Source organism: Peromyscus maniculatus, chromosome 17 (assembly GCF_049852395.1).
Source record: "Peromyscus maniculatus bairdii isolate BWxNUB_F1_BW_parent chromosome 17, HU_Pman_BW_mat_3.1, whole genome shotgun sequence".
NCBI classification, from domain to species: Eukaryota; Metazoa; Chordata; class Mammalia; order Rodentia; family Cricetidae; genus Peromyscus; species Peromyscus maniculatus.
This window is the reverse complement of record NC_134868.1, coordinates 37,172,120-37,316,298: the sequence shown is the minus strand read 5'-3', so window position 1 is coordinate 37,316,298 and position 144,179 is coordinate 37,172,120. Positions and strand designations below refer to the sequence as shown.

The following is a 144,179-nucleotide window of genomic DNA, read 5'->3' as shown; positions in this document are numbered from 1 at the left end:
GTGTATGTAGAGAATGGTGGAGCCCAGTTAGACTGGAGTGACATGATGCACCTGTCACATCCAGAACAGCAAATTATAAGGCCGCTGGCCAGTGGTGTGACCCACTGTGGAGCCAGCCTCACATAACCTCCTAAAAGGCCTCCACAACACTGTGCTATTGAAGAGCGCTGAAATCCTTGGTCAACCGGCATAAACCAAACCTAGTTCTCTTTACACTCAGGATCCACTCAGGACCATGAGTCCACCACACCATATTACTTCTGACCGAAGCACCTGTACCTCTAACCCCGGCTACCTGCTGTCAGCATTGCTGGCTGGACTTGGCCTGGTGACCAAAAATGGACCAGCTGAGAACATCACGTGTGTGAGAATAGAATGGGATAGACCAAACCAACAGCAGCAGAAGTTCTGTCTCAGTATGGAGAGAAGAGTCCGAGTCACTGCCTGGCCACTTCCTGGAGAAAACCCGCAATGGAGCAGAGGCTAGAATAAAGCGGGAACTGCTGGCTGAAAGACAGCATGAAGCTGTGCAAAAGACCATGCCAGACCTGCACCCTTTGTGGCTGGACTAGTGACAATCAGGGGTCCCTAGAGATGTTTCCAACATTCCTGTCTATGCTTGTTAGTTTTTGTCAATTTGACACAATTATGCTAGGGTCATCTGGGAAGAGGGACCCTTAATTGACCAAATGCCTCCATCAGATTGGCCTGAAAGCAAGTCTGTGGGGCATTTTCTAGATTAAAGATTGATGTAGGAGGGCCCAAACTACCCTGAGCACATGGTCCTAGGAGGTATAAGAAAGGAAGTGAACAGGAGCCTGGGAAAAGAGCCAGGAAACAGGATTCCTTCACAGTCTCTGCTTCAGTTCCTGCCTCCGGGTTCCTGCTTCAGGCCCTGCCTTGGCTTCTGTTAATGATGTGCTGCGATCAGGATGTGTGAGCCAAATAAACCCTTCCCTCCCCAAGCTACTTTGATTACGGTGTTTATCAAAGGAACAGAAAGCAGACTAAGACACTGGCCAAAGAGTCTTGAAATAATGCACACCCCTGAAGCCCTACCTCATCAGAGCTCCGTCCATTGCTAGAGGACATTGTGTGGATTTCTCTGTTTGCACTAGACGTACCAAATAAAATGGTGTTTTTTTCCCCTGTAATTTCTTCATTGAAATTATTGGGCATTGCTACTCTTACGATCTAAGGGAGTTTGTTTTCCTCTTCTACCTTATCACATATCAAACTTGGTATTGCTTTGATCTTAAACTTCCTAGCCCCTAGAACTATAAGAAAGACATTCCCATGGTTTTAAGTGGCCAGTCCTAAAGTATTTTGTTACAGTAGCCTGAGTAGACTATAATAGCAGCCATTATGTGCTGGATGCTGTTTAGGGCAATGTGCAAGACCTCTGTGTGGAGTTGATTTTCTTCCGGTTGGAGATTGTGATGTGACATACACTAGATCCTGCCCTGCACACTGCAATCTCTGGTTATGAACTTCTGACTTACTCGTTTCATAGCGAATAAGTTCTCTTCACTGCATGAAATACCACTGCCAGGCCCCACTCCAATGATCCCTCTTTATAGACTTTGAGTCTCTTTAGCAACATTTCCTGATCAACTCAGCACATCTGTGGCCTTCATGACACTTATCCTCTCTGCCTCAGTTAGCAAATATGACAAAGACTTGAGCCCTCTTCTAGAGTCCACCTTGGAACCTTCTACCCGGGATCTACTAAACAGATGTTGTCTAACGTTAAATTCATCCTATGAGGGTCTTGGAAGGGGTAAAGTAAGAACACTGATCTTCATCTACTATTCCTATTCAAGAATATGATTATGAGTCCCTTTTCATGACCTTATGTTATGATTGGATATAAAATGGCACCCACACACATGCACCCACACATACACACATATACATAGACACACATGCACATGCACTCAGACACACACACATACAAACACACACTCTTATGTATGTGCATGTACACACACACACACACACACACACACACACACACACACACACCATGTATTAAAGGCTTGCTCTTCCTCACCCTAGCACTTGGAGGTAGGTGCTTGAGAGGTGATTAGATCACAAGAGCAGTATGGACCAGGCCATAAGTGAGGTCATGGCTGGATGGGAAACTAAGAGATGGGCTAACTGGTAGAAGTATGTAACCTGGGGTGGGGGTGTATGTCTTTAAAGTATATTTATGACCCCATCCCTCATTCTCCTACCACCTCTTCTTTCTTGTCTCTTTGTTCCTGTTCCTCACCCCCTGGCTGGCCTTCAGTGAGCATCCACACTCTCTCCATCAAGCTCAGCCTCACCACAGACCCAGAAACAATGGAGCCAAGTGAACGAAGAACCAAATAGAACTCAGGTATTTTGTCATAGCTATGGAACACTAACCACCCCAAACAGCCGGAAACAATAATGTGAAACAATAACAAACACCACTCTAACAGATAATATGGAATAATAACGTCCAAATGAAGTATAGGGAGATGGTAACATGGTAACCTGTAATTCAGACTGGCTGGACTTCCCCTTACAATCTAAGTTACCGCCAGCATGTGGGACACACTAGTTATTGTTGGGCCTTGTCATGTGGCCAGCCCCTAATTAAACAGAGAGGAAGAAAACATCATAAAATCCTCCAGGTGCAAAACTGTTTATACAACTCTGTGGAAACAAGCAACTGAGATGGCATTGCCCAGGGGTTGAGGGTGTTGGGGTCAGGAAATGACAGTTCTCTGCCCACATAGTTTGCTGAGGGTCGCTTTACATCTCACTGGAGAAGAAGCTTGCTTTGGAGTCATCCCAACATTTGTAAGGAGCTAGGGGCATGCAGTGGATCGTCAGCAAATTTTATAACCCCCTGAGACATGAGTCTGCATAGAAATAGGCTGGACATTTAGAATGCACTGGAAAATTCCACCATGTGAAGGTGGCCGAAGCATAAAGTATAAATAAGGAAGGGTTTCCACCTGTCTAAGGCTCTCTTTCAACCTGGTCTGCTCAGTCTCATGGGCCCTGAAAAGCCCCTTGGACATGGGCTAGAGATACAGACAATGTGAAATTAGAAAGAATGCTGAACCCAGCAATCTGGTTAAAGATCCAGACAGCCTCTAAGAGCCTGGGCTCTTAGGCACAGCTCTGGACTTCCTCGGGCTCTGGGTGGCTTGTCTGTACTCTGCAATTGCCCTTTCACAATTTGGAGTTGAATCCATGCCAGTTCATTAGGCTGTTGTCCCAAATCTGTGAAATTACTGGAACTGACCCATCAACATTAGGGTCACTTTCTAATTATGCTGATTCACATCCATGTCCTGGCCTGGTTCTCTGCATGACTCACCCTGCATCTGTCGCTTGATGGCCTGGGGTAGTGGGATTCCCTGAGGTTATCTCACTGTTTCCTCTCATCCATGCAGTATTAGGGGCACAGCTTCTAAGGTGGAAGCCCTCTTCTCCTCATACTCTACCAGGAAGCTAATGAACCAACCCCCATGACTTGCAAGGATTTTATCAGATTATTATTATCTATTTTATTTATTTATTTTGATTTTTCGAGATAGGGTTTCTCTGTGTAGCTCTGGCTGTCCTGGAACTCACTCTGTAGCCCAGGCTGGCCTCGAATCAGAGCTCCGCCTGCCTCTGCCTCCTGAGTGCTGGGATTAAAGGTGTGTACCGCCATGCCTGGCTTTGGAGTATTATTTTTAAACTCAAGCAAAAAGAACTAAGTTCAAGCTCTTAAGTAGAGAGATTGGATGTCTGATAGATTTTCTGTGAAGACACAATGGCTTATGAAAATGAAGACATTCTGCACAGCAAAAGGAAAACTATGGATCCCACCTCACCCCAAATACTCAGGATCTGGGATACTCTGAGGTGCTCCTCTCAGAAACCAAATAGCAAGGCCATCATGAGAGCTGATTCCCAACCCAAACTTCCTGAGTGGATTCCCAAACAGACTTGTATTCTATTATCAGAACTGTAAAATAAACACACTGAGAAGGATTAGTAATTCACTGTGTTCTTGACACCTTACGCGATCAAGTTCTCTGGACCTTCCCACACAGTCCCTTGGAGTTTTTCCTCCTTTGCACTCTCAGTGTGAGGCCAGGATGGATAGTCCATGTTGCAGCACTCTGGGGTGCAGGTAGAAAGAATAACTATCAAAGATTGTCCACGTGTCTAGCTCTCTCTTCCGGTCACTCTACTCACAGAACCTGTCCCAATAGTGTAGGGAGATAGTCAAACCGATGTATAAAGATAGCACCGCGCCGCCCCCCCACCCCGCTGCAGACATAAAATATGATAAAGAAATGATTCAATATCATTTAATAGATGATGGGGAATGTCAGTAAAACGATGCTTTTCAGGAACCCTTTCCAGTATCCCACAAGCATTGCTGCTGTGGTCATAAGTGAAAACAAGGCTGCAAGCTTCCTGTGTGATGTTCTTGAACATGTGAAGACCGAAGCACAGACATGATGAAGCAATGCTATCAGAGATGACTAGAGATCAGGGAGCATGGGCTTTATCTTCTGTTTCTTCCTGCTTCGCTCGGTTTCCCAGGTCACTCACTGAGAGCTTTCTCTAAAAACAGCAAACCAAAACCAGAGCATCGATGCCGGTCCCTTGGATGACCCCTCACCACCAGCCTCACCGTCACCGCTGTCTCCTGCTCATCATCGCAGCTTCTTGCAGACACAGTGAGAAGGAGAGGGCCAAAGCCACAGGATTCACCTCCTCCTCCTCCTCCGCTGCTGCTGACTGCAAATGTTAAGCCTGTGTAGACAGGTTTAAAGGAAAGTCCCAAGGTGGGTGGGCAGGAGTCTTTTATGCCTATTTTCAAATAACTGTTTTGAGGTCACAGGAAGAGACACAGCAAGGTGGATGGCCATGCATGAGTCTGGTGCAGCTCTGAGCATTGCTTAAGGTCGAGGGAAGCAGATGGACTGCCTGTGGCTGTGTGTAGGGAAAGGCCAGGTGATGTCATACTTTTTCTTGGTATGGATTTTTTATGCTGTGAGAACTCCAAACTCTCAGAAGATACAGTCTCCCTGCCTCCCAGCCCCTAAATGTATTCATCTTAAATTGGGGAGCAGGCTTTTAGCCTTGAACTTTAGAGTCATGCCCAGTGTATGGAAGTTTCTGGAAGTTTGGTTTGTGGGGTAACACTGAGTATACTCTGTAAGTTTCACAATGAGAAAGGAATCACATACACAGAAACTAGGCTGTCCAGGAGGGTGAGCATAAGTACAGATCAGGAAGCGACAGGGAACAGATCGAGGGGGAACTCCCCAAGGATGTGTTTACATTTCTGAACAATGAAATTATTGGTAAAGATATTTCCTGATGACATCTTTTTGTGTTTTCCAATATTTTCAAAAGAGTTTGCATTGCTTTTATAAGGAAAATATCCATTTTATTTTTTCTATCATCTTTAAAGGAGGTATATTCAAAGCTACACATATAAAAGGCTTGGGTGGTGGTAATTAGATACGTATTTTTTCTTTTTTGTATTGCTTTTGCATTTTCTAATTACTTCACAATAAAATTAGTTCCAATTTCTACCTGAAAAAGCAAACACTTGTCTATGGACACGTTTGAATCTATATTTGAATATATTTGAATCTACAAATATTCTAGAACACAGTCCATGCCGCTGCTGGCTCTCCTTTCATTTCTGGGGGAGTTGGGGAGTTCTGTTAATGCTTCTTTGGCTCTGGCTCATCAGGGACCCACGTACTTCAAGTCTGATGTTGCCATAACTATTTACAGAGCATCTGTTTAAAACTTAGAAGTGTGCCTTCCTTCACGTATCTCATTCATTAGCAGGCATCAAGCACTAAGCTGTAAGTGTGTTGATAAATGCAACTGTGTTTGTCCTGGACAAACTTTCTTGCTGAGATCAGAGACTAATGAACCCGCAGCTACAGCAGTTCTTAAAACTTCGCACACATCAGACATTACCTGCAGGGCTTCCTAAGCCATAGCTTACCGGGCTCTGAGATAAGCATTTGAAAGAGAGGTGTACAGAGTGCATTGTGAGCGCAGAGTCATGCGTCTGCATCAGATAGGTGGGTCAGTGTTGCATGCTGGAGAAGAAGAGATGAAGGGGAGGAAGGAGGATGCGCTTTGAGGCTGAACTTTAAAGCCGCCCATTCAGTCTTTGAAGCTTTATTTATTCGCAACTCAGGGCTACCACACCACCTCTTTTCTAATCCAGCAACAATGACGCTTTCTGGGACAGAATTTTTCCCCATTCTGTTTTCTCCTCCATTCCCCGCCCCCCCACCCCCTACCCATGTTCTCTAGGCCTTAAGCCCATCAGGATGGCTCCACCTTCCAAAAAGGGAGGTCCCTGCTCGAGATCCGTGTTAGTTAACTTCCTGCTTCTATAACAAAGATGGTTCTAGTAGGTGTCACGGAGGGCAGAAGTTGGTTTGGGATCGTAGCTTGGAGGTTTCAGTTCATGGCCGTTTGGCTCTGCTGCTTTGGCCTGAGGTATACCCGACAGCAGTTAACACCGTGGAGCCAAGCCATTCAACTCATGGCCAGAAGTGAAGGCGCCGCCTCCTCCGAGAGCCTTCGCTGGTCACCAGATGATCTCCCAGTAGGCACCACCTTTTAAAAACTCCAGCCCCCACCCCACCTCAACAGCATCACTCTGGGTAGATAATACATGGGCCTTTGGGGACATTCCCTATCCAAATGATAGCAGGACTTGGAGCAGTTATAACACCCTTTAGATTCACAGAATGTGACCTCACCACTCTTGAGTCAGACCTCTGGAATGCAAGGCTTTTAAGAAAGGAGGCGTCACTAAAAATATCAGCATAGCTAGTTCCTACAGAGACTCCTCGTCGATGCATGGGGAGAGGAAGGAAGAAAAGGACAGGATGGATAGCTACTGAAATCTACTGACCTTTGCCAAGGTATAGCGAGCGACCCATTAGTGACTCTGTTTAAAGTGCATTAGTGTTATCCATGGCTCACTCCAGGTCTAAGGATCATAAGTTATAGAGTGCCTGTTTCTTAAAATAGTAAGGCACTTATGAAATGCTTTCTGGTTTTTTTTTTTGGTTTATTTATTTATTTATGTTTTGAGATGCTTTCATATGAGGGCCCCCAAAGTGATGGCAGACTTCCCTAGGGGGGTCCAGCTGGATGTAGCCAGACAGGAAATGCATGTTTCGTGGCCTGTATCCACAAACCTTCTCTTTTGTCATTGAATGGCAAAAGGACAGAAGATGCCTGAAAACACACAGAACTGGTCATTTTGTAGCAAGACACACATTCACTCTGTAATTTAATTTTTACATAACTGTAGTTTTACTTTGTTTTGGTGGTGCTGGGAATCAAAACTAGGACCTTGCATACGGTAAATAGATTTTCTACCAGTGGGCTATACTATAGCCTGTTGAGTCTCTTTTATTTATTGTTAGGAGTTATAAATGCAATATATTTAATAAATCCATGATGGTGAGGGTCTGTATGTCATAATCTCTTCAACAACTGTGTGTGGTAAATTAATATGATAATAAAAATGCCATATATAGCTGATAAAAAACTATTACCGTAAAGAATAAATCTTGGGTTAATTTCAGACAGGGAAGACTGAAACTATTTATAGGTTTCTCTTTTTAATTATATTTATTTATTTATTTATTTATTTATTTATTTATTTATCTTACTCAAGCACAGTAATCATAATTTTCAAGGACAGGAATTTATCCAGCTATACAACTGAGTAATTTCTTTTTATTGCTGAATAATATTCCCTTCTATTTGTGTATCAGAATGTATTTACATGTTAACTGACCTTAAGTCATTGACTATCTTTTTCTGGGCAACGATATATGAAAACAGTGATTTTTGTTGAAAGATATATGAGGATATGTTATTAAAGCATTATTTACTTATCAAAAGGTAGAAGCTGTCCTTATGGTCACACAGACAAAATTTGATATTTAAAAACCACATTTTCAAAACAAATTTATCAGCACAAGAAAATTTTAATATAAAGGAAGTAGGAATTCAACCTTGAGCACTGGGGACACTCTACCACCAAGCTTCATTTCCAATCTTAAATTTTATGTGCATTGTGTTTTTACCTGCATGCATGTCTGTGTGAGGGTGTTGGATACCCTGAAACTGTAGTTACAGACAGTTGTGAGCTGCGGTGTGGGTACTGGGAATTGAACCCCGGTCCTCTGGAAGAGCAGCCAGTGCTCTTAACCACTGAGCCATCTCTCCAGCCCCAAACTTAACTTTTAAAAAGATATACAGGTGCTGGAAAGATGGCTCAGTGCTAACACTGTTTTGCCTGTGTGTACACCATCTGCATGCTTGGTACCTATAGAGGCCAGAAGAGGGTGTCAGACCCCCTGGAACTGGAATTGTGAGCCACCATGTTGGTGCTGGGACTCGAACATGAGTCCTCTGATAGAGCAGGTGAGCCATTTCTCCAGACCCCCCCTGTATATCTTGTATGCATCACTCTCCACCAAAGGCTGCTAGAGCTGGCTTCAAGTTTGGACCGAGAATGATGCAGGCACACAGGACAGGTGATTCCTGGGGCTGTGGAGATGGTTCAGTTTGTGAGGTGCTGGTACACAAACGTACGGGACTTAAGGTCAGTTCTCAATTAAAACAGAGACAAGTTGGATGCAGTGGTACACACCGGAAATCCAGCTCGAGGGAGGGTAAGACAGGATGATCCCTAGAACTCTTTGACTAATTGTCCAGCCCCGAGGTTCTCGACCGTCCTAAGGCTGTGACCCTTTAATCCAGTTCCTTATGTTGCGGTGACCCCACCCATAAAATTATTTTTGTTGCCACTTCATAACTGTAACTTTGCTATTGTTATGAATTATAATGTAAATATTTTTGGAGTTAGAGTTTTGCTAAAGGGGTCAGGACCCACAGGTTGAGAACCACTGTCTAGCCAAATAGGCAAGTTCTAGGTTCAGTGAGAAACTCCTCCTCCTCCTCAAGTGTAGTGGAAGGTGACCTCTGGTTTCCATTAAATACATGTACATGTATGTGAACACACACACACACACACACACACACACACACACACACACACACACAGGTACATGCCCCAAAAGAGAGAAGACAGATTAAGGACATCACCACTGACTGTTTCTGGGAACATGAGCTTCGAAATAAAGAGAGCCACTGATAAAGCTTGCAGAATAAATTTAGAATCCATAAGTGGCAGTATTGATAGACACAAATGAAGAAACATGGCTGGAGAGAACAGTGGTTTGGCAGCTAGTAACTGAGGGATGACGAGATTGGAAATTCTCCTCTGTGTAACCATCACTACATCCAGGCACGCAGGGCCGGGCCTGGCGACCACAGCAGGTGACACTTTGAAGAGTGAAAGGACATTGTGTCTAGCTCATCCCTGCTGTGGTGTTTAGCCCCCAAGAGTGAAGTAGCAGTTTTCACAGGAGGACAGATTGACAGACCCCACCTTAAAGGATTAAATTTACATCACCAGATGCTGCACGTGTCCTTCAAGAGGAGACCCTAAGAAAGAACATGACATCATTCCTGTGATATTCTCACATTGGAGCGTAACAATCCAATCACGAGGAAAACTCACAATCCTCAACTCTGATACCAAGTGTCTGATCCGAAGTCTTTAAAATGGCAAGCCCAGAATGAAGTATACTAGGCAGATCCGTCAGGACCAGAATTTGTGTATGTAGAAATGTGTGCATATGTATAAATAGGTATGATACATGTGTCTGAGAGTGAGACAATTGGTTACATTAAGTATGTCCTATAGGACAAGTGCTATGACAGTATTAATGTTGTTTCTGATTCTGAAAAATTGAATGTAGCTGAGGATAAGCCGGGTCTTGTTTCTGGGAAGGAAGAAGAATCCAGTATGCAATTTACAGGCATTTGGATCAGAGGAAGTGTGTGTGTGTGTGTGTGTGTGTGTGTGTGTGTGTGTGTGTGTGTGTGTGAGAGAGAGAGAGAGAGAGAGAGAGAGAGAGAGAGAGAGAGAGAGAGAGAGAGGGCAATATAAATGAGATACAATGTTGATATTTAGAGACTGAGTGAGTAGCATTATAACACATTTTCAAAACAATTTTTGCAACTTCTCTGTGTCTTTGAAATCATCTCCAAATAAATAGAAGCAATAGTGAGAAGAGAAAAAGACTCTCAAACGAAGATGCGTGATTGCATGTGAGCAAAGAGGTTCATCATGTTGACATCTGAACCATGGGTTGCACCAACTCAAGGGCCATGTGCGGCCCTGTCTCTGCCTGTGTCCTCATCCCTGCCTCTCTTCTGTCATCACACTGCCGTGCTCAGATAAACCCTGCTGGACTCCACCAGCAGCTGTGCCGGAGCTAAAATAGTTCCCAATGAGATAGTGACTGTAAGACAGCTGTAGCCTCAAGTGACTTGTAATGTCACATGCTCGTCCCCAGGTGCTGAGTGTGCCACGTGACAGAAGGAATTCTAAAAATGGCTGTGTGTGCAGTCTGGTAGAGAAGCCCTGAGAGCCCCAGGGCCAGAGTATGGACTTGGGTGTCTGCAGTAAGGTGGAATTGGACTTAAAAAAAAAAAAAACCAAAACGCAAAAACTTAGCATTTATTACAGATCGATAGAACACCCCTCTTAATGTTTGGGTGCTTTGGAAAACCATTCTTTAACCTGGTTTGCTTGTATGTGCGTACACACACACACACATACACACACACACACATGTTTGTGTGTGCTTCAACTTATTTTTTTGTTTTGTTTTGTTTTAGAGTGAGACAGAATCAGACTATCGAGGCTCAAGCTGGCCTTGAACTTCTAACCCTGGCTCAGCCTTCCAGAACACTGAGTTTGCAGGTGTGTGCAACCACACTAGCTTTGGTTATAGTTTTAAAAATAAATTCTCAAAGGGCACTTCCCTGGTGTGGGCCTGAGATTAACAGCCAGCCAGCCTATATACCATCAGCCTGATGCTGCCACTGAGAACAATGCGTCAGCTCTGAGTGCAGTGGGAGTGAGTGAGCATGCTGTAGTCTGAGCTGCGTTGGCATGATGAGATGGGTCTGGCATCTCTGACAAAGTGAGTGTCCAGCTTTCCAACATCTGCCACTTGGAAATGATGTTAGAGGGTCATTGATATTTCTTTTGGTCTCAGACACAATAGTACTTATGACAGGATCTCAGAAGGTGGTTATTTCCATCCCATCTCAGGTTCCTATATAGCCCAGGTTGGCCTCAAACTCACTAGTAGCCAAGGATGACCTTGAGCTCCTGATCCTCTTGACTCTAGCTCCTGAAAGCTGAGATTATAGTCCTGTACTGCCCCCATGCTTGGTTTATGAGGCTCTGGGGCTCAAACTCAGGGTTCACGCTTGCCAGGAAAGCACTCTATCCTGACAACTGAGCTACATTCCCAGCCTGTGTTCTAACTTTCTCCAAAACTTCTAGAAAGTGCTTTTCCAATACATCAGTAGGCATGTTGGATTTTTCATCAATCAAAATCCACAACTAATGTATCAGGCTTTTCATGTCCCAAAGGCATCTTCTGTTTCATTTTTGTGGTGGTTTGAAAGAAAATGGCCCCCAAAGGGAGTGGCACTATTAGGAAGTGTGGCCTTGTTGGAGGGAGTATGTCAAGGTGGGGGGCAGGCTTTGAGATCTCTTTTGCTCAAGCTTCCCTCGGTATGACAATCAGCCAACTTCCTGCTGCCTTCTGGTCAAGATGTAGCCAGCACCATGTCTGCCTGCATGCCGGCCATTATGATGACAATGGACTGAACCTCTAAAACTGTAAGCCAGCCACCCCCAATTAAATGTTTTCTTTATAAGAGTTGCCTTGGTCATGGTATCTCTTCACAGTTATAGAAACCCTCACTAAGACAACTATGTTTTTGAAGAATACCATGAGTGAATTCCTAGGTCCTTATACTTTCTTCCTGCCACTATGAGGGATCATTTCTTGAATTTATTCCCAAAGGTTCGCACCCATTCTATGCTGGGACATATTCTTGACCCCTCATTGGACAAGTCAGACTTCAAGGTTATAGGAACCTAATTTTTGAGCAACGTCTACGACTCAGGCACTTTAAGATCTGTTTCTGTGTCAGATAGCATGCATTTGGAAACAGCCCAACAGACTTTCTGATACTTACAAACATTGTAGGAAATCGGATAGAAGCCTTTGAAATGAAACCTTGGGGATTCCCAGTCTCCTCTCCAAATATTAAAAAGGAAAAATTGTGACAGTAAACATTTATTGTGTTTGTCAATACAAAATAATGAATATGACACTATGTTTAGTCTTTATTTGCCTGCAGAAAATGAGTGTAGACCATGATGTGAAATTAAATGTAAAAATATAACAAGATTATAAATGGATTTCCAGTCTTCATATGTGTCTCTGCTGAATGTATCACCATGACTTCAATGTTAACAGTACTAAGGACTCAACTGTCCTTTGGTAATAAGAATAGCTGCAGTTACAGCCAATTAAGGCAACTTCAATGCATTAAATCACTAAATTTTTGGAGTAAGCATATAAACTATATTCTACTGCATCCATTTGGCAGATGAAGGGATGGATGTGAAGAAGCAGGGGCCCACAGTGTGCGGCTGGTGAACAGCAGGACACACAGCCAAATCCTGAATGCTGACTGTAGAGTCCAGGTCTCTAGGACTTTGAGCTATTATCGACAAATTTTAAGACCCAACTTGTCTGTCCCCCCCCCCCCCCGTAACTTACTGGGTGGTCTCCCTCACATCTCATGCATGGACGGTCAGTGGGTGGTTAGCAACTAGCCTCAAAGGAGTGGATTTGTAGCATACTGTAAGATTTCTTCCCATGGCCACGTTCAGGTTCCCAAGCTGAGAAGAGAAATGTGCTAGCACTTCACTGCACAGTGTTTTTCTCACACAAACCCAACAAACGGCACAGCCTTAAGAGCACGGGAAATAACAAAGTAAAAGCTAGGAAATGACAAGTCCCTTAATTTAAATATAATTTGATTAATTGTGCATTATGCAAATGTAGTCGCTATAATTTAATTCTAATTAAAACGTCAAATTTCTGGAAATTCAACAATTGGATCTCAAGATACCACTCTATCAGGTAATTCGTTTTTCTGGAAGTTTTTTTTTTTTTAATGTAAAATTGAATCAAGGTTGAAACGGAAGCCTTGAACTACAGTCTCGATGGCATCTAACACTGAGCCTTCCCTTAAGCAAGCTTCTAGGCTCACAAAACCGCTAACCTAAGGGGAAGTGAGGGCTGACCTCTAACTACCGAGAGGTTTGCGTTCTGCTCTGCCACCTGGTGGTTGTCATTGGCAACTGTTCCAGCTCGCTGCCGGTCTTGTGCTCAGGCTTGGGGTTTCTTGTTGAACCATGGGGCCCTTCCCTGTGTCCTAACAGCTGGCTCGCAGGGCATAATCGGACTCTTGCAATCCATCATCCCATATACTAAGATCTTCAAAAGAAGTTCCCACACGTGGGGGCAGAGGGCACTTGAGTGTCACATGAGCAGTTTTTTCGTTGCCCCCGCTACGGTGAGAGGCACTTCAGCTTCTCAGGGTGGAAACACACCCATCTCCAGGCTGCGCTCAGAAGTGTCAACCGGAGTCTCCAGAGTCCTAGCAAAGCTCGTCTTGCTTCTTTTAGGGGGTTGACAGGCTCGTCCCGAGTCAGGATTTTTGAACACTCCACCTTGAGATTCCCTAGTTCCCCAAGCTGAAGGAAGCCACAACCCCAGCTTCTATACATCAGTCCTACACTTTCATCGAGTCCTATTTTTAAGACAGTGAAAACATACATCTATCCTGTCGGATGGAAATGATTAGGGGGTCAGTGTTGATTGTGATGATCCATATCACAGATCCCTTCTCTGATGTGTTTAAATGTAATCTTCTATCAGAGGGTGGCTGCCAAGCATTCTTCCATCTCCCTTCTTGTGTCTGCTGCTTGGTATCTATTCATACCACAGGCATCCCCGGAGCTCAGTGCTGGCCTTGTTTCTTGGCAGGGTGGTGTAGACAGAGGATGAAGGCAGAAGTCGGAGCCTGCACTGGAAAGGCTTGGTGTGGTACCCGCAGAGGGTAGGGAACACTTGTAACACTTTATCGACTGAGCTACCCTGGCTCGCATCGGATGAAACAGGATTCTGTGGGTGTTACTGATGAGAGCAACTGGTTCTAAGCGGAAGGGTTGGCCAGGCTTTGTGAAGGCCATTAGCTGCCCTCAAAGCATATGGAGAATTTGGTCAGCAGGAAACGATTGGGAAAAGCAGAGGAAAGGAATGACATCACATAGGATTTTGCAGAACCTGGAGCACACATGGCTGGAAGGTCCTAAAGCAACTGGAAAGGGAAAGGACACCAGAAAGCAGCATTGGGCCAGATCTTAGATGCCATTACCGTGACAAGAAGTATGGCCTTCATCTACTTAGAAATAAAAGAGTAGCCAGGAGGCAGAGGGCCAGGTCTGTGAGAAGCTGTTCATCATGCTTGGTGAGGCATTTGTGCCAGACTTGGGTAGCTTTGTGTTATAGAGGCCAACCTACTAGGTTTCTAACACAATGGTGATGAAGACATGGGCATTTTAAACAGGAGATATCAGTACAGAAGCCAGTTCCACACTGCTCTGTTGTTTATTAAAAGGGAGGGAAGAGTAACCCAAGATAAGGAAATAAAACCATTAGAAGAAAATGTCAACCCCAAAAGCCTAATAGGGAAGAGCAAAAGAGAAGAAGAGGAGGACGGACAGGGGAAGGAAGGGAGTGATAGCTTTGAGGAGGCCAAAATAAGATCTGTGGGAGTGAGCAGGGTCTGAGGACAGCCCAGGTGATAAATGACCTTCCTTAAGTGAGGTCAGCAGGAATAGGAAAGGGAGATCTGTGGGGAGAGACTTGATGAGGTTCATTGATGTTGTTTGGGAAGCCAGAGAATTAAAAATGATTCGGAGAGCTCTGCTCCATTTGATCTCAGCCAAAATGCCAAGAACCAGCAAAGAGTATTCCCCAAAAGTGACTTAGTAAAACATCACCAAAGGCTCAAATGTTCTAGTCATCGATCCAGTACATCTGCTCCTGGACACTCTTGGAAGAGCAACCCCGGATAAGCGTGAAGTTTGTGGACAGCATGTGCACTCCAGTATTAGACAGAAGAAAATGATCTAGGAACCAACATGCTTTGCTTATACCTGAAAGAATTAATAAATAAAATATCATGCTTGCCAAGACTGCCTAATGACATAGCTAACCAGTTTTTATAGCTGTAATTATGTTAAATTAAAAACAGAGATGCCATGATTCACAATTTATCCATTCCAGTTTTATACAAACCCCTCCAGATGCAAACATAAAAATTAAGATGATAAATATAAATTACTAACCATAGCTCTTTCCGAATGGGGAAAGTCATGTATTTATTATCCCTTAGACTTCATCGAGCACTCTAATAATTTTATATAATTAGTCTATATTATTCTAATAAAAAGAAACAAATGCAATAAAAAAAGGGAATGACAGCACTTTGGCTTAAATTAAAGAAACTCTTGCTAAAAGTTTACATTTAAATATAGTTTACTTTAAAGATGTAAAGTGATAACATTTTATCATGAAGTAAAAAGTCAGGATTAATAAAAATGAGACTATACCTCTTTTAATTACAAGATCTAACATAATAGTACTGATTCAATTATCAATTCTATTAAATTTCTGGCAGTTAGAGCATGATAGATTACCAGGATCAGCTCCATTTAAATAGTTTCTAATAACACTATGTAATGGAGTCTCATAGCAGACCTGCAGAGAAATTCAGTGTTTTAGAGTATTGCTTTCTGAACTAAATTACTTAGCCAGGTTTATGATAGGAGAGCCTGTGTGAAATTCATATCAATATGCACTATATCATTTTAATAAAGTTATATAATCACACTGTGCATATCTCTCTTTCTTGTAGTACTGCTTACAGAACTTTAGGGCATAAAATGAGAACTGAGTGAAAATGTCTGTGGCCAGAAGATACAACTAAGTGTGCCTCTCATAGTGAGATGCTCCAAATTAGTTCCAGAAGTAGAAGCAGTATTTCCAAGAAGAGCATGTATTTCTTAAGCCATTGTGTGCTTCAGAGTTGTGTGTGTGTTGCTCATTATATGAACAGTTTCCTAGGGTTTTCTCCACAGCAATTCCGGGTCAGCTGGGCTGGAGCAGAGTCTAGAAGCTTGCACGATAAATGTGAAATAAGTAACTGTGACCTACTTGGTGCCGTGGTCCAGGAGACACTGGTTTAGGAAGATGGATTGTCACCTCGTGCTTTCAGCATCATACTAAATAGTGTCAAGAGTACTTATTCATCAACCTGTCCTCTCAGGAAGAACCAACAGTCCTGGGGTTCCAGATGGGTAGTTCTCAAACTGGGGTGTATCCCTTCGGTCAAGCAGGGAGTTCACAAGGGCTACTTGTCATCTGTTTTTTCAGACCTTCATTATTGAGCCTTGACTTCCTACTGTCCTGTTTCTACAACCCCCCCAGGAGAAGGGTCTGCTCTTTTCCACATAACCTTTGTCCCCCTTTATTCCTCTCCCATCTTAGCCTACCTGCTCATTGTCTTGATCTATGAAACGTTCTGGCCAACAAGCAAAAGTTGATAGTATTGTTGTCTAGCTGCACTTTGATACCTTGGAGGTAATGTTTTCTCAAAAGTCAGGTTTAAAATAGGAAAGGAAGTACCAATGTGATGGCTAAGTGGGGACTGAAAATAACTTTTTATTATTATTATTATTATTATTATTATTGTATTTTATTATATAACATAAAATTTAAATTTAAATATATTTCCATTCCTCCTCTCTAAAGTCCTTCCAGATTATCTCCTCCTCCCTACCCACCCAACTTCAAGTTCTTTTTTTTAAAAAAAAACCACCTAAAATCTAGAAAACAAAATACAATGAAATATAATAATACCCAAAAAGAAACAAAAACAAACTGTAACCAAATAAAAGCATTCACACACACACACACACACACACACACACACACACACACACACACACACACACACACACCTGTGGAGTCCATTATTTGTTAGTCAACTACTCCTGAACATGAGACCTTCCCTGGAGTGGTTGATGTACCCAGTGTTACTCCATTGGAGAAAACTGATTTTCCTTCTCCCAGCAGGTAGAAATGGCAGTTTAGTTGTTAGCCTTTACCTTAGTGGCTAGGTTTGTATTCCTTCATTAAAGAAAAATAGCCAAACAAAATATAATAAGATAAAACAAAAACTATCACATTGAAGTTGGACAAGACAAACCAGAAGCAGGGAAAGAGTCCAAGAGAAGGCATCGGAATCAGAGGCCCACTTGTTCACATACTCAGGAATCCCACAAAAACACTAAACTAGAAGCCACAATATATATGCAGAAGACCCGTGTAAACCTGAGCAAAGCCTGTGCATGCTGCTTTGTGTTCATATGGGATTTGCTCGGTTGATTGAGAGGGCCTTGTTCTCTTGGTGTCCCCTGTCCCCTCTGGCTGTTACATTCTTTCCACCTCAGGGTTTCCTGAGCTCCTGGGGAATAAATTTGATGGAGACATCCCATTTAGTTCAGAAGACTGTAACAAAGGAGCACAGGTCCTCAAACCTGTTTGACAAGGCTCTGAGCTCTGGGCTTCCGATATCATTGATGTTATTGGTGATCAAGTGCTTGCTTAGCTTGTGCAAGGCCCTGGTTTCCAAGCCCAGCCTGGGAATCAAAACCAAACAGGTACAGCCTAATTCCATCCAGGAGGGATCCACTGTCCTGACTTAGGCAGCTGGTGATCCCACAGGTAACAGAGGATTCTGTTTCAGTGCATGAATATTCAGTTTATAACAATCCAGGTTTTGGTCTACCCTTCCAAACAAATTCAAAGACTTGGGAGTTCTCTCACTTATATGAATGAAATTATTTCTTCAACAAGGAGAAGTTGAAAGAGTAAGGATGTGGAAGCATACTTTATTCTCATTTTAACTGTGGATGCATGAACTCAGCACTGTGTCCCCATTCTGTTAGATGATATACCTCCAATGACATTTACCTTTCATATTTATTCTGCTTTGAGTAAAATTATATGCAACTAATACAAAAACCATTTAACATTTAGGGGCCTGTAGTCTTAGGAGATAAAACATTAAAACCTCTATTCATGTACGTAGATCTTCGTAACTAAGAAATATGAAGTGTAACTGAAAAAAAAAGACTTTGAAGTTTACAGAGATGTGTTATATTAAAGGATAACATTTTGGTTCAAATGACATAAAGAGGATAATGGAGTGGAATGTGTTAGGAATTATTGCTGGCTGGTAAAAAAAAAAAAGGTGGGGAGCCATCCATTGCTGTGAATAATGCTTTTGTACACTGGTTTAATAAAATGCTTATTGACCAGTAGCCAGGCAGGAAGTATAGGTGGGATAAGCAGACAAGGAGAATTCTGGGAAGAGGAAGGCTGAGTCAGGAGATGCCAGGCCACTGTCTAGGGAGCAGCATGTAATGGCACACAGGTAAAGCCACAGAAAATGTGGCGACATATAGATTAACAGAAATGGGCTGAGTTTAAGTGTAAAAGCTCATCAGCAGAAAGCCTGAGCTAATGGTAGAGTAGTTTTAATTAATATAAGCCTGTTTGATTACTTGGGTCTGAGCAGCTGCAGACGGGGCAGGACACAGGAAAACTTCCAACTACAAACCCCAACATTACTTTAAGCTTTATTAGGAGAGATTCTCAAGGACCCTGGGTAGCCATGGTTCTTGGAGGAAAAAGAACCTCCCACAAAGTGGGGTTCTGACATGTAGAGGTTTGAGGGGAGGGCAATGGGTCCAACCTCATGACCCAGCCTGAACCCATCTTCCTTTACCAGAAGTCAAGGCGCAGGGGGCCACAAGATATGAGTCAAGGCATCCTTTTTATTCAAGGTTGTTTTGATTTTGCTTGCACTACACTGAGGAGAGAACTCTGTCTAGAGAGAGAGAGAAGCAGGGCCTGAATTCTGGGACAGAGAGGCAGATGAGGGCCTGTCTTCTAACAAACTGTCTTACAGGGAAAAAAAAAGCTAATCTTTGTCTCTTAAAATAAATTATGGTAATTATTAAATCTTTACAGTCTTTATATTCCATTAAATATTTCAATAGATTTCCAGGGCTGGAGAAGTGTCTCAGTGGTTAAATGAACTTGCTGTTCTTGCAGGGGACTTGGTTTTGTTTGTTCCTAGCACCCACACATGGCAGCTCACAAGCATTTGGAACTCCAGCTCCAGGGGATTCAACTCTCTGTTCCGGCCTTCCTGGGCACCAGGCACATATGTGGTGCAATATTCACACACATCAAATAAAAATAAATTCATACACACACACACACACACACACACACACACACAGAGAGAGAGAGAAAGAGAAAGAGAGAGAGAGAGAGAGAGAGAGAGAGAGAGAGAGAGAGAGAAAGAGAGAATTTCAGTTTTTGTGTTTAAAGGCATCACTTGCCAACACAGCCAAAGAGGAAGAGTAAGTCCCAGAAGGCCTGGGGCCTACTCTTCATCTTCTAGCAGACAGACATTATTTGGGGGAACCTGGGGAGGGACAGTTGCTGTGCTTGAGAGAGAAAGGTATAAGAGAGCATTGCATGCATAGCATCTGAATGTTTTCACTGCTTTCCGAATTCAAAGGCGTGGGATGAGGGAGCCAGGCTTGGAAGTGGGGTAAGGAGCATCCACATGTCCCTCAGGTCTCACGGGTCATTCCCAGGTCATTCTGTCACCTGGGTGCTCATTCAGAAGGGCTGTCTCGGAGTCTGTGTTGCTAAGTGTGGTGCATCCCGTTGCTAGTTCTGCCTGAATGAGGGCTCTCCTCTCTAACCTGATCTGTCCTCTTCCCGCCCACCTGTCCAGGGCTCGTACCCATTTTTCATCTACCCTTTGTACATTTTAAAGTTCCCCTGGTTACTGTGTAGCATCCAGGCAAGACATGTTTCCAAAATTCAACTTGTACATTTGAATTAAATGACAGCATCATCCAATATTTACATACATGCGTGTAAACGATGCATGATATTACAGATGCTTCCTAACTTACAATGGTGCCACCATGTCCAGATACAACTATAATGAATACAATTACCAAAAGTGTCATAATTTGAAAATGCACTTATGTACTTCACCTATGAGACGTCTTTGCTCAGCAACACAGCACACCATTGAATCTTTGCTGTTTTCTTTCTTTGTCTCATGTTCATTGGCTGGTGGAGGCTGTGACTCAAGCCTGCCCAGCATTACAAGTTGACCTACCTGGTTTCTCTGTTGCTCTGATAAAACATACATATGACTTCAGGGTTCATATGGCTTAAGAGCTTCCAGTTCATCATTGAGGGAAGCCAGGGCAGAAAGCTGGAGGCAGGAACTGAAGCAGAGACCACAGAAGAATGCTGCTTGCTGGCTTGCTCCTGGGCTCATGCTAAGACATCTTTCTTATATAGCCCAGGCCCACCTTTCTAGGGGTGGGTGATGCTCACAGTGGTCTGGACTCTCCTACACAAACTAGCAATCAGGAAAATACCCCCAGATACACCATAGGTCAGTCTGGTGGAGTTAATTTTTCAGTTGAGGTTCTCTCATTTGGGGTGTGCAAAGGTGACAAGCAGGATTAGCCATCACACAGGTGTCTTACCGTTTATGGACAACCTGGGAGAACATCAACATTCACAGCACAGCGCTTTACATTTCTACCAGTTTGAAGATGAACCGCTGTAAACTGGGAATCTTCTATAGTCCTAAGTGTTAACATTTACAAAGACCCAACAGATGGCATCTTTTCTAAGTTCCTCATGAGATGAAACTGCTTTGATGTTACACATAAGACAGTGTGACTTTTTATAGCAATCTGTGAATTTAAGAAGTTTGAGGGTCACTCTCTGATCAGTACAACTTGAGCAATTCTGGAGTAGAGCGAGTGTTTTGATTGAAAACTTCATTCAGTCCTTAGGAATCTTACTGGTTTTGCAATAATAGCAGAGCTGTAAAATCCTGACACCATGTGAGCCATGGTGCACACGCACATACATAAGCACACACAATAAATAAAGGAAATATAAAAATGACAAACTTATTAATATTTATACTCTCTTAATTTACATTTTAAGGCGCAGAAGAGCATGAAACAGCTAAGAAAATCATTAATACATTTATCAAATACACAGAAAAACATTAATAACCCTATTATGGATTTGTGAGGACTGGAAGATGATTCAAGGTTTTAAAATCAACTGCATTTATTTACCTGTTTGTTTGTTGATGTGTGTGTCCGCCTCTGTGTTTGCTTGCCACATTGCTCACGTGGAGGTCCGAGGAGAATTTATGGGAGATGGATCTCTTCTCTCTTCTCCACCACGTGGGACCTGGGGATCGAATTCAAATTGTCAGGCGTGGAGGCAAGCATCTTTACCGCCTGAGTCACCCCGCTAGCTCGGATGACAAAGGCTTGAGAGGAAGTGCACTATGGGGATCTTTCTCGTGAATCATTTGATGATTTACTGTGAGAAGTGAACACATGCTTGCTTGACATGCAGCCTCTCTCACTGCAACGAGGTTTTCTGTGGGAACATTTCTCATATAAGTGCAGCTTGCCGCACCATCCTAGATCGCCTCACACCACTCCGGGGTCAACTCATCCACCCCAGCAGGATTTCCCACCTACCCCAAGGAAGGAATCAGCTACAAAACACATCCCTCAATAATAGAACAAATTAATGGGCCATGTGGTTGTGTGGCAAACACTGATTGGTTTCAGGGAGTTTCACAGTCCGTGAGACTTGCTCTCAGTGCTGCGCCCAGGGTTACTCAAAGGATGCTTTTTAGGAGTGGGACTTAGAAAAATTTCTTATCTATAGTAAAATCACACATGAACCATCTGAGTCAAGTTCTTTTATTCTTCTCTTACAGCTCTTAATTATTCTCTACAGCTCTAATTCTTCCTAAGTTCTGATTCCTTCTAAGTTCTATTTTTTTCTATGTCCCTCTATACAGTTCTATACATATTTAGCAGGAGGCTTTTGGCAATAAGGGGAAAAGTCAGAAAAGCTACATCTGAAGGTCAGAGCACATTCCTTGAGTAAATGATAAGGAGCAGAGCCATTTACCATGGCAACGCATAGGTGGAGACATGGTGTTTGGCACTTTCCCTGGCAGTGGCTGCTGGTCTGTGTTATCAGCCAGACTTGTCTAGAGAAACTGGCACAGTATTTTAGGTTGTTTTATGTTAATAACCTTGATTAGACATCTGAGACTCTGTCCTTGTGCATATCTGTGAAGTTTTAACTTATGATCTGTTTACAGAGATACTCAGTCTAGTTTGAATTTGTTCTGAGGCCCCAAACCAGTCAATAGTATGTGGCTTATCTTATAACTGAAGAGAAATTGTTGTTTTCTTTATGCCAGTCTGAGCTAGTGATAAAAAACAGGGCCTAAGTGTCTTATAGTCCTTGTGGAGCAACAGATCTAGTTATGAAACATATCCTAGTGTATTTTCTATATATCAGAATTATACAGCTTAATGAGAAGTCATTGATATGGGATGTCCTTCTGTATGCTTCGAATATGTGTTGCTTTCATTGGTTAATGAATAAAAAAAGCTGCTGTGGCCTATGGGAGGGCAGAATATAGCTGGGGAGTGGGGAAGCCAAACTAAATACAGGGAGAAAGAAGGGTGGAGTTGAGAGAGATGACATCCAGCTACTCAAGGAGCAACACGCCAGCAGACCAATAACATTGTGGCCATGTGGCAATACATAGGTTAATAGAAATGGATTAATTTAAGATGTAAGAGCTAGCTGGTAATAAGCCTGGGCCACTGGCCAAACATTCATAATTGATATAAGCTTCTGAATGATTATTTGGAAATGGTTGCAGGATGGAGCAGGACAAAGAAAAGCCTTTGGTTACATATGGCACCCAACAAGGGGTGTGGCTCCACATAAGACCTGAGAAAGCATTAAAAAGGCTCTGAATGCACAGAAACAGAGCTGCAGTCTCATTCCAGAAGTGATGCAGAGACGCATCTCCCAACAGCTGCCTGAAAGATGGAGCCAGCTGCCAGACACCATGAGCTAAGCAGTGTGGCGGGTTCTGCAGCCTCTTACATGGGCCCTGGTGAAGAGGCTTGTGTCTACGAACTTGAGAACATGCTACTTGGTGGCAGTGTGGATGCCACAGCATCTCATATTTGGGGAGGTAAGCATGACTCTCCTTGGTACCTCTGCCATGTTGGAAAGGCAAGCAGGGCAGAGCCAGCAGCCAAGGCTGCAGTGTTGGTCCTAGCCATGCCTGATTAGCATGTTTAAAAACTATCCTGGTCAAAAAAGGGTTACAGATACATAATAAGGACAGATTCAGACAAAAAAGACCTCTAAATGAGTCACACTATGTTTAAAAAATATGCATAGGCTTGGGAGAGAAAAGAAAGGGTAGAGACAACAATAGATTTTAAAAATAATAATAAAGTCCTTAAAAAGGAAATAGAATAATAAAAGATTATGATGAGCCACATAAAAATGGAGAATTACACAGAGAGTCAGGATTATGTATATTATTATGTTGTCTTTGGGATTTTTAACTGCTATGAGACATTTGATTGTAGAGGCTGCTAGATTAAACTAACCTGTATTCTTTTGGAAATAACTTGATTGCAAGGTTTAAGTCAGAAGATATTTTATTTTGGAAAAGAGGTTCTGCTTTTGTTTAGAGGAAATGAGAGGTTATGGATTCATTCTGAGTTAGGGAAAATCAAATTTAATCAAGAAAGACCCCCTGAAAAAAATCTGCAATGCAAGTGGATGGCCCAGATGATCCAACATTTCAGAGTACCTCTTTGGCAGTTTCCTCTGAGTTCTGCATCTAGAATGGCTTCAAGGTTTCTGGCTAACATGATCCAGCCTCACAGACTACTCCAGTCAGTACTTGACCATAATCCTAAATTTTCTCAGGGTCCCCCAAAGATTACCAGTGCCTCCAATCAATACAAACTAGTCTAGAGAACTATGCTCAAATTCCCAAAATATTGTTTATGAAGTTTATTTTCATTTAAGATGGGTTGATTATAAATGGTTAATGGTCACAGTCAATCTTTTTCTAGAGAAAAAAGGGGGATATGATATAGAGATGTATAATATAGAAATGATAGGATAAAAGGGTAGATTATTGAATCTACTTTAATCCAAAAAGCAACTATTAATCTTACATATTTTACATTAGTATAGATTTTAGTTTATTGATATGAATTTAAAATCAATTTTGTTATACTGTATGTATATTTCTATTCCCATTTAAGATACTATGTTTATGCAACTCATTTAAAAATGTAATGTATAATTAAGAAATATAGATTAATAGTCACTCATCTATAATAGTCTAACTTAAATTCATGTTAGTTAGGTTTTCTAGATATGCAGAGATACATTTCAAATAGGTAATCTTCAAACAATTCAAAAACCTACAGAATATGGCATTTAAAATACTTTAAGAACTTAGACTTTTCTTGACAGTGAGACATGTCTGCTCCTGGCAGCACCAATTACTTCAAGAGGATGATAGGTATTGAAGAAACAACTTATGGAGTTTGCTTTCAATATAGCAAGGCTAGCCATTTGGGCAAGAAATTGCTCTTGCCTGGACTGCTTGACAATATGCTGTATAAACTGAACATGTAGGACCCACAAGAGAATGACTGCTGATCTTATCAAAACAAGGTATGATGGTCCTTTAGGGTTCCTGCTTCATGGAAGAGTCTGCCATATATTCTGCAGGACACACAAAAAAGCAACTGATGAATTTTGCCAAGTAGACGTGCCAGTCCTTCAAATGTCTTGCTTCACTGAGAAATGTGACATATACTCTAGACCTATAGGCTGAAGATGGATGCCCTAACATTGCAGAGGAACTTTGGGTGACTGTCCAGGGAGCCAGATGTCTCTGTCATTTCTAGAATTTTGGAAGTTGTTTACAATGCACTTCCTGTTTACTCAAATAATAATATATCCTTCTGAGGTCTTTTGATGGAGTTGAAGACTAGATAGTTAAATTATAGTTTTCCTTAGTTATGATAAAAAATAAATTACATGTGAAACTTTAGACTCACAAAGATATGATAGATGATAGAATATTTTTTTTAATTATGCCAAATACAAATAGACTAAATACTATGACTATAATTCTTGCTGGATAACTTTTTGTTATATGTAATTTTATTTTGTTAAAGTTAACATTCTCCTTTTTGATTAGACAGAAAAGGGGAAATGTTGTGGGATGTCTTTATGTACACTGTGAATATGTGTTGCTCCCATTGGTTAATAAATAAAGCTGCTTTGCTCTATGACAAGGCAGAATAAGAACCAGGTGGGAATTCCAAGCAGAGATACAGGGAGAAGGAGGGCAGAATCCAGGCAGACACCATCCAGCCACCCAAGGAGAAAAATGCCAGGAGACTGGTAATGCCATGGCCATGTGCAAAATACAGATTAATATTAATAGAAATGGATTAATTTTAGTTTTAAGAGCTAGTTGGTAATAAGCCTGAGCAATAGGCCAAATGGTTTGTAATTAATATCAAGTCTCCAAGTGATTATATACAAGTGGCCGCAGGACAGGGCAGGACAGAGAAAAGCCTTTCTTTACAAGTCATCTTCCTGACCATCCACAGATATATGTACCCATAAGATTGAGATGTAACCATGAGATTACATGTACATATAACATGAAAATACACAGTAATGAGGAGATTCCACATCTGTTTTTGCACGTGTGAAATTACCGACAGAAGCAATAGTTTTCAGAGTCAGTGATCCCATGAGCCTTGCTTGAACAGGGTTCTCCAGTGCTGTGGGATGGTCTGCATGTTAAATTGCTCTGATTGGTCAATAAATAAAACACTGATTGGCCAGTGGCCAGGCAGGAAGTATAGGCGGGACTAACAGAGAGGAAAATGGAGAGAACAGGAAGGCGGAGGGACTCACTGCCAGCCACTGCCATGACAAACAGCATGTGAAGATGCCAGTAAGCCATGAGCCACGTGGCAAGGTATAGATTTATAGAAATTGATTAATTTAAGCTATAAGAACAGTTAGCAAGAAGGCTGCCATGGCCATACAGTTTGTAAGCAATATAAGTCTCTGTGTTTACTTGGTTGGCTCTGAGCAGCTGTGGGACTGGCAGGTGACAGAGATTTGTCCTGACTGTGGACAAGGCAGGAAAACTCTAGCTACATTCTCCTCCATCAGAGAATTATTTATCTGGTGGGTTGACATCTGAATTATCAATTGCTATCTGCATCATGGCCCACAACAGCTTGTGACAAGGGAGCTTTATGAGTCATCAAAAATGTGCCTGAAATTTAAGGGGGGATCCAAACTGTTCCATTAGAAGGTGATGAATAGCTTCATGTTATATCTTGTGTCCCATATTGTGCACATGGCCTTCAGAAAATCCCAAAAGAAAATGAATATACATTTCAAGTTTTGCTTTTACATAGTTTGACAGAATTTTTAATCATCACATCTTTTTCTTAAATTTAAGATGACTTATTTCTTTAGCTACTGAATATATTATTTTATTTTTATTTTATATCTTTTCTTCAAATTTCTGGCAAGTTTGCCTCACAGTTCTGAGATGCTGGTTTTGTTTCTTGTGAACTATGTGTCTGAGCTTCACTGTAACATGATTTGGTGGTAACAGCACTGTTGAACTGGGTGGTTACTACAGGCTAGTATTCCCAAAGAAGGAGTCAAGTCCTCATTTCCTGTCAGAACAGTGTGAGCCTGGCTTCAGGTCTTGTGCAGGAGACTGAGTTTATGTCCCTATCTAGACTTTCACTTAATTCCTTGTGATTTTTAATCTGGTACCCCACTCTACCTCTTGGCAGGATCTCAATAATTGTCTGCAAAGAAACTTGTGGATACTGACAGGACTTCTTAAGATGCCAATCTAGAACGTGTCTGTATCAAATGTAAGACTTAATTCTGTGGCCATGTATTAGGAAGATGAACATGATCACTTGAATCAGTTGAGGGTGTCCCAAGGAACAGAACCAGTAGGAGGAGATCTATAATTATAAGAAGGGATTTATTGGATTGGCTTACAGAGTAAGAAGTGAGGTAGTCTCACAAAGGATGTCTATAGGCTAGAAAGCTGAGGAAAATTATAACTGTTTAATCCAAGAAGCTAGAAGCCTCTGAACAAGAGGAACCAATGATGCAGAGAAACCAGTGATGCAGAGGAAACAGTGATGCAGAGGTACCAGCAATGCAGAGGAACCAGTGATGCAGAGGAACCAGTGATGCAGAGGGACCAGTGATGCAGAGGAACCAGTGATGTAGAGGAACCAATGATGCAGAGGAACCAGCAATGCAGAGGAACCAGTGATGCAGAGAAACCAGTGATGCAGTCAATATGAAGCCGAGAGCCTGGCAGTTCCCTCCAAAGCTACCTTTGGAGACCACGCTCAACACCTGGAGAATCGAGTCTGGTGTCCAAAGGCAACAACAGTAGCAGCAAAAAGTACATCTGCTTCAGAAGCGGTGTGCATGTCTCTGCATGAGCTACTTTTTCTTTCGTCTGCCCTCTAGCCTGCTGGATGGGGCCGCCCACTTTCAGAGCGAGTCTTCCCCACTCAGTTCACGGAACCACACGGCAATCCCTGTAAGCACCCTCACGCACACTCTCAGAAACACACTCTGCTAATTTTCCAGGCATCTGTCAACCCAGTCAAGATTAAATATCACACTGGTCAATTAATATTTATATGCGTAACTACTTAAATTTCCGTCATGATACATAACAAACCCATCAAGAAATTGAATATATTCCTGACAACTGCTCCAATGCTTGTCAGTATAAACTGTCAACAGCCATTATTTATAACTGATGAAATAGAAAGTTTCATGTCAGAAGAGAGACAATTCTGTTTATAAATCATCTCCAGTGACACAATATTAAGCATCGATAAATGAAAGTACCCCGGCGTTTATTGAAATAAGGGTTGGAAGTGATGGGAACACTCGGGGCTCAATGACTCTTAAGCACTTGGTCAGGAGATCTACCATGGGCCTCAGTCGGCCTGGTCTTATTTTCTAATCTCATAAGAGAAGGAAACTGGAGTCTAGAGGGTAAAATAAATGGGCTGTGTTATGTGCAAGGACATCTTTGCAGCTTTTATCAAATCAGACAGGAGAATCATCTTCTGAGGTAGGAAAACTGTCTAAAATATTGTTTTAAATGCATTATTTATGCCAGCCTTAGCTCTTTGTAGGTGCTTTGCCTGTATTATCTTAATGCTTATGACATGAAGTCTATGATATAGATGGAGGCCCACAGAAGTCAAGGAGCTGACCTTTCACTGACATGGAGCTGCAGCCTGAATGCTCTTGATCAGGATTCTGAGTTCATGGTCTTAGGTTCAAACACTTCTGAGATCACCAGTTAATTTTTGGGATTCTCTTTCTTCAGAATGAAAGGGTTTTAAAAATAAAAAATCCAATCAATATTTGCTCTGTAAAAAAATGGGTTTAATAGAGGCCATGGGTGACATTTAGACATAAGGAAACTTCTTTGTTGCTATCCTGGAAAACAAAACACAGAGATGATTCTTCACCTGCCTGGATCCATCACTAAGTCTTTGACCAGGAGCATCTTTAAGAAGATAAAAGTCTGTCTTAAAGTCTCGCTTGATAACTTACCATGCATGAGAGAGAAGTTGATGCAAAAGAGCTCTGGACCCTTCTGGCTGACTCCATAGGTGCTAAATGACCAGGACATGACAATCAAACACCAGCTTTGATAGTGGCCTAGGAGTTCACATAAAGAGCTTGTCTGCGGTGTTCCTTCCCCAAATAGGCATGCATTCATGTGCCTGTACATGACCATATATACAACATTGAACATAAAATATAATATTTGCCGGGCGTTGGTGGCGCACGCCTTTAATCCCAGCACTCGGGAGGCAGAGGCAGGCGGATCTCTGTGAGTTCGAGGCCAGCCTGGGCTACCAAGTGAGTCCCAGGAAAGGCGCAAAGCTACACAGAGAAACCCTGTCTCGAAAAACCAAAAAAAAAAAAAAAATATAATATTTGAAGTATATATCACCTTGATAAATGGGAGTTATTGTGATGAATGTGGTGAAGCAGAGAGAAAGAAAACTGCATTGCAAATCTCTACAGTGAGTTATGATTTGATCAAATCGAGGGATTTTAATTTGTGTACTTTAAATTAAATAAAAAAAAAAAAAAGAAAACAAGCTTGTCCAAATCGGCCAACTGTAGGAATGATTTTTTTTTCCTGTGTACTTACATTAAACACTTCATATTGTAAAGCATGACTGACTTTGAATCACGTGATTTAGACTTAAACCCAAAACTATTTACTGGTTGTTTTATTGCTCTGGAAAAGCTATTAGATTAGTCTGAGATTTCTTTGTAAATTAGACAATGGGAGTAATTATCGCATTGTTGTGGGAAGTTAATGTGGTAAGCTGCCTGACTCACAGGGAGCATGAAATGGATGCTGGCGTCTGTGTGATTATCCTTGGCATCATTTTCCCGTGGAAAGAGAATCTTAATCCTTCAGCGCCAATTGGGTGAGACACAGCTCAGGCCCTCCATCATTCAGGATGGAGGAATACAGTTGACTGAACTAAAGTACTGAACTCTAAGACTCAAAGACTCTGGGATTCAATGTGTAAGTTCATCTTAGGGTTCAGCAAGAGGCGTTCTGGGAATGATGCAGCTGTACTGTCCTGGGTATATACCCAGAGAACTCTTCACTCTACCCATCTAGACCACAGAGACACTTGTGCATCTGTACTTATTGTTGCACTATTTACAATATCCAGGAAATAGAATCAGCCTAGATGTCCATTAGCAGATCAGTGGATAATGAAAATCTTTATCAAATGATGGGATGTTTTATATATATATATAAATTTTCAGGAAAATGGATGGAGCTGGAACTATTAAACAAGGTGACCCAGACTCAGAAACACATGCTGTATTTACCTCTCATATAAAAACGCTATCCTTTTTTTTTTTTTTTTTTGAATGCAGAGTGTGGAAGTAATGGAGTCCTTGAGCTTGTACCAAGGCTTCAGAGAAAAGCCAATGAAGCCAGCCACTGTGTGGTAAGGAAGGCCCTTCAGAGCGGTCCTGAGAGCTGATGAAGGAAGCTACGTGTTTTTAACACAGAAGGATTCTTTTCAGGTTCCACAGAGCAGCACTGCAGCCAATTCCAATGAAACATTTTTAGTAACACCAATCACCCTAGCAGGTGATGCTGGCGCAGGAGACCCATCAGCAACCCACAGAAGGAAATGCCTTACCGTCAGAGGTGTTTCTTTGCAAAGGAAAGGACCTTTGAGGAGAGGTTAGTCCTCACTACAAGATGAATGTGCCTGAGGGCTGTGGTAACCCTACAGCCTGAAGCATGTGTGGCCTTTTTCTTGGGCCAACTCCACCAGAGCTGCTCAGAGGTTAGCGCTTAGTCCAAGTGTGAGATGAGTTTCCTACTGAACAACTACACTTCCCAGCTTCCTTTGCGGACTGTGGACGTCGTTTCCGCCCTTATAAGGTGCTGCACCATCCCTTCTTCTGTAGGTGTTTTGCGCTCTGCAGGCTTGGATGACAAAAAGTGCCCCCATGCCTAAGGTCAGATCAAGCCTCTCTCTTTCTGCCCTGCGTCTCTCTACAGCTGCCTTAAATAATCCAACAGGATATAAGGCTGTAACCAAGTGAAAGTTCAGCGAGAAAGACAGCCAGACCAGGGAATGTATGACAAGATAGTGCAGGACTTTATTTTTGGGGAAAGCCTGCAAGGGCTGGGGGAGGGGGGTCTCTGTAAGATCAGAGCTTACAAGCTGAGGTAGTAATGGGGGTAGAAAGAGGGACTGGGGAAGGAGGTTGAAGTCTCCTTTGCTGACCTGCAGTGCGCTAAGGGTAACCAGTGAGTCAGTTAAAGAATGTCAGGTGATTGATCAGTGTCTCTGGAGGCTGGGCATTACTTGGGGTCCCTAGGGCAGGACAGTCAAGAATGTAGAGGAACAAGTTATGTTAGGAAAGCAAATTATCATAGTTACCAGAAGTGCCACAGTTCAACCAAAATGGAGGAGTTATACAAAATGGCATGGCCCTGCTTGGCTCCGTCCTGAGATGACAGAGGAGCTGCAGAGGTGTGTGTGCTGGCCGGGAGGGGGAGATTCCCTCTACAGTGACAGCAACTGTGATCTAACACTATGAAACTGGAGGCCAATTTGCAATGGACACCCTGGGTGGAGGAGATGCAGGGGACATAGAATGCATCCCAAGGAAAGATGAACTGAGCAGAGCCGACCCAAGAGACAGGCAACTCGTGCTTCAGGTCACAGGGCTCCAGACGCAACACTATCCAGATGCCACTTCCGTGAGCCCCACAGGTCAGACTCACAGCGAGGGACTGGCGTTTGCCCTGCTGCTTGGTTAGCATTTCCTTTCTACCCTCTTGTTCTTCCCATTTGAAATGGGAATGTCTATAGTGTACCATGGAATATGGGAAGCACACGACTTGAGCTTAGCTTTCACAGGGGCTTGCTTGCAACTAAGAGGTAGCTTTAAGTTTCAGAAGAGTCTCTTGATTTGGATTTTTTGAATGACATTGGTGCAGTGGAATGCTCCACTTGTACAATGTAAAGATTTGTCACTCGAATTGGTTTAATAAAATGCCAATTGGCCAGTAGCCAGGTGGGAAGTATAGGCAAGCTGACCAAACTAAGGATGATGGGAAGGAGAAGGGCCAAGTCAGGGGTCCCCAGCAAATCCAGAGAAGCAAGATGAGACTGTTGTACTGAGAAAAGATACCAACCCACATGTATTGGTGAAATTATTAAGGCCACTCCACATAGTTAAAAGGGAGGTTTATTCTGTGGGGTAACTTACAAGTGAAGGGATAGGTAACAGGGTCTGGGAAAGGTGTAATGCAGTCCAGTGGTGTTCTCTGGAGAACTCTGCTCAGTCTACCTCCAGCGTACAGGGTCCAGGAACCAAGAGAGCTGGCCCATCCAGATCTTGGGTCTTCAGGGTTCTCTCTCGGCCCCGCCTTGTAGGCGTGACAGTTACTGAAGCCTCGGTGGGGGTTGGAACTTCCAGATCAAAGCTGGAATGGCTACCCACTACATACATGGCTAAACATAGAGAAGTAATAATTCTGAGCTACTGGCTGAACATTTATAATTAATATAAATGTTATTAATATAAGCCTCTGAGTGGTTATTTGGGAACTGACAGGTAGGAAGGAATGATCTGTTTACACATTGGGGCAGTTAAGACTGCAGCTTCTTGAAGTTGAACTAAAGGTGGTTTCCCTTATGAGGTGGCCATGAACTTATGGTGGTGGGGGAGGAATATTAAGGTTTGGGTGTGCAAAGTCCCCTCTGGGTTCACATGTTTGAGCATTTGGCCTGAAGCTGGTGGAACTGATTTGGGAGGGTATGGAACCATTTGGTCATGAGGCCTGAGGTGGCTACAGGGCTGTAGGGGTGGAGCCTGAGAATGACAGGCTTCCTGCTTCCAGTCTTGCTTTCTGCTTCATGGCCACAAACATATTAAAAAGCAGCTGCCTCATGCTCCTGCTGCCAGGGACAGGAGTGGTCTCACCACCATGCCTTTCCCACCACGACCAACTGTTTCATTTGAAATGTGAACCAAAACTAAACCTATTAATTCTTAACTTGTCTCTGTGAGGTATTTAACCACAGTGATGAGTAGAATCCAGAACTACTGCCTCTGATGGGGTCTGTAGGTGAGCCACAGTGGTTTAGAGGTGGCAAGGAATCATGGAACTTCTTTCTACTCCAGTGCGGTTTGCACTGTTCAACTTACTAAACCACTCAAGAGGGGAATCTGTTCCAGTGTGAATAACATCAGTGGTGTTTGTTACAGGCTGTCACTGTAAGCTGCCTTAACTTAACCTAATACAGCCCAGCTGCTGGCATTATATTTTTTAAAGCACAAGCCCATGAGACTTTGAAGTTAGCATTAATTATCTTAGATACTGTCAATCAGCTGGAGAACAGATGCAATGGTGCCAAACGGCACTCGTGGAGATTGGATACTTGCTTTGATTCATGTGCAATGTACAGCACGTAAGAGGACCCTTCGGCATACTGAACAGTGGCCGGTAAGAACATGAAGCAGTAACGCCAATATGCTATGCCAAGATTGAGTCTGTAGGTGGCAGTACAAACTCAGGTATGGGAAACACCGTCCTCCAAGGCTAGTCTTAGTGGCCTCAAGAAGACCTGGATGCTGTTAAAAAAAGAGAGAGAGAGAAAAAGACAGTGTTTTATTAGAGTCACTACACCATTTTCTAAGATCATAAATAGTAACTTAAAAATATATCCGGGTTCCTATATTATTCTATATTTTTAAAGAATCAGACAGCATCACTTGTAAAACCACAGCTAGCCTAGAGATGACATCAGAGCTGCTGGTTTTGAATTTCATCTTATTGAATATTATCTGGCTTGCATACAATTGCTTTCTATCTTTACCTGCTCCTTGAATTTCAAACTTTCTGTGAAAATGTGTAAGCGTACCTGGAATCTTTCTCGATTGGCACTGGAGTTCAGTTCCTCCATGCTTCTCGCGCTGTATGTAAGAGTTTGTGTTTCCTATCCATCCTCCTTACTTCTATGTGACATTCATCACATCCACCATTGTTCAAGCCTAAGCTGCGCGGGAACTTTAAAAACTCTCTCACCCTCCATCCCTCTCAAGCACAGCGTCAGAGCACTCATCCCTTATTCGACCTCACTCCTGAGATCAAGTTTACTTGTCCTCTCTCTGAGCACACTATACGTCATTAATCACTCCGCCCCTCAGACACAGCATCATTTCAGGCTCTTCCCACTGGCGCAGGTGATCTGAATGCTTTGCTTTCTTCTTTACTCTCTCATTCCTAACTTGGACATTTTGTTGGTAAAACTGGGAAGTCATCACCGTACATAGTCTTTGCAACCTTTTTGGAAGTTATGTTATCATTAGGAAAATAAAAAAAAAAAAAAAAAAAAAAAAAAAAAAAAGGCCACAAAGAGAAAGGTCTCTGATGAAGTCTGAGAGAAGCCTCTGTCTGTGGATAGAAACAGAGATGGTTATTAATGATCGTTTTGAAAAATGGTCTGACTATGTAGCCCAGGCTGGCTTGGAATGTGCTACGTAGTCAGGGCTGGCTTTGAAGTCACAGTTCTTCTGCCTTAGTCCTTCCTCCCTGCCCCCCCCCAACCCTGTCACTCTGTCTCTCTGTCTCTATCTCTGTCTCTCTGTCTCTGTCTGTCTGTCTGTCTCTCTCTCTCTCTCTCTCACACACACACACACACACAAGTTATTTTCTGAGCCATTTGGAAGTAATCTACATATATCATGATCTTTACCACCACACTATTCAGTGTGTACTTTCCTAAAAAGAGTGACATGTAGCAGCAGGCTTTTTTTGTTTGTTTGTTTGTTTGTTTTTCGAGACGGGGTTTCTCTGTGTAGCTTTGCACCTTTCCTGGAACTCGCTTTGGAGACCAGGCTGGCCTCAAACTCACAGAGATCCACCTGCCTCTGCCTCCCGAGTACTGGGATTAAAGGCATGTGCCACCACCACCCGGCGGCAGCAGCAGGCTTTCTTTTGGACCACCAGCCAGCTCCCAAATCATGACATGGAGACTTAATGTTAGTTATGAATGCTCGGCCTTAGCTTATGCTTGTCCCACTGGCTCTTATAACTTAAAATAACCCATTTCTCTTCATCTATGTTTTGCCCTGGGGCTTTTTACCTTTCTTTCCTTCTGTATGTCCTGCTTTCGCTGCCTGCTCTGTGTCTGTCTGTCTCCAGATGTCTCCCTTTCTTTCTCCCTTGTCTGCTGTCCTCATACTTCTAGGCCTCCAGAACCTCAGGGAATAACTATCTGTTCTTCCCAAGCCACCTAGAGACAGCTGGTAGCTGTCATCCACAGTGACGTAACTTGGCCACCTACATTGTGTTTGTCTAATTTCCCTCCTCGATGGCTATGGCTTTATTTACTTCCTGTGCAGTGAAGAGTCTGGAGTGAATTATCCTGGATATTGTTTCATTTACACACACACACACACACACACACACACACACACACACACACACACACAGACGACTGGAAGTTTTTCTAATATGTGTCTATTACAAGACTCATAATTTATTTCAGTGTAGCAAGAGAACACACTTCATATGACTTGAACCCTTTCAAATGTATTGTGATTTTTTTCTCTTGCAGGGCTTGGGTTCTATCTTTGTAAGTATCCCATGGACACTGATTGAAATTTGTTTCTGGCTGATGTTGAGTGGCATGTTCTACAAATATAAATCATTACAAGGTGATCTCTAGTGTTGTTCAGATTTTCTGTTTATTAACTGTCTACCTACCTACTAATCATTGAGAGAGCCATGACTATTGAGATATCCAAGTAGATATAGAAATTTCTATCTCTCTTTGCAGTTCTGTTTGTGTTTAGAAGCTGTAGTGTTAGATATATACACATTCAGACCCGCTTTAAAAAAAAAAAGGATGGAAAATTATTTCCTATATAGATGTTAATGAAATTAAAGATTCAATTGCTTTATTTATATTACATAAGACAGATATCAGGACAATTCAGAGACAGAAATGATAACATCCACATCATATTTAAAGTGGATTTATTATAAACAGCATAGAGGGTTGTCTTTTAAAAATCCAGTTTCTTTAATGCTGTTTTCTTTTTAGTATATTTAGATTATATCTTAGCCTATTAGGAATGCTGTAGCAAAGTGTCACAAACACTTCTGTAGTTTATAAAGACCAGAAAGTGGTTCCTTGTGGTTCTGGAGGCTTAGCAGTCTGAGCACTTCAGACTGAAGTGTTGTAGAGGGCTGACTAACTAATTTACACTGGAGGAACAGGTATTTCCCACAGGTGAACTCTTCATCGGCACAGCAGTCTGCTCATTCAACACTGCTCTCGTGACCCCACTGCTCCAGAAGATAGACACAGCGTTCCAACAACAACAGCAGATCAGTGTAGTTCAGGGCATCTACACGGTTGGGTTCAAGTGTGACGTTCTTCCCACTCACAGTCTGCTCATCTCTTCTGCACTGGTTGGTCTTTATTGTCGACTTGGCATACACTAGGGCTACCTGGGAAGAAAAAAAAATGTCATTTGAGGAACTGTCTAGATCAGGGAGAGACAGAGAGAGAACCAGTAAGCAGAATTGCTCAGTGATTTCTGCTTCAGCTAATTAAGACATTAAGACTTTTTTTTTTTTTGGAAGATGAAGAATAAATAAAGATTGGTTATCTCTGAGGAGCAGGAGGCTTGAGGAATGGTGAGAAGGAGGCATGGGGGAACACAGGGCTCCTGTGAGTGTGCCTTTCCTGGAGGCCTTCCTTTTGAAAGCGTGTTGATGGGTGACATGCTCGAACAATAGGAGAGTGCCAGAAAGAGCAGGAAGAGGGTTCCAGCGCAGGTGAGGTGAAGGAAGCCCTGTGCATGTTGTCATTTCCACAGATGATACCTGGAATCTCTGGCGTGGCGCAGGCTCTACTTTCCATTTCATTGCTGTGAGAAAACGCTCTGGTCAAACGCTACTCAGGGGAGGGAAGGGATTATTTGGCTGATACTCCCAGTCACGGTCCATCATTAAGAAAAGTCAGGGCAGGGACTCACACGACAATGAGAGGCAGAAACCATGGAGGAACACTATTTGCTGGCTGGCACACAGGCTTGTGCTAAGCTAGCTTTTTTATAGCCTAGACCCAGATGCATAGAGATGGTGCTGTCCATACTGTGCTGGGTCCTGGTCAGTTAATCAAGACAGATCCCACCCCTCCACACACACACAGCAGACATGCTCACAGGCCAATCTGATCAGGAGAAGCCCTCACCTGAGGCTTCTCTCAGATAACTTTAGGCTTTGCCAAATTGATAATTTAGGTTAGCTAGGTCACCCAGAAAGAATTAATTATGGTGGTTAAGGGCTGAGCTGAGATTTGAACTTTCTGTAGCCACCAAATCCAAATAAGGGGTCACATGGCAGGGGTGCAGGTTAGAGATTGTGAATCCACTATACACGTTCACTGGAATCCAGAAATTACATAAACCCATGGCAGATGGTGGCAACCAGGTTCCTCCCTGGTGGAGTGGGAAGTTACAGATAAGCAGGGGCTAGATGATCCATATGGCAATGGATTAGAGTTTGAGATGTGACATCAGTGGGAACTAATTTCAGTTTCATTTAGATGCATGGATATAGGTGGAAGAAGTGTTTATAGATAAGTGCATAGATTGAGTTAGCACATGTACTTATTTTCTGGTTTGATTAGTGAGAGCCTGGAAACTGTAATTCTCCAATAGCCTCCTCTTAACATCTACTTCTTGATTTGAAATACTGTCCTGTAGGACAGGGAGCTAGGTAGGGCTTCTTGAGAAGGTTCACCTCAGGGCCAAGGCTGGAAATAGCTAAGAGGTGGATGCAACAGTCTATCATGCTAGCAAGAGGGGAGATGCTTCAATACAACAGGACAGCATTGGCAGAAATCCAGCCCTCCCAGCAGTCAAGGTGGAACGATTACAGCTGCAGAACCTTCCAAAAGCAACGTGGGAGTGTGACAAACAGCATCAAATCAGATCTGTGGGTCTAGATTATAGTGAGTACTTAAATGAGTAAATGAGCAAATGGACTTGAGTGGGCACATTCCCCTGCCTTGGGTAGATGCTTGGCCCTCAAAGGATACAGTACCACTCACTCCATTTTCTGATGCTTGGATGGAGACAGCTTTAAGTCTGGCCTCTTCTTCTCCCTCTTCCCTTCTGGTATGCTAGGAAGGAAGGTGGTACCTTAGTTGATGGCTGTGGGAAACTCCGCCGCTCAGCCCGGCCCCTCATCACCATAAAGAGTTTGTGTTCTCTGTTGCTCCGCCTCTCCCCATCCCTAGCCAGTTTTCAGGTGTAATATTTACTTAGCGATCTGTCTGTCAGTCTATCTGTGAATTAATTAATTTATTTTTATGTGTATGCCTGTGTGGATGGATGTCTAGGGAAGCGGCAGAAGAGGACATGGAATCCTCTGGAGCTGGAGTCACAGGCACTTGTGATCTGCCCGATGCGGGTGCCGGGAACTAAAAACTGGGTCGGTTGTCTGGAAGAGCAGCTCAGGCTCTTAACCACCGAGCCACCTCTCGTAATTTTTGAAATGGTGGCGTTTAGCAGGCTTCCTTCTCACCTGGAGATGGAACCTCTTCTTGGCCTTTCTGATGACCTTTTTCTATGTAAACATGTAGACTGTTAACATGATTTCAAAAGAGAGACTAGAGAAAAAGTCACACGGGGGGGGGGGGGGGGGAAGAGGGGGGACTGTGTCCTCTTGGCCTCATCCCCATTTTCCACCGTTTCCTTTTGTAACCAACTTCAAGGACAGCCATTTTCCCCCCTGTGTTCCCCTTTATTATGGTAAGTGGAAAGATCTCTGTTTTCTCATTTTCCTCCCTTCTTTCACAGAGATAGCATAAAATAAAATATCACTGTTTTGTATTCAGCAGGACAGTATTGGGATCGAACCCAGGGCCTTGTGTAGCTCCACCAGTGAGCTGCATCCAAAGCGATTACTTTCTTCGCTCCAGTTAGTAGCATCACCAGTTCTAGATCTCTTAATGAATTGCTTGCAATTTGTTTTCTGTTCAAAGGCATTTATTTATTCACACCTAGAGTTTACAGATCTATCAGTATTATTCCAATAGGCGACAGAGACACTCCTTAAGGGTCATGTAAGGAGATGTCTTTCTGTTTTCTGACAGAGGGACTCTCAGCCCTTATAGAGCTGATGAGTACAGAAGTTCTGGGTGAGTGTCCCAGAGTCCGGAGCCCGAGTCTGATGGGGAAAGGGACTTTGGCCACTGGAACTATGATGAAGAGTTGTACAGAGTTGACTGTGTTAAGAGGACCAATCCCTTCCTCAGAGGCACGTGGCCAGCCCAGGGGACTTGCCAGTGAGAAACACTTTGGCCTTGTCTCCTGTAGGGCACCCTCAAGTGGTAGCCCCAGAACTAAAGAGCCCATAGTGGAGATTATAGCTGGCCGTCTGCCAGACAGAGTAGCGACAAAGAAAGGACCTTTGCACTCATTTGTGGTACGTATTTAAGTGAGACATGCTACAACAATATGTATTCCAGTAACAATTAGTTCATGTTTTCTTATTTCCCATCATTTGGCCCTATGATTTAAAATAATATTTATGTTAAAAACTATCCTTGCTGGATGGTGGTGGTGGTGGCGGCGGCGGCTGCAGCGGTGGTGGTGGCGGTGGTGGTGCATGCCTTTAATCCCAGCACTCGGGAGACAGAGCCAGCTGGATCTCTGTGAGCTCGAGGCCAGCCTGGTCTACAAAGCAAGTTCCAGGAAAGGCTCAACAATACACAGAGAAACCCTGTCTCAAAAAATCAACAAACAAACAAAAACAAAAACAAAAAACTATCCTTTCAGAATAACATATATTTCCTTGGAAATGGTAGAGCAATGGCAGAGTTCTCAGTCTTCCCAGCTACCCTCCATTTCCTCTACCACCAGCTTTGACTGGTACCTGCCTACATAGCGACCCCAGCTTGCAGTTCTTCCTAGAGGAAGTCTGCAAGTGAGAGGCTGGGTCTCTCTTAGCTCCTCTTCCTGCTCTAGTACTATGACCTCTGTCAAAAGTGCATTTTATCTATCCTTGGATTCAGAAAATTTAACCAAATATTCTCAAGTATGGTGTGGCTCTTCCTGGGGAGATACGAACACATGTCTGCTCACCCCAGATGGGGCACCAATGACAGAGCATCTGATTAAACTTAACTAGTGAGTGTTTAGGTTACTCACAGGAGTAGGAACCAGGGACTATTTACAAAAGATCGAGCCACTCAAAGACAGGTGCATCATTCAAACTCCTCCACCAGCACAAATGCTGTGTCTCTGGAGCTGTTTGCGAGGCTTGCATGTAGCCGAGCTGTTTGGAGAATACCCTCTCTTAGCAATTGGTAATACTCACATAACCCTAAGAAGGGGCTTGTGCAGGGGCACAAGGTCACAAAGGGGGAACCCACAGAGACAGATGACCAGAACTCGTGGGAGCTCACAGACTCTGAACTGATAGCTAGGGATTGTGAATGGGACTGACCTAGGCCCTCTGCATGTGTGTGACAGCTGTGTAGCTTGGTCTGTTTGTGGGGCTCCAGTAGTGGGATCAGGACCTATCCCTGGTGCTTAGACTGGGTTTTGGGAACCTATTCCTCATGCTGGGTTGCCTTACCCAGCCTTGATGCGGGGAAGAGCTTGGTTCTGCCTCAACTTGATGTGCTATGCTTTGTTGACGCCCATGGGAGGCCTACTTCTTTCTGAACAGAGATGGAGGAGGAGTGGACTGGGGTGGGAAGGAGAGGGGAGGCGCGGGGGGGGGGAGGGGCAGAGGGAACAGGCGGAGAAAAGGGAGGGGAAACTTCAATCAGGATGTAAACTAAATGAAAATTTTAATTAGTAGAAAAATAAAAAGAAGGGGCTTGTGAATCTTCAGCATTTCAGGAGCTAAGACTTCCAGGTTTGCCTGCCTTCGGAATCTTTTGCACCTCTCTTCTCCAACAGGGAATGTTTCAATTTGCAGGAAATTGCTACACAACACCAAGTATGCATGTGTCTGTTCTCATTAATTCAGCCTGGGAATTGGCGAGCACTTTCTAACAGAAATAAATCTGCAGCTGAGAAACGCAGGATCGTATGCTCAGATCTACTGAAGAGGCCTATATATAATGACAACATTCCAGATGCACATAATAAAACAAGCCCTGGCCACTGCCCATACTTGGGAACATGTTGCACGTATCCTGGCTGCTGGATGGTACTAGAATGGAGGCGTGTCCTGCTTGATTTTCTGTTGCAAAATACCCGATGCTGAGTTATATATAAATAAAAAAATGTTTGTTGGGTCCACCATTTTGGTAGCTGAAGCAGTCAAACATTATGGTGTCCTAGAAATTGTCCTCTGGCTGCATCATAATACAGTAGAAAAACACAGAAAACCAGCCCAGTACAAGAGAGATCCCAGCACATGGAGCCTGTTGCTTTACAATGACCTGCCTTCGTTCACAGTGCTGATCTAGTCACATGAGAGCTGGAACCCCTTCAAAATAGCATGAGCGCTTCATGGGAGTGTTGACCCCATGATTTAACATCTTCCATCTCAGCACCACCACATGAGTGGCAACTTCCCAGCCTAGGAACTTCTTTAGGACTCAACATATGGTGAAAATAGAAGGGGTCTGAGTTATCATCATAAGCAGCTGCTGGCAATGACCCGTGAGAACCATGGAACAGAAGACTCCCTTGCCCCCCCCATCCTCCCACCCTCTCACCACCCCCCAGTCTTCACTCCTGCACCCCCTCATCCCCCACCACATACACCCTCCACTTCCACCCTCGCCCCGTGGACATAGCAAGACTTGACTGCACATGGAGCCAGGAATGGACTTGTCCAACAGCCCACAGTGACAATTAAAGATCTGTCTGCGCTAGCAACAATCCATCCTCCAACAGAGGTGGCCATGATAGAAGTGGAGGAGGGAGGTCAGAGCAGCATCTCTGGGTACCGAGTTGGCCAGAATGTCATCCCGGCAACTGGAAATTGACAGAAATCCCTGGGTGCAAATTGTCTTGTGGCACCTTTCTGACAAGAGAGTACTTGCTTCTCTACCACTGCCTTAGAAGAAGGGAAAGGGAGTCACCAACCTGGTTGGGAACCACTTTGGCCAACTTCAGTTGCTCTAACCTAAGGCACTTCTGGCTTGACAGCTCTCTTCTGATTGGTCCTATTCTACATTTAATTTGCATACCCCCCAGCCAATCAGGGCCCGCCAGGCTCTATATACTAGGATACAACACACCGGGTGTTTGTGCTTGCTGGGCTCCCAGCCTGAGCCTCTCTCTTATCCCAGGGGCCTGGTTCTAGGCTGTTCAGTGGAGAAAGAAGATGAAGAGCCCCGGGGGAACTCACTGCAGCTTCCGCTTCTTCTATTCCAAGACACTGTTTCTGCTTCAGAATCCAGGGTTCTTGCCCTGGCCGTCAAGGCCAGCTGCGGCTGCTTCAGCTGTAAGCAAGGAACACTTCCTTCAGCCTTTGAGCCTGGAGAGAGACAGGAGAATTCGTGCTGTGCTTCCTGGTGACCTGCTATTTCCAGATTGCTTTGCTCGGGACTGCTCCCACTTGATATCTTGACATTCTCTAAGACTTTAGAGCTGTGATGCATGCTGGCACTCTCCTGGTGGCATCTTGAGAATGTAGCATGGGCAACCGCAGGCATCCTGCTGCTGCTGCTGCTGCGGGTCTCGGGGTCTACCTTCATGTTTGGCTTTCTGCTTTCCCATTTGAACAACAGTCATTCCTGCGTGGCAAATAAAAGTTGCCCCTTGTTCACCCTTAGTTATCTGCCCACTCTGTTCTTACAGGAAGGGAAAAACAGGAATGTAACAGGAGAAGGTCGAGATTAAAAACTTTGGGTTGGGAAGATGGTTTAGTGGGTAAAGGACTTACCATGCACATGTGAAGACACGAGTTCAAGTCTCTAGAGTCTATGTAAAGCTGGGAATAGTAGTGCATATCTGTAATCCCATGCTCTTCGGTGAGACAGCAACACACAGCATTCCCAGGAGCTCACACATACGTAGTGGCGAACTGAACCTATCTCAAGTACTGCAGAAGGCAAGGTCTGACACCCCAGGCTGACCTTGTTGTACTTGCATTTAAGGTACTCGTAAACCTGCACTCAGTTGTATGTACTTGTATGTACACATATAATACATGTACACACATATACTATACACTCACATACAAGTATTTGAGACTTCCAGGTAGGATGACAGATTAGAAGCTTTACTGCAGAAACACTGAAAGAAAACAGGCAAGATAACACACAAGAGACAAGTCCTGCAAAGGAACTCATTAGGCCAAGGCAGAGCTCAGCAGGGAACCAGGCCAGCGCTCTTGAATTGGGGCCAGGTCCGCTGAACCGAGCTGCCACGGAGCAGCAGAAACTTCAGCGGAAGTGCTGCTCCTCACATTACCCTGGACCTGCAGAATCAGGAAAGGGCAAGGTGGGACACGGGGGTCTGGGGAACCACCAGGAAAGGACTTGCAACTTCTCCCCCAAGAATGCACGAGCAAGGAGTCTGCAGAGCCCAGCAGCTCTCCACTCTTCTCTCTCCCACACAACACAGGGGGGAGCCTGCTAGAGTAGGGGATCGGAGAACTTCACTGTCCAAGTCATGCAGCTGTCACAGAAATTCCTAAGTCCTCTCTTGATTTCGTATTTTCAATATCAGTCTCCGCACACAATGGTTTTGCTTTGGTTTGTGTATTGCTCAGTTAGGCCTTAGGGTTGTTCAGTGTGTTTCTACACACACACACACACACACACACACATACCCATTAGGTTCTCTCTACTATACTTTTCAGCCATCCCATTCACTCTACTGACTATCCACAGTTAATCTGAGTAACTAATGAGTACGCACCATACTATCCTAGTGTGTTTATTTAAGTGAAAAGGGCCAGTGTTGTTAATTGGCCAGTGTAACATTTGCATGAGACTCAGCATCTGTGGGCATTTAGGACATCAAGTAGACAAGACCAGAAAAGAGTTTCCTTGTCACATTATAATTAGAACACTAACTATGTGGAACAAAGAGAGCGTATTGAAAGCAGCAAGAAATGAAGACCAAGTCACATAAAAACACAGGCTCACCAGGACAGCACAAGATTTCTCAAATGAAACTAAAGCTATAGTAGGAGCAGGACTAGAAGATATAGTAGCTATCACTCATAAGGAAGGAAAAAAACTTTCCATGTTAAAAATAGGCTAAAGGAATTCATGACCACTAAGCTTTACAGAGGTACTTAGAAGAATCCTCTAGACTGAAGAGAACAATAAAACTATCCATGAAGCTGAAGAAAGGATAAGCCACACAGAATAATAAGTATGAGAAGAGGAAAACAACAAACATTACAAAATCAACACAGTATGAATCAATACATGTCTTTAAACAACAACTGAATGTTAATGGTCTCGATTTCCCAATCAAAAGTCACAGACTAATAGATTGGATGGAAGGTCAGGAACAGACCTGTTTGTTGCCTTTAGGAAATACACCTCACCACAGCAGACAAACACTACCTTAGGGTGAAAGGATGGAATTCCAAGCACATGTCTCTGTTCTAATAATTGATGGACTAGACAGCAAACCAAAGTAGTGAGAAAAAGTAAGGCTGCCTCATACCAAGTGAGGGAACAATCCATCAAGAGGACATTATGATTCCAAATGTGTATGTTCCAAACATGAGTGAAACTACTTTCATAATACATACATTACTAGATGTAAAGCCACAGATGACCTTCAGTACCACAGTAGTGGGTGACTTCAGTATCCAACTCTCACCAATTTACAGGCTCGGCCAACACAGAATGAAGAGAAATATGTGAATGAAATGACATCATGGATCAAATGGATTAAACAGACATCTACAGAACATTTCATCCACACACTGCAGAATATACATTGTTCTTAGAAGCCCATAAAACTTTCTCAAAAATATAGCATATACGAGGAAACAACACAAATTTTAACAAATATAGGAAAATTGAAATAATTCCTTGTATTTTATATGATCATAATGGAATAAAACTACAAATCAACAGCAACAAAACTCTAAAACATTCAGAAACTAATGTAGATTAAACAAACACTATTGAATGATGAATGAATTCTTGAAGAATTGAAGAAGGAAATAAAAAGTCCCTAGAATTCAATGAAAATGAAAATGCATTTACCTAAACTTTTGGAACACAATGAAAGCAGTTCTAAAGGGGAATTTTATAGCTCTACTGTCTACATGAAGAAATCATAGAGAGCTCAAATAAATAACTGAATGATGGACCAGAAGGCCCTGTCAAAAAAGAACAAGCCAAACCCCAAATCAGCAAGTGGAAAGAAATGTAAGACCAGGGAGGGTAGTAATGAATGAAATGGAAACTAACAACAACAACAACAAAATACAAGGGATCAATGAAATAAAGAGTTGGTTCCTTGAAAAGATAAAGAAGACCCATAAACCTTAACTAAGCTGACCAGAGAAAGGGCGAGAAGGCCCAAATTGGTACCAGTAGAGACTAAAGGGGAGCCGTAGTGATAGCTATCAGTGACGTTCAGAAGACCACTAGATCACACCTTACAAACAATACTCCACTAAGTTGAAAACTTCTCAAGAAATTGTCTAGATCTGGATGACAAACCAAAATTAAACCACGATGAGATAAACTAAGCAGATCTATAACAAGAAGTGAGATCAAAGCAGTAATTTAAAAAAAAAAATCTCACAACTAAAAAAGAACAGGCCCCAGATGGATTCACTGGTGACTTTCACTAGACCTTTAGGGAATAACTAAGACTCATGGTCCTCAAACTTATCCATAAAACAGGAAAGGATGGAACACTGCCAAACTCTTGATGGAGTTAGTAGTGTCCTGATACCCAACCAGATTAACACGTACAACAACGTGTAACAACAACAAGGACATTATACACCAACCCCTCTGATGAATATAGATACAAAAATGTTAAACAAAATACAAACTGGATTCAAGTTTGTGAATTTCAAAAATGTCACTTATTATGATCAAATTAGCTTTATTTTAGAGATACAGAGATGGTTTAATCTGTGCAAAGCAATAAATGTTATAAATTATGTAAATGGGCTCAAGGCTTATCACATTATGACTCAACACTGTGTCTCAACAGACACAGAAAAGGCCTTTGACAGATTCTAGTATTTTCTTCATGATAATGGTCGTAAAGAAGCTTAAACTAAAAGGTGTTTTAGTTAGATTTCTTTTTCTGTGAAAAACATCACGACCAAAAGCAACTTAGGGGAGGAAAAGGTTTATTTCACTTTACAGTGTATAGTCCATTATGAAGGGGAAAGTCCAGGCAGGAGCCCAGAGGCAGAAACTGAAGCAGACACCAAGTACTGCTCACCTCTTGGTTCTCTATGGCTTTCGTAGCTTGCTTTCTTACACAAGCTAAACCACCTGCCCAGTTAGCTGGGCCTTCCCATGTCGATTATTAACCATGAAAAATGTCCCCATACCTGATAATTGGTCAGCCTGGTGGAAATCATTCCTCAACTGATGTTCCCTCTTCCCAGGTGACTCTAGTTTGGGTCAAGTTGACAGAAGCCAACCAGCACAGGTCATGATCTAGTAGTACTGAATAGAGAAAATTATGGAGGAAACCAACTTCTCTTTTGATGAGGTGAAAGGAAATTAATACTATCTGGTTAGGCCAGGGAACAGATGATGAAGAGAAACAAATTGTTCAACAACACTGGCACTGAGTACAGTTTGGGGACAGACAACTGGGAGGGGCATGTGCGAGGCACTGAGGGTGGAGCTCAGGTTGGGTTGTGGCCATTTAGCAAGTGTGGGAGAGAGAGAAGAGAATTGATGGAATTGCTGCCCCACTGGACTCTAGACTGAACCACCAATGCAGGGTGAGCACAGTGCAGAGATGTTAGACCCCTATGTTGCGAGCAGTTGCTCTTGCCAGTGTCCCCAGACACTTGGCTGAAAGCTTTCCATATCAGGGGTTCCCTTTTCATGACAATTCCATGCTTCAATGATATCTCTATATTCACATTGCTTAGAATTCATACACTGAAATCTAGTCACCAACACCAGCTGTGAGAATGAAGCCATTATCAGTGAGATCAGTGGGCCATTTTTCAGTCTATAACTCTGCCCCCAGCCCCTTGCATCTTCTACTGAAGGAAGACACAACCCAGACTTGCCATCTGCAAACCCGGGAGGAAGGCTCGCCGGACACTGAATCTGCTAGAGCTTTGATGTGGAACTTCTCAGGTTCCAGAATTGTGAGTGCTGCTCTTTGTAAGCTCCTCAGCTTGCAGTCACATCACTGCATCTCAGACCAATGTGCTCAATAGCATTTACCACCACTGATTTAAGTAGCAAATGATAAGCTGTGAACAAAACACCAGCAACATGCTGTTTCTTCCTTTCTGCAACTTGAAGGTCTTGTCCCTGAAGTTTGCCTTGCATCTTCTTTACACACTCTCTGGAGAAACACAGGAAAGAGTTAATGAAGACAGACATAAGAGGGTACAAGATTTAGCCCACTCTAATGGTTGATGACATTTCAAAGACTTATAAGTGGAAAGGGTGACATTTTAAGTTGACATACTTCATGAGTGACCCAAGTGTGGATGAATAATGAAAACAAAATGGTTAGGGGTGAAAAAGTGGCTTGCCACTAAAATGGGCACAAACACAATGTCAGAGTGCCTGGTGTCAACACTAGAGTGTGTCAGCCACCTGTTAACCACACACATGCAAGGAGGGCTGGGAGATGATTCTCAAAATGTTCTATTAAAGCTAATGAGGGTTCTCGTAAAGTGATGGTTGAGAAAATTCACCCTGATTTGACTCTTAAATAAGCCCCTGTTTTGGCTTTCTTTTCTTTTCTTCTTTTTTCCCTATCAAATTTCTTCTTAAGTTTCCTTTCTTTCTTTAAATCTTTTTAGACTCTTATCTCCCAGCTGTCATCCTTCAACATCTTTATCCTTTTGTTGTTTTTATCACATATGGGGACACCCACACAGTTCTCTGTTACTCATCACGAATGAGTCTAAGTGCTAAAGAATCAGCTCACGGATGGAGATTCACTATGCTTAACGAACAGAAATTAGCAAAGTTTAGAGTTGGAAGAGACAATTAAAGTCAACTTACTCACTGTATATAGTCACTTCCATAAAGCGATTCCTATTCACTTCTACAAAGCTGTCCTAGCATTTTGTCATTAATCACACACTTTGGAATTCCTGCCAGTAAATTTGAAACATCAAACTACATTCATAATGGTCACAGTCATCAGATTACTGTAACTTGTGCATATACTATGCTGAACACATGTTCCTGTTCCCATGAGTAATCTTTTTTTTTTTTTTGGTGTGTAGTCTATTAATATGCTTTTTTTTTTTTTAGTTTAAGTTTATGATTGAGTGGGATGTGTTTTTTTCTCAGGGATGCAATGTTGACTTAACATTTTAAAATGGATCAATGTAATACACCATATTAACTAAAAAAGGGCTAAATTCTGTGACTATCTTAACGGATGCATTACAAAAATCCAATGTACATTTATTATAAAAAAAATACAGACTAGGTAGAAATAGAAGGAAAGTCCCTGACATATTTGGAAAACCCACCACTGATATCTCAATAACCAGGAAGACTGAGTGCTATTTCCTCACAAGATGGGAAACAGCTCTGTTCTTAGCTCAACATTAGAAGCCTTAGGGGAGACTAACTTGGCCAAACTTATGTTTCATGCCTGCATTCTTCTATCATGGGCAACCAATAGGGTCTAACTATGCATGTTGGTGGGAAGCAAGGACCAGGCACAATAGAAAAAGCAGATGCTTTTGGGAAGGGCCCAGATTCCAAATGGGCAAAAGGTCAGCTAATTATGGACTTACAGTAAGACCTTCTTACTCTATATTGTGGTCTTTTTTTTTTTTTCCCCCTCACTGGTATGCTTTTAAGTGTGCCTCCTAGGTGATTTAAAATCCATCAGTGACGAAGATGACTATTCTGTACTTGAAGCTCTCCTCTCCCAGCCAGATGGCTTCTTTAGTTCCTGATGCTCAGCCTGGACCAAGTGTGAATCTTTGTGCACCTTTGTGTACTAGGCGTTAGAATGCCAGGTCTTCACCAGCCAAGCTGCAGCTGAGGTACTCTTTCCGTCCTTATTGCTTCCCTGTGTTGAATCAGGACAGCATGGAGGGGGGTGGGCAAGGCACCATCTTTAAGTTAGTCCTTGAAAATCTTTAGGAGCCCTTAAAGTAGACAATTTGGCAAGACTGTGGATTTAGTGATGTTTCTGTATCATATATATATTTTTAATTCTTATAAGTTTCTGCAGAGCAAATGATTTCAGATAAGAAATTTCATTCCTTTATCATTGTAGTTCGAATCTTGTCAGTGTTTTTGAAAATGTGCATTTAAACTGGGAGTGCACACCTTTAATTCCAGTACCTGGGAGACAGAGGCAGGCAGATCTTTGTGAGTTCAAGGCCAGCCTGGTCTACATACTCAGCTTCCAGGCCTGCCAAGGAGATCCTGTTTGAATTTAGAAAGAAAGAGGGGAGAAGGGAGGGAGGGAGAGGGAGGGAGGGAGGAAGGAAGGAAGGAAAAGAAAGATAGAGAAGATGTACATTTATATTATTATGTACCTATTTGTTAAGGGTTTTTCAAATGTTCTCCAGGAGTTATCTTAACTCTTCAGGTACTTCTTGCCCTGGACCCACCTGTCTCTCCAGCTTTATATTTTGTTAATGCCCTGCAAAAATTCCCCCACTCAAGTGATTCTGCATGAACAGCCATTTTTAGATCCTTCATCTGTGCCTTCACATTTTCTATTCTTATCAACTGTAATGTTCTTTATATGAATTTCTTATCTATTTAATATTATCTCAGTATAATGTACTCCTTGAAGCTTCCCCAAATTGTGCCTCTCTCACTCCAATCCTTGTTTTCCCATGTTTGCATCCACGACACACCCTGCATGCACATTGCTGGACCACACTTATCACACTGTTCTCCAATTCTTGCTTTGCTGGTCTGTTCCCACTGTGGGAAGTCTTAGGAAATGGAATTAGTCAGAGTTATCCAGACAAACAGAATGAACAGGACAGATATGTAGACAAGTAGGTAGGTAGATGATAGATTAGATAGATAGATGATAGAAGACAGACAGATAGATTGGTAGATATATAGATCTAGGGTAGATAGATGATGATAGATGATAGAAGTTAGATAGATAGATAGATAGATAGATAGATAGATAGATAGATAGATAGATAGATGATAGATAGGTAGATGATAAATGCATGGATGGATAGATACACAGATAAATAGGTAGATAGACAGATAGATAGATAGATAGATAGATAGATAGACAGACAGATAGATGGATGAATAGATAGATAGATGGATGAATAGATAGATAGACAGACAAAATAGAAGAGAGTAATTGACTCACACAATGGTGGAGGCTAAGACATCTCATGATCTGCCATCTGCAGGCTGGAAGACCAAAGAAAATGGCGGGACAGCTTCCACTTCAAATGGAAGCCCTGAGAACCAGGCACATCAATGATGAAAGTTCTGGGCCAAGTGCAAAGGCCCAGGAACCAGAGGGCTGATGGTGTGAGCCCCGAGGCTCCAAGAACCAGCTTCACTATGCTGAGGGCAGGAAAAAATGGCTACTTGAGCAGAGGACTGCCGCAGCTCTGCCTCTGTCGTGCTGAGGCCTTCTATAATTTGATGCGGCCATCTGTACGAATGAGGTTAATTTCTTTTCCTGGTCTGAGTACTCAAATACTAACCTCTTCCAGAAATATTTTGACAGAAATACCTCCAATTAACATCTGTGCATCCTGTTGCCCAGTCAAGTCGACACATAATGAGCCATCACAGGCATGCATCTTAAATCCTTTTGAATCTCCAGTGCTTGGTGTTATGTAAAATTACAAAAAATTCTACGGTCCAGGGAGCGGGACCAATTATCTTAATATACTTTAGTTTAAATTGACTGGGTTTGAGCATGCTTGTAGTTTTATTAATCTTGATGATGATGATGCCTTTGATACTAGATTCAAATCAAAAGCCACCATTTATATTTATATTTGATAATAATTCTTTCTAGAGATAATCAGAGGCGAAGAGACTAAAATTTAAAAATCAGAACTAAGGCAGGAAAAAAATCTTAAAAGACATACTTTTATTTTTTTTGTGTGTGTATGCACATATATATGTCACACATGTGGCCAAGGAGGCCAGCAGAAGGTGTCTGATCCCCTGGAGCTAGAGTTCCAATGGTGGTGAGCCATATGACATGGATGCTGGGAACTGAAGTTGGATTCTCAGGGAGAGCAGCAAGCATTCTCAACTGCTGAACCATCTCAGGAGACCCCAAAGTAGAATGTTCAATAGCAGTTCGTCTTAATATTTATTGCATATCTCTATGTAAGATACTAATTACTAAGATGTTGGTTCACTTTCAACCAAATATTGAATTTTATGGAAGTACATACTTTTGTTATGAAAATATTTTAATTTTCTGCATAAATAGATCTTAACTCTAAGGCTATAATCGTAAATGCCAAATATTCTACTAAAATATGCACAAAGACTGGAAAACTATGAAATAAAAATTTTCCAAGAAGAATCTTAATCATGCATGAAAATTATTTAATAGAATTCTAGATGTCCGGAGTCTAGATTTGATTTTACAGGTAGCTCAAATTCACTAGGAGTCCAATTTATTTCATGACACTATTTAAAGTCAGTGCAGTGACAAATTTCAATATGTGTCAATGGTCATAGATCCTCAACATATGTGACCTCACCTCATCTCAGAAGCTAAGCAGGGTCAGGCCTGGTTAGCGTTGGGTGGGAGAAAAAAAATCTCAAGATGTGCCTTGTTGAGCCACAGCAAATGTCAATAAAGCATTTGCACACTAGGAGCATCCTTCCGTAGTGGCAGAAGGAAACTGGCCTTGGGATATAGAACAATGGGTCCACTCATGCAACAATTTTGATTTCTTTTGTTTATCATGTATTATAAAAATTTGCTAGTGCTGGGGAGATGGCTCAGTCCATACAGTGCTTGTTGCAAAAGCATGAAGACATGAGTTCATATTTCTAGTTAAAAACATGTCTCCAGTTAGACATGCCAAGGTATAAGTAGAGTCAAAGTGCCAGAGAAGCAAAGGCAGGAAAATCTCTGGGGATAGTTGGCCAGCCAGTCTAGCTAAGTAACAAGCTCCAAGTTCAGTGGGAGACTGTGCCTCAAAACAAAGATGGAGAGTGATAGAGGGAGGTGCAGGGGGAAGTTTCTAGGTCCCGCCTAGCCCCACAGTCTGGACGAATCTCTCTCGCCTGAGCTCTCGCAGCTGCTTATAAAATAATCATTTAGAGGCTCATATCAATTACAAACTGTATGGCCTATGGCTCAGGCTTCTTGCTAGCTAGCTCTTACATCTTAACCCAACCCATTCTTATTAATCTATGTTTTGCCACATGGCCATGGCATTACCAGTCTGTTGGCATCTTGTTGCTCCTTGAGCAATGGGCTGATGTCTTGCCTCACTCCACCTTCATCTCCGTCTTCAGTTTGAATGTACTGCCTAACCTTATTCTGCCTTGCCATTGTCCAAACAGTTTTATTTACCAACCAATGAGAGCAATATATATTCACAGCATACAGAAAGACATCCCAAAGCAGAAAGGCACTTGACATAAATCTCTGACACATGCATATCCCCCACACGAATGCACACACATGATCACACACATCAAATATGTTAGATGTTGGAGCTCAAAGGTGGTTAGTCTTAAAGAGTTAAAATTCTGGGCTGGGCAGTGGTGGCGCACACCTTTAATCCCAGCACTTGGGAGGTAGAGCCAGGTGGAACGCTGTGAGTTCAAGACCAGCCTGGTCTACACCTCGAGATCCAGGACAGGCACCAAAACCCTATCTCGAAAAACAAAAACAAACCAAAAAACAACAAAACAAAACCTCTGGGAGTTGGGGAGATGATCAATGGCTAAGTATTCATTTTATAAACATGAATACCTGAGTTCAGAATCCCAGCACACATGTAAAAACAGAAGCTAGATGTGTTGACGCAGGTCTATAACCTATGTGTACATACACCACACACACATACACACACAAATTTAAAAAGTAAAAACTTTCAAGGACACTGGATACTAGATCTGCAAAAAGACAATTTGAGTTCAAAGTTGGGCAATAATATCAGAGTGCTGACTACCTTTGTGATTTTTCTAGATTAGGTTAGTTGAGAGAGGGAGGCCATCCTAAATATCGGTTCTAGACCAACTGTGAATGCCACATGACCAGCAGTCTCAGGCTCTTGCCACCAGGGCCCACTCACCATGATGGACTGTACCCTTGAGGTGCGCTTGTCAGGACACTTCCCCATAGCAACAGTAACTAATATAATTGGTGATCCCCGGCCTGCCAGCAGAGTCAACGTCTTAGTACATTCAGGTAATTAAAAATGTTTTAAATGTTTATGCTTTCAATGTTTCATAAGTGTTATATTTAAGGCTTTTATGTCTGGAAACAAGTACATTTTTTCTTTCTTTAAAATTCTTATTTATTTATTATTATTTGGGGAACTGGGTCTAATGTACCGCAGGCTGTCCTTGAACTCACTACGTAGGCGAGGCTGACCTTGAACTTCTGATACTCCTGTCACCGCCTCTCATAACCATGTATTCCTTTTAATTCTGGTAATATTTCATGATTTTACTTCATATTTTTGAAACACCTAATTTTAATGTTTACATGGTGTTTTAATACTATATACATAGTGAAATGATTACACAACAACCAAGCTTGTTAGTATTCCACTGACACTTCACTGTATTTTTTTTGTTATGAATACTGAATATCTACTCAGCAAATTTCAAGAATGCATGGCATTATTACTGCACTATAGATACAGTATAGTGTATTAGTTTTCCTGAACATATTAATCTTATAACTAAAATTTCATAACCACTGACACAAATGTCCCCATTTTCCCACCCCCATCCCCTGACAGAAACTTCTGTTCTCTGCTTTTATGAACTGGACTCTTTGGGATCATGTAGTATTTGTCCTTGTGTACCTGGCTTGTTCTACTTAGCATAATGTCTGTGTTCACTCACATCATTGCTGATGGCAGGGCTCTCTTCTTCCGTGAGGTTGAGTAGTATTCCATTGTGTCTATGTACTCCACATTTTCTTTGTCCCTCTACCCACTGATGGGAGCTGAGGTTCTGTTCTTGTCCATTCTCTTCTGGATACTGCCACAGTAAACACCGATGATATCTCTTTGAGATACCGATTTCAGTGCCTTTGGATGAGTGCTCAGAAGTAGACTTGCTGGTTCATACAGTGAGCTCTATTTTTAGCTCTTTGGAAGAACTTTGAGACTGTTCCCCCACAATGCCTGCATTAATTTAAGGTCCCTACTAACTGTGTACAGTCCTTTTATTCTACATCCTCATCAAGGCTAGATATGCAAGCATACCTAGCGGCTCTATACAGGGAGCACTGAGCTTTACTTTAAAAGTGTCTGATACACCTTTGTGACTACGCAAAGGCTAGGGAAGACACGTGCCTCAAACGTGTGATGCTTGTTGTCACATTCACAAAACAATCATAGTATTTGTTGAAAGTGTTGAAGTTTAGAGCATCAGAGGTAAAATGAAAATTTCCGAAACTTTTATCTATTATCTTGGGTTTGATGCCTTCCCAACAGTTGCCTCATCTTTCCTGATGATGTCCTTAGAAATGTTAACAAATGCAATTTTATGATATTATATTAAGAAGTGTGGACAGGGCTGGAGAGATGACTCAGAAGTTAAGAGCATTTGATGCTCTTGGGAAGGGCAGAGTTTGGTGCCCAGTACTCAATTTTCTGTAATTCTAGCTCCAGGGGATCCAATGCCCTCTTCTGGTCTCCTTGGGTAATTGCATGACTGTGACAGGTGTACACACACACACACACACACACACACACACACACACACACACTTTTTAAAAAGTTGTTACTATTTGGAATGTCCTCAGATCCTAATGAACAAGTACAGCTAATGACCAAATATTACAAAGTCACATAGAGGAAAGATCTACACAAAGTACCAAGTATAGGAATGGTGTTGGTAAGACAGTATGAAATGCTGGCAGTTTCTGATTCTACATGGCAGCTCACTGTCAGGAAGCTATCACTTCTTAAGTTTGGGTGTTAGTGTCTGTACTAATTTCCCTGAGGAACAGAAACGTCTTGCCTCACAGTTCTGGAGGCAGGAGTCCGAAATAGAGGTGTGAGTGGGACCATGCTTCTTTGAATCCCTAGGAGAAGGATTCTTCCTGTGCCTGCCAGCTCCTCATAGCCCTGGATGGCCCTTGGTTCGTGGCATCATACTCCCTGACTCTGCTCCATCTTTCCATAGCACTCTCTCCATGTCTTTTCATATATCTTCCCCTGCATCTCTACCTAGATGCCCTGCTTCCATGATATTAATTCTATAGGATTTGGACCCATTGCAATCACATCATCTGAACTGGTTAAATCTGTGATAACTGTATTGTCAAAGAAGATGTGTTTGGGAATACCAGGAGTTAGGACTTCATCATATTCTTTGGTGTGGACATTTACTAACCATTGCCATTACAAAGGCAGAATCTACCATATCAGACAAGGCAATACTTTTTTTTATGGCCAACCACATATCTGTGTCTGACCAGATTTATTCATAGACTGAAATCAAAATACCATTTCCTAACAGACTGAGTTTAAAAGCCCATATGAGAATTCAGCTGTCTTCTGTGAAGGTCAGTAAAGAGATTTTTGACAAATGTAAAACAGTGTGGTTGTGCTCATTGGCTTATTTTAGAAAAAAAATGAGGATTTTTCATAAAATATGTTATTAACAATATATGACATGCTTATTATTTCATTAACTACATTTTAAATTTATGATACGAAAAATATTGATAGATACAGACAAAACTTGATAAGATTTCTTAGTGAGGAGAAGCCTTTAATAGCTTTTCTAGCCTTTGTTTGTAGGGATAGTAACATGGGTGTTCAATAACTTCTCTGAAACTCAAATGTGTCTGAACTCTATTGTATTAGTGACTTTTCCCCATGCTGTGGGACCGAACAGTTGACAGAGACAACTTAATGGAAGAAAGATCTACTGTGGCCGGTGCCTGGTGCTCTCAGATGGCTCAGCCCCTTGTGGCAGGAAGGGCGTGCAGGAACGGGACCCTTCATGCCCTTGCAGGCCAGGAGGCAGGAAGAAGGGAAGCCACCATTGTTGGATCTTCCCTTTTCTCTTTTGGTACTATCTGGGTCTCCCATCCATGGGATGGTGCCATGAACCCTCAGGGTGGGTCCTTCTGCATTGCATTAATTTCTTCAGGATATGCCCTCACAGACACACCTGGAAGTGTGCCATAAACTCTGAGGTGATCCTAAATCCAGTGGAGTTGGAATGAAGACTAACAATTGTCAACTCCAGGAATGGTCTAGTTTATGGCTTTGTAATAGCTATATTTTGTCTGGTCCATAGAATCCCACCCTAGAAATAAGTGGTTTAGAATTTAGGAAAGGACTCCAGTGAACCCATATGCAGATGTTGGCAGCCATTTTTCTGTGAAGCTTCCTGCCCTCTAGATCTCTGGTCTTCAAGTTCTGGTTGCTCCATGCTGTCTCTTGAGTTCTGTGTCCTCATCTGCTTCCAGCTTTGGGAAAGGACTCGGGAGAGAAAGTCTAGAGATTAGAAGACTCCTTTGCACTTCCCTCACAGGGATTACTCTCTCGTGCTGTCTTTGCCAGCTTCCTGGAAACATTTGTCTCAGGGTTGCCTCGGTTTTCTAGTTACATAAATCGCAAAGCCAGTATCTGTGCTGGCAAGTGTCCTGTCAACCTGACCGGGTCTAGTTTCGCTTGGGAAGAAGAACCGCGATGGAGAAAATACCCCCACCAGCTGGTCGTGTGGGCATTTGTAAATTAATGATTGATACAGGCAGGCTCAGCTCACTGTGGGGAGGGCCACCCATGGCCTGGTGGTTCTGGGTGGTTTAAAGAAGCAGAGTGAGCAAGTCATATTTCCAGTCTTTGAGATTTCATTTAATTGTGCTCAGGTTATACTTTTAATTGCGAGCAAACACCTTTATCAACATCAAAATCAATTTACACAGAGTTTGCACTGTACTGAAAATATTAGTCTAATGGGCTTCAGATCAACTTTTCAGAACTACTCCTGTGTGATAAATAAAGATTCCCCCCCCTCAAGAAAGTACCTTATCATGCAGTAGGTATGTTAGAATGGATGGTTTCTTTCTTTTAATCTTCCTGAAGGAGACTCTGAGGTGAAGATTTAGTGGAAGTGGCTTATTCTTGGAACATGATTGCCAGAAAGATGGGGTGGGGGCGAGTGAGAAAATGTGACAGAAAAGAAAAATGGAGCCCAAATGTCGCCTGGCTGCTGCCGAGGCCAGCTGCAGGATCATCAGAAAACATGCTCACCGGTGATTCTACTACACAGTGTGGGAATCGGGAGACTCAGCTACCAGTTTCTGTCAGCCGCTGGCTGATGGCTGCTTCTGGGGAATGTGAATTCCAGTCTCTCACCTGAGAAGGCACAGTGGGATATGGAGACCAGAAAATACACACAGGGATTGGGAATCCGCAGATGGAAGTGTCTGCAGAAGTGGTAATGGATACGGAGGCTCCGACAGGACAAAAGTTTCTGCTACAGACAGTGATTTAGTTGAGGGTGGTCTTACACCTTCATTAAGAAGCAACCAACAGTTGCTGGCGAGAAAGCTAAATGGACTCAATAGGTTATATTGTGTGTATACATGTGTATACATACACACACAAACACACACATATATTCATAGAAATGCACACATGTATATATCCATATAACAATAATAAAAGAAAAGACCATGAATTTGCAAGGGAGCATGATAGGAATTGGGACAGGGTGGGAGGAGTGACAGAGATTCAGGGTTCATGTATGAAGTCCCCTCCAAAAAGTGTAAAAAAAATAAAATTAATTTTTCATCTCCCTATAAACATATGAACTTGAAGTTTGTCAATAATGCAAATGTAAAACGTGTCACAGGCATTAAAACAAAATGTAGATAAGTAAAAAGGAAGAAGAGGAGGAGGAGGGAGAGGAGGAAGGAGAGAAGGAGGAGGGAGAGGAGGAGGAAGCAGTGTGTCCCGCACGGACGTCTGAATAGTTGAGTTCAAAAGGCTTGTGTCAACCACTTTGATGTCATGTAACTTAAAAGTTTAAAGCGTTTACTTTTAATGACAAAAAAACGTTCTTTCCCTCTCCATCCCTGTTTATCTTGGAGTTTCATGAATGTTCTTCTTTATTTCCTGATTACAGGTCAGAGATAGAAATGTGTTGCCGCTCCTTACATCCTTACCTGCTGTAGTCTTCAACAGTAAAGCCAGCGTGGTCATCCATTCTTCTCAAAATTACCTTCCAGCGAGGTCCAGTAGACCCTTCCTCAATGGTGGAAACATTCCTTCCCTGTGCAGTATGGAGAACCTGGGCAGCCAAGAGCTGCCCATCAGTGTGGACACTGAGCACGTAAGGTTAGGGCTGATGTGCTGGGTGACACATCCTCCTGGGGCACTCAGTAAAAAAAAAAAAAAAAAAAAGCAGTCTTTGCAATGGCTGTCACCATCTCTGCCGGTTAGCGTTTTGACAATCTGATACAAGTCAAGGTCATTTGGGAAGAAGGAACTTCACTTGAGAAAATTCCTCCATCAGACTGGCCCGTAGGCAAGTCCGTGGGGGCGTTTTCTTGGTTAAGAGCTGATGTGGGACCCACAGTGGTCCAGGCCCTCCCACACTGGGCACCTGGTCCTGGGTGGTATACGAAAGCAAGCTATTTAGTAGCATTCTGCCCTGGCCTGCTTCATTTCCTGCCTACCTCCAGGCTCCTGCCTTGGTTTCCTGCCCTGACTTCTCTGGATGATGGATTATAAGCTGTCAGCTGAAATCAACCCTTTCTTACCCGAGTTGCTTTTGGTCATGGTCTTTATCACACCAATAATAGACAGCTGAGGAAGACACGACCTCTTCCACGCTTCTGGCCTCCACGCTTCCGGTCTCACTTCCTCCGCTTCCGGCCTCACTTCCTCCGCTTCCGGCCTCACTTCTTCCACTTGCCCCTCACTTTGTAGCAGCAGCACAGTCTTCTTGCTTGGCTTTGTTTCCCCCACAGGCTTCGTGTGTTCTCCGCTTTCGGTGTTCTTTCTTTAAATATCTCATGGCTCGGTTCCTCCCTTGCTTTAATTGCAGAGTTTAGAACATTTACATTTTGTGTGCTTATTGATTGAAATCTATGCATCGCCGCCTCCATGGACTGTTTGTTTTAAATTTGCACCATCTGTCCCTGGCTTCTTTTTTGGCCCCTTATTTTTCTCCTGCTTCCCCGCCCCCCTCAGTTTGCTAACACTTCCCCCTGGGATAACCTTGTATCTCTGATAGCTCGTTGACCTCTTTGTTCTGTAACCTCAGCGATTGTTTTGGGTTTATAATAGTCATCTTCAGTGGATCACATTCTAGCTTCAGATAACATTCCATCACCAGACGCCCCGCCGCACACAGTCACCTGCTCAATGTCACCTGCATGTAGATTCTTCTTCCTGGCCTTTGAGTCATACCTGCCACATGCATTTCTCCTGTATATGTCATGAATACTAAAATTTGCCATGATTATTTCTACTCTAAATAGTTAACTACTTTTCAGAGAAAATAAAAAATGAGATGTTTAGTATTTCTGTTGCCTTTTTTCCTTCTGTAGATTTAAGTTTTCCTTCTGGATCTGGTGCTATTTCTCTTCTGCTGGAAAAATTCCTTAAACAATTTCACTTACTTTTTTTTAAGATTTAATTTATTTTTATCTATGTGAGTGTTTTGCTTACATGTATGTACATGTACCACATGTGTTCCTGGTGGTCAGGAGGACAGGAGAAGGCATCAGATCCACCCCCACACACCCCTAGATGAGAGTTAGAGATAGGTGTGAGCTGCCTTATGGGTGCTAGGAACTGAACTTGGGTCCTCTGGAAGAGCATTCAGTGATCTTAACCTCAGAGTCATCTCTCCAGCCCCCCTTTTAATAAATCAGGTCTGCAGTTGACAACATCACTCAGTTTTCAATCATTCTGTTTTTCCTGTTCAATTTTTTTTGTTTTGTTTTAATTTTAGCTTGACGTACTTTTTTTTTTCTTTTAGCACTTTAAAGGTGTTGTTTTGCAGTGTCTTGGCTGGTTGAGCTTCTCCTGAGGATTCTGCTGTGGTTTCTATCCTTGTCTCAATTCATATAGACTTTTTGTATACACTCTGCTTGAGTTATTGAGTTTTCTGGATGCATGAGTAAAAGCTATCTAATTATAACAGGCTCTCTTAAGCTTTTTCTACTCATAACTGCTTTTTCACCAAAATATTTTAAGGTAGTCACAGATATATAAGTATCCACAGTAGATACAGCGTGTCAAATATTTATTGATAATAAATCATAATGAAATGTGTTTTAAAATAATTATTTCGTATACATGTAATTTTTATATGTAAAAGTAAAGAAGAAAGCAAGTTCACATATTGAGATAAATTTACTTGTTTATTTTTCTACAAAAATTAGTCTTAGCTGAATCTTTGACAGTACAAGAATATCATCAGTCATTTTTAGAGCTGACTGATGTTTTGAGTTCATAATCATCAATACTGGACAATGCCTTGTCACATAAATGTATAGTGGAATGGCTGAAGTAATCTCAAGGGTCATTCCAGAAGTTGTCAGAAATTCTGCTCTAATTCTAAGCTAATGTTCATTGAACAAATTTTTTTTTTTTTTTTTTTTTTTTTTGGTTTTTCGAGACAGGGTTTCTCTGTGTAGCTTTGCGCCTTTCCTGGAACTCACTTTGGAGACCAGGCTGGCCTCGAACTCACAGAAATCCGCCTGCCTCTGCCTCCCGAGTGCTGGGATTAAAGGCGTGCGCCACCACTGCCCGGCTCCTCATACCCATGTCTCCCCATTCACAATACAGACCAGGCACAATGGCCTAGGCTGAGGTGTACATGGGGTAGGTTCATTCTGCCTCCTCTTTCTATACAGTCAGTGTGAACAAATTTTTAAAAACCAAAATTTAAAAGCAAACATTCTAGCATAATGCAGTCAAAGCTATAATAATTTGTTATTTATCCTCTGAGGCATGAAGGCAAGAAGATATAAATGTTTTTGTTTTGGTAATTAAACCACTGAAGTTCTGTAGAGTAGAAAACTTTCCATGTACATTTAAAGAATTCTAGTTCATGATGTATGATTGTCTCCACTCTGAGCTGGGGTGTTTGGGGGCAGTATCCATCAGTGTTAGGTGTCTTGACATCATGTAGGATGCAACATGTATGTTGTATGTTCAGAAGCAAGGCAGATGGGAAGGGGCACAGTGTATAGTAGGCAAGCACTGGGAGAAACATGTTGGGCATACTCCATATCTGAGTTTGAATTAAGCTTCGGTTGTTGGGCATTCAGAATCCTTTTACAATTGCCAACATTTTCATGGCCCTCAGAGTTACATGATTCCATTTGAGGTAATGACCCACAACTTAGCAACTGAGACCTAGAAAAAATTTTCAGCTATTATTTCTTCTAGTATTTGTTTGTCTCATTTTTTAAATGACCCTCACTGCTTGTATATTGCATAGTTTAATATTATCCAACATGTCCCTGAGGACTCTTCTCTTGATTTGTTTTTTTTTTTTCTTCTTGGTGGTTCATTTTAGATATAGTCTATTGTTATGTCTCCAAGTTGACAAATTTTTACTTCTACCATTTCCCATCTGTTATGAGTCATAACTGATAACTTTCCCAGATTGACAAATCACACTTGACTCTTCACTCATTGCTTTGGGACTTCTATTTTAGAATTCTTATCTCCTAATTTTGTCATCTCTGCCCTTCCTATCGAATGTCCTTGCTTTTATTGTGAATCTTCCTCCTGCTTCTTTTGTGGCCACTGATTTTTTTTTTATCATATATGAGATGCTCTTCAGTTTACAATGCTGGAGCTCTCGTTGTGCTATATTCCTTTAAGAAAAACTTGACTTTACAGTAGGTCAAGTCACTCAGGAGTTCCTTTCATCTGGCTGAACTTGATTTAGGCTCCTTTGGGGAGGGTCATGGATGTTTCCAATCTTCTAACATTGTGACATGATATTGCCACCTACAAAATTCATCCTGTAGAATGATGCAAAAGGTTTCTTTTTTTTGAAATCACATTAACATTTTTTAATGATTTAAGTAATTTTACAATTTTGTGTTAGGCCACACTCATAGTTACACATAGTTGGACACATAGTTGGACACAGGCGATAGAATATCATTTATTCTGGGAGGCATGTATGTACCAGGAACTCACTATTTAGACCAGGCTAGCCTTCCTTAAACTCACAGAAGTCTGCCTACATCTGCTTTAATTCAGGGCTTGGATTAAAGTCATTATTACTACTATACCTAGTTAAGAATATTTATTGCCTCACTTATAAGTCTTGGGCCTCTGATGTCTCTCCCAAATATCTTAATGCTTATTGAAATGTTTTCACTCTTGCTGGAGAAGACCCAGTTCCTTGTAGGCACATTTTGGAATTCCTTACCATAAGATGTTCTTTCATTTGTTCATTTTTTTTTTAACTTGTATGTATGTGTGTGAGCCTGCATGGGTGTCAGTACATCATATGTGTACAGGGGACCTTGAAGTTCCGAAGAAACACAAGGTCCCCTGGACACAACCCAGGTCCTGTGCAAGTGCACTGGAATTCCAAGCCAACTCTTCAGGCCCTGCAGGAAGTTTTCTTTCTCCTCTTCCTCCTGTGCTTGCCCAGGTTCATGGCATTTTACACGATGTATACACAAACTGGTCCAGCATCCTCATAAAGGGCACCATGTGCAGACTTCTAAAACTTACTTTGTATCGATTCCTTCTCTTTGGAGCTCTGTCCTGCAATTCTATCTATCCTCAGCCACCTGAACTCTTACCTCTATGCTCTTTTTTTTGTTTTGTTTTGTTTTTTGTTTTTCAAGACAGGGTTTCTCTGTGTAGCTTTGTGCCTTTCCTGGAACTCGCTTTGGAGACCAGGCTGGCCTCGAACTCGCAAAGATCCATCTGCCTCTGCCTCCCAAGTGCGCCACCACTGCCTAGCCCTCTATGCTCTTAACAAGATTGCCAGATCTGTGTGGTCTTCCTGTTTCTGGGATCTAACCTGGAAGTTACCTTAAAGGGAAATGGTAGGCCAATTGTTTCCTCTCAGTGGTCACCACTCTGAACTGCCTGCTATTTGCTATATTCCATCCAGTTTTCTTGTGGTGTGTGATGGTGTTTCCCAGTTCTCTGTTGTCCCAAAGAGAAGTTTTCCATTGTCTTCTTTTTTTCACAGGTGACACCTTCCCCACGAGGGCTGTATGCCAATGTTCTTGAGTATGGAAACACTACCTTCTACTTTCGCCAGCTAATTTCACTATATTCCTCTTGCTTTATTTTCTCCACAAGAATGATCACTTCGTAATAAACTATGACATGTGCTAATTTATCTTATTTATTGCCTGTCTTTCCCTCTATCCCCTTTTTACTAGAATGAAAGCTCTACAGGTAGGTATTTTGTCTCTGTTATTTATCAATGCACCCCCAGGTCCTGGAATAGTGCTTGGAATATCAATCAATATTATGACCAATGACGTTCTGTGATGTTGGAGTTTGACATGGAAAGTTCATGCCGGGCAGTGGTGGCCAGCCTGGTCTACAAAGTGAGTTTCAGGAAAGGCGCAAAGCTACACAGAGAAACCCTGTCTCGAAAAACCAAAAAAAAAAAAAAAAAAGAAAGAAAAGAAAAGAAAAAAAGAAAAGAAAAGCTCCCCAAATGCACGTTTTGAACTTTTGTTCCCAGTTAGTGATGGCACTTGGGGAGGCTGTGGAACATGTAGGGGCTGTGGCCTGGTTGGCAGACATAGGTCACTCTGGATGGGCCTTTGAAGGGGATGCCTAGGTTCTGTTCTCACTGTTCTCTAGTCTGCCATATTGTCAGGAGGCCCTGTTTCATACTCCTGCTGCTGTGAGCTGTACCATGATGGACTAAAAGCCTCCAACCTGAGAGCCAACATTAATCATTCTCCCGTTAAGTTGTTTCTGTCAGGGGTGGTCACAGTGAAACAGAAGTAACTAATGGATTTAAGCCTGGTCGACAGTCCTGAGATTGACACCAGGAGGTCTGAATTAAAACACCAAGAAAAGAGCATACAAACAAACAAAACAACAAAACAAGAGCCACAGCTCAACATAGTTTTCTGAACTCAAAAAGTCAGTTAAGGGCCAATGAGACTGCTCAGCTGGTACCTGTCTGTACCTGTCACCGGAGTGACTACCTAAGGTCAGTCTCCAGGAACTGTATGATGGATGGAGAGGACCAGCTCCTGCGAGTTCTCTTTTGGTCTTCACATATGTGCATGCCCCATCCCTCCCCCACAAGAATAAATAAAAGAAATGTAATAATTTTTAAAATGCAGGTACGAAACCAGATTAAGTTAGAGATTCTCTAGACAAAGCTAGCCAAGCACCGAGCTATGCCAAGCAGGCATTCCCTGCTCAGGAGGTCTCCCCGGAGGAGGTGAACTCTGAGGAGGTGCTTGTTACTAAAGGGCTGTGAGGCTTTGGAGCCACAAAAGATCAGGACAAACATTCTGAAATGCTTGCTCTCTGTGCTCCTTAAGCACCTACACTTCCTGCTCTCTGAGCCCACACCATCACTGGGGGAGGGGGAGCCTTTCTTTTGGGTTGCAGAACAGACAAGCAGAACAGCCATGATAGGCAGAGAAACAGTGACATTAAAGACAGGAATGAGCTCACTGGGACTCTGCATCAGTTTGTCACTGCTTTTAAAGACCCCTATGAATGTCAGAACAGTTCAGGTGTGTTATCTCACAATCATGCCAGTCACTGGTCTCAAGTGGTTATGATAATAAGATGTTAGCAGGGTCATGTTCCTTCTGGTGGCCACTAGGAAGAATACTTTTTTTTTTTTTTTTTTTTTTTTTAACATTTTGAGCTCCTAGAGGCTCCCCACTTTCTTTGCTTCATGACACCCAGCCAGCTAGCTCATCTTTCTAACCTCAGTTCCTACCAGACTTCTCCCTCCCTGGTCCTGCCCCTCCCACCTCCTCATTCTCAAAAGGATTCTTGTGATTATATTGAACCATCCAGGGTAGACTCTCATTTTAGGATCCTTAATTTAAATGCATGTGGAAAGAGCCTTAGCCATTGTCTTAGTCAAGGTTTCTATCACTGTGAAGAGACACCGTGACTACAACAACTCTTATAAAGGAGAAATTTAATTGGGCTGGCTTACAGTTCAGAGATCTAGTCCATTATCATTATGGAGGGACATGGCAGTGTGCAGACAGACATGGTGCTGGGGAGGGAGCTGAGTGGCTAAGTCCTACATCTTAATCTGAAGGCAACAGGAAGTGAACTGGCACACTGGTCATGGCTTGAGCATAGGAGACGTCAAAGCCTGCCTCATAGTGACACACTTCCTCCAACAAGGCAATACCTATTGGGAACAAAGCCATACCTCCTAATAGTGCCACTCCCTATGAGTTTATGGGAGCCAGTTACATTCAAACTACCACAGCCATGTAAACCATTGTAGGCTCTGAGTATTAAGATGTAGACTATTTTTATTGGGTGGGACATATTCAGACTACCACAGACTTAAATGAGAGACAAAATGTCACACATGGGGAGAGGGGGAGAAAGGAGGAAAACACATATAACTAAAGGGAATGAGGTCCAAGAATAAAATGATTTATGGACAAATTAAATGTTACTTATTAATATCACCTATGCCTGCAGTTTCTCTGCTGCTAAGAGCTTTTAAGAGCCGATGCTATTTATAACAAAAAACAATAAAGCAACCATTCTGGAGGTTATATGTTATGGACTACATGCTTGTGTCACCTGATGTTTGCATGATGAAATTCTAAGTTGATAGATAGTGATGAGATAATATTAGGAGCTGAAAACTTCTTGAGTTAACTAAATAATGAGGGTGGAGCCCCCATCATGGGATCAGTAACTAGATAATGAGGGTGGAACCCCCATCATGAAATGGGATTAGTGCCCTTTTAAGGGGCATCAAAGAGAACTTTGTTTCTCTGTTCTTCTCCATGTGAGGATCTGACAAGAAGACAGCCTTCTGCAGAGTAGGAAATGGCCTCTCATCAAAGCCTGAATTTTCCAGCACTTTCATCTTGGATTTCCAACCTCTAGAACTGTAAGAAAATAAATGTCTGTCGGCCACGCCATGTATCTATGGTAACTTTTTGTAGCAGACCAAACTGGCTGAGACAACATATAATCTCATTCAATTGAGGAATGGTCCCAGGTGTATGGGTTTCTGGTACCTACCCCATTAGCCTTCTGTGAGGACAAGTCTATGTTCTCACAGCTCTGATTGGCTCTCTTTGTCACTAGATATCATTAAAGCACCTAAAATGATCTGATTTCAAAACACGGACATTTCAGAAGAAACCAACATCATCTCTTAGAAGATTTTTGTTAAAACCAGGCATTTTTTAAAAACCTGCCTTATGCAATCAGAGTATACAACACATTTAAAGAAAACTTCAGAGCATGCCGCATTGTGGTGTCTTCCGGTCGGTGTGATGGGGCCACAGTGAACATGAAGATGAGGGACGAGTTTAAGCGAAGCTGTTGGACTACCATGCTGCAAATACGATCTAAGGAGGCGCTTGGCGATTCATTTTTTTCTGTTTCTATTTTTTTTCCGAGTGCTTTACTGCTGTCTTTCATTTCCCATAGACTATAAATGCTCCTTGCCAGTTTAGCATAATAAATTCTAACTCCATTCTGTTCTTTCCAAGAAGCTGACATTCACCTCTCCTGTCTTGCTGGAAAAAAAAGAATGTTGGCTTCACTAAGAAAGTGAGGTAGGAGGTGCAAGGCGGAAAGCACCCGTGAAAATCCATCCTCCCTTCCTGAACAGCGGTGTGTGAGGAGGATGACCAGTAGCTAAGCTCTCCCAACTCACTTGGGGTCATGCTTAATTCTGTTCCGAGTCGACTTGCTCAGTCAGGCATATGGACTGAACCAGTCTTTCAGACTTTGGCAGTGAAAGAATGATGTCTTTAGAGCCACCACCACCGTCATTGAACCTGGGTCATAGAAAGGATTTATTCTGTCCAGGTACAAAGAGGCCGGGGCTGGGAGGGGAAAGGAAGCAGGACCAGGAAAAGAGGCAGGGTCAGGATGCACTACAAACACATGGGGGTTGGGGTGAAGGTGGAGGAGAGGGAGAAATGGAGATAGGGAGAGAGCAAGAGAAGACGAGGGCGAGGGATAGAGACAGAGGGATCCTCCTATGCTTTGCAAAGTGAGGTCAGAACACCAGGCACGGTGCATCACCTGAGAGACAGATACGCCTCAGGTCTGTAAAGGTAAAATCTCTGAGTGAGGTTTCCAGGTGACTCCTGTGCAGACCAACCCTTTCGGTGTCCCTAAGGGCCAGCTCCCAGTGAGCCCAGCCCTGTTTCCAGTCCCATTGAGGGTCCTTGGCACAAAGTCGCCAGCAACAATGCGAGGAAACCCTCCTGGACAGCGGTAGGTCTCGCCCAGATCCTGGTGCGCACAAGATGCGCACCCGCACACCCGCACACCCCAAGCTTGGATTCAGCAGCTTACAAGGAGGCATGGGAATTGCACATCCCGCCCGCCCCACCACACTCCACCTCCTACATCGCGTCCCGCGCCCCTTGCTTCTCGCTCCTCCCTCCCGGGCTTTCCTCACTCAGGCGCGCCTAGGGAGAGCAAGCTCCCACAGTAGGTCCCTCCCAGGCATGCGGTGCCGGATGCTCCTGCTTCTTTTCTCCTTCGTGCTGATATCGCTGGTCAGCGTCCGGCACTCAAGGGCAGGTGAGTGGGGCCGGTGGGCAGGAGCGCCCTGAGAAGGGTGGCAGCTCGGGTTTGCAGGGTGCAGAATGTAGGGTGCAGGGTCGTAGTAATGTACTAGCAGCGCGCTGCAGAGACAGAAGGCGAACTTCAGGAGACCTCCCTGAGTGCTCTGTCCCCAGCTGTGCAGCGGCAAGTAGGGTGTAGCAGGGTGAGGCTGAGCATCCTGCAGGGACGACCCTGGCTCATCCAGGATTGCCAGGCCCTTTTGCAAACCTGTGACTAGGGGGAGAGGTAAGATCAAGGGCAAAGGTTTTCTTTTCTCATGGAGTCGCCCAGCAAGTGCAAAAGGAGCTCTTTCCACCCCTGAGAGCTTAGAACACCCCACCTCTTACTCAGATCCTTCCTTCCTCGAAGTCCAGACCTGCTGGGACTCTTTCTAGTTCTACTTCCCTACCAGCCGCCATGGGGTGCCTTAAACTGCTCCTTGGAACGAGTGGATGGGAGCACTTCCTGCCGGTGCCACTCAAAAGATCCGAAGATGTGATCTGGGGGAGGGAGGACGATGTGTCCCAGGGTGGTTGAGACAGGGACAGTCCCCAGAGGATGAAGTTTCTAGCTGCTCATGCTGACAGAGATCGGATCGGAAGGATCCAGCATTTGAGAAACACCTGCCTGGTGGGGATGGCAATCCCACTGCACAGGTGTGCCTGATCCTACCCCGATCACCAAAGGAAGAAGGCACGTGTGAAGTTATTTTAATGTTTGCATCCTATTTCTTGGTCAAGCCAACTTTAACCACTTTGGAGGAGACCTTCCAGGGCTCTGATCCTCAGGATTTGTGCCTAACCTGCTCCAGCATCCAGGCTGTGGCTGGTCTCCCCATACTACTTCTGAAACAGGATTTAAAGTTACTTGTTTTTGTTTTTTTAACTAAGCAGTGATTTCACACCTTTTAGTATAAAGCTATCTTTACATGTGCTTTAGGACAACATTTATCCGTGTACGTGATACCATGATTATGAGAGTCACTATAAATTTAATGTCAATAGATGTTAGTAAGTACCATATAAATACTTCAATAGTGAGTACCCATTTATATTTGGAAAGTATCGCAAACCAGTCTGCAGGCAGTGTCTATAATTTATATGCATTTTTGGTTCCTAGATAAGTAATCTCTGAGACAAAATGTTCTTCAGCCGTGACTCATCTAATGGTCTGAGTTTTTGAGGGTGAACTGCAACCCTGAGATCCTTCTGGAAGGATCTGCGGCAAGAGGTAGCAAAGGAGTTCCTGGTTTATGAGCATTGATTTGGCGGCTTCTGTGTCAAGCAGCGCTGTGCTCACTTGAGGCTCCAATCTCCTTTTTAGGATCACTTATAGCCCAGCCTCATCGTCTGCACAGGAAAACTGAGGTCACATTATCAGTGTGACGGAGGGTGCATTGAAGAAAGGGCAGACTTGACCACTCCATGATATGGCTAAGGCTTTTATTGTAGACACGAGAGAGAGAGAGAGAGAGAGAGAGAGAGAGAGAGAGAGAGAGAGAGAGAGAGCAGCCTGAGGCATCTGGAAGAGTCCAGAGCAGAGAGAGATAAGCAGTCTGAACGTGGCTAGCAGACTGGATATGGCCAGGGCTGGGGGAGTAGAAGAGTGGGAGGGAATCTCAGCGCCAGCAACAAAGGAAGTGATAGAGAATAGAGCACAGTGAGAGAGGGAAAGAGGATAAGAGAGTGTAGACTCTCTTACGCAGTGTAGACTCCAGCAGACCCAGGCCGGATAGCTTATGTTTTCTAGGAACCAGTAATTCTCTTTTCCTCCCTAAGTGCTGGAAGAATAGAGAACAGCCAGGTCTAAAGAGAGTGAGTAGATAGGGGGAGAGAAGGACCATGAGACTGGTGTGGGGGCTTTGAAATGTAAAACAAGTACTTGAGACTGAGGGAGCCTGGAGTCCAGCACTTGCTTGGATATGTACCCATGGGTGCATGTCAATGGACCCATGACAGAACCCTTCTGTCAGAGGTCAGGGAGATGACTCCTTTTGACAGATTGGAATCATTTTCACAACTTCCTGGAGAATGCTGGCTTTTATCTAACCACCAGAAATCCCCCTATAGTCCAGGTCAAGCTCATTTCTGGATATTCAGATAGCTTGAGACCTAACCGTCAGTCAGCAAGTAGTCCAACCAAAATATTCCAACCGAGGTGGTCTGTTGACTGAGCCTGTTCCCATGGTAGCAATTACCAGACACTAAATGGTCTCAACAGCTTTATTCATCTGACAGCCTAGATGAAATATGAGGAGACGTTAAAGGTGGCCACTAATCCAGTAATAAACAGTATTCCTGGGAGTTTTATTTTTAGTGCTGCAGTTGTTTTAAAATCAACTAAGTTGATAGCACAATCATAGAAGAAAGCAAGTAAGTCTGGAATGTCATCTCCTGAGAGAAGCGGTGTGCCCATCAGCTTCCATGTCCACCTCCATCAATTAGCTACCCATGGTTGCTGCTGCAAGTGGAACTTGAGTCTTCCACCCACAGTGTAGACTCCAGCAGACTCAGGGTGGATAGCTTATGTTTTCTAGGAACCAATAATTATCTTTTCCTCCCTAAGAGTTAGCTCAATATAATAAATATAGTATCCATCTGAGGATACTCCTCATCAGGCTTTTGGTTTAACCATTGAACACTAAGCTGAATAAATAGAAGTTCATGACTCAAATGAAACAATCTAAATTCAACATTTTGCAAATAACTGAAAGCTTCCAAATATTGATAGCATAGCTGTTAGAGAGGCATCCTTAAACAGATGTTGTGTTGGACCCTAAAGTCGACTGTCATTAAACATGGATCTGTACATGTCTAAGATTAAATGAAAGTACTTCAACTCCAAGTCTTAGAGCCTAGACCTTACACTAGTAAGTGCTCACATTCTGTGGCTCTGTGACCAAGCTATTGGTCTATTGTGACCAAGCTGTATGTCTATTGGTACACAAGTGTGAATCTTCTTCAACCTACCAGGAGAACAGGCACACAGTAAACCACCCTGAAGCTGCTCTACGATGCCAGAAAGACCTGGTTCCCAAGGAATTTCCTGGTGAGCCCAAGTGGGTTGGGGAGGGGGAACTTAATCTTCCTCGAGGAAAGAAGGTCTTTCAACATGACACTCCATGGTTTCTTGTCATGTTGTCTTGTGCTGTGGGGGCCAGAAATTCTCACAACTCTGCTTCTTGCTTACCGAACGCAGGTGAACCAGAGTGCAACAGGACAGGGCAAGTGGCCTGTGGTGAAAAGTGCATTCCTGTGACTTGGCTCTGCAATGGAGAGCAAGACTGTCCAGATGGGACCGACGAGCAGTGTGGTAAGCACTTTTCAAGATGCTATCATGCACCGGCCCTGGTTTCCAAGTCCAGGGTTGGACATTCTTAATCTGAAAATCTGAAATGCTCTAAAATCCAAAATGTTTTAGTACAAACATGATACCACAGTGTGACATTCCATACCTGACTTTAGGTAGTGGGTCTCAGCCAAAAGACAGGTTCACTGAAAATATCATCTAAAATTGCCTTCAGATTATGTGTGTGGAGTATATATGAAACTCAAGCTACTTGGGAGGTGGAGTCAGGAATATCACAAGTCCAAGGTCAGTCTAGGCTATAGCCTGAGTTCAAGACTAGCCTGGAAAAATTATCAAGACCCTGTCTCAAAATGAAAAGGTTGAGGGGAGGTATATAGAATGTGCAAGACCCTAGGCTGATCTCCAGTGCTATAAAAAACCAGAATTATTTAGATTTAGGCCTATCCTTGTGATATCTTAGTCTGCTTGTGCATATGTGTACATGTGTGTGTATGCATGTGTATATATGCAAAATAAATGAAAAAAAACTTTAATTTAAACACTTCAGAAAGTTCCCAGAATTTCAGATGTCTGATATTTGATGTGTATTTGATTGACAGGGTCCATCCTCATGGTTTTTGTTCCCTGAAAGGATATTCAAATATGAGGAGTGTTCCAAGTGGTCACAGACTCTCAAAGACCAATCCACACATCTTCAAGTATTAGTGGTAGCACTGTGGGAACAAAATTTGCACTTACATTTAGGCTTAAGCATTGGTAACCATATTAGCTTAACAAGACTAATATAGAGGCTCTTTGGGAAGCCTTACAGACCATATTACTCAAAGCTCTTTTGTATGCAAATTGAGCAAAAAAAATACAAAACTGTTAGAAGTCAAGCTGGACATTTGGCAAGTAGTTTACTGCTATAAAGGCCTAGTTCTCGGTGCTTAGTGTGTTCAAAGCCCCAGGTGGGTCACTTGAACGCTAGTACAAGCAGAATGCTTCTTAAGCAATGAGTCCTATTCTTTTGTCATGAGTATAAGACTGGGAATAAAGTCCTATGAAAAGAGAGAGAGAGAACCCAATGCCTCGGTGAGTATGTCCTTTCATTCACTATCCCACTTTCGTCTTCTTGGGTGGTCACTTGATGTTTCTGCCTTCACATGACATACTTGGTATCAAAACATGCTCAGGACTCAAGGTGCAGCTCCAGGGTTGAGGGTGTGCTTGACATGTGCAAATCCTAGGTTAAACCCTCAGAATCACAATAAGCCAAAAGAAACAAATGAACAAACGGAAGCATGTGTGTGTTCACGCTTGGAATACACTTTTATGCTTGCTTTGTTGTGTGGCCCTCAGGCACACTACCCTGGCTCTCTAAGTCTCCTTCCTTAGGTAGACATACTTGAAGGTGGATTTGAAGCAAAGTCTACTAGTTCCTGGCTTGTTTTAGATCTGGATATAGTCTTGGAGATCAAAGGAATTCAAAGAGGTGGACTGCCCTGGCTTCCAGCCACCTGTAGGGATCAAAATGTATCTGAACGGTTAAATGTAAATAAACTTCAAGTCTGTTGTGCAAAACCCACCTTTCCCATGTCCTTTAGCTGTGCATGGCTAGCTGCCTCTTTAGACAGAACACTTACAAAGTGTTTCTGCTGTCAAAGCTTTTGCGAGACTACAGTGTTCTAAAAGACAGCAGGGAACAAAGCTTTGAAGGCTCTTGGGTCACTGTTCCTCGTTAAGGTAGATGTCATGGTTAGTCTTCACTCTCAGCTTGACAGGCTCTAGAATCATCCAGGAGGCATGCTTCTGGGCATGTCTGCAATGCTATTTCCAGAGTTTACCTGAGGAGGAAAGACTGACCCTGAATGTAGGGGGCACTTTCCTATTCACTTGGGCCCCAGACTGAATAAAAAGGGGCGAGGGGAGGAGAAAGTGAGCTGAGTATCAGTGGTCATCTCTCTCTGATTCCTGACTGGGGATGCATTGTGACTAGCCACCTCACACTCTAGCCCCTTCTCTGCCATGATGGACAGTATCCTTTATTAAACCGTGGACTGAAATAATCTCTTCTTCTCTCAAGGTGCTTCTGTCGAGTGTTTTATCACAGTAATGGGAGAAGTAAGTCATACCATAGGGTTGTTCCGGGAGTGTGAGGGGAACCAGCAAGCTCAGGGTTGTGATCAGTGTGAAACTTAGAAGTAATGATTCCTTTGTTATTTAAAACGCATGACATGAAATCCAGCAAACTGATGAACTCTGACAAACCCATCTTCCCCCATGCCTGTTCTCGGCTCCAACTCTGGCCGGCAGAGGAAACATGTCTTGGACACCTGCACGCCTGGCCATGTGATGATGGGAAATGTATTCTTACTAGCTGGCTTTGTGATGGAGCCCGTGACTGCTTAGACGGCTCCGATGAGGTTAACTGTGGTAGGTACAACTTACTTTTCAAATTACACCCATTTATTACTTAGTTATGTGCGTGTGCAGGTGCACATGCATGTGTGTGCCCCATGCACCATCCCATGGGTGGGGAGGTCAGAGGACAACCCGGGGAGCCGATTCTCTCCTTGCACCATGTGGGTCCCGGTGATTGAACTCATGTCAACAGGCTTAGGGCAAGGGCTTTTACCTACCGGGCCATTCCATCAGCCCTGTGCAAGTTATTGTCAACGGCCCATCATCTCTCCGCTCACTCACAGCTTGTATCAGCATCAGCAACACTAACTGAAAGCAAGCCACGGAATAGCCTGAGGCTGCATGGGCTAAGCCAGATGTTATATTGTCTTTGGTGTTAGAAGGGACTCTTAGACCCATTTCTTTTTCTTTTTCTTTTTCCAAAATTATTAGCTTTATTGACTTTTTGAAAACTTCTTCGGGGCAGAAACTTGAGTGCAGAAAGTCACACCCATGTCCCTAATGACATCTAGCGAGCATCTCTTGACAGTGGTTTCATAGACCAAGTCCAAGACATGGCCATAGTACTGACCTGAATAAGCATGTCCATCAGAGTCCAGCAGTTCTGCCTTGCCCACCTAGCTCCTTCCTTTCAGAGAGCTTGGCAGCATGTCCTGATGACAAAATCCAGTGTCCAGGAAAGGCTCAGTGTCGGGATGCTTGGGAACACTGTGAAGGCCATCAGGACTGTGAAGACGGGTCCATACAAGCACACTGTCCCCACAGCCATTGCTTGGCTGGGCAGTGGCAATGCCGGAACCGGGCATGCGTCCTGAACAGCTGGAGGTGTGATGGCATCGATCACTGTGGGGATGCCTCGGATGAGGAGGACTGTGGTGAGTCTGGCTTCCCCACTTAAGTTTCAAGGGCAGGGTGTAGTGCATGGGCTGCTTTTTACTGGCTACATTCAATCCCTATCGCTGAGGCTACCATCCTTCATCTAAAAACAGGATGCTCCCTAGCAATGGCCAATGCGTAGTTATCCATGGCAACCCAAAGGGCTGCTTAAGTAAAACCTCTTGTAATGTATATGCTAAATAAGCACTGCCCAGAATGTTCCCAGCACTGATGAGCAATCTATAGAACACCTGAGCACCAGTCTAGGCAGGGAGCCGAACAACAGATGATAACTGTTCTCTCACAGTGAACACTGACGGTGAAAAAACTCCCACTAAAATGCGGGAAATCCGCCCCAAAAGTGTGGCCAGCACTGCATTCCTCTTCGGGACACTCTCCAACCCCAGGAGAGTGGAACCTCTGGTTTCTTGGTGAACCAAAATCTCACTCAAGCTTTTGTGGCGTTAAGGCTGCAAATTTTATCATGCTCAGCTTCTAACATTTGTACCATTTAGTGGTTTTTAAAGGAATACTCATTTCGGGTCAAGTGACTGACTCCGGTCCAATTTTAATTCCAACTATTTAAAGTTACATCAGTCAACTTTAGCACACTTTCAATCGAGTGCCCAGATGTCTTGCTATTTTTATGATTGAGTCTAAAGCCCCAATTCTCTGAAGAAGAAAACACACACACACACACACACACACACACACACACACACACACACACCAAAAATCAGTTCAAAATGATAAGCTTTGCTCTCCAACCTTGAATTGCTTGGGCTATAGAAATATTGCCACACGTAACCTACGGAAAGAATGGTCTCTGACTCCATTCCTGCCCTGTAAATAGTAGTGAAAAAGACGGTTCAACTCCCTCCACAGCCTCCTGTCCAGAAGGCACTGTTCGCTGTGACGGAGGGAAATGCATCGCAGCATCTCGGATGTGTGACGGGGAAGCTGACTGTACAGATGGTACCGATGAACGCAGTACGTGTGGTAAGAAACCGCTTCCTCAGCTCAAGACGGGAGGTGGGGAGCCGGGATGAGGCAGTGAGCTGCCTTCGTTACTGTATCAATTACGACTCGCCTGGCTGTGCCAAAATCCCTGACAGAAGCAATCGGGGGAGGGAGGATTGGGGCTGGCAGTCAGAGGCGGGGTGAGGCGGGTCGTCCCAGGGCATCATGGGTGTGTGGTTGCTGCTTTTCTCCTCTCTGAAGAAGGGGATGCAGAGAAATGGGGTGGAGCTGTAACCGTAAAAGACCTGCCCCCACTGGCCCACTTCTGCTACCTAGTTCCCATGTCCCAAAGGTCCCACGCTTCCTAAAATAGCACCATTATCTAGGGAGCACACGTTCGAACACGGGAGCCTGTAGGTGACATTTCAGATCCCAACCCTAGCAGTTATCATCGGGGCCGACTCCTTGAGAGTATGCTTAAAGTGAAAGTCATACACAGGCAATTGCCTTTGTCCCTTACATTTCACTACATTGCATTTCATTTATTACATTAGAGGTCCTAGGTTTGGTCTTGTGAATATGAGCAAAATCCCCTACCTTGCAAAAAATTCAAAAGCTATTTTCACTTTGTAGCTTGGGTTAGCAAAAAAAAAAAAAAAAAAAAAAATCTAAATACTATACTGCTTCTAAAGCCTGGGATAAAACCAGGAGTGTACCCTCTAAGGCTGGTATTATCCATGTCACAACAAGCGCCATACCCTCGGCTGAGACTCAGCCATCCGTAGCAACATCCTCAGACTTCACCTATCTAGAGATCCCTCTCTGGAGAACCTTTGCTGAGCCTGGTACACACAACTGCTTGTGTTCGGCTTTCAGCTTGGGCATTTTATATGACCCAACACAGCTCTGCAGCTCCAGTACAAGGAAACCCCCAAACCAGTGGAAGCAATAGAAACCATTTGGCAAATGTCTCAGGGAGGAATGAATCAATTTGTTTAAGAAAAAGTAAAATAGAATTCCCCAAGGATTTAACTGAGGAAAAATCTCAGAAAGCATGTTTTCTGGTGAGGAGAGAGGTTATTGAAAAGTAACTCTGATTTTTTTTTTCTTTCAAGACAGGGTTTCTCTGTGTAGCCCTGGCTATCTTGAAACTTAATCTGTAGACTGCTAGGCTGGCCTTGAACACAGAAATTTGCCTTCTGAGTGCTGGGATTGAAGGCACGTGCCACCATCACCTGGCTGTAACTGACTTTTTAACCTTCTGATTTTCACTAGAGGAATCCCTACTGGCTCTGCTAGAGAAGTGTCTCCTTAGGGTTTCTATGGCTGTGATGAAACACCATGACCAAAGAGCAAGTTGGGGAGGAAAGGGTTTAGTCAGTTTATATTTCCACATCGTTGTTCATCACCAAAGGAAGTCGGGACAGGAACCTGGAGACAGGAGCTGATGCAGAGGCCATGGAGGGGAGCTGCTTACTGGCTTACTTCCCCTGGTTTGCTCAGTCTGCTTTTGTTTTTTAATAGAACCCAGGACCAACAGCCCAGGGATGGCACTACTCACAGTGGGCCCTCCCCAACTGGTCACTAATTGAAAAAAAATAAAACACAAAAAACAAACAAACAAACGCCTTACAGCTTGATCTCATGGAAGCATTTCCTCAGCTGAGGCTCCTTCTTGATGATTCTAGCTTGTGTCAATTGACCCACAAAACCAGCCAGGACAAGAAGGGAAAGTGGGCATCTCACCTTAAGTCATTTTTGCCATCTGACTCCTATCCCCATGCTCCTAAAGACTCCCCTAAAGGCTTCTGAAGAAACTTGATCCTATAGGAACACAAGTAAGAGTAACTCAAAGCACTAATGACCAAACCGAGTGTAGGTTTGGAGTCTGACATAGATAACTCATTGTATTCATAAATAGACTATACAAGGCCAAATGTCCTCATTACCCATGGGCCCCACAGGAAACACATAATAAGGTCCTGGATTTTCTATAGAAGGACAATAAATACACCGGCACTTGAAATTGTCTACCTGGTAGTTTGGAAAGAAATGCTGCTGCCCTACCCCTGGGTTTCTTATCTTTCTCAGCCCCATACTCCCAGGTGAGAGGACAGGGTCAAAGGTTGTCTCAAGTGGTCATCTGTTCCTCACCCAGCACAGAAGGTGCATGATACAACATGGTTTATAAAGCGTTAATCTCCACTGAGTTCAGTTGTTTTGACTGCTGCCTTGTCCCTACAGGTAAAAACTGTTCCTTGCTGAATGGTGGCTGTGAGGGGCCATGCCGTGATACCCCCTGGGGTGTCCAGTGTTCCTGCACATCAGGGTGGCAGTTACAGCCTGATGGATGGAGCTGTGGAGGTCAGAGCTCACCTGGGCTCATTCTTTAGAAACATTCTTATCGTGGCGACATGTACACATGCATTTTTAGCATTTTAGCTGTTTTAATTGTCCTGTTGTTGATGTTTACATTTATAATGTACATCTGTCACCACCATGCATTTCTCAATCTTTTCATCATTCCAAACAGAAATTCTCTGTCTATGTAACAATAACTCCCTATGCCCCTCTGTGAATTTGTGTATTCTACGGCCCGCCACAGAAGTGGGGTCACATATTGTCCTTTTGTGTGTCATATATCTCTGGAGTTCATCTATGTGTCAGTGTTCCCTTCCTTTTAAAGATTGAATGTAATTCTATCTTATGCTTATTTATGTTTGTACTGAATTTTACCTATTTCGCCATTAATGGTGCATTTAGGTTGTTTCTGCTTGTGTGTATGTGTGTGTGTGTGTGTGTGTGTGTGTGTGTGTGTGTGTGTGATCGTGAACAACACTAGCATGGCTATTGCTGTAGGAATATAAATTTGAACCCCCGTGGAATGGTTGGAGCACACGTATTTCCACCAGGAACAAAATTCTAATTTCCTTGTCGATTCTAATTATTATTCTAGTTTGTGGGAATTACAAGCCAAATATTGACCAAAGACAAAGTACTAAGTGTAGTGTCCTACCTTATGGAGTTCACAGAATTTCTGTCCTTGAACAAATATCCTTGTTACTTCATGGCCAATCCCCAGGTCTCTGCAACCAAGGCTGGACAGATTGTGGACTTAAAGTATGTTGTATTTTTTTAAATTCACTTGTCCCTTTTAGCTGACCTTCTCCAGGCCATTCAGCCCTCAGTTTTCATTTCTCTCTTTTGTAAAATGGGATTATGGAACAGGATGACTAAATTATAATTTACATGTCCTCATTATTCTTAATAATATGAAAAACATATGACTGGTAACCTGTAACACCTATCTATAAATACAGGATGATAATTTAGGTTGAAATGTAACACAAGAATAGAGGATCTGCTGTGTTGAATGTGTTCACATGCAAGATAGGCTGAGCTCTGCTCTGAGCTGTATCGCTATACTGAGACTTTTCTTCATGATGGACCTGCAGGCCTACCCGCCTGAGAAGGCTATATAGAAACTTTCAAATCATGTCCTACAATGGCTTTTATATTAAGATGTCATCAAGAGATGTTATGAACCTACTTTGAAGTTCATTACTTATAATTAAAATCAAATAGATTGTAGTAATTAAACTTAATTCATCTTATTGTTTAAATTAAACCAATACTTTGTTATTAGATTTATTAATTCTTAATTAGAAGCTGGTCATGGCCCTCAGAAGCATCCAGGTAGAGTTGCTACATACTTTTTGGGTTCTGATTCATGGCAAGGCTTGGCTGGTTATGAGCTTGACTGTAGCTATGCATCAATGGGACTGAAAAGCATTATGACCTAGGTTTGTGTGGTTTAGGAGGAATAATGTTTTCCTAAAACATCCCCCAGGGAACCATTTTCCTTCCTATTACAGATACATAAATCTCTCACAGTGTTGTCGTTTAGCTGATGAAGAGTTCTATTTGTCTCATGTAGTACGGGATAGAATTGAACTTACAAAGTAGTTGAACATGAACTCGAACTCCTGATTTTCCTGTTTCTGTCTCCCCAGTACTAGGTTAATGGGTGAGTGTCACCAAGCTTAGTTTGTGACCATAGGCTCTGCAAACCAATTGTACCTTAGCTCAGTTTGTTATCATGTCTGTGAACATGTCCTTCTCCATCCTCTTAGATGAAACATTCTGTGGCATGAATAGTGAACTCTAGGCCCTGACACCTGTCATTCCGAAACAGATTCTGATGTGACTGGCAGATGTCTAGCCTAAGAATGTTGCTGGATTCACACAAATTGTGTTTCATGCCAGCCAAACATCAGGGTTCCCTGTCCTGAAGCTTCTGCTAATTTATATCCACACAAATGGGAACTCCGTAGTGAGTCAGTAACTCTTGTGCACCAAAATACTGAAGCTCTAATTCCTGAGTCATTTCTAACTTAGGACTCTCTGTCATCAGATGTAGACGAGTGCTCTCTGGCATATGGTCCTTGTAGCCAACTATGTCAGAACACACCGGGCTCTTATTCCTGTGGCTGTATTCAAGGTCATCAGCTCTACAATGGCACAGACTGTCGAGTTACAGGTGAGTTCTATAATCAAAGCAAGCCCAGTTTCTGCTCTGTTCTTAACAGTAATTATAGAGGAAAGTGACCCTGATTATTTATTTTAAGGGTTAGTACTAGATGTGATGCTTTTCATTCCAAAGAAGCTGCTACTGTGATAGACATTGCCTAACTAGAATGTCAATTGCATTGAGTGTCTTTAAGATGACATAGGTACTCTGCAGGCAATAGAATTAGGTGCTTCAGATAATCAACCAGTTGAGTTTTAATTTGACCCATGCTCCTTTACCTCGGGGCTTCTCACATGTGACTACTATGTGACAAGCATGTGTTAGAGTTCTGTCTAGGTGAGCAACTGAATCTGAAATCAAGTAAGGCAAGAATGTTCCAACAATTAGCTTTAAAGTTCTGGGATTAGGGAAAGGAGGCACCAAGACAGCTCACAAATCTCCTCGAAGTGTGCTCAGCCTGTGCTTTAGGAATAAGCAGACTTAGGTATAGAAGAAGGAATAACAACTGTAGTTAAAGGGAAGGATGTAAAAGAAAGCTCCAGAATAATTTGTTACTATCTTCCTTCTACTGCAGATGATGATGTTAAAATTCTCATAGCAGCAGATAAAGAACTTGGTATCCTGCACCGAAGAACAGGTGTCTATGAGATGCTGATCCCTGTAAAATCAAGGCCCAGTTCTGTTGCTTATGACCTGAACAGAAACATGTACTTTTGGGTAGATAAAGTCTTGAATGTGTTCACCTTTGGGAAGCCGAACTCTGTTCCCCTCTACCCAGGTATGTTCTTTGGCATTAACATTTAACTTCTTATAGCTTCTTATGTTACTGATACAAAATCCCTGGGATTGCCCACCTTAAATAAGAGAAAAGTTTTTTTTTGAGTTCAAATTTTTTGGGGTGGTCAATTAGCCGCATATCATGGTGGAAGTGTAGGGGAGAAAGCTGCTTACTCCATGACAGCTGGGAAGCAAAGGGAGAGAGGACAAGAACATCATCCTATATTTACCTTCAAGTGGACCCTCCCAATGAACTAAAACATCATATTAGACCCCTCATTGAAAGGTTTCTACCACCTGCAAACAATAATGCTCACAAGGTATTAGGGGACCAAAGGGAACCAAGCCTTTAACCTATTGGCTCTTTGTGATACATCCCATGTTCAACTCACAACTTTATTTAAGCATACTGTAAGAAGTATCTATACCTATATCTGATCTATATCCATAGATGGGCAAGCTTTTATGACTTATCTGTTATGAAGCGTAAGAATATATAAAATCCCAATGTGAGACACATATGTGGTGGGCTGACTCAATAAGAGCATCATAGAACATTGCTTGTTATGTGCATGAGAGTGCTTTTTTATTTAAATTTTTTTTTGCATACCAACCCCTCTTCCCCCTCCCTCGCTTTCTTCCACTCCCTTCCACCTCCCCCTCATCCCACCCCCATCCACTCCTCATAGGGGGTAAGGCCTCCCTTGGGTAGTCAACACAGTCTGGCATACCAAGTTGGGGCAGGAACAAGCTCCCCTACCCCGCCCCCCACCATCATGGCTGAGTAAGGCATTGTACCATAGGAAATGGGCTCTAAAAAGCCAGTTTGTGTACCTGGGATAATCCTGGTCTCATTGTCAGGGGACCCACAAACACATCAAGACACACAACTGTCATCCACATTCAGAGGGCCTAGTTCAGTCCCATGCAGGCTCCCCAGCTATCAGTCCAGAGTCCCTGAGCTCCCAATAGCTTGGATCAGCTATTTTTGTGGTTTTCCCCATCATGATCCTGACCCCTCCTCCATCTCTTGCTCTTGTAATCCCTCCTCCATCTCTTCAACTGAACTCCAGGAGCTCAGCCCAGTGCTTGGCTGTGGGTCTCTGCATCTGCTTCCATCAGTCACTGGGTGCAGGTTCAATGATAACAATTAGAGTGGACACCAATCTGAGTGCAGGGGAAAGCTAATTCAAGCACCCTGTCCGCCATTGCTATGACTCTTTTTTTTTTTTTTTTAAAGATTTATTTATTTATTATGTATACAGAAGAGGGCGCCAGATCTCATTACAGATGGTTGTGAGCCACCATGTGGTTGCTGGGAATTGAACTCAGGACCTTTGGAAGAGCAGTCGGTGCTCTTAACCTCTGAGCCATCTCTCCAGCCCCCATTGCTATGACTCTTAGCTGGCGATATCCTTTTGAGTTCTTGGTGATTTCCCTAGTTTCATATTTCTCCCTAATGCCTTAATGGTTCACTCTGTCAAGATATCTCTTTCATTGCACTCTTTCTCCATCCCTCCCCGAACTTGGCCATCTTGAACCCTCATGTTCCCAACTCCCATCCCCTCCCCTCTACTTTTCCCTCTGAGTTTACCCAGAAGATCTTAACCCTTTCTCCTTCCTGGGTCAATCCATGCATGTCCCTCTTAGGGTCCTCTCAGAGAGTGCTTTTAAGAAGTATATAAATCTTGGGATGTAGCCTTAAGCCAGAGCCTTCCCATCACTAGGTATTTGAACCCAGGTCTTAACTCCCTTGGCCTGCCTCTCTAAGATAAGGACACTAGCCAGAATATGTCTCACTAGGTAAGGGTGGGGATTAACCAGGTGGCACAATGAAGAAGAGCATGGCGCAGCAAGCATGGTGGCAGACAGAGTGACTCCCAGAGCCCTCTGGGGTGACCAGTGTCTGAGCTGAGGCCACACACTCTCATTCTTTGCTTGTGCTTCTCCTTGGGTCCTCCATGCATGTTAGAGACTCCATGGAATACCCCTGGCCGTTATTCCCTGCATCCTCTCTGCCCCATCGTATAGAGCCAAATCAGTTGTTGAAGAGTCGTGTCCAAGACTGTTTTCAAGGTAAGCACAGGCATGGGAAACTGCAGGCGTAACTCTGTCTCCTGTCAGCAGAACTTCCTCCCGTGAGCAGTATTTCTCTGGACTGGTTCACGGGACACTTGTACTGGGCTAGTAGCTCTGCGAGGGTCATCTGTGCTGGCTTAATTGATGGCAGAGGCTACGTCAAAATCTTGGAAAAGGATCTCGTGCCAGAGGAGCTAGTGGTGTTTCCTGCAAAGAAGTAAGTGGAGTGATTCTCTTGGCATGTACCCCCGAAATCTCTTGGCACTTTACATACTTACGAAGAACGCACGCCAGCCTTAAGATTTCATTTGTGCCACAACATTCTTATTTGTACATATTAGACTGAATTTCGTGCAGCCCAACTTTCCCCGCCTGATGAACATGGGAGCTGAGCTCCGCAGCTTTGGGTAGCAGGACAGAGACAAAGCTCACTGGAGAGAGCTAAGGGGGTTGTTAAGAAGAGTATGTGTGCGCACGTGAGGGCATTTTTGAAAACCGTGTATTCCTGCTGCTTGCAGGTATTTGTATTGGGTAAATCGAGGCAAGAATGGAGTGAAGACCGTTGAGACCGCAGGAATGGATGGCTCTGACAGAAAGGTACTGGCAGTGGTGACCACAGAGGAGCCTTTAGGACTGACACTGGACCACGTGACTGGCAGACTCTACTGGATCCGTGGCTTTAAAGAGGTACTATAGATAGGCCCGGAAGAAATGGGGACTCTCTTTTTGCTAGGAGTCGGGAATGGGTCTATAGATATGCACACTCTTCTCTGTGTCTAGCATTAACTTCACAAAGTAATTTGTGTTGCAAAAACAAGAAAGGCAAGGTTTAATTGCAGAGCGTCTTTGAGTAGAGCAGACTGTCCCAACAGCTTGGGAGACTGGGTGTGCTTTTCTTCTTCTTTTTTATGTACTCTATAGCCCAACAGTGCTAAATTTCTGCAGTTATAAAGGTTATGATTTATGTTGTACCCATGATACAAGATGTTTTTTTTAAGATTTCTGGGAACTTCCATAGAAGCGTATGGTTACTTAGGCACTTTGGAGCCCTGTACTCAGATTTCCAAGGCCTAATGTTGCAGTTTATAACATCCCAATTTGGGAAGTGACAAGCGAAAAGGTCATTATGACATAGTGACTAAAAGCAGAGGCTCCCAGTCTGGTGATCCACATTTTCAAGTCTCATTTCCTCGTTGTGATTTTAGGCTGATTAGGATGCTTCTGTGAGCATTCATCGCTCTCTCTGGGAGTACATAAAACACCCACCTTTTGCAGCAATCAGAGGACAGAGCGAATAGCATTGGTACCATGTCTGGATGTAGAGCACCTGGGATAGTAACTAAAGTCTGAACGAGAACCACTCAGTTGTACTGACTTCGACCGTAGACTCCACAATCTTAGATGAATTCCTCCCTATCGCCTTGATGTCACGGGGATATTTAATCAGTGTCCAGGAATCCCTGGTGACAGTCACATCAGCAGCGCTGGCTGATGCTATCTCTAACTCACAGGACTCTAATCCTTCAGTCCATAGAGACAATGAAAGTGGATGGCAGTGGGAGGTACGCCTTTCCTGGGATATTTGTGGAAGATGAAGACCCCGTTGGCTTGGCTGTGTTTGAGAACGCTTTCTTCTGGGCAAACCAAACTCAACTGATTCGTACCTCACCCAGCAGTCCAAAGGAGAGAGAGGTGTTGCTCCGTGCCTCTGTGTCTGCCCTCTCAGTCCTCCACAAGTCCCAGCAACCCAAGAGTAAGTGAACCACTTGCTTCTGAATTGCTGAGATGGCAACCGCCCAAGATGAGACTTCAGCCCATGGTCGAAACTTGCTGTTTTGAGGCAGGGATGTGTTCTAGTCTCTTCTCCTTCCAGTTGTACATAGGACTTGTAAGTATGGGGAGCAGATCAAAGGCACCATGGGGAAGCTCATTCCAAATCCAGTGCCCTGTCCCTGACTAGAGCGTCTGCTGGACTTTTTAGGATCTGGGCCATTGAAAATATAAGCTCTGGGCTGGAGAGTTGGCTCAGCAGTTAAGAGCACCAGCTGCTCTTCCAGAGGGCCCAAGTTCAATCCTCATCACCTGATTTGTGGCTCACAACTGTCTGTAACTCCAACATGAAGGGGATCCAATGCCCTCTTCTGACCTCCTCAGGCACCAGGCACATATATGGTGCACATGCATACATGTGGGCAAAACACTTATACACAAAAAGTAATAACATAAGTAAATCTTAAAAAATAATTAAGAAAAAGAACACATAAGCTGTCCACAGAGGGTGGGGATTATAACCAATGATGTATGGACTAATAAGGGGAAATGGAACAAAGCCTGGTATCTGGCTTCTAGACGGAAATCAGAACTTCACCAGGGAAGAATTAAAAGCCTTTGTTAACATGAATTGTACATCATAGTCAACTCAGATGCTGCTGTGTAATGTGTCTTTTTATTTATTTTTATTTTTTGTTTTTTATGAGACAAGGTCTCTTTATGTAGTTCCGGCTGTCCTGGAACTCAGTGTGTAGACAAGGCTGGTCTTGTACTCACACCTCTGCCTCCTGAGTGCTGGGATCAAAGGCATGCATCACCACACCATGCTAAGTGTGTCTTAGAAACTAACCATGGTGGAGAATACAGATCCCTGTAAGGGAGTCCCCCAGTAAACCAATGGGATACTCATTCTGCCTAAACTCCAAGGGAGCGGGTGCGGTTGGTTGAAGTTTGTTGGCCCTATTGTAAGACACATGGACACTTGTCTGACAGCCAATCAGTAGACCAGCATAGTTCAAAGGTCTTAAGGTAGACCATCTTACTTCTTCGCTACTGAGTTTTGAACGGTTTGGACAGAGAACCTGAAATGATGTCTCTTGGTTCCGTTTAAACAGGCAGACACTCCGTGTGTGTTCCAGGTTCTTGCAGTCACCTGTGCCTCCTGTCCCCCATCCATCCCAAGGGCTACAAGTGTGTCTGTCCAGAGGGACTGTTTCTTTTACCTTCTGGTACATGCAGCGGTAAGTTCCCTGGTGACATGGGTGCAGTTCAAGAAGACTTGCTCCAGGTTAGCCTGGACATAAGGCAGATTCCGTTTCTGAATCAACCGCTCTGTTCCAACAAGCTCCGTTGATGACCAGTTTGTTGTCAAAACAACTTGATTCCATTTCTGTTTGATTGTTTTGAGATCGGGTCTCACTGTGCATCCCTGAATGACAAAGAACTCACTAAATAGACTAGACAGGTCTTAAAAATCACAGAGTTCTTCCTGACCCTGCCTCCCAAGCGCTGGGATTAAAGGTGTGCCCCTCCATTCCCGGTCCCCTAGATTTAGTTTTGTGATAGTGCTAAACTACTTAACAAAAACCTAACGTTTAACCATTTTTAATTGTATGGTGACATGAGATGCTTTCATGTTTCTGTGCAACCTCCACCAAGATCCATGTCAGAACTTCTTCATCTTCCCAAATGATACTCTTTGCAACTTCAACATTAATTCTACTCACTTTCCCCTGCCAATCACCATTTTATTTTCTGACTGTGTGGACTTGCCTCTTCTAGGAACCATATTTGGTGCAGTTGTAGGATATTTGACCCTGGTGTAGTTCAGTTAGAATAGCATCTTTGATGCTTGTCTTAGTTAGGGTTTCTATTGCTGTGATAAAATACCACGACCAAAAACAAGTTGGGGAGGAAAGGGTTTATTTGGCTTACATTTCCATTTTGCTGTTCATCATCAAAGGAAGTCAGGACAGGAACTCAAACAGGGCAGGAACCAGGAGGCGGGAGCTGATGCAGAGGTCATGGAGGGGTGCTGCTTACTGGCTTGCTTCCCATGGCTTGCTCAGCCTGCTTTCTTATAGAACCCAAGACCAGCAGCCCAGGGCTGGCCCCACCCACCAATGGCTGGACCCTCCCCCATTGCTCACTCTCTCGTGGAGGCATTTCCTCAACTGAGGGTCTTTCCTCTCTGGTGACTCCGGCTTGTGTCAAGTTGACACACAAAACGAGCCATTACAATGTTATAACTCTATGTTCTAGCATGTGATCGAATCTCATACACACACCCTTTGGACTTTTTAAACAGGTCTGGACATCCAATCTGGGGTGGCTTTGCATTTACTCTGAGGCTTGTGCTGGCCCCAAACTCCCAATCTTTGTGCCTCGGCTTCCTGAGTGTTGTGATCACCAGTGTGCCCCACAACTCCTGACTTCGTCCTATTTATTTTTCAGTTTTGTTTGTTACATTGTGAGAAGGAGCGTATGTGCACTGCCATGTGCGTGTGCCCATCAGAGGACAGGTTGGTGAGCTGGTTCTGTCCCTCCACCTTTCTGTGGGCCACAGGGATGGAACTCAGACTCTCAGGCTTGCATGCCAGGCACACTTGTACCCGCCGAGTCTTTTCACTCCTCACGATTCCTTCTGAAGGATAAGTGATATTCTACTTCATGTATATAGTTCATGTATTACTGGAAAGGTGGATTGGATTTTTTGTATATAGTTCATCTATTACTGGACAGTTGAATTGGATTTTTAAGGCATAAAATAGCAAGTATAATTCAGGTTTACATGAAAATTTTATAAGTAAATTAATAGAAGAAATGTCTCCTATGATCCCTATTACATATCCTAATTTCATTTTTTAAGCAGAGTCTCTGCTTGGACACTGTTTTAGTCTGGTATTGTTAACACAAATTCTCCACATTGCTGTTTTATTGCCAAGATATTTAAGTCTATACCATCTATTGACTACTTCTACCCAACCTATGTGGCTTTTAAAACTAGAACATGAAATTTTTTTAAATTTTTATTTAAAAAATTTTTTTTTTCACTTTACATTCCAACCATAGTTCCCTCTCCCTCTCTTCCTCCCTCTCCCCCACACCCCACCTTACCTCTCCTCCACTTCTCAAAGAGGATAAGGCCAGCTGTCTCTGTGGGTTTCCCCATCATGATTGGATAAAAGTTTTAAGAAGAATAAATCATGTAAATATGTTTGTGCTCCAACTTATTTTTAAAAACACAGTTCACAGGGCCAGCTTTAAATTAAACCAGGGTGGAATAAGCTGTAGTTGCTAAGTAATCAGCTCAGATTCAATTTTTAGCATTATATATTGTGTGCTGTTAAACCCACATACTCAATTTTTTTTTGAATAAGAGAAAAGCATTAAAAAATTCTTTAGTAACTGGGCAGCGATGATGCACACCTTTAAGCCCAGCACTCTGGAAGCAGAGACAGTCAGGTGTCTGAGCTCGAGGCCAGCCTGGTCTACAGAGTGAGTTCTAGGACAGTCAGGACTGCACAGAGAAACCCTGTCTCTGGGAAGAAAGAAAGAAAAAAACAAACAAACAAACAAATCTCTAGTATCAAGACATTATTAAGTCAAGGAGTGCAGCATCCCAGTGATTTGGCCTTTCCCTTCTGTGGAAAACCAGAAATATCCAATGCCTCAGGACAGCTAAGTAACACTGTCATTTGCCCAAACAACCTATGTCTTTAGAGGCTATGGTAGTCACGTGATCACGTGGTCATGTGCTGCAGAGGCAGGGATGTAAGACATTCATAAGGGTGCCTGAGCTTGAGATGAGGCTACTCTCAGAAGGGAACCCAGGATTCATCTGATAAATGGTCAAATAGCAAATCTCTCCCTTCCCTTCGTAGAATTAAAAGTTGTGTTTTCTTCTGGCAAACGTCTATACCTGTTGAAAGTCAGCTCTATGGGAACCGCTGTAGAGAGAACTCTAGTTGAGGAGCATGCTGGGAACCTCTACTTACTGGATATTGATTGGAAAAGGAACTTCGTCTATTGGTCAAATGCCCAGGGACATCTTGTTTATTCAGTTGGATATTCGGGACAGAAGCAAGAGATTTGGACCCAGCATACAGGTGAGCTATGGTAGCCATCTTGTTTTCTTCCCTTATTTTCTGGTTCTAAAATGCGTAGGGCCAAAAAAGTGTATCCGTCCCTAATCTGAATGTACTTTCATGCCAAAGACTAGGTATGACTAGTTGAATGTGATATCTGTTAGTGACCCATTGTTCTTAGGCATGACCAATGCCATCAGGGAAAATAGAGGTAGAAGAGGTTTTGTTTCATTTTGGGGGGTTGGTTTTTTTGTTTTGTGTTTTTTCAATGTTGCTTTCCTGGCCTTAAGTCAGGGAAGAATAGGAAAAAAAAAAAAAAAAGTCTTTCATTCTTCAGTTTTGCATTGCAGATTTTTCATACTCTAATTTAAAAGTCATTTGCAATGCAGATTTCAGAGAGAAAAAGCAAGATATTTTCTTAATATGGCAATATATACTTTCCCTTCCCACACTCCTAAATGCTGCACCTCACCCTCAAGCTCCCCTTATTCTGCCTAAATGTAGGCAACGTCTCCTTTGTAAAGAACTGAGACTCGAGCTCTGGGGTGAGTAAGTCGATTTCTGAGCATCTGTCCCTGTGTGCTTTGCCAAGTGCTAAGGCTAATGTCTCACTATGAGATGTGCCTTTGACACTTTCCTTGGGGTTGTACAGGACACCCAGAGGACTGGGTAAGTACAATGGCTGGTGAATAGCAACTTTTCATGCCCGAGTCAGAAAACATTCAGGACAACTAACCGTGACAGCACCTAACAGCTATCTGGGAGTTGCCTGATTGCAAATGTCTTCCCATTTATTGGAAATGCTACCTTCTCCCCGCCGGCTGGTCATCCTAATTGGCTTCTGTGTTGCAGTTATATCAAGGACTGCTGGTGTAATCTGAGCTGGCTCTATTGTGGAGCAGTGATGGCTTCCCATAACTATAATAAATGCCCAAGGTGATCAATTTGTAAAGAGAAAATTCGAACAGAACAAATAATGCATGAATGTAAGAAAACAAGTTTGTTTTAGCCCTTAGTCCGTTCAACTTTACTCACTGTTTTTAGACCTCTGGTAGTGGTACTGGATGCCAAGGGTGGGAAGTGAGTTGCAGACTTCAAATTCTCACCTCCAGGCCAAAGAGAAAAAGAAAGAAAAAGGAAGGGACTGGATACTCACAGACACTTTGAGGACACATATTCCCAGTTATCTGATTATCTCACATTGGTCCTCATCCATTAAAAGTCCCACAGCATCCCACAGGCTGGGCATCAAGGCACTAGCATATGAACCATAATGGGGTATTCAAGATCCAACCAAACTGGTGCAGTTGTTAAAAACATAGCAAAGACAACAGTATTATTCCTGCTAGCCAGATGTGTTCATGAATTATGTGGCCTCCTTAAACCCATCAGTACAGTTAAATGTCCTGATATCATTGTTTTCTATTGGGTTCATTACTCTTATGCTAAAGTGGAAAACTGAGGTGAAGAAAAAAATCCAGTTAAAAATTCTTAGTGAAAAAAATGAGAGGACTTCATAGCCTATCTCTTTAAGTACCAATGTTCCATTCAAAAGGATCCTGTGAACTTGGAAAGTAGCTTTTAGACCTCAAGTCTGCAAAGGGCAAAGATGAAATCCATCATTCAGTAGAAGAATGAGTGTTTCCTATAAATTGCAGCGTCTGACAGAGGAGAGAGAGCATTGATCTTGGGCAAGAATGACTTCACAGATATGGAGAGAATTCTGACCTAACCTTACAGAAGTTCCTCCCGTGAGAGGTTGTGATGCAGTAAAGGAATGACCCCACCCTAAAGGAAGAACAACAAGTGGCACCTTAAGCCCTGTGTGTACTTCTTTCCCCATGATACCCACCCCCATGACACCCCACCCCCTCACCCCGAGTCACCATTCATGTGTTTATCTACTCTCTTGGTAGTTAACTTTGTGTTCTCACTATCATGCCCAGTAGATGTGCAGCAAAGTTGATGTGTTTAACATCTGGCTCTCTGTGTACTACAGTTTGGATAGGAAATGAGCCCCACCCTTGACCCAGTTATATGTTGCATGAAGTCTTGGCTTCCTGGTGGCATTGCTAAGATCTTCACCCTGGCAACTTCCTGGCCATGGTGGGGTAAACCACTTTGTTTCCACTACATGCACTCTGCCACCTTGTCCTGCTTTACCACACAGAGGCCGGGAAGCACTGGAGACAAATGGCTGTAGACTAAGCCATGGGCCAGAATAAACTCTTCTTTCATTACTTTTTATCCCACCCCAGATACCTTGTTGCAGTGACTAAAAAAAAAAAACAGGAGCAAAATCATAATAGGAGAAAGAAATGTGTGTGCATATTCCCCGGCATATGCTTATAGTAAAGCTTACTGATGAATAATACACAATCTATGATTTAAAAAAAAAAAAAAAACCTAAGATTGAACACTCTTTCTGGTAAAGCTGTGGAAGAGTAGTTTTGAGTATTATTTCACACTTTCATTTCTATAAACAAGTGAAACAAAGGCAGACTGATGAAGACATAATGGAATTAGCTCATCAGTGCCGCAAAGGGTGGCTTGGATGACCTCAATAATTATTATAAGTACTCGAAAATGATTCTTGGATTCTTGGATTTGTTGGATATTTAGGGTTTAATTAATTTCACATGTAAGTGGAATCAATACTGGTAACATTTTTACTTCCTTTACATTTAGTGTGTGTGTGTGTGTGTGTGTGTGTGTGTGTGTGTGTGTGTGTGTGTGTGTGTGTATTTATGCATAGGTGTTCATGCACATGTGCCACGTATGTGAGTAGCTCAGAGGATAGCTTTCAGGAATCCATTCTCTCCTTCGACCATGTTGGTTCCAGGGATCGAACTCAGGTCATCAGACTTGGTGGCAAGCACCTCTACCCATCATGATTTTCTTAAGTAAAGACTAAGGTTCACAAACTTTGTATGAAGTGCCAAATAGTAACTGCCTTGTTTGGTGGATATTTGTCATTGTATCGTGAAAACAGCATTATTCAATATAAATGAATTGCTAGCTATATTCCATGGAAAGCTACCTATATAAAAAGGCAGTGAAACAAATTTGGCCCAAGGTCAATTATTTATCCACCTCTAGTCTAGAGAACAAAACACAACCAACAAGGAATCCCAAAACATACACTCAGATGTGTTGTACAGACTGTTTTCGTGGTGTAAATACTCCCACAATGCCAGCTTCCAAGTTACCATGTGACGTGGTTAAAATGGATTGAGAAGTATTCTTGGAAGCAAGCTTTACACAGTATGTTCACCGTTCAGGAACGATGGACTATAAAAACAAAAGCAAGATACAGTTTGCCACAAAATCTCAATGTCCTTGAACATCTACATGATTCCATAAGTGGGAAATTCCATATCTGTCCTCAATTAGTGATGTACAGGAAGTGTTTTATAGAACTACTTTGGTGCTATATGTATAATGCATACAGGAAACAAAAACAAATATTATGTTTAGACTCATGTCCCATTCTCAATCCAATCTGGAAAACTCCAGAAAGAATTCCAAATCCAGAAATGTATATGGTTCCTTGATAAGGAATTCTAAGCCAGTAATAGTACATTTTAATAAAACAACTAAGAATATATTAGTTGAGTATTTATTACTTTTAGTAAATCAGTAAGATTAATTAAATGACTTATATTGAACCAGCATCTTGCAGACTTCCTGGCAGTTGGGTGTTGTGAGCTTGTGTGGTCAGCTTTAGTAACTTACCCTAAAATAGCAGACACTATTCTAAGATGTCCCATTTTAATTTTGCTTGTAACAACCTCATGAGCAAAGCATCCTTATAACGGATTTGAGGAAATTGAGGCGTAGAAACAGGGAAGCATTCTGCCCTGCTAGCTTGATACTGCTCTTAATCTTAACGGTAGGCTGCATCCTATAGCAGATGAATCCTAGCTTAGCTCTGCCACTGGCTGGTTAGATTGAACATGAACAGGAAGGGAAGAGTGCTGGAACTTCGTGCCTAACTCAATTATTCACATCTGAAAAATGATACCTGTCTCAGTGAGGGTTTCTATTGCTGTGAAGAGACACCATGACCACAGCAACACTTATAAAGGAAAACATTTAACTGGGGCTGGCTTACAGTTCAAAGGTTTAGTCCATTATCATCAATGGCAAGAAATATAGTGGCACGCAGGCAGACATGGTGCTGGAGATGTAGCTGAGAGTTCTTCATCCAGATCCATAGGCAGCAGGAAGAGAGAGTGACACTGGGCCTGGTCTGAGCACCTGACACACTTCCTCCACCAAGACCACACCTACCCCAACAAGGCCACACCTCCTAATAGCACCACTCCCTATGTACCTATTATGGGGGCCACTTTCATTCAAACCACCACAGTACCCAGTATTTTTATGTACTTGGTCCTTATCATACCTGTACCTTCTCATTTTAGATTTTATTCACTGTTACTTCTGGTGACCTTGCATTCTATCTAAAGTGATGTCATTTTGTCCTAGTCTATTTTCTCAAAACAATTTTGAGCTCTAGTCCCTTGACTATATAATTGATTGATTTGCATGTTGACCTGTGAGAAGAAGGAATGTTACTCTGAGGTTACAGGCCTGTGTTCAAATGCAGGCCACTTGGACATTTTCTTTAAGATGTAGTGGATCTTGCCAGGTGGCTGTGAGGACCACTGGAACTCAAGCGACAAGCTGCTGGATCCAGAGCAGGCATTATGAGGCTCATGTTGCTAAGAAGTATCTGCTCGAGGGGCCTGCCCCCCTTTTCTCCTTGACTCATTTGAGACAGTGTGCAGACACACCTAGAAGCCTTTTCTAATGCAGCCTCTATTCCTCCTACAGTTTGCTCAGCCAATGTGGACATATCCACCGGGAACCTGTTCTGGCTACCCTGTGACCGAGGTACGATTCAGAAGACCAGAGTTCCTGGCGCTGACTCGTACACTCTCTACAGCACTCGCAACATTATACTCCAGCTGCTCCTTGACTGGCCCAGACGGGTGCTGTACTGGCTGGAGAGCGGGAAGCCCCTGCAAAGCATGACCCTTGATGGCAAAACCAGACAGGAAGTTTGGAGAGGCACCTGGGCAGCGGACACTCGGATGGCCTTGGACCTTGGATCTGCTAGCATCCTCTGGACCACCAAAGGGTTGGGTAAGTACTATACAACAGTTCAGTGGGTAGAGTCTGAGGCCATATGCCCAAGCTTCTTTTTAGTATAATGCTTTGAGTCATTTCTTTTAAACCTTAATTAATTTTTGTGTTTTGGGCTACGGTGGAATTTTTTGTTTTAAAATTTTAACTGACACATAATAGTTGTACATACATATGGGGTAAAGTATGATATTTTGACACCTGTATTAATATGTAATGATCAAATCATAGTAATTAGTATATTCATCACCTGGAGCATATACTGTTACTTTGTATAGAGAATATTCAAAACCTTTCTTCTAGCTGTCCTACTTATTCTGAGCACTGCTTAGACAAAGACTGTAGTTCGAAATTTGACAGTTACTGCAAGATACTTCAAAGCCATCTCTTGTCTAACAGTCTGGTTTAGGAATTAAAAAAAATACCAGAAATAATAGACTTAAGAGCATCAAAAAATATACTTAGTTGTTTTTCCAAAATTTTGTTCCAGATTTGTTTTTTATTCCACAACCAGAAATAGCAGAAGCAAACAGCCTCCACGAAGGAGGTACCAGGCTGCGGTTAGACCTTGGAAAAAAGGTGTAAGCTGTAACTGTGCATTGATAGCTCATCTTCTTAACTAACAGCTACCTTGGGGCCTGGTGGCAACATGCTGATCGCGATAGTTTTTAGTACATGCTGCTTTTTATTGCTGTGATAAAACACCATGACCAAAAGGTTTGTCTAAACCTCCAACTTATGGTCCATCATAAAGGAAGGAAAGTCAGGGCAGGAACCTGGAGGCAGGAACCGCATCAGAAGCCATGAAGGAGCCCTGCTTAGCTTAGCTGCTAGCTTGCTCCTCCTGGCTTTCTAAGTTTGTTTTCTGATATAACCCAGGACCTCTTGCCCAGGGGTGGTACTGCCCACAGTAGGCTGAGACCTCCCAAATCAGTCATTCATCAAGAAAATACCCCACAGGCTTGCCTCTGGGCCAGTCTAACGGTGGCATTTTTCAATTAAAGTTCCCTCTTCACAGATGACCCTGGCTTGTGTCAGGTTGACATAAAACCTAATCAACACAACACACATTGAGATAGTGATGTCATAGCTGGAGTCTCTGCATGGCAGACCTACGATTCCCAGTTTCCTGGAGCTTAAGATATTCATAAGTTGGCTGGGTGGTGGTGGCACACGCCTTTAATCCCAGCACTCTGGAGGCAGAGGCAGGCGGATTTCTGTGAGTCCGAGGCCAGCCTGGGCTACAGAGTGAGTTCCAGGACAGGCACCAAAACTACATGGAGAAACCCTGTCTCAAAAAACCAAAAACAACAACAACAAAAAGATATTCATTAGTTAACTTTAACCTATAAAACTAAAACCTGTGAAACTTGGAAGGAGGGTAATGTGCTTCCTTGGAGTTTTGGGTCTTTGGATCTCCATCACATAGCACTATGCACCCCACCTTGCTCGGGGCCACAGGTCAATCTTGATTCTTATGCTTCCCTAGGGTTGCACAGTTTTAGTCTACTAAAAAACAGATCATGCTCCTTAAATGCATCCTGGAGTGATGTGGTTATGGCAGCCCATGAGCCCTACCTGGTGACAGCAGACAAGGCAGCTCTTATGCTGTGGAACAGGAAGACACTGGAGCCCTTCTCCACACTGAAGGAGCCACACATAAAGAAAATGATCATCTTGGCAGAGAACCAGAAAGTGCCAGGCAAGTCTTTCTTTGTGGGGATGTCCCCCATGTTTTTAGGGTAAATCCTAGGTAGGCTTTTGTTTATATTGACACGTATCTCCTCTTCTTTCCACCAGTCCCCCTCCTTAACTTGTTCATATTCTGGGAGTGTAAGAACTGAACACACTTTTTCAAAGTTGCTATGAGATTTAGCCAGTTAACAGTGACCATAAAAGTTGTAGCAGTTCTCAGCGAGATCTACCTGCTGTGGCCCTTGAGAGAAGGTCTTTCATGTTAGTATATTTAAGGCTCTTAGTCTGGGTATGAACATAGCTCTACACTATCCCCAAACTGATTTACTAAACAAGCCATTCTTTCATGAGACACATAGCCGTGACATTGCACAGGTGGCCCTCTGTGATGCCCCTCCAAGGCTGTAGATACATGTTGAATATCCTCTATCCAAAATATTTAGGACCATGAGTGTTTCAAGTTTTGGACCTCTGTTTTAGGCTTTAGAGTCTTTTTCAGATGCATAATGAAGTATCTTATGAATGAAACCTAAGTGTTAAGTGTGAAATTCATTTATAACTCATGTATACCTTATACACCCAAGTTGAAGGTCATTCTCAACAACAGTCTTAGTGTGCCTGCCTTTTGAGTGTGACCTGCCACATAAAGTCAGGTATAGTTTTCTTTTGTGACATCATGTTGGATTAAGAAAGTTTTAAGTCTTAAAGTCTTGGACTTCAAGTTTTTAGACTCAGCCTGTTCCAGGGACAGCATCATTCTTCGTTTTGCTGGAGTTGGGTCAAGGCGAGGCAGGCTTACATATTATCTTTTCATATGATCCTTTGGCAGAGCAAAAAACATCCAGTTGTAGGTTACGAAGCAGAAAAAGAAGAATTCCCACCCCAGGTTTCAGAGCCTTCCTTCGTAGAAACAGCTGGGTATATGAAGAAAGAATAGAAATGAAAAGGACAGAACCATTTCCTCTCTGTATCCAGTCCCATAATCTCCCATCTCCATCTTCTCTGTGACCCATATAACTTTTTGACTCACTGGTTGCTTTATCCTGATCTTAGGAGTTACAAGCATCAGGCCTAAGGATATATTCTTGAGGTAGTCATACGCAGATATAGTTAATCTTCCTGCTTTAAATCCTATTCCAATCTCTAACACATCTGTCAGTTGCTGCTGTAGTTGCCAATAAACACTAATTAGTAATTTGTGGCACTGTAACTTATGCATTTCAATAAATGAGTGCCTAGCTCATGCTGGCTCCTATCCTATGCTAAGGAACCAGAAGGACTGTTGTGCATTACTTAAGGGCAGAGACACATTCTGAGAAACGTGTTACTAGGTGGCATCATTGTGTCACCATTATAGAATGTACTTATACGAACCCAGATGTAGACTGACAGTACACCGATTCCAAATAAGAGCAGTGGGTTTGTTCACGCCAGTTGATTGTAGTAACTCTGAGACCGGAAGTTTTCAGCTCTGTTATGCTCTCATGCACCACCCTGTGTGCAGTTTGTGATGGACAGAACATGATGTGATACACAGATACTTTCTGATTTTTATCCCTCAGATGCAAATAGACCTTCAGATAGCTCAGAGAGGAGAAAAGAACTTGCCCAAATTCAAAGCCAGTAGACAAGGGGTCTATGCAGCTCACTTCCCTAAGTTGCTTATAATGGGTGCTTTCACTGGCTCTTGTAAGGTGGAGCCATGTGGATACTCAGCCCTGGTGTGGCTTTCCGAGGGAGGGGACAGTGGGAACATGCCCCACTGCTGGGCCCTCCTGGTCTGATTTGCTGAAGTGACATGGTTTGCTCTAGACCCTGGGCTTCTGGAGGCAGTGCCCACTGTCCCTTCTCCTCCTCCTGTTCTCTGCACCCGGTCCTCTGTCCCGTGCCAGGATGGGAAGGGATGCATTCCCAGGGAGTCCCTCTGCGATGGTGAGCGTGACTGTCAGGATGGCTCAGATGAAGAGAACTGCTCCCACGTCTGCCATCAACCAGGTTGGTCACCCTGTCCTCAGCACCTTGTGCCAGGGTCATCTTCAGGCACATGATAGGAATTGCCAGAGTATGTCCTTAGTTGTGACATTCCAACTTCCTCTGCACCAGTTTGCATGCCATCATCTGTCAGCATCCTGATTCCCTAAGGATACATTTCATCCATCTGTCTGTCTGTTGCCTGGTTGCTTCCTGAAACCTGGTAAGTGTTTCAACATTTGCCTTTTTAATAGGCTGGTCCACAGAATGACCTAAATGGCCCCCTTACAAGAGTTGGTAGTGATTTATCAAGTTGTCAAAGCAACCAAACACATGATGTCTTATTTAAATGACTTAGTTCAGGTTGGTAACATCATTGACCTAAGCATATTATTAAGCTGGCGTCTGTATCCACTAGATATGAGAATGCAGAGCAAATGCCCTCTGTAGACCCCTCAGACACCAGAACAAAGTGAGGTCATCTCATTTTCAATCTTCCTTCTGACCAATGCGAGCCTTGGGACTTTTCCATGCTAGGGGTCTTCCAGTGTCTGGATGGAAGCAGGTGCATAGAGGAGAAGTACCACTGTGACGGAGCTCAGCAGTGCACCGATGGGTCTGATGAGCTGGGCTGCTGGAGGCCCGCTGAAGACTGTTCACTGCGTTGTGACAACCAGACCCGGTGTATCCCTAAGAGTTGGCGATGTGATGGGAAGCTAGATTGTTTGGACAGAAGAGATGAGCAAGGGTGCAGTAAGTTCCATGAGCTTCCCAAGGTGTGTGTGTGTGTGTGTGTGTGTGTGTGTGTGTGTGTGTGTGTGTGTGTGTGTGTGTGTGTGTAAAGAGGGGTGCTGAGACTCACCATGTAGCCCTAGCTGACCTGAAATTCACAGAGGTCCACCTCCTTCTGCCTTTGGAGCTCTGGGACTAAAGGCATGTGCCACCACCCCCAACCCCACCCAGGATGTCTGACCCCCAGGAGCATTTCCAACTGTCTTACAGTTGATTCATCTTTTGACAAATTATGTTCTATAATGTTGCTCTGAATGACAACGTACACATTACCCATTGAGCTGGTATTGGACCATTGCTCCTGGAAATAAAAATCTAAGGCTGGGTTACGTCAAACCTCTGGTCACAGCATCTTTATCACCCAACCAATAAATGTATTACTGCATTGTTTTTATAGCACTATTTAGAGATGCCTTTATAGTGTTGATTTATTAACAATCACATCTAATATAACCATTTTCTTTATTAGACCCACCACAGCCTTTTCCTTGTTGTGTATAGGAGGGGCATGGTTTGTTTTTGAGACAGATCCTCAATATGGTAGCCCTGGCTGGTCTGGAACTTGCTGCACAGACCAAGATGTCCTTGCACTCACATAGATCTGCATGCCTCTGCCTCCAAGCACCAGGATCAAAGGTGTGTGCCACCATGCCTACCACGGCATCTCCTTGTGCTCGGAACATATGACAGCACTTTCATTGCTCTCGGGTTATTGGAATAGCAAATCACCAGAGTATGAGACGTGGCAAGCAGAGTTCTAAGTGGGCTGCACTAAGGACTCTGGATTCCAGTGTAAGAGTTGACACAAAAGGTACAGTGCTACCTGTCTATCCCAGCTGGGAACACACACCAGTGCTATACTTGCTATAGAGGTTTGATGGGAAAGGTTTGGAGCTAGAGGCATCTTGAGAGCCTTATCACACACACCTCTTTCCTTCACAAGAGTATTTCCATTAGGGGAAAACAGGCCTAGTTTCCAAAATTATTTTTTGTCAAGTTAAAGCTCTACTTCCCGGAATACTTTACATATGGCCTTTTCACCTGCTAGGCCATATCATTTGTAGGTCTTATAATTTTCTCTTCATTTTTATGGGCTGCAGAGTCTTTATTTCTCTTTCCAATGATGTGGTTCAAAGGCCTGCATCACCGTGTGGGACTGGGGTAGAGAACTGAAGTGAGGAGAGCTGGGAGGGGCCCCTGCAGGTTTGGTTGTGGAATGGACCATGTAGCCAGGGCTGTGATTGCATGTGGGGCCAAGAACCCATCAGGAAGGATGAGATACTTGAAGGAGCTTGTGCTCTAGATGGAACATACCTTTGGTACCTATTGATGTCCTTTTCTGGGGCTAAATCAAGTAGTCTTTGTCTGTAGGCATTGAGTCCAACAACATAAATTATAGAACATGTTGGATGTTGTGAGAGAATTTTTTTTATTATTAATGAATAAAGCTTGCAGAAGAGGGTCCTTACTTTGCCTACACCAGGGTCCTCTCATCCTTGTCCCTCAGTCCTCATTTGCTAGGGCCAAGACAGGACATTAGGTTAATAGTAGGTCCTTCCTAGTATAACTCTTACCTTGAGATGATTTCCTGCCTGATGGGGCTGGTTCCCGAGGTGACAGCAGAACTTGGGAGAGTCTCTAAAGTGTTTTCCTTGTCACTGGGTTTCTTCAGGGTTGCCTGAGCTCTTACCCTAAGTATTACCTTTCTCAGTTCATGAAAAGTGCAGCTCCTCTGAATTTCAATGTGAGAACGGCCAATGCGTGTCTTCGTCTCTGCATTGTGATGGGAACCGAGATTGCCTGGACCATTCAGATGAGGAAGGCTGCCCTGTTGCCCTACAGTGTCCAGAAGGGGAGATGAAGTGCCCGAAGAGTGGAGAATGTGTGCTGGCAGAGTGGATATGTGACCATGATGTAGACTGCAAAGATGGAACTGATGAGAAGGTAGCATACCCCTCCTTCAGAAATATGTAGAGGTACCAGAGCCCTTGAGTAGCCAAAGGGAGTCAGGTCTTGGGTCTTCCCAGGATGCCAGAATGTATGGATGCCTAAGTCTTTCATAGGGTGTGGCATTGTATTTACTTATAGTGGACCCATATGCTCCCATACATCAAATCCTCTTTAGACTACTTATAACAACTAATGCCATGTTTATGCTGAGTAAATAGTTTCCACACAGTATTGTTTAGGGAGCAGTAACAGGAAGCAATCTGTTATGTGCAGGGTAAAGATTTAATTTTCAAAAATATTTTTGATTCCCTCTGCAGAATGGCTTGCTGACTGTAGCTCTCAAACGCCACAGTGACACATGCTCTCTGCTGGGAAATTCAGGACAGCACAGAGACAGATTAGTCACCCATAGCTGCATCTGAGTATGACTGGGAAGCTGTAGTCAAACTTCTCAGAGGAACCTGTGTTGTAGGAGGGCTCCTAGGATTAGAACATGATCACCATGGCTCGAATAGCCAATCCAAAGCTGAGCTCTGAGACTGGGCAGACTTGTCCCTATTTCCTTTGAATTGTCACCAAGAAGCTTACTGAAGCTCAAGGACTGTCCCAGACACTGACTGATTTCACGTGACCTTAGTACTCAGAAGCTGAGAATGTGTCTAAAGACTCCGAGGTTGGGCAGGTACACAACTGGTCCCTCCCAAGTCAGAGGAGATGCTAAAGATGCTCTCTTTTATCTTACTGTTGTTGTTTCGAAACAGGGTTTCTCTGTGTAGCCCTGGCTGTCCTGGAACTCACTCTGTAGACCAGGCTGGCCTCGAACTCGCAGAGATCCACCTGCCTCTGCCTCCCGAGTGCTGAGACTAAAGGCGTGGGCCACCACTGCTCTGCAATGCTGTCCATTTTAATTCACTGGAGCATGTATCGATGTGGCAGAAAGAGCGCTAGGTTCATTTCTAGATTGGATTCCTTTGCTTCTGTTATCCGGATGAAATGAAGACTTCCCAACTGGTCACTCCCCCACACTTTATGTATTTCTTTTCCCGACTATTCACAGACCAGTTTCTTTGCTTGCCTCATCTGACAGGCCACCCCTTGTGAACAGAGGTACCTCTAGTTGTATTCTGCTTGGATGCTGCTGTGTCCACAGGAGGGAACGCTGTTCAGGGCAGCTCTAAGCTAGAGAACCCGAGCGGAAGTCCAGACTCGACCCCATTTGAGGTTCTTTTCTTCCTCAGTCTGGGTGGGTGCGTGAGTGACAAGGCCGGTACCAATGGTCTTGTTGCCGTGCCTCACAGTAAAATGCCAGCTCTTCTCTAAGATCATGGTCTGCCGGAAGATGAGGCTGAGCCTCACTCGGGTCCTCTCCAGGCATGGCAAGTTCCTTCCCTAGAGGCCAGATGACACCACCGGCCATTACCCAAGTCAAGGAGAACATGCCAGGCATGAAATGAGACCCACAGGGCTTGTGGCAGTCACTGTTCTCCTTGTTGAGGTTGTAAACAGCATGAAATAAAGCCTTCTAAACACAACATGATGGAAGCATACAGGAACTTACAGAGACTTAGGCAGCACTCACAGGGCCTGCATGGGTCTGCACCAGATGGGTCCTAGAATTAAAAGAAGTGGACACATGCCCCCATCCATCCTCCCCAACCTAGAAGCTATCTCCAATTGATAACCACTTACAAATGAAATCTTACTTTTTCTCCAAGGGAGTCTCACCAGGAAAACAAGCTACTCTTAAGAGTAGGCTGCATGTCCAGCTACTGAAAGATACTCTCATAAGTTGTGTCCCTTTGGGGCACTTAGGTTTCAACTGGCATCCTTCCAGAAACTTGAGGGTAGTTTTGTTGGCTGGGGCCTTGTCTAACTCTGCAACCTCCCTCCCTTAGCTTGGGGGGGCACTGATTATCACTGTCTCCTTAGGACTGTGACCTCAAGGTGCTTCCATGTGGCCCAAGGCAGTGGGCTTGTGGAAGTGGAGACCAGTGTGTGCCTGATTTCTGGCACTGTGACGGACAGAGCGACTGCAGAGACAACAGTGACGAGGCTGGATGTAAGTGCAGGGCATCCTCACCCAGGCAGAAGCCAGGTGCCTTCATGCAAATTCTGTAGAACCTGAAGTCCACCCTCATTTTCTCATTAAGGGGGTCTTGGTTGCATACGGAGAAGCTTTGTAGGGGAGGGATGCTTAGGGCTGGATTGTAAAACTCTAGTGGAAGGCAACCCCCTCCCCAACAGGTGTTCCACAGAAGTGCCCGGATTCCGAGTTCCAGTGTGCTACTGGTGCCTGCCTCAGCTTCAGCATGGTGTGTGACGGACGAGAGGACTGTGCCGATGGTTCAGATGAGGGTGGAGAGTGTTCTTCATCAGCGTGCAGCCCAGGGCAATGTTACCACTCCTGCTACCCGTCCCCAATCGGGCCAGTGAGTTGCTGAAGTTACTGTTTGTTCCCTGTCAGCCACATCTGTGCTGAGAAAAGCCTGTAGTGAACTCATTCAGGTTGTCCCCAATGGCACCTTGACCTCAAGGACATATACCTGTGGCCCTTCACATCTCTTCTTGAACTGTGGGAGAAAGGTTGCATGGTGCTAAGACCCAAACATCTGGACAGGTCAGGAAAATGACAACCTGAAAGTTGCTTCCCTGTGGGTATTTGGAATGTGCCATGCTCTTAAGTCAGGAACTGGCTATGTTAAGGCAGTATTACTCAGCTGCGTGCAGTGAACTCGATTCACATAGTCTAGTAAGAGTGTTCTGATATTTGGTAACAGCAGCTCTCTACTGGCAGATGACCAATTCAGTTAGCTTCATGTGCTTCTCTTCTCACGAATCCAGCAGAGGCTCTGGTGTCCTGGGCTGAACCTAGCCATTGTTGCTCTGGTCCCACAATGGCTCGAAGGGTGTAACAGGTACAGGGAGGTTGATGTGGCTGGCATCGAAGTGACTGTTCAAAGCAAAGCTGCTTCAGTTGTCAAAATGGAATGTATCACCATGTGAATTTCAAAGGGAGATCAAAGTTCTTTTATCAATGCTGTTCTGTCTTCAGAATGTGGTGATGGCTTCTTATCTCTTTCAGGTGTGTGCCTGTGCCCCAGGCTTTGAGCTGGGAAGCAGTGGTCAAATCTGTCAGGATGTCAATGAGTGCCAGCAGCCAGCTGGTCGACCTTGCAGTCAGACCTGTATCAATACTGAGGGCTCATATATCTGTGCCTGTCACCCTGGCTACTTGCTGGGCCCTGATGGCCACACTTGTAAGGCAACAGGTAACCTGGAGCTGGGAATGTCTTCTAAGTCCTGGGTCATGAGCGCTGAATCCCTAGCTCTATGACTGTGGGTCCACCTGACTTATCCTACCCAACATTTCATTCCTGCCCATCTGCCCCAGTATTTCATTCACAGCTATTTTAAAGCCTATTAACAAATGTGTGGATAAAGAAAATATAGTGTATATACACAATGAAATTTACTTGGCCATAAAGAAAAATGAAATGGTGTTAAGGGCAGGAAAATAGGTAGAACTAGAGATTATGTTAAGTGAAATAAGCCAGACTCAAGAAGACAAATATTGCAGTTTTTCTCTTCTATGTGGAATCTAGATTCCAATATGAATAGTTGCATGGCATAAAATGAATGGGGACAAAGAAGATTATGGGGCGGGGAGAGGGTGATAAAGAGAAGAAAGTTAGAATACCATGTATTTTCTCTCATACATGGAATTTGCGCATGTGCCTGTGTGACGTAAAAGCAGAGTGGGGACTGTTTGAAGAAAGGAAGTGGACCAATATTGTTGGGGAATGGTAGTGGGTGAAGGAAGTAGATATGAGCAAGGTACAATTATATGTATAATGCAAATGTCAAAAGGAAACTCATCATTTTATCCACTAAATAAGAAAACAAAGAAGATGCTGCCTTTTGTTGTTGTTGTTTTTTGAGACAGGGTTTCTCTGTGTAGTTTGGTGCCTGTTCTGGATCTCGCTTTGTAGACCAGGCTGGCCTCAAACTCACAGAGATCTGCCTGGCTCTGCCTCCAGAGTGCTGGGATTAAAGGTGTGCACCACCACTGCCCAGCCCAAGATGTTGCCTTTAATTTAAGCTAATAATCAATGTAGTCTACATACCTTTAAGGTTGTGGTTATTATTGTAACCATTGTGCTATGAAGCGCTCCTTCCATTTGAGCTAATTGGCAGCCCAGCCTTGGCCAAAAGCCACCATACCATGTCATAGTCTTTCACTCTTTAGCCTGTGTTGATCTTCGCTGTATGAGCTCCTCTATGGTCATGTTGAATGCCATTTCTTCTTGGCAGGTGCCGAGCCAATCCTGCTTGTTGCAATTGAGTTTAACCTGTTCCTTTCTGGACTGAGAAGCTTAAAAGAAGATATCCTGGCAACTACAGACAAGAACCTGGCTATTCACTCTCTGGACTATGACTTAGTGGATCAGAAAGTCTTCTGGGCAGATCCCAATGCAGAGAGTATAAGGTGGATAAGTATGGCCACGAAGAAGGATGGGATGGTGGTGAGAGGTATGCGCCTCTGGAAAGCTCTTATTAAATGTACAGAGCATAAACAACACAGTGAGGGGCAATTGATGTAAACACAGGTTGGGATTTATCTCCTGGATTGTAAGGGACCAGGGCTTGCTGGCTAGTAAGAAATAGAAAGGCACAAACACTGTCATCTCAGTGGACATGGGTTCTACCAGGCTGTGAACCATCGATCACTGCTTTTAATGATCATTCCTCTATGATAGTATTTTGGGATGTATCAATAGTTTTTTCTGTTGGATACGCATCTAGCACTTGGAAAATGAATGAATATGGCATGCAAGTCTAGAATCTCTTTGCCTGCTGAAGTTACAGTTTAGCATAAGCATACCTGTTGAATGGTCTCTTTAGGGATAAAGCCAGACTGTATAGCGGTCGACTGGATTGGAAGGAATCTCTACTGGATTGATGGGGGAGCTGGCCAGATTTTGGCAATTCAATTAACTGCTTTTGGGAGAGAAAATTCTGAGTATACAGTTGTCCTGGATGATGTGATTCAGCCCCAGTCTTTGGCTTTGGATCCCCTAAATGGGTGAGTTAGGTGTCAAAATGCCTGCTCAAGAACGGTAAGCTGCTTATTGGATGATGCTACTTTGATGCTACTATATTATTTTTATATCCCTTTGTAATCTTTGTAAGTCAATGTTTTAAGAAATGAACGGATAGATGTTTTCTCCAAAGGCAATCTACTGCCTTACAGCCAGCTTTTATTCACACAGATTGATGTACTGGTCCGAAATCGGAGAAGAACCTCAAATAGAACAAGCTGGAATGGATGGTAGCAGCAGGAAGATACTTGTCAATCAAGGCCTTGGTCGGCCTACTAGCATAGCTCTTGACCAGTTAAGTTGGAAGATATTCTGGTCTGATGAGAAATTTCACTGCATTGGCTCTGCCAACCTAGATGGTAGTGGCCTTAGTGTAAGTGTCCTTTTGACATTAGGCTCAGTTGAAATACCATGTGTCTTGTGTAAAACTCACCCCAGAAAGCTCACCTTCACCGTTGTAGATGATGCAGCTAACAGAAATCAAGAACCCCTTTTCAGTCGCTGTGTTTGAAGATGAAATCTTCTGGTCTGACCGGAAGACAAGAACAATACAACGCGTGGAGAAGACGACAGGCAAGGACAGGGCTGTCCTCATCAAGCGTTCTGGACAGCCCTTTGGACTCAAGGTAAGTTGAGCACTCTTAAAATGTCTTCCTGGTCCTCCACGAAAGAGACACGTCTATGAGCTGCCCAATCACCGAGTTTAGTGGCATCCACCCATAGTGATTAAGACTGTTGTCTGGCCTGTGGCTGCAGCTCTGTGGTAGAGTGGTACATACTAAGCAGACATGAGGCCCTGTGTTCAATCCTTGCACAGAGATAAAGAAAGAGAGAAGGGAATGAAGGAGAAAAAGGAGGAGGAGCACAGAGGAAAGGAAAGGAGAGGAGAAGAGGGGAGAGGGGAGGAGAAAAGAGGAGAGGGGAAGGGAGGGGAGAGGAGGGGAGGGGAATTGATTGACTTTCTATTGGAAAGGATTTAGCACTTAGCAGCATCCAGCTCTTATCTTTCAGATAATGCATGAAGTCCTCCAGCCCAGGTCTTCCAGTCCCTGTCTGGACATAGGATGTTCCCACTTATGCCTTCTGAGCCCACGAGCCAAGGGAAGTTGTCACTGCCCAGTTGGTCTCCTGCTGGCAGATGATGGGATCACCTGTGTCTCCCTGCAAGAGTCTGAGTTTGTGTTCCTGGTCTTGCCCACTGTTCTCACCCAGGTACTGTTCTAGAGCTTTCCTGATATGCCTACACTTGGTTTGTGTTCTGTTTTAGACTTTGAGTATTAGGCTTCTCCACATCCAGTTGTAAATGGCAGAGGCCCTTTCCCTTGGAAAATTCTTAAAATAGAAACTAGAATTCTTAAAACTAAACTTACGTTTAGTATTGACTATGCACTGAGTATCATGTGCTGTAGAACATTTTGATCTTAAAAGGGCTATGGTGACCCACATAAAGTTCCTTGAGATGTGTAAATGAAAATGATGCACATTTTAATTCCTTTAGGGCAGTGGTTCTCAATCTCCCTAATGCTGCAACCCTTTAATACATTTCCTTGTGTTATGGTGACCCCCAACTACAAAATTATTTTTTGTTACTTCATAACTGTAATTTTGTTACTGTTAGGAGTCATACTGTCAATATCCATGCTTTCCAATGATCTTTGGCAACCTCTGTGAAGGGGTCATTCATCTTCCAATGGGATCATGACCCACAGGTTGAGAACCATTGCTTTAAAACATTTTATCACACTGGGACACAGTGAGGTTAGAGACTGGAAAACACATGTGCCTCTGTTCAGTTACCTAAGCAGTTGTAAGGATTCAGATTAGTTCTGATCCAAGCACCTCCCCGGGATCCAGCCTGGGAAGGAAGCACATTTTTTAAGGGATCACTTCTGTCTTACTTGGGGTTTATATTTCTGGGAAGACACACCCTGCACATGGCAACTCTTATTAAGGAAGACAATTAATTGAGGGGGCTTGGTTACAGTTTCAGAGGTTCAGTTCATTATCATCATGGCAGACACGCAGGCGGACATGATGCTTCAGGAATAGCTGAGAGTCCTACTACATTTTGCAGGCAACATGAAGTCGACTGAGACACTGGGCAGTATCTTGAGCATAGGAAACCTTAAAGTTCACCCCACAGTGACACACTTCTTCTAACAAGGCCATACCCACTCCAACAAAGGCACACCTCCTAATAGTGCCACTCCCTATGAGGTTATGGGGGCCAATCACATTCAAACTCTCACAATGTCTTCAGACTTAGAGTACAAACAAGCAAGTCCCCACCCAGAGGACTCGACAGTTCTTGGCACTGTAAAATAATGAAACAAATTTTAGGGTTGAAGATCAGCCCACTGGTGTCAGTGTGATATTAATTAATAAGTATCATTTAAAGAGATGGGCCTATAACAGAGATAGTATCTTCAAAGTACATGATGTGCTGGTCAGTTTTATGCCAACTTGACAAAAGCTAAAGTTATCTGAAAAGAGGGAGCCTCGGTTGAGGAAAATACCTCCATAAAATCTGGCTGTAGGGCATTTTCTCACTTGGTGATCAATGAGAGAGGGCCCAGCCCATTGTGGGCAGTGCTATCCCTGGACTAGTGGTCCTGGGTTCTATAAGAAAGCAGGCTGAGCAAGCCATGTGGAGCAAGCCAGTCAGTAGCACCCTTTCCATGACCTCTGCATCAGCTCCTGCCTCTAGGATCTTTGCCCTGTCTGAGTTCCCTTCTTGACTTCTTTTGATGATGACCTGTGATATGAAAGTATAAACCGAATAAACCATTCTCCTCAGCTTGCTCATGGTGTTTCATAACAGAAACAGTAACCCTGACCAAGACGTGTGGATTTCAAGAATTCTCAGTGCTAGAGGCGCCAGGAAAGGATCGAATTAACAGCTTTCTGCTTTCAGGAGATAGAATGTCTAAAAATATTATTTTAAGAATACTAGCACCAATGTCATATTGAGATAAGAAGAAAATTAGAGTAGACTTGACCAGTAGTGCCATGCACCTAATTTTCCCCCATAGATCTATCTGAAAAACCTGAAGACCACAGCACAACAAACAACTGTACCGGAACACAGGACACTACCTTTTACCAGTGTCAACCAACTGGCGTCCGTGGATTATCTTGTCCAGGAAAAGGCCCTCTACCTGTCAGAGCTGAATGCCAGTGACATCAGGCTGCTGCGGCTGAAGGAACCAGGGGTACTCTCGTGGCGGAGAATCCTCTCTGGGAAGGGGACAGTGACTGACTTTGCCCTGGACTGGCTGGGTGGAAACATATACTGGATTGACAGTGAGAATCCCCACATCAATGTTGCTTCCTCAAAAGGCCAGTATCCCCTTGTCTTGCTCAGTGAAAACCTTTACCACCCCGCTTCTGTTGTCCTCCATCCACCTACTGCTGTCATGTGCTGGGCAGACCTGGGTTCGCAGGATTATGGGGGACATGGCTCCCGCATTGAGTGTGCCTCCATGGATGGCAGCAGGAGAAAGGCGCTGTGGCTGAAATCCCAGGCGCCTGTGGGCCTGGCCTTTTCGGATTCAGGGACCCGAGTGTACTGGGCTGATACTGGTAAGCAATTAACATCTGCACCCTAAATATGAACCTGACGGACCCTGCACTGGGTAATGAAGTTCTGGTCACTGATCTTCAGCTATAACCTTAATGAATGTTCGGATCTCATTTACGTCGGCCAACACAGTAGAGGCAAGGAGAGTCTTTTCCTGAGTAGCAGAGGATAGCCCACAGGGTCATGCAGTTGCTCCTTTGTAAAATATAAGACCGAGAACTCAAAAAATATGAATAATAGTGGGGAGATGGTTCAGTGGGAAAAGTACCTGCCTTGCAGGCATGAGGACCTGTTTAGATCTGAAGAACCCATGTAAATCTGGGCACCATAGCATGTGCTGCTAATCCTGGTTGTCCTATGGTGATATTGGAGGTGGGAGCTTATGGGCCAGCTAGCCTGGCATATGCAGTATATTCAGTAGTGAACAACCAAGAGCCTCTGCCTCAAACAAGAAACTTGACTTTGTCAGCTGACCTTAAAACATATGCTGTGACACAAGCATGCCTGCCCTCACATGTATACACATGACTTACATACACACACACACATACACATACACACATACACACACACAGACACACACCCCACATACACTATACATAGTGTATTTATATATATATGCAAATCACTGTGAATCATGCACACACCACATACACTAATATGGTATATATACACACTATACATATATAAGTATATGCATATATATGCACGTATATAGATGCAAATCACTATGAATCACTGTTAGAGAGACATGAATGAGGAAGAATCGGTTTCAGAGCCTGAATGGCAAACAGTGTCATCCGGAAGCTGGGACAAACAAGACATGACAAGTTCCAGGATATAGTACAGCTGTCAGGACCAAAGGAAATTAACTGGCCATCTCTTCCTAGGGCAGGGGCTTATTCAAAGTATTCAACTAGATGGCTCAAGATACAGGGTTGACCACCAAGGAGTTAAGGATCTTCACCTCTTTGCCTGTGGCCAAGACATGATGTTGTGGACAACAGTTGATGACGGTAGGTCTTGTTGTATAGATTGATCTCTCGTCTGAATTCACTCCTGGAATCCAAAGAGTATCTGCTTCTGCTTAAGCACTTATCCCTAGCAGCGTTTTTCTTTTAGAGGAATAACCAACTTCCCTAGCCTAGAGAAGGATGTGTCAATAGTGCACCTGTGACTTGGAGGACCTGTCACTTTATTTGGTTATTCTCTATAGCAGTGGTTCTCAACCTTCCTAATGCTGTGGCCCTTTTATCCAGTTGCTCATGCTGTGGTGACCCCCAACCATGAAATTAGTTCATTGCTACTTCATAACTGTCATTTTGCTGCTGTTATAAGTCATAATGTAAATGTCTGATGTGTAGGATACCTGGTATGGGACCCTGGGTGGGTCACTACCCACAGGTTGAGAACCCCTGCTCCGTATGCATAAGCTTAGGTCCTGAAGTGTTTGTATGCCATTTGATGCTCCTTACTGCTGTGACCGACCTGTCACTGTGACAAAACACCTCTGACAACTGACTCATGAGGGGGAAAGGATGATTTGGACTCACAGTTCCACGGGTTTCAGGGCACTTGTCCCCTTTATGTTGGATTCTTTAATGAGGAAGTAGATTGTGATGGATCACGTGATGGAGAGACAAATTCCCCCCACGGAGGCCAAAGGCAAAGAGAGAGAATGAGGAAGGTCAGGGACCTAAAATTCCAATCTAGGACATACCCTTAAAAATCTAACTTCCTTCCTCTTAGGCCCAGGCTGGAGACCACGCCTTCAGCACATGGACCTTTGGGCAACTTAGTGCCAGGGCGAACTGGGCCGGGACTTGGAGCTGGGTGGCATGCCTGCTCTCATGTACTAGCTATTCCAGTTTACCAGTTGAGTGACAATACCTGTCTTAGTTGACAAAATAAACATAAGGTACAAGGTGGATTATACAATATTTTTTTCGTTTCATTTTTAAATTACTTTTTCTGGTTCACAAATGAAGACATAGGTTTTGCTGTGACATTTTCTTTTTTTTTGGATTTTTGAGACAGGATTTCTCTGTGTAGCTTTGCACCTTTCCTGGAACTCACTCTGTAGTGCAGGCCGGCCTCAAACTCACAGAGATCCGCCTGCCTCTGCCTCCCGAGTGCTGGGATCAAAGGCGTGTGCCACCACCGCCCGGCTTCACTGTGACATTTTCAAACATGTTTATTGTTACGATTTGTTCTTTTTCAAACCCCTACTGCCTTTTCCAAAGCCCCATGACCTCTCCTACTGGCCCCTTCCTTCCCCCACTGACTCCTGCTTCTGCTTTCCTGACATACATGCAGCTTTGTTCAGGACTTGGCTATGGACCATTTCTAGGATTTCTAGGGGGTTGCTCAAAAATCACGGTGTTCTAATACTTTATGGTGTCTATGCTCAAGTCCTGTGAATAAATGTCTGATGAGTATCTAGACTTGGTGGAACTGGAGACAAGATTTAAAATAAACCTGTCTTCTTAAATGTCCGAATGTCGATCAGCCACCGCAGAGCAAGTTCTCAGATCGAGAATCTGAGGCGTGTGAGGAGCCATTTCCCATCCATTTTAGGATCCCTTACGGCTCCTCCTCCTCATGAGCCCTTTCCAGAGATGCATTCTAATGAGTTTTGAGACAAGGCCTCATTAATCACATGGACTACATTTAGGTGTCACTTGTTTTAATTTTCTAGTTCAGTATTTATTGATGCACTAGTTATAATTTATTGACAGGTGACTTGGACTTCGATCATGCTTGTGTGTTGTTTTTTTTGAGACAGCGTCTCATGCTGTAGCACAGGTTGATCCCAAATTCACAGTCTTCCTGTCTCCACCTTCGGGGGGGCGGGGGCTAGGATTATAAGTGTCTGTCACCTCACAGGCTTAACATGTGACTTTCTACAGAGGACATGCCTAACATGTGACTTTGCTTGGGTTGGGAATTTGCCATTTTTAAAAGTTCCCTCAGAATTTCTTTCTCACAATAAAACTCAGAAAAAATAGGCAACTATTGTGAAAACTTCTTTTTGCTTCATTGGATCACACAGATGAGTTCAAGAGTCTCGACTGAACCCGTTTCTTTGCCTAGGAATGGTTCTGCCATGGATTTTATTTCTGTTAACAGTTACTCTCTGGCTTTTGTTTCAGCCCAGATCACCAAAGTTTGGTACCACAAAGCTCGAGTCTCAGGAAACCAGTGGTTCCAGGTAGACCAGAAGATTGTAGACTTAAAAGTTTATAGTATACTGAGGCAGCAGGGTAAGTACATCTCCAATGTCTGTGACAACATTGTTGTCCGCTCAGTTCCCACAGAGGGGACACTCCACCCTGCCATCTCCCTGGAACGTCTTTGTGTGTCCCATGGTGTTAAAATATTCTTCTCTGAAATTCTTACTGGTCTGCACAATGCTCTTGTATTTATACAGTTCTCTACAGTCTAGGTCAGGTACACCATTGACCCCTTGTGAATTGTGTACCAAACATGGCCGTGCTAAATCCACTGGGCTGGGAGTTGGTGGACCTGGTGCCCTGGCTTTCAATGGCTGTTATGGGAGGGAGCTGACTTCTAAGGAGCGGGCATTATTCTGGCTCATGGTTTGCAGGTTTCAGTTTTCAGTGGCTATCTTCTTGCCTTCGGATCTATGGTACAGCAACAGTTCATGACAGGAGCATATGGCTGGCAGAGAAAATCTGTTCACCTCATGTCTGAAAAGCAAAAGAGGAAGAGACTAGAATCCTAGAATGCTCTTCAGAGTTGTGTATCCAGTGTCTAAAAACCTCCCACTAAGCCATACTTCTTCTATTTCCAACACCTTTCAATAGTGTTGTCCTGAGCTCTGACCCATTACCATAGGGACCTTTGGGAGGCACTTAATATCTATACTATAGAACCCGTATTCTGTTTTCACTTTTGTTCTTTTAAGTTTTATTTTAATTATTTTTTTCCTTCATGTACCTTCCAGACTCTGGCTTCCAGTAGTTGATGTTTGATTTCAATTTTTATGTTGTCATTTTGTTTATTTGCTGTGCTTGGTATCTAACCCAGACCTGGTGAACAGAGGGCCTGAATGTTACCAATGAGCAAGCCTCCTCCACTCACGTATTTTTAATTGAAAATAGATGTTTTTATACTATATATTCTGATCGACATTTCCCCTCCTCTGATTCCTCCTGGACCATCTCCACTTCCCAACCACCCAAATCCACACTCTTTCTTTCTCTCTCTCATTAGAATACAGAGAGACATCTAAAAAAAACTAGTACAGATAATAAGATAAAATAAAGACAAACCATAATAAGACAAAATAAACAAACAGGGGAAAAATAGCCAAAGGGGGAAAAAAACACAAGAAAAACACACAGACATTAAGACACACACCAGTTACATACACAGAAAACCCATAAAATCAGAAACCAGAATCTATCTCTTAGTTCTTGTAGACTAAACAATACTAACACACAACATTCACATACACAGAAATCCAGTAAAATTAGAAACCAGAACATACCACTTTGTTCTTGTAGATTAAACAATACTAATATTATTATAAACAGAACACCACTTAAGAGTTAAGAAACAACTACTGGTTGGTGCAGGCCCATGGTTCTAGAAGGTGGGGCCTGAGGCAGGATGATTCCAAGTTCAAGGCCTGTCTGGCTTACAGAGTGAGTTCAAGGCCATGTACGGAACTTAGTGAGATTCTGTCTTTAAAAAAAGGGGGGTGGGTGGGTAGAGGAACAACTTGGCTCTTGCCTACTACATGTAAGACTTTGAGTCAAATCTTTAGCAACACACACACACACACACACACACACACACACACACACACACACACACACACACACTTGAACTCTGAAGCAGAGCTAGCCTTCCTTCTACTCACCATCAGTAGTACCTACGTTGCTGTTGACTGAGCCTCAAAACATCAACTTGGGAATGGTCAGATGTGATTTGGGCCCATTTGTCTTAAGAGAATACTGCTCCATTGTTTTTTGCAAAAGTCAAACCTCCATGGAAGTGTGTGCTAGTCATGGGGAGGCTGCCAATCTTGGTTCGATGAGGAGATCATTTTTAGACTTCCTCCAAGTATTAGGTGTCACTCAAGTTTTCTGTCACTTAGTCCTTGGAGCTAGAAGGAGGGAGCTTTGCATCCTTCTGTATGTTTATCTGCATCACATACAGCTCTGTGCCCCAGGGCCTGGGATGTCTCACAAGGCCAGACCTCATTAGAAGTTAAAGACTAAGCCTTGAAGAATGATCCTAAATGAGAGATGGCTCCCTTAATCAGAGTATAAAAGGAATAATAAACCTCCTGCTTCCATGCTTTCAACTAACAATAGTTTCATTTCCAAGGCCTTTCTGGTTCTGTCATTGGATGGGTTTGAGTGAAGCATGCCCACGATGTAAAGTTGAATGATTAAGAGGTCCCCTCAATTTTTCTTAAGGCGGTCCTTTGTGAAATGTTTAAAGCCATGTTGATCTATGAAGCACTATCAATAACTCAGAGCCTAGTTAACTAAAAGGAATCAAATTGAAGAGCTATCTAATTTGTTGGAAACATCTGCATCTTTTGAGGATAATGTATTTGTAAAAAGTTTGTAGAAAATTCTCCCAGAGCCTAACTTGACTTAATATATTTTTGGTTTGGGAATGGGGGGGAATGTACAGGTAACAACAGCTGCTCAAAAGACAATGGAGGATGCAGTCATATCTGTTTACCAAACCCTGAGGGCAAGACTTGCAGGTGTCCCAGTGGGTACTGCTTGGTTGATGGGCACACATGTGTGGAAGGTGTCCAGTGCTCTCCGCCATCACAGTGTTGTAAGGATGGTCAGAAGTGCATTTCCGTGGAGCAAGTTTGCAATGGTCAGGTTGACTGTCTGGATGGATCTGATGAAGTGGACTGTGAGTATCTCCTACCCAGCACCCATCATGCATCAGTGTTCATGGCTTTTGGGAATATCCAATTCAATACCATCCCTTAAATATTTATCCAGGATCTCACTGCCATGTTAGCACTGATTCTTGTTATTGAACAACATGAAATCTCTACTTGTGAGCAACTGGATATAAATTGTTACAGATTCCTCTGGAAAGCTAATATGCCTTTCTGGTTGTTAGGGTGGGAAGCACGAGAGTGAGCTGCAAGAAGCTGGGCAGTTTTAGATTGTTTGAAAGGACCTTGATTCTACCAATTTAAATAGAATGACTGAGTAACCATAACCTAGGGGAAGGAGGTTAGGCAAACAATTCCATCTGTCTTGGTTTTTACAGGTATGAATCCAGGTAAAATCCATTCAACATCAATACTTGAGAAGCCAGAAGCTTGGGAAAGGTTGACACCAGAAGCTTCCAAACTTTTCCAGGCTACTGAGTCTACCACAGGTGTGTATTTAGGACAAGAAGGAATGAGAAATCCTGTCAGAAAAACAAGACCAGAGAGCAAGGTCCCCACAACCAAGGGAAGAGAGGAAACCGAGGATCTGCAGGAGACAAAACATATGCCCTGTAGCCAAGACTTTTGCAATGGGAGAGGGACATGCACCGTGGAAGGGAAGCTGAGGCGCTGCCGCTGCCTGCTGGAATACGGTGGAGAGTTCTGCGAAGAAGCCCCCCACAGCCCTGCCACGGTCTATGTGGCTCTGAGTGGAGTCGTTACTTTGGCAGCCCTTCTGGCAGCTCTGGGGCTGGTTCTACATTTCAGAAGAGGGCGTAAATTCAAAAGGTAAGTGACTATTCGTGTCCTCACCGGAGAATTACATTTCAAAGGCAGCTTATAAGATATGACGACGACGATGACGAGCGGGGTTGAAGATTTAAGTCCACTCTAGGAGTTCATTTTCTGAGGAAGGCTTGAGATGATGCGGCAGCCTGTTAAATGACCTGGAAAAATAGTAACTGGGTCAGTCTCCTCGAGTGAGACCTGAGGTGTGCGGCACAGTGTAGGGTGTGAGACATTTGCAAAGGTAAAATCCGATGTAACAGCTGTCGGCGACGAAGCTACAGGAATGTAAGTGAGGAGATTCCCCATCTATGAAGTAAGGGGTGAACACCAGCCATTACAGGTGTGTCTGTCAGGAGGTTGTGAATCTGCTAGGGGACCAGGCTGGGGGTCACAGACAACATGAATGTGTGTTAGCAGAGCTCTTTGCCTTGTTGGCTGCCTCTTCTTGGCTGGCAGACAGTGGTGTGTCTCCCTTTCCCCTTCATAATGTCTCTCCCCCCCCCTTTATGTGTGTCTGTACCCCTCATCTCAGGGAGACATAGTCATTTTGTGGTGGGGTTCATTCTATTGGCTGCCTTTAACTTCAGCACCTTTAAAGAGCCTAACATCACCATCTATATTTCATGGGCTTGGAGCATTGGCAGGGCATACTTAGCCCACATCTGGAGGAGAAATTCAGAAAAGAATTTCATGGAAAGAATTTACACTAAGTTTTATCCTAGGGCAAGAAAGCCATTAAAGAAATGCATGATAACCAAATGGCACTTCTGACACTGTAAGACAGAGTAGGAAGGCTGTGTTTGAAGAGAGTGATTGAACATACTGAGAAGGAACATTAAGCAGCCTACAGATGAAGAGTTATAAAGGGACCTGATGCTTTAGAAGCTGCCCCGCTGTTCTGTCTTCGATTTCACAGATGGAAGAAAAGGCAGGAGAATGAACATGTCCAAGCAAATGCTGGTTAATACATAACCAGTTCACTCTTGGTCTTTTGATATGTTTACCTGATTTCCTACTTAACTGTGTCCCACTGCCCCTTACCTGTCTGTGAAGTTATTTCTCATTGACTGGTCACTGGCCTTCCTCCAGGGGAGAAGCAATCCTACATTTGCATGGTAATAAATAATAATTGACTCAAGTATTATCTACTCTAGATCATTGGCTTTATTTAAGAGGTGGTTAAAATGAAACACCATTTCTGTGTAATTAACCATGACAGTGCATAAGTAAGCATACACTTAGACATTTGTTTTTACATTGTGCGTGAGTGTTTGTCTGAATGTATGCATGTCCACTGTATGTACAGTGACTTCAGAGGCTAGAGGAGGCCTTTGGATCCCTGGAACTGGAGTTCCAGACAGTTTTGAGCTTCCTTGTGGGTACAGAAAACTGAATTAAGTGCTCTTAAGCACTGAGCAATCTTTCCCTTGGTTTTTATGCAAACTAATCTCTTGGTATTGTTTCTTTGATTGTAGAACATCATCAAGGAATTTGGACTATGATAAAGAAAAAAACCAAGAAGAAGAAAATCTAATGAATAGTGAGACTTTTGTCAATGAAGTTTATGATGAGCAGGTATGCTGAGGGAGTCTGGGAAGTCTCTTTGAGGAAAGGGGATGGTGAGACATGCTTAAAGAATTCGATTGTGAAAAGTCCAAGCTGGGTGAATGTGGCTGTTATTTATACGAACCTTCTGCTTACCAAGTCTTTGGTGTTTAGCTCTGGTTTGAAGAATTTCAATAAAACATGCATGAAATAGTCTAGACATTTCAGTGCACACATGGGGCTAATCCTGTTGAGAGTGGGGTATGCTGATATTAGAGCTAGAGCTCCCCCGAAAACTTAGGTATTCCTTCCCTGTGATCTCTACTAACATGTCTATGTTCCATCAACTCTATTTTCTTGTTTTATGTAAATGCTGCATACGTTTTCTAACTTCAATTCTTTTCCCACAGGAATCCTTAACCTCTTTACAAACGGAATGACCTCATTAAAAAAAAAGAGCTGACACCTTTCAATAAATATTGCTCATCCAGTTCATTGTATGCTGTCTTAACTTCCCAAATAGCTGGTAGCAAATGCTGATTACTCCAAGTGATTCCTTCTTAAAGTAGAGACGGTCATCTGGTTTTACTAGCAGATTTTTTAAAACCATAGATCCTTAGATATGGTGAGAATTCAGTTTGATTTCCATGTAGCTTAGGCTATGATTCAGCTACAAGTGCTCTTTACCCCAAGTCACCTGACCCAGTGATGGTCAGAAGTCCTAGATTTAAATCTTGGCTCTGACACCAACTTCAAGGTAGTTAATTCTCTGAACCAGTTTCCTAGGTTACCAAAGAGAGTGATCTTCTTGCATCTCAGTTAAAAACCAAGTTCCTGTAGATTGGCCAATGTGCAAGTATTTGTTCTCTAGCCTCACCACCCCAGATAAATTTCACTTCTAGGTTGGCACTCATTTCTAAAAAAAACTGTTTCCTTTATGATAACGTCAGTCAATTCTGAAATGAAGGGGACAGGTAAATAGACTTTGCAGATATGGAATCTCAGGTGCATGATATGTCTAATGCTATTTAAAATGACATCAGTGGCTATTATGGTCATCAACATAGGACGTAGGCTACACCAGGGTTAATCCTAACTAGCTCTTGCCTGCTGAGGACCACACAAGTGCGTGGCCTTGCTGGGTTATCACTGCTTCCTGGGCAATCAAAGGCACTGAATTTGTGATGTACGTAGGGTCACAACAGTTGTGTGGTCTAAAATTTGGTAGGAGCAACCTTGGACAAATCACTCTGTCCTGTATAATGCCCACGTATGGCTTAGCTTGGTACCCAAATCCAGTGACATGAGTCTAAACTATAATAAACCCAGTATCATTTAGAAGAGTTTACTTGTTCCGATCCTTTCTAGACTTTTGCATTTTGTCTCACAGAATGAGTTTGTGTCGGCCGCTAAGCCTAATGAGAAGCCCTAGGCTTATTACTGTGGGAAATGCATAAGATGTTCCATGCTCTTCAATGAAGTATGACATCTCAGAAGAACAAACACCAGGGGAGCTGCCCTTCCTGATCAGGTTGTGCTGGGTCTTTCAGTCTGGAAGATAGGATAAGCATCATTAAGTTGTACAGAAGTCGTACATGAGAAAACTCATCTCCACCTTCCAGTACCCTGTGTCCCTTCACCCACAAAAGGGATTTCTTTTCCTAAAAGCTAGTATCACTGATCATTCTGCCCTTGCCAAGTCTCTCTCTTCACTTGTCCATGCATGTATGAAAATGACATGAGAAAAAAATCAGGCTCCAAAGCAGGTATGGATGATGTACATCCATATGATTATTACTTTGGGTAGACTGGAGCTGCTGCCTTGTTGCTCTCGCGACCTTTAGCCTTCTTGCAGACCCTCAGGACTTGTGTTCTGGCTAGGTCAGTCAGATTCTGCAGGCTCTATGCTTGAATGTGACTCTTAGTCACTCCTTAGACCCGGATTCCAATGCAGACCCCAGAAATTCCTGCCATTCCCTTTGCTTTGGAGGAATAAGGTCGCTGGCCATTGTCAGTCAGCTCTCCATGTGTTGTGTATCACCCGCCTCCTCTCACCACATGCCTGACCTATCCATGTTTTCCCAGGAGTGTATGCATAAGTACACTCCGTCTGAATCTATTTTAACATATCTCTTAATGCTTTCCCCATTCGAGGATTTATAAAATGTACTGAATGTCCATTTCATCAGAAGGGCATGATTCTAGAATGGAGTCTCAAGTTTGTATTCAACGAGGCAGTGGTGGTGCATGCCTTTGATCCTAACACTTGAGAGGCAGGTGGAGCTCTGTGAGTTTGAGTCCAGCCTGGTCTACATAGTGAGTTCCAGGACAGATAGGATGATTACAAAGAAAAACCCTGTCTTGAAAAAAAAGAAGAAAGTGAAAAAGTTTGTATTCGACGATTCTTAAGTCAATTTCACAATCTTATCTACTGGTAGAAATGATGCAATTTAAGCTATAAGAGTCTTGTAATGTGACCGTATCTGTGTTATGTGTTAATGTATCAGTTTCTTTACACCTAACGTTATTGGAACCTCAAGTTCATAACTTCTTAGTTAGGGATGCTGTGGTGAAGTGCCTTGACCAAAGCAACTTGAGAAGGAAAGCGTTTAACTGACATATCCTGAATCACAGCCCACTTAGAGAAGCCAAGGCAAGAACTCAAAACGGGCTCAAACCTGGAGGCAGCAGGTGATAGCAAAGCCATGGGGGGTGCTGCTTACTGACTTGGTCCTCATGGCTTGCTCAGCCTGCTTTCTTGCAGAACTCAGGACCACGGGCCCGGGGCTGACTCCATCCACAATGGGCTGAGCCCTCCCACATCAATCATTAACTTTGAAACAAATGTCCTACAGGCTTGCATACAGCCCAGTGTTACCGAGGCATTTTTCTCAATGGAGGTTCCCTGCTCTCAGATAACTCTAGCATATGTCAAGTTGACATAAAACTAGCTGGCACAATAGCATAGTTTGGCCAAACTAAATAAATCCATTTCCTTTACTAATGTCTGTTTTCGAAACTCTTTGAAAACATGAAAATTAAAGTGGCAGGTTATGGAGTCCAGTTCCTATAACATGAATAGACAGAGCGATACACCTATGATAGAAGTGAAATCTCTGGGTTTTCTTCTGGACAAATGAGGGTCTTTAGAAATGTTGATTGGCCTCTGCATTAGGCTCAACAACATACCACACACTTGACTTTTGCATGTCTGCTAGCAATTAAAAATTAAATTGGGCACCTCACACTTCTCATAGAGAACAACCAGGAGAAGGGGAATTCTGGGAGGGTGCTACCATTTTAACTCCTGGAAGGCTTCAGGAACTCAGAGAAACTGAGAACTCTGACTATAGAGTTTGTGGCTCTCAGATCAGCTTCTAGCACTTCGGCCAGTCATCTACAGCACAGTCTGAATTGTATGTCTGTGTTCTCAGCCAAGCTCTTAACTGTTAACAGTGAACCAAAGTGAAGGCCGCCTTCCTGTCGTCTCCAGCAGCCTGTCCAGCTTCACAGATGAGGAAACGAAGCTGGCCGGGGCAAACCTCACACCAGCAACATGGACTGACCACACATAGGCCTGGGAAGTCGTCCACACTGTTCAGCCCCCGGCAGCCCAGTGATAAGAGGAAGCCATTTTGGAGCCCCATGGCATAAATGGCTGTGGAGGTGTGGGCAAGGAGTTGGAAGGGGCTTAGCCATGCAAGTGGCAAAGGGGCTTGATACCTGTGAAATAATATTCCTATTCTCAGACCCGCTCTCCACCTAATAGTCCTGTTGCTTTCCAAGGGGGACAGTGGACCCACCTCCTTGTCAGTCTGGAAAACGCTTAAATCAAGTCTTTGGTTTTATTCTTTGCTCTACTATCTGACACAGGTCTTTGCAAGGCCTCCCAAACTGGCCTTGGACTCCCAATACTCCTACATCAGCCTCCCAAGTGCTGGGATTAAAGCTATGAGCCCACACAGAAGGCACCCCACCACATCCCCCACTGAAGAACCAAGTCCCTGGTCAGCAAGGTCCCCTATGATGAGCTTTCTCTGTGCCTTCCTTGGTTTAATCAAGTTCATCTTTGTTTTCATGGCTGTCCTTCTTATTATGGGAGGACAGGGGAAGGTCTTTTTACTGCTCACAGCCCAGTGAGAGGACACAGAGGAACACGGGTGGAGAGAGAGGGTGAGAATCTCAAACACTTTTTTTTTATTTGAAGTGATAGATAATTGAGTCCCCATCATTCTTCCCACACAGGGAGAAGCAGCTCATTATTAGTGACACCCCTCCTGGGTACATAATAACTTTCTATATGCATGACAAGTTATATAGGAGGAGAGGAAAAGGCTTTTAGTGTGAGTGTGTGTGTGAGAGAGAGTGGGTGTAGGTGTGGGTGTGTGTGTGCATGCGCGCACGCACAGGGAGCATATGTCACAATGTCCCTAGGATGGCTTCAAACTCACTGTATAGACTTGTGTGACCTTGACCTTCTAATCCTCCTGTCCCTACTTGCCAAATTCTGGGATCACAGGCATGGCCCATCACACCCTGAGAATCCGGGACTGTGAGCCTCCAGTGTGTTAGCTGCCCTATGATTTATGGGGCGATTTGTTCCTCACCAGCTCTTTGTCTGTCAAATTGCTTTTTATTCTAAAGGCGTGCTACAACACTGATTGTATTTGTTCTAGACTGTTTCCTATTAACGTTACTATTATTTGCCCAGTAAAGAGCAAATGTCAAGATTTGAATGCCAGCTTGAATGCCAGCTTCCAGTCCTCACCATGAGACTATAAAAGGAAAGAAAGTAGATCACAGAAGAGAGAGAATCATGGGAGTGGACTCTGCCATCCCCTCTGCCTGTAATACTCCCATCTCTCTTCTGTCACTTTTCTGCTCAGACATGACCTTTTTCCTTCTCGATTTCTCTAAAACATCACCCCCCTGCCTCTATCCATTGACCCTGGCTTACTGCTCTTCATCCTATTGTATGGGATCTCCCACTAGAGTACGTCAGAGCGAGCCAAGTTGTTTTGTTTTCCAGGGCCCACAAGTGTGCTTGCAAAATGTCAGGTGTTTAAAATACTTACTGGGTGGATGCGGCGCGCAATAAAGAAGAGGTGGTTTCTGGAGCAGCCTGCCAGCCCTTCCCACAGCCTCCAGGAAGATAAACATCTTCACACACACACACACACACACACACACACACACACACACACACACACACACACCCGTCATCCTCCTTGGTGAGGCTTGCATCCCCGGGAAGGCCTGAGTGGAGAACAGGCATAAGTCAATACTGGGTAAAGCAGTCTCTTCTTGCCTTTCTCAGGCTCTAGAGGCCTCTAGGCAAACCTGAGCAGCCTGGAAAGACTGTAGGCATCAAATGGTGACACATACTTTATGTGCCGACTGAGAGGAGGTATCATAGGTGTATGGTGCAAGGTGGCAGTGCCATCCTTCATCAGTGAGCTAACTTCAGTACAGCATCTGATTGGCCAGCATCAACTCACTTGGTCTGGAATCACACTCACGGGAGGACTCCAAAGACTGGCTCCTCCAACATTGTGTTCAAAGCCCATTGTCAGTGGGTGTTCATCTGTGGCAGGGAATGACCACTGGGACAAGAAAAGACCCCAACCCCATGCAGGAATCTCTTTCCATGCTATCCTGAACATTTTTTTTGTTTTTGTTTTTGGAGACAGGGTTTCTCTGTGTAGTTTTGGTGCCTTTCCTGGCTCTCACTCTGTAGCCCAGGCTGGCCTCGAATTCATAGAGATCTGCCTGGCTCTGCCTCCCGAGTGCTGGGATTAAAGGTGTGCACTACCACCATCCGGCTCTACTGAACATTTTTGACAAAAAAAAAAAAAAAAAGTTTATTTTAAAAGGGAAGTTTGGACCCATTCCTGCTGATGAGGAGGGGGACAGTGGGACAGTTTTAGCTTTCAGTGATTAAATATTGATCATCCCAGAAAGATGCTTTGCCTATAAGTCAGGGAGAAAAACTGGGGAGGGAGGAAAAGGAAAAGGCCGAAGAAACCAACTTTGTTCAAACAGTGCACACCAGCAGTGCTTAGAGTCAAGATGCAGGTAAAATTCAGTACTTTCAAGAAACCAGGGCCTCCAAGTTGTTAGCTACCTCTGGACTTCGAAACCTCCACCAGCTGTCTTTGAAGTGGAAGCAGAATACATCTGGACTACACTCTCTGTTCTAGCTCTGCCCGCGCAGTGTGCTGGCTAGTTGTATGTCAACTTGGCATAAGCTAGAATGATCGGAAAGGAGGGAACTTCAATTGAGAAAATTTCTCCATAAGATCTAACTGTAGGGCATTTTCTTAATTAGTGATTGATAGGGGAGGGCCCAGCCCACAGTGAGTGGTGCCATCTCTGGGCTGGTGGTCCTGGGGTCTATAGAAAGCAGGCTGAGCAAGCCACGAGGAGCAAGCCAGTGAGAAGCACCCCTCTGTGACCTCTTTATCAGCTCCTGCCTCTGGGTTCCTGCCCTGTTTGAGTTCTTGTCCTGACTTCCTCCAGTGATGGACTAGGATGTGGAAGTGTAAGCCAAACACACCCTTTCCCTTCAAGTTGTCTTTGGTCGTGGTGTGTTACCATAGCAACAGAAACCCTAACTAATACATATAGTAAACTTCCATCTTCTAAAGCTTCTATGTAGCAGGTGCTCTGAGGTCTGTTGATGAGTGGCTCCCGCCTCCAGCTGCAATTAAGGGAGGCAGAGTCCCAGCTGGAGCCTTGCCACTTGGAATGCCTCCAGGACCATATATAGTGTGGCAGTGGTTCTCAACCTTGCTAATGCTGTGACCCTTTAATAGAGTTCCTCATGTGGCGGTGACTCTCTAACCATAAAATTATTTCATTGCTACTTTATAACTGCCATTTTGATACCATTATGAATTGTGATGTAAGTATCTGATATTTAGGACATTTCATATGCCATTCCCAAAGGGGTTGCTACCCACAGACTGAAAACCCAGGGTCTTCTGGGATCTACTTATGAAGCAGTTTCAGGGTCTGCAGCATGGGAATCTTCATTGGAAAGGGACTCTAAAGTGATATGCCTGCATGTTAACTTTGGGGTCCTCTAGAAAAAAAAGTGATTTCCCTACTAAGTGGTGGGGATTGTGAATTCCTATCTTCTTGGCCCTCCAGAAACTTCAGTTCCTTCGATTTTTGCTTCCCATGGTCAGGGCTGCCTGAACATTTGGTTCCCACTTCTGTACTTCAAATAGATTCTATTTGGTTAAAGGCACGTTTAACTCCATTGCTTAGCAAGCCAGAGCTGCTGGGGATTTGAGCCCCCAATGGAACACAGCTGCCTGCCTGGGACATGAAGTACCTGGGCAAGAGGAGGAGTGGACTTCTACCCTCCTCCTGAAACTGGCGCTTCTGGTTCTTTTCAACAATAGACTTGGCTCACACTGAAACCAAGTGAGCCTGAAAACAAAGCAATCCGGGATTTCAGTGGGGCCCCTTGGCTCCTTTTAGTAATCTTAGGAGGAGATGAGAGTTCTTGATTGCAGACAAGGCCAAGGCGTCTAAGCGGCCAGGAAACTGCTAGTACCAAATGCTAAAACTCCCCACGGTGACACCGGAGACAAGCTTTGGTAGGGATATGGACACTGACATTTAAAATCTTTTTATTTATAAATAAGATACATACATATGAACTTTAGCCAAACGCAACTTAACAGTTGGGGTTTTTTTTTTGTATAAAATATATCTCTGTCCGGGGTGAGGTATCCAAAAACAAACAGAATAGTGTAGTGTCAACTTTTTCATTCTTCTGGCTTCTGGAAGACAATCTTTTGAATAAGTTCAACCTCCCACACAGAAATAAGCGATTAGAAAAGAAAAATACTACGTAGGCACGAAGAAATATAAATATGAGTTGAACAAGTTACTTCACTTCACAAAAGCCATTAAAACCGCTGGCTTCATAGAGCATCCTTCAAACACAGTCAGACAGACATATTTTTGGCCCTTTGAGGTCTCTGGAAACTGAAGCAGGGACGGAGAAGAAAACAAACAAACAAACAAAAAAGCCAAACCACCTCAACAGTGACGTTTATGAAGACTCACGGGTAACTTAGAATACTGTACTTTGAAGGTGTTATACTATTTTAAAGCCTGTTGGCTGGTTGCGATTTTGTTGCTACTGAGATTAACAGTATGCAAAATGTCACCCATTCTTGTCCCTGCATAAGAAGACCTGATCCCTCGGGAGAAAAGTGAAACTCCTTCAGTGTAAATGAACCCAGCCTAGTGTCTGGGGAGGAGTTTGACCCCCCGGAAAGGAAGTGTTGCCCTCCAAACAGTAAGGTGTCCAGGGTTCTGGTTGCAGGCATCATGGCAATGCACAAATTCAAATCACCTTCAGACCCCAGGCGCAGCTCAGGTAGACGGTGGGTGAGCTGTGTCTACAGGTCGGAGTCACAGGGCAGCGAATTGTGGCAGGGCCGGGTGCTGCGAGAGGAGGAACCGCCTTGGGAGGAGGCGGTCTTCTCTTCTCCTTCAAGCACATCCACTGGGTTGGTGTAGGCCTTGGGCGGCGGCCGTGGCATCGGGAACCCGACCTTGAGCTTGTTGGTGGTCCGGTGCTCCTCGGTGGCGGGAGGAGGCCGATGCTGACCCCCGCTGTAGTACTTGATGGCCGGGGTGAGCGCGGGCTCCGGCCAGTCCACATAGACGGTGCTGATGCTGCTGCGGCGCGGGCCTGCGGGGGGCGCCTTGCGACAGCGGCGACAGCGCTCTTCGCACCAGGGCGCAAAGCTGAGCGCCAGCGAAAAGCCGCCCAGCAGCAGCAAGCAACTCCCTAGGTAGCCCAGCACCAGGCTATAGCTGACTTGCACGGTGACCGGGCTGCTCGGGGCGGGCAGGACGCTGCGGTCCTCCAAGAAGTGGTTGTACCAGGAGACTGGGACGAGGCTGAAGAGGCCGGAGACGAAAAGCACGATGCCGGAGAGGCCAGCTAGCCCGAAGTGGGGTTCATCTTGCCAGCAGCGCACGCCGAGCGACGCCAGCACCAGCCCCAGGGCGGTGATGGCCAGTGACGTGATCATGAGTCCCCGGGCCGCCTGCACAGGCTGGGTTTGGAAGTAGTTCCACTCGTCGGGCTGGCCGCACTGGCGCTCGCGGCTGCTCTGTTCGCGACATATGTCCCACAGACCCTGGTACAGCACCACGTCCACTGGCTGGTCCCGAAAGCCCTTCAGCTGCCGCCAGCCTGGGGCCAGCGTACTGATGAGATTGAGCAGCAGCCCGCAGGGCGTGAACACCATGCCCAGAGTCATCACCACCGGCGTCCGCATCCTTCGTAGCTTCGCGGGTCCCCAGCACCCGGGCCTGCTCAGCAGCGCACCCCGGACCCGGGGTCCCCAAGTCTGCGAGGCTGCCGAGCTGGGGTAGCAGTGATGCTCCCTGCGCTCTCTGGACACTCTTTGTCTCCCGCGCACGGGACTGTCTCCACTGAGCCTCTCGAACTGAGTCCCCTCCTCTCCGGCGTCCCGACCGCTCCGCCCTCTCGCCCAGCCGCTGTCCCTAATCGAAACTGGCTCCGAGTCCGGTCAGACCGAAACCGCGCGCCCAGGTGCGGCCCCCGCGGGCCAAACCCTACCCCATGGGAGGGGCAGGAGCGGCAGGGCCACCTGGCAAGAGGCGACCTCGGACTCTGAGGACCCGGACACCCCACCCCGGGCCCGGCTGCTTCGCCCCGCCCGCTCGAATGGTTTAGGGATCGAGCAAAGGTCGCCCCGCCCTGGCTCCGTGGCGCCGCCCACGCTCTTGTGGGCGGGGCGAAGGGGGCGAGCCTCTGGTGTGGCCTCACCTGTCGCCTGGCTGCGCACCTTTCTCGCTTCCCAATCCATCTCTGTTCAGAAAGCTTCACCACGCCCTCCCCACACCCCTCCCCACCCCTAGCCGTCCGACTCCACTCCCAGCTGGTGACCAGCGTCCCTTAAAAGTTTTGCGCTGCCACTTGGAGCTACTCACGGTAGGGTGGTCCACCCCGGATGCACAGGAGCGGTGTTCACCACAGTTTCCAGGCTCACGGTGTATGTGTCCAAACAGTTGCACTATGGAAACCTTGCTAGATTTGTTTAATAACGACTCCACGCTCCGCATAAAGTTCAACTCCCAAGAAAGCACGAGTGTGGATAAGATAAGCGAGAGTGTAGATAACTCGATGATTGTTACCTTCGGGACTTGGCAGGCCTATAACGTATTTTGGAAAAGCCATGGTTTTATTTATTCTGAAATGAAGCTTTCAGATAAATGCAAAGGGATGGAATATGCTTGATTATTGCCCAAAGAATGCCAACAAGCTTTTTCTTCATGAAAAAAGACAAACTTGTAATCAAAGAAATACAATTAGAAGGAGCTCTTTTTTCTCCTTGATTAGTAAAAATGAAAGATTCAAAATCTGTATTGGAAAAGGTAGGAGCCAACTAGTGATCCCTGATGTCATTGATTTAGGGTACAGCCTTAAATAAGCCAATTTGACAGAATACAATGTTTACAACACACATGTTTAAGTTTCCTTTTTAAAGGTTTATATATGATGAGGGTATAATTGCACAGAATAATGAGTTTCATTATGACATCTCATACATGTACATCATGTGTTTTGCTCATTGAATATCACCTAGTTTGGTCCCAGTTTTCAAATTCATCTTAACTGTCCCATTTGCATATTTAGGAAATATTTGCATTTTCCTTTGATTTTTCACACTACACTGTTTCTCTCCTTAAATACCATTAAGCATTTCATACATATTTACTTTACATTTGGGCAAAAGTCATGCTTTTACTTTTAAAATGTTCTGTTACAATATTTTTCTGTATTCTCTATATTCCTTACAATGGATATGTTTTTTTTATAATTTGTTATAATTAAAACTATTTAGTAAAATCAGTCACTTTAAGGGTTGTAGTAATTTTGAACATTCTACAGTGGGCCATCCCAGGGATGAGAGGCACTACTTTCAGGGTTTATTTTTCTAAAATACATATTTTTAATTAAAAATTTTAAAAGATTATATTTCTTAAACAGTGTATATGTGTGTTTATGTCATCATGTGTTGTGTGTATATGTGCACACAAGAGGGTACATGATGATAATGGATCTCCGGAGCTGTAGCTTGGGGTGGTTGTGAGCCACCAGAAGTGTGTACTGGGAACCATCACCTCATCCTATTCAAGAGCTGTATAAGCTGTAAGTCTCTTAGCCATCCCCATATTTTAAAAAATTAGGTTGTGGCTAAGGGTGATGCTCCAGTTTGTTTTCTGTAGATGTGATAAAACACCAGCCAAAGCCAACTTGGGAAGGAAAGTGTATATATGGCTTATATGGCTTGTACTTCCACATACATCACAGTCCGTTGTTGAAGTAAATCAAGGCAAGAACTGAGAGCGGGAACTTGGAAGCAGGAACTGAAGCTAAGGCCGTGGAGTACTGGCCTGATCCTCAGTCTTGAGCAGTTTGCTTTCTTTCTTATACAACCCAGGACCACTTTCCCAGGGGTGGCACCATCCACAGTGGGCTGGGCCCTCCTACAATAGTCATTAACAAGAAATGACCCTCTAGACTTGCCCACAGGCCAATCTGCTGAATGCCATTCTTTAAATGAGGCTCCCTCTTCTAGGATGACTCTAGTTTATGTCAAGTTGATGGAAAGCCACCAGCATATGGACTGGCTATAAAATTTACTGGCTTACTCACTTTCAGTTGCATAGCTTTGCAGCATGAAGCACACTCCCATTGTGCAACTCTCGACCCCACCCTGCCCCAGAACTTCTGGACATTTTCAAACTGAAACTGTCTGCAAAACAGTGACAAAGTGCATTCCTCCATCCCTGCAGTCCTACCAACCAGCACTCTACTTTACCTCCACAGATTTAACTAGGTACTTCATGCAAATGGAAGTCAGCTCTGCTTGTGGCTAGCTTATTTTGCTAAGCAGAATGTTCTCAAGGTTTAGGCATGTTGTAACTGTATAAACTTAGCACAAGACCACAACGTGGTATGGTTAAAGGGAAGGTTTTTTATTGTAGATATGGGAGAAAACAGCTAGAGGCATCTGGAAGAGTCTAGAGCAGGCAGAGAAAGTAGTAGACTGAACATGGGCCAACAGACTGGAACTGACCATGGAGGGTGGGTGGGGGAGACAAAGAGAATAAGAGGAGTAGAAGAGAGAAAAACAGAGAGAGAGAGAGAGAGAGAGAGAGAGAGAGAGAGAGAGAGAGAGAGAGAGAGAGAGAGAGAGAGGAGGCAAAGAAAAGAGAACATAGCTGAAATAGCAGGATTATAAGGAGAACATCTAACTGCAGAGAAGGAAACCAAGAGCTGGAGAAGTTTAGGGTAGGGGAGGAGGCGAGAAGAGCTAGGATGCTGCAATGGACTCAAAATGTGGAGCAAGTGTTTGTGATACTGGGGGAGCCTGGAGACCAGCATCCCCTTTAGTATGCTAATAGGCACCACAGATAGCCATTTGTCCCTTCGGCCAGTGATAAGGGAAATGGCTTCTTTTGATGGAAGGGGACCAGTTTCCCAATTTCCTGAGGAATGCTGGCTTTCGTGTCACTGCCAGGATTGGGGGAAATGGAGTCACCATTGGACCTGACAGTGACAGGTATCATCATTCTCCTCCTTTTCAAGGCTGAAGGGTTTCCTATAGTGTCTCTGCTGCTTGTGCTCAGCTCATCCTCTCTCAACAGATGTTGGGTGATTTCAACGTTTTAGCTGTTGTGAACTGTGCTACGAAGATGCATGTCATGACATCTTTTCGAAACCCTGTGTTTAATTCTTCTGAGTTATGTCCACAAGTGGAATTGCAGCCTCGTATGGGAAACAATAGCCTCCCTTTACTTTCCCACCTCGGCCATGGGACTTCTGATTGCTCTGATCTTTTTTTTTTTTTTTTAAATATATTTCAGTTGTTATGTGTGTGTGTGTGCATGATGTATGTAAGGGTCCACATGCCGCGGTGCGTATGTGGAGGTCAGAGGACGGCTTTGGGGAGTCAGTTCTCTCTTTCCACCCTTATGTGGGTGCTGGGATTGAACTTGGGTCATCAGGCTCATGCAGCAAGCACCTTCGACTGCTGGGCCATCTTGCCGGATCATTATATTTGGTTTAAACGGATCTTTAGAGAATCCTGTTTCTTCATTTTTGAAAGTACTCTCAAATTAAATGACCTTTGAAATTTTCTGCTTTGATGCAAAGAACAAAGATGGATACATTGGTGTTTTCCATTGGGTTTTTTTTTTTACAGGAATTTTCAGAAATGGAGAAAGGAGGTGACATGCTTAAGATGAGTATAGTAGTGCATCCCTGTAATCCCAGGGTTTGGGATGCTGGGGGAGTGTCGCGGTAACGCCCGCATTTACCGATACCCGTTTACCATGTCTGAGCGAAGGGCTGAGGATTAATCCCAGTAATACCGATGTCGTAGCCGTTCCTGGTGAACTTACTACCGACGTCACTGTTCCTGAAGAACTTACCGACGTCACCGCTCCGTGTGTTGAGTTCTGAATCCTCTTCCACCCTTCACCTGGTGTCCGAAGTTTCCTTCCCGGGTTTCGGCACCAGTTGCGGCGCGCTCCTCGGCCAGCGAGGAAGAACGACCACCACGCGAGGATTCTTCTCAGATCACACTTTATTGGAGCGCCTCTTGGTTAAGGGAGAGCGGGAGGTGAGGGGCCCCGAGGACTAAACTGCAGCTGCTTATATAGGGAATCAGGCAAACGTGCTGTACTGTGATTGGGTCCCACCAGAATGAGAACACGGGGAGCCATGGGATAGGCTGAGGACATAAGGCCAATTACCATACTCGTGCATCATAGCCAAATATGGAGATGTTTACAGCTAGGCTACCAGGAAGCCAGCGCCATCTTTGAATAGCGGCTCCCTACAGGGGAGGAGAGTTGTGAAGAGTTTGGATCCAGCCTTCACTGTATGGTTCCATATATAAAAATATAAAAAGGTGTATTTTTAAAAAATATTTAAAAATTTTTTTAAAAAAAATTTTAGCGTTTTTATCGGATATCTGTAGTTTACTTCTAAACTCACTACCATGAACAGTATGGCATGAAGGAGCTTGCTTCCTTCCATCTGTCCTGCAGTGGGACCTGTCTATCTGTCCTGCATTGGGACCTGTCTATCTGCCCTGCCGTGGGACTTGTCTATCTGAGCAGATTACTGTTAGGTCTCATGAAGTGTGCATGGGCAGAAATGGCAGTCTTGACTTCCTCTAGGTTCCTGCCCTGTTTGAGTTCCTGTCTTGACTTCCTTCAATATAAATAGCAATATGGAAGTATAAGCCAAATAAACCCTTTCCTCCCCAACTTGCTGTATGGTCATGGTGTTTTGTCACAGCAATAGAAACCCTAACTAAGACACTCCCCAATCCCCATGTATCACCAAACTCTTGAGACAAAAGATTCTCTGGACTAGAAGGGCTGGAGCCATTAGCAGGACCAGATCCCTAGCTCAGTGGTAGAGTGCTGGCCTAGCATGTCCAAAGCCCCGAGTAGGGTCAGTAGCACTACAAAAATAAATTGAAATGGCTAAATAGTAGGTGTTTGCCTGAAAACAAACAACTCCTGGGATGTGCTCTCCTAGCTGTAACTACCCAGACTAGGTTGTTGTTAGTTAGCTTTTCTGTTGCTATGACAAAATGCCTGCGGAGTAAATGCTTGTTTGCTCATAGTTTCAAAGGTTTCAGTGCATGATAACTTCCTGTTTCCCCAGCTCTGGTAGGGCAGTATATAATGGTAAAAGGGCACAGCAGAGTTTCTATATTCATACTGTGGGAAGGAGAAGCGTTGGGGACAAACTCTATCCTTCAAAGCCATGCCTCCAGTGGTTTACTTCCACCCACCAAAGGCCCACATCTGTGTGCTCATGCGGCTATGAACTCAGCAATGGGCTAAGCTATTGAAAAGGTCAGAATCCCCATGAACTAGAATCATTCCCCTCTCAGTGGCCAGGATTAAGAGCGTTTTCCTGTAATAGAATGAAAATCCAGTGAAGGAAGGCACACATTACTGCAATGAAGGCAGATTGGTGAACAGAGACTGACTTTATGAACCGAGGAAGCTTTTGACAAGAGGGATGTCCATAAGGAGAAGGAGCTGTGGATCACTTTGCAGTTGGGTGAGGCAGAACCTTAATGGCCATGACTGCCTGTGAGAACACATATTCAAGAATGCAAAATGGTCATCGGTTCTTTTTACCCAATAGCTTTTGATTCCTGTCATCCTTCTTCCCATCCCACTTCTCAGCCCTTGTTATTAAATTTAGGACACACAGGAGTCTTATCATTACGGAGGGTTGTAAGTGGCACACCATTAAAGTATATGTAAATGGGCTATAAATGACTCTTTTACTTTCTTTCTTTCTTTCTATTGCTGTGAAAAAACACCATGACTAAGAGCAACTTCGGGGAGGAAAGTGTTTATTTCATCTTCCACTTCCAAGTCACAGTCCGTCATTAACTCAAGGCAGGAACCCAAAGATGGGACTGCGTGCTATTCCACAGGGCATCACCTCTGCTCAAGGACCTGGCTCACAGCAAACCGAGCACAGAAAAAAACAGGGAGGATGCTGCTTGCTGGCTGACTCACAGGTTTATGCTTAGCCAATCTTCTCATCCAGCCCAGAGATGCTGCTGCCCCCAGTGAGCCCTCCCACATCAATGATCAGTTAAGACCATCTCCCCCCATCAATGCCCACTGGCCAATCTGAAGATCGGATCTAAATGCTCCTGGAGGCTTTCCTCTCAGATGACTCTAGATTGTTCCGGGTTGACAATGAAAACCAAGTGGGCACTGACACGCAAGAAAATGCACATAAATGAGGTATAGCTGGTGTGTATACTCTGCTTATGTCATAATCTGTTAATAAATGTATATATCCGTGCAAACACCTAGGTAACCAAGATGTAAGCACATTGTTGACTCTTCAAGTTTTCCCTCTGGTGAGCCATCTCCCCTCTCCCTGCCAGGCAATCCTCAGGAGGCCCCTGCCTGCTTTCTGTCAATACAGAATGGCTTGTAACGTCTAGCGTTTTGTATTATGGAGGCATGTGCTATAGTAGCCTGGAATAGAATTTCAGCTTGTCACCGGTAGCTCATCAACTTTCCAGTTTGATCACAGGGACCACCTGGGGTGCCTGGGCAAACAGGTTCCTGAGCCACATTCCAGACCCTCTGAATAGGGCTCTCTCAGGAAACAGTGAACCCCCAGCAGTTTACAAGGCCCCAGAAAGTTTTCCAGCTAGGGAGGATAATTTCTGCTTTTGAATGTACTTCATAATTCACCTCTACCTTAGAATCAGAATTATTGTGTGTGAGAAGAGCATGGGTACATCATAAACATTTTATGACTTGAATCATCTTCCAACCTCTTCTCCGGGTGGAGTGAGCAAGCCGCAGGTATCATTTACCAAGGGGAGGAAGGAGCCCTGTCTACTTCTAAAGCCTTCCCTCTCACATTTTCCACTTCTCTCTCCTCCCTACTCCCTCTTGATGGGCTCTTTAAGCTGACCAGCAGTCTCCCATGCTGTCCTGGTTAACTATACATAGTTAGCTCTCTTCCCTGAGAGCCTTGCTGGTGGGATTTCCATAGAATCCAATGCTGCATTAATCCTTTGGGAGATTTTGCACAATCCAGCCCTGGCTCTGTCTTCCATCCCGGCCTCTTCCTTCAGTTCTTACCACCCCCACCACCTTATGCTATATCCCAAAGCTCGTGTTCCCTTTTACTTCAGAAGCTCTGCATACACCCCTTTCTTCCCCAGTCTCCTGTCTGCTTCTGCTGAGCCAGGAGGCACCCTTCAGGTCTTTGCCTGATGTTCGTTTTCTCCAGCAGTTTCCTCTTTGCCTAGGTTAAGTTATGTCGCCCTGGGTGGTACTTCTGTCACCCCACTTCCGTCATCACACTTGCCACGTCTCTTTGTACTTCAGGTCCTCTACCTAGTGTGCGACCCTGTGAGCTAGGGACGGCTCATCCTCTGCTCTCTCCTGGAGACCTTTCTTGGATGCTGCCCCACTCAATCAACTGAGTTTGTCTCTTTCTGCTGTGTTCTTCCATGTGGTGTGTGGGAGACCCACTCCCACTTTTTCCTCAGGATGCTCTTGAGGAACGAGGAGTGAGAAATATTTAGATAGAAAGATAGAGGGGAGAGAGACAGATAGAAACATGGGATAGCCTCGGGAGGGCCTGGATCAACATCCACTGCCCCCTCTATCTTTTTTTAAAGGGCTTTTTATAGGAATGCCAAGGGGTGGAGCAAAAGAGCGCCCCCTAGAACAGCCAGGTGCAGACCCTTCCAATCACCTGGTAACCTCATACCTGATCAAGCAATCCTCTAATGCATCCCTGCTGGGTAAAGCAAGCTCAGATCTCCCTGGGAAACCTCTGTGGGCCTCCACAATGGTGTCCACAAAATCCTCTTAGGAATGGATGCCCGGTCAAGATAGATGATTACACACATAGCCCCAAACACACAAGTCTGTGTATTGAAGGGTTTGTTTCCCTCCAGCATAGTAAATAAGGAACAACAGGCTAGGTCCCGAAACTCATGAGCAAGAAATTGGAAGTCTGGGGGAGTTTACTTACTCTGCAAAAAAGGAAAAGGGGGTTGCACTGAGCCTAGCAGGAGACTTCAGAGCTGGCCTCTTTGTTCCGCAGGCTCAGAGTTGAGGCTGAGAACCAAAGCCTGAATCAGAGCTGCAGGAGTGCATTACTAATGAGAGTATTACCTGTGCCAGCTGCCCTGAGAGGCTCCTTTCTGAAGAGGGCCCTGCGATCCTGTAAGGACCTGTTGGCTGTTGGCAGCCCCAGGGCTCAGGATGGATTGGGAGCACTCAGTGACTATTTCTATGAACTCTCACTAGGTGCCCCTTTAGCATCCACAGTCTCGATCGCGGAGCCCACCCAGCACAAACTCATGGCCGTCTGCACCGGTTTCATGGTGGAAAGTCACACCTCCACCTGTGGTGGGTTAAGAGAGTCACCAACCACATCAGTTTGCTGCCACGAAATGTCGCCAGGTTCCTTATCTCTGGCCTCCTATTTTACAGTCCAGTGGTTGAGGCTTTGAACATGACTGCTTGTCTTCCTATGGTGAATCCAATTCAGTAAGGTCGAGAATACAAGCTAAACTGGAAAAGAATTAGATTATAACGGTTCCTCTACTGTTAAACAGTACCAGCTCAGCCTGAACTGAGTGAATGGCACTACCATAGACTGTGGACATCCCAGGAGAGTACAGAGGACCCAGAGTCTCCTGGTCATTTTGTTTTCAGCTGCCACGTGTACCTAATTATAGACTCTAAATTAAACCCTGACTCAAAAGTAGCCCCCATAGCTCAGTATCACATCACTCTGTTTGCCAAACCTTTGTTTTTCTTGTTTTATTTCCTGGCCACGAGATGAGTTTTTCTCCACTTCATGATTGCGCCAAGACGAGGTCAAAGACAAGGAAATCAAGCATAGATCAGAACCCCCAAAACAGTGGCTATGGCATTCCCTCCTTTTGTATGTGACTGTATGTGTGTGGCTGTGTGTGGGTGAGACTGTGTGACTTTGGTGTGTGTATGTGTATGAGTATGTGACTCTGTACGTGACTCTGGGTGTGTATGACTTTGGTGTGTGTGTGTGTGTGTGTGTGTGTGTGTGTGTATGACTGTGTGACTGTGTGTGTGCATGGCTTTGTGTGAGTGTGACTGTGTGTGTGTGTGGCTGTGTGTGAGACTGTGGTGTGTGTATGTGTGACTCTGTATGTCTGTGTGACTGTGTGTGACTGTGTGTGTGTATGTGTGTGTGTGTGTGTGTGTGTGTGTGTGTGTGTACCTGCAGAGCTCAGAAGAAAATGAAGGTGTTCTGTTCCACCGCCCTCCACCCAATTCCTTTGAAACAGGATTTCTTAGGCTGATGGCTCTAAAGTCCCAATAATCTTCCTGTTTTCTCCCTCCACAGTGCTGTAGTTCCAGGCACAGGTGGCCACACACAGCTTTACATGGGAACTGGAATCCAAACTCAGGTCCCCATGATTGGGCTCTTGCCCACCACGCCACCTCTCCATCCTTAAACCTTATACTTCAGTCACCTCAAGTATTCTGTTGCAACAAGAAACTGCCTGGCCCCATTACATAATGACGTATTAAAACAAATGCATTCAAAGACCCAGAGGAAAGCAAAGGTGAAGAAATAGGCACAGGATATGGAAAGACGACAATTATGGAGGATAAAGCTTAGAGTATAAAATTGTTTTGATGTCAAACAATTCGATGACATTTCAAGTAAAATTAGAAGAAAAATTAGCCTCTACATCAGAAAAGAAGCTAGGGTTTTGCACCTATGTAGAAAACAACGAGAAAGCTCAGTGCCATAGTAAACATGGACAAAGAATGTGTGTAATCATGGAGGGGAGTAAAGCTAAGAGCGAGTGACAAGGTCACATGACTTCTTCTTCCCATAAATACAAAACAGAATAGAATAGTGAATGGTGAAAGGGGAAAAAAAGTGCTTAATTTGGATTAGAATCAGAATAAAAATTCTTACTGGAAAGTTCCAGGCCAGCCATGGTGGCAAAGTGAGACCTCTGTCTCAAAACAAAACAGAACAAAACAAAAGAAAAAAAAAATCCCTATAGTCCTGCTGGAGGTGGAGAAAATGGCCCATTTACTCAGAGGTGGTGTAAGGTCTGTTTTTCAGAGCTTAATTGTATGGCTGTTCTTTTATTTCTGAATTTGCATTTGTTCCAAAGAAATAAACAGCTAGTATGGGAATATTTACTAGGAGGGGATCCACCAGAGTGTGAATTAGAAAATTGTTAAAAGCAGATGTACCAAAATGTCAGGTTGGGTTACCCTGCAGGGATGAGATTGACAGTTGATGTGTTTCCTTTGAGCTTCGACATAGTTCCTTTCTTAAAACAAAAAGATGATTCTAAAATTAAGTTGCTCTATTTTTTTTCCATTGAAGAAAAAAACTTTTTCACTTTTTTATTTTGACAGGGCCTCACTATATTGTCACCCTGGGTGGCCTGGAGCCCCAAGGTAAACCAGGCTGGCCTTGTCCCAAAGACCCTCTTGCATCTTTCTTGAAGGTGAGAGCCAGCCATCACGCCCTGCCAATCATGCATCCTTAAGACAGACACTTTGATTTCATAATTGCGTACATGGAGTCATTACGGTCACAACTACGCCTAACCTGGTGCGGAAAAGAGCAAAATTCGGTTTCGATGTCACATCAGGCAAGTCACAGAAACACAAGCAGTAGATGACAGGCACACATTCCATTTCCTTTATTTCTAATTATTCTTCTTTTGTATGCATGGGATTGAAACACTAAAGGAACACACAGCAATGAAAAATTCAGCATGTAAGTCAGTCACAATACTCAAAATTGATATTGGGCATTATTTTGGCCTTAATGTTTACTGTATCGTTTCCTGTAGGTTATTCTTAATATCATATCAATCAAACCTGTTGAGAAGTATTGAGTAACATATTTTTTCTTTTTCTTCCTGGAGCTCCGCATACCCTTTCCTGGTTGCTAGGCACATAAGACAATTCTCTGACCTAAGGTTATGTTTACAGTGTCATGCTATGTGAATACTGGGTATGTGTGGAAAAACTCTGAGCCTAAAATCATGGACAGCAATTGTGTGTGGCTTACTATAAGTTTTACTAGGAGAATTAAAATGGATTTGTGAGAAAATTTTAGCCTAAAAAATAGAGATATGCACTTTGCAGAAACTATTAACCTCTTCCACAGGGTTTCATTATTTGAATAATATATAAAAATTAATCAGCAATTCTGACTGGTAGATCCTCAGACTTGAATAAAAAGCTGTACGAAATGCCACCATGGCCCTTTTTCCTAGGCAGTAATTCCCTGTTGTACCTCAAGGGGCAGGGCATGTTGACTCACTGGCACTATTCCTTAGTAGAAGACTGCGCGTAGCTGTCCTGGACAGTTCTGTTCCCGATGTTCTGTTCTCCTGGGTTATGCTTCACCTAAACAGAAATGAGGCGAATTTTACAGAGACAGCCATGATCTGAGAAACAAGGGAATCACATACGTCACCAGCATGTGTGGGACTCCCCACTACAGACACATGCTGGGCTGCATGCTGCTCACACCACGCTTAGTGTAAAATAAAGCGGAGCCAGTTACAAATGGGAGCCTTTGAAAACAGTCATTCTCAAGTTGGTTCAGCAGGAACTCCACTTCGTGGAAGCCATGCCGAAGGGAACCTGCTAAACTCGCAAAACTTGTCAGCTGTTTGTGAAGCTTGATGCCATCAGGGAAGTCTTTTATCAGTTTTTCGGTTCACTTGAGTCAACAGCAACACACAATATCTCCTACTGGCTAAGTATGCTTGGGGCCCTGACCCTGATAGTCTCTGAGAGGCTAACCCAAATGCCCTAATGGGGACATAAGAATGTTCCTTGTCTTCATGCCTGTCCCTTTCCCTTCCTTCTCTTCCCCCTCCCTCCCTTCTTCCCTCCCTCTTTTCTTTCTCTATCCTTCCTTTCTCCCTTCCCTTCCTTCCTCTTTCTTTCTTTCTTTCTTTCTTTCTTTCTTTCTTTCTTTCTTTCTTTCTTTCTTTCTTTCTTTCTTTCTTTCTTTCTTTCTTCCTTCCTTCCTTCCTTCCTTCCTTCCTTCCTTCCTTTCTTTCTTTCTTTCTTTCTTTCTTTCTTTCTTTCTTTCTTCCTTTCCTCTGTCTGTTTTCTCTCCCCTCTCCCCAACCCATGCCTCCCTTTAGTGCCTCAGAATCAAACCCAGAGCCTTCTCATGCATGCTAGGGAACACAGTCTACCACTTCCCGGTACCCCCAGCCTGGAAATGTTCAAACAGGCAAATGATGGCCTTCAGACAAGCTTAGAAAACTGCATCTGCTAAGTTCCTTTGTTTCCTGATCTGAGGTACGGAGAGGAAAGGTGGCTGGCAGAGAGAGCGATGCTGTGAGTCAACAGCATCAGATGGACCCGGGACAGGGCTGAGCAGAAGGTACATTTGGCCACCAGCGTTTTGCCTCTGGGCAAGTGGCGTTCTCATAAATCATTGTCTGATGAAGCAGCACAGGTTCAGTAGGCGAGTTATAAGGACAAGAGGGGTGGCCCATATAAAACACGCAGGACAGAGCAGGCACTTACAGAAAGTATTCTTTATGGCATCAACAAGAACTAGATAAGTCCATATTTGGATGATACTGGATCTTAACACTCTTCTACTGTTTCTAAAATTTACAATGGACAGATTGTAGGTTAGAATTGGGCCTCCTACTTCTGAAGAGCACAGAGTGTCATTGACTATGGGGTTAGTGACTTAGAGTGACCGGCAGCCTCAGGGTCTAGCTGGTGTCTTGTAGCTCTGGGAAAGAAAACAAGAGTTGATATATACAGTTCAGTTTCAAAACCAGTATGTCCAGCCACAAATCAATACAAGCAGGGACATTATCAATAACTGATCTTTCACCCTCTCTCCATTTGTGTTTAGAGCCAAATTTTTCACACCCCTGGTCAAAAACGAATGTTGAAAATGTAGCCACTTTTAAAATTGAGCTAGTAAAATAAAGACATAAACAAAATTGAGCTAGTTTTGCAGAAGGGCTTCTTAGTTGGTTCTGGCCAACTTTTATAAAGACTACTAAAGCTAATTAAAAATGTTTTTTTTTCTGAATCATTCAAAATATAAACAAACATTTCTAAGTCTAATAAGTTTGTCTAATTGGAAAATCGGAAAAAAAAATCCAAGTTGGGGTAATCGAACGACACTGTTCAGGGGGCACAATCTTCAACTGCCAGAATGAAGATAAAAATCTAAAGAAAATGAGGTCTGGGGTGTCACTCCATTGGCAGAGCACGTGTTTAGGATACATGAGGCTGTGGGTTTGAGCCCAAGAGTTGTGTAATAGGTAGAGCATGGCTGTAATCTGAGCACTTGTAGAGTGGAGTCAGGAAGATTAGGAATTCAAAGCTATTCTTGGTTTCGAGGCCAGGCCTCTCTTAAAACAGACAGACAGAAAGGAAAGAAAAAGAAAACCTTACAAACTAGATCTCTCTCTTAAGGAAACCTAGCAGGATGGCTGTACTGTGACCTACCCCTTTATCAGATCTGAGCTACGTGTGATTTCTGCTTTGGACTTGAATATAAATCTCTAGAATACACAATTTTCTCAGAGTGCAGTTCATGGACAATTCTATTCATGTAGTTGTCCAACAACTCATTCAGAAGAGCAGGTTTAAATTAATTGGCAGATGCTGCTGCCCTTTGGGCCTGGGGAATACCTGCTGATTGGGTCCACGGGGAGGATGCTGTCTGGATGTAGAGGATTAGTTAGCTGGCAAACTCTTGGGAGAAACAATGTCCTTGGATGCAGAAGTCCTGACCGTGCTACTCATTAGACACAGAGCATGTGAAAATTGACTTAGTCTCTAGGGCAACAAAACCCACCTGGTGAAGGCAAGAGTCCTTCCCTGTACGCCCTTAAGAGGGGAAGACATGTCTGGAGAGAAATGAGTGAACATAGAACTACACGATAAGCAGGTAAAAATCATGTGGAAATGACCGACCTCGTCTAAAGCCCCAGGGCAACAGACACTATATAATTGATAATGGTGGGGGAAGGTGTGTATGCTCACACACATGTTTATGTACATGTGTTTAGCACTGTGGATATCGCTCTGTATGCTGTGAATGTGTTGCTCTGATTGGTTAATAAATAAAGAGCTGATTGGCCAGTAGCCAGGCAGGAAGTATAGTATAGGCAGGACAAGCAGAGAAGAGGATTCTGGGAAGAGGAAGGCTGAGTCAGGAGTTGCCAGCCAGATACAGAGGAAGCAAGATGTGAAGGCAGAACTGAGAAAAGGCACCAAGCCACGTGGCTAAACATAAATAAGAATTATGGGTTAGTTTAAATGTAAGAGCTAGTCAGTGGTAGACCTGGGCTAATGGCCGAGCAGTTTTAATTAATATTAGCCTCTGTGTGTTTACTTGGGTCTAAGCGGTTGCAGGAATGGCGGGTGAAAGAGATTTGTCCTGACCATGGGCCACAGGAAAACTTCAGCTACAGTGGAGGGGTATATGTATGCATGTGTACACATAGACGTTTGAGATCAACCTTTCTGTCATTGCTCAGGATGACAAATGACTTCTTTTCTCAAATTAGCTTTCTAACAATGTTTTTCTTAAGATAGTTCTATTGTTTGAGAATTTCATACCTATACACAATGTATTTGGTCATATCTGCCTCCCGTTCCCCCCTCTCATTCCTCCTTGAACCCTCCAGCATATCCCCCCCCCAACTTCATGTCATCTTCTTATTTTTATAACCCACGTCCAATTAGTGCTTCCCATATGTGCATGGGTGCAGGCCCATCCACAGGACTATGGGCACCCAATGGACACACACACACACACACACACACACACACACACACACACACACAAAGAAAGATGACTGTTTGTTTCCCGGAAGCCAGTGGGGGGGTCTCAGCCAGTTGAGTCTCAGTGGGACCTGGACCCAACAATTTGGCTAAGGCACCAAGCCCTGGAGAGCCACCCATCTCTGCTTCCCCTGCCGTGGCAGGCTTCTTGCTAACTGTTCTTATATCTTAAATTAACCCATTTTTATAAATCTATACCTTGCCACATGGCTGGTGGCTTACCGGAGTCTTCACATGCTGCTTGTCCTGGCGGTGGCTGCAGTGTCTCTCCCTCCTTCTTTCTGTTTCCTCAATTCTCCTCTCTCCTTGCCCCGCCTATACTTCCTGTCTGGTCACTGGCCATCAGTGTTTTATTTATATAGAGCAATATCCACAGCATGCCTAGGCTTAGTGTAATGCTGAGGCCAGCTGGCAGTTGGGCTAGAATTTGAAAGCAGGAAGTCCTTTCTCTTCTTGTCCCCTCTTGTCCACTAGGAGGCTGCTCTAGTATATATATTTCAGAGTATAACCCCTAAGGTATGGGCATTCTCAGTATGGGCTCACATTCACTGGGTCACATGGACAATCGAGACTGGGTTGGGAGATGGAGTGACCATCTATGGTATGGAGAGAGGTGAGAAGGAGTTGGAGTCATCACTGAGATTGCCATAGTTCTGTCCAGCATATTTTCGTAGGATACTTGTAGATCAATATCTTAAGAACACGTATAGCTAAGATCGGGTTGTTATAAAGATGGTAAATCTGCCCCTCCCTCCCCATGTCTTGCTTTCTGTCTCATTATATAATATCTCTTTCTCTTTCATTTATGCTCCAACCATGATGTCTGCTTTGTTGTCATTTATCAGGGTTGGAGAGATGGCTCAGCAGCTAGAAGCACTGGTTGCTCTTGCAGAAGTCCTAAATTCAGTTCCCAGCACCCACATGGCAGCTCACAATCTGCTGGCCTCTTCTGGTCTGTATGCATACATGCAGACAAAGCTCCTGTATGCGTGAAAAATAAATCTTAAACAAACAAACAAACAGAATACACTAGTCATACAGCCAGGAAACCTCCATTGGAGTAAAACAGCTGCTGTCCCCATGGTCTTGGGCTTCTAAAACTGTGAGCTAATCAAACCTTTCCTTCTTTATACTGTACCTAGCACCAACTATTTTGTTATAACAACACAGAAGAGACTAAAGCAGCATGTAAATGTGATATTTCCTCATATCCTCATTACAAAAGGAGTTTAAAAACACTCACAATTAATCTTAATTCCGCTTTTTTAAAAACCCAGTGTATCCTCTAATGGTAAAAAAAATAAATCCGCTTAAACCAACAGTCAACATTTAAAGTGGTCAAAGGACAAAAGCATTCTTCCAAACCAAAGATGGCTTTTAATCATCGAAGCTCTAATCCATGCAATTAGATGGGAACCTAAAGTTAAGGGATTTGGGGGGCAGGGGGAAGTCAGGAAAAGTCCAAAAAGTAAATCCCCTTCACAGAAGCCACAGAAAAACAAACTCCCTATGGTTTCTATCAAGTTACAGTAAATTAAAAATGCCATTCCATATTAATATAGAAGGGGCAGAAATTCTCCAAGGTCCACCCCTAGACAAAGAACTCCAGACAATTAATGACAGGAGAATGAGAAACAGCCTCTTCCAGGGCTGAGCTCCTATTTGTTGTTCAATGCAGAGTGGTTGGCCCCCAAACCACATACACACAAATAACAAAAACAAACTCAGCAGGTTGTATTTTTATATGCCTGTGCATACACACACACACACACACACACACACACACACACAGGATAGTTGTGTACACTGTGTGAAGATATCTCACTGTGATTCGTTTAATACAGAGCTGAATGGCCAATAGCTAGGCAGGAGAGAATAGGTGGGACTTCCTAGCAGAAAGAGAATAAGTGGGGACACCAACAAGACACTAAAGAGGTCAGACATACAGCACAGAGGAGAGATAACCAAGCCATGTGGCAGAATGTAGATTAATAGAGACAGGTTAATTTAAGTTATAAGAGCCAGTTGGGAAAAAGCCTAAGCTGAGGCCAAGCTTCCATAATTAATAAGAAATCTTCATACCATTATTTGTGAGCTGGCTGGTCACCCAAAGGAATGTAAGACTACAAGGCTATCAACTTGGGAGGCATGGGAGGGTTTGGGGAGAGGGTAGCTGGGAGGGGCCAGAGGGAAGAAATGGAAGGGGAAAGCAATATAATTCTTCTTCAATTAAAAACATGCTTAAAAAAGAAAAAAGAAAAACTGCAGTTCTAGATGGCAATAGGCAAAGTTTAATTTCTTCCCTTATTGAGTAGGTATGGCCATGTGTTTTACCTTGGCCAACAGGACTCCAACATATTTGATATCAAAACATACTAATAATTACTTGAGCTTTTTGGAATGAGCTCTGCTAATGGGTGGCCGATGGAAAAGAAGCAAGGCCCAGCTAGCAGCTAGCACCGAGGCTTCTGGCCTGCCATGAATACATCTCGCACCTCCATCCCAGCCAGTCAAATGCAGTCAGGAATGAGGCCAGGAAAGATCAGCAAGGAGCCACTTTATCAAAACACAATAGTCATAGTCAACTCCATTT

The 144,179-nt window shown here is 43.7% G+C and overlaps 2 protein-coding genes, 2 long non-coding RNA genes and 1 other non-coding gene across 5 annotated transcripts in view; 2 read left to right on the top strand and 3 right to left on the bottom strand.

Moving 5' to 3' along the window:
- Positions 1–36,109: 36,109 nt before the first annotated feature.
- On the bottom strand, positions 36,110–58,357 carry LOC121823505 (uncharacterized). Its single transcript, XR_013045346.1, has 3 exons — positions 58,227–58,357; positions 37,853–37,924; positions 36,110–36,243 (listed from the first exon to the last, which is right to left on the bottom strand). It is a non-coding gene; the product is annotated as an uncharacterized LOC121823505 (long non-coding RNA).
- A 2,479-nt stretch (positions 58,358–60,836) lies between these two features.
- LOC121823624 (small nucleolar RNA SNORA51) lies at positions 60,837–60,956 on the bottom strand. Its single transcript, XR_006065135.1, has one exon. It is a non-coding gene; the product is annotated as a small nucleolar RNA SNORA51 (small nucleolar RNA).
- Positions 60,957–67,653: 6,697 nt separating this feature from the next.
- Positions 67,654–117,617, top strand: LOC107400827 (low-density lipoprotein receptor-related protein 2-like). The gene is made up of 33 exons (XM_076553520.1): positions 67,654–67,794; positions 71,017–71,130; positions 73,423–73,542; positions 74,166–74,405; positions 75,292–75,405; positions 77,611–77,730; positions 79,781–79,906; positions 80,472–80,675; positions 82,802–82,970; positions 83,272–83,440; positions 84,281–84,506; positions 85,639–85,764; positions 88,408–88,632; positions 93,451–93,762; positions 95,252–95,464; positions 97,270–97,452; positions 97,966–98,181; positions 99,932–100,164; positions 102,100–102,229; positions 102,415–102,599; positions 103,253–103,439; positions 104,482–104,700; positions 105,073–105,253; positions 105,441–105,642; positions 105,731–105,895; positions 106,281–106,481; positions 108,302–108,851; positions 109,740–109,865; positions 112,002–112,112; positions 114,523–114,759; positions 115,129–115,579; positions 117,055–117,154; positions 117,535–117,617. The coding sequence occupies exons 1-33, from the start codon at positions 67,719–67,721 to the stop codon at positions 117,562–117,564; spliced, it is 6,261 nt and encodes a 2,086-aa protein (XP_076409635.1). The 5' UTR covers positions 67,654–67,718; the 3' UTR covers positions 117,565–117,617.
- Positions 117,618–124,747: 7,130 nt separating this feature from the next.
- Positions 124,748–126,830, bottom strand: Cldn23 (claudin 23). Its single transcript, XM_006973961.4, has one exon. It carries the CDS (start codon positions 126,433–126,435, stop codon positions 125,545–125,547), a length of 891 nt encoding a protein of 296 aa, XP_006974023.1. The 5' UTR covers positions 126,436–126,830; the 3' UTR covers positions 124,748–125,544.
- A 12,016-nt stretch (positions 126,831–138,846) lies between these two features.
- LOC143269115 (uncharacterized) overlaps positions 138,847–144,179 on the top strand; it is an 8,230-nt gene continuing 2,897 nt past the window's right edge. Inside the window, exon 1 of the long non-coding RNA XR_013045475.1 lies at positions 138,847–139,148. This is a non-coding gene — a long non-coding RNA (uncharacterized LOC143269115). The remainder of the gene's footprint in view (positions 139,149–144,179) is intronic.

Excerpts from the sequence above, each read along its gene's own strand:
- Cldn23 (XM_006973961.4), bottom strand. The coding sequence starts at position 126,435 with ATGCGGACGCCGGTGGTGATGACTCTGGGCATGGTGTTCACGCCCTGC.
- LOC107400827 (XM_076553520.1), top strand. The coding sequence starts at position 67,719 with ATGCGGTGCCGGATGCTCCTGCTTCTTTTCTCCTTCGTGCTGATATCG. Across the intron at positions 83,441-84,280 it reads GGATCCGTGGCTTTAAAGAG|TCCATAGAGACAATGAAAGT; the intron begins GTACTATAGATA and ends CTAATCCTTCAG. Across the intron at positions 95,465-97,269 it reads AGAGAACCAGAAAGTGCCAG|ACCCTGGGCTTCTGGAGGCA; the intron begins GCAAGTCTTTCT and ends GGTTTGCTCTAG.